This window comes from Macaca mulatta, chromosome 6 (genome assembly GCF_049350105.2).
Source record: "Macaca mulatta isolate MMU2019108-1 chromosome 6, T2T-MMU8v2.0, whole genome shotgun sequence".
NCBI lineage: Eukaryota > Metazoa > Chordata > Mammalia > Primates > Cercopithecidae > Macaca > Macaca mulatta.
Genome location: NC_133411.1, coordinates 137,887,861 through 138,032,039, shown reverse-complemented (window position 1 = coordinate 138,032,039; position 144,179 = coordinate 137,887,861). Strand labels below are relative to the sequence as shown.

At 36.3% G+C, this 144,179-nt stretch overlaps 1 protein-coding gene across 2 annotated transcripts; it reads right to left on the bottom strand.

The window, feature by feature from the left end:
* Nucleotides 1–38,426: 38,426 nt before the first annotated feature.
* On the bottom strand, nt 38,427–100,683 carry SLC27A6 (solute carrier family 27 member 6). Of its 2 annotated transcripts, XM_015140690.3 has the most exons (10): nt 99,168–100,683; nt 86,632–86,835; nt 83,218–83,376; nt 81,807–81,931; nt 56,554–56,748; nt 48,968–49,058; nt 44,993–45,191; nt 43,927–44,024; nt 42,360–42,490; nt 38,427–38,957 (listed from the first exon to the last, which is right to left on the bottom strand). In XM_015140690.3, the coding sequence occupies exons 1-10, from the start codon at nt 99,646–99,648 to the stop codon at nt 38,781–38,783; spliced, it is 1,860 nt and encodes a 619-aa protein (XP_014996176.3). In that variant the 5' UTR covers nt 99,649–100,683; the 3' UTR covers nt 38,427–38,780. The 2 variants fall into 2 exon arrangements, with proteins under 2 accessions (XP_014996176.3, XP_028705537.2); XM_028849704.2 differs by lacking the exon at nt 56,554–56,748.
* Between the last annotated feature and the right edge of the window lie 43,496 nt (nt 100,684–144,179).

Here is a 144,179-nt window from a genome sequence, read left to right as displayed (position 1 = left end):
AGGAAAAGTGCTTTCTAATAATATGCTGTGGCATGAATTTTCTTCTTAATGATAACTTTAAAGAAATATAAGATCTTAATTTTAACCGAATTAGAGATATTAATCTTTTCCTTCATATTAATAGCCAGTGTTTGGGTTCTGTTTAAAATTTTTCAAATCTTTAGTTCATAAAGATTTTATATCATTTAAGAACCTTATTGACCTTTACATTTAGATTTGCAATCAATTTGTAACTTTTGATTACGGCTTATGGTATTAAAACATATTTTTATTATTTTTCCGTATGAATATTCAATTTTCCCAGCATAACATTTTGCAATCAATATCATTTCCTCACCATTCTCCAGTGCTTCTTTTCTCACAAATCAAATGTCCATATGTGCCCAGGTATATTTCTGCGTTTCCAAGCCTCATCATTGTTCTATTTTGCTGTCTTTACATTATTGTGACAATATCCTAATTATTTTAGCCGTATATTGTCTTTAATTATAGATTGAATTTACTCAATAGACGAATATTTATGTTTACAATTTCTTTATCCATTTCTGTAAGTGGTATTTTTCTAGAAATTCTAACATACATTTAACTGAACTCCCAGAAGGAAAAAAAGAAAATGAGACAGAAAAATATTTGAAAAGATAACAGCAAAAACTTTACCAAAACTAATGAAAGACTTCTTCATTCAGTCCATAGATTTAAGCAACTGAAACTTATTTCAAGGTAAAATTCATGTTAGAGGAAGATAAATGGGTAGAAGGTAAAAGAAGTCACAAACTTAAGAAAAAGAACAACAAAGAGGCAGGATATATAGAAAGCGAATACCAAGATTCTAGGCTTTAACACAAACACTATTGATTTAGTTATAAACTCAAATACTAGTTACATTAAATGTAAATGTACTAAGTGCTAGAATTGGGATTTCTTTTAGAAGTTCTCAGCTGACTTAAAGCTATTGTATTGTCTCTGCAAGAGCTGATTTCATTTCCAGTTTACCCCTTTTCCTAGAATGTAATCTTTTGAACCCTAATCTAAAGCATTGTGGATTTAAAAGGGTCCCCACCATTGATGGGCTATGGAGTCCAACTTTTGTCTCATATGTCAAAAATTATTTCAGCAGTGCTGCTGAGCTTCCCTGGCACCACTTCTGGGGTGATCAAAGGGGCCTGGGCCAAAGCAGCCCCAGATGCCACTCCTGAATTTCTGCTTTCTCGTTAGGTAATTCATTACTACCTTGTTAAGATGTTGATCTGTCGAGTAAATTTTTTAGAACATTTTATGCAGGTTTTCTAGGTTTTCTTTCAGTGGGAAGACTGTCCTAATTATCTAGTTTGCTGCTATCAGTTAAGGGAATTCCTCTCTCTCTCTCTTTTTAACCTGGTATAAAGGCTATCATTTCACCTCTTTCAAACCACATTAAAATGGTTTCTTCAATTCTTAAACTTCTTAAAAATAATAGTATAAAAATCTCATTAAAGTCAGAGAATCTCTTAATTCAATCATCAGTATTATATTTAGTATTTGCAGACTTTGACATTCTTGAGCACTTATTTTATTGACATATTTTGAGCACTTATTTTTAACATTTACAAGTCAAGAGTTTAGTGGATTTATTCTGTACATTCTCCAGGACCCAATTTCATCAATATTAAAATGGGCACACGTCTTATACAAGGATGTTTAATATCAGCTTCCTTTAACTTAGCTAACCCTAAGCAGAAATATAATAATAATAGATAAAATATTAGCAATTTGCAGCAAGTGGACTCCAACTACTTATAATCTGAAAGGACCACCAAGAAGCTGAAAGGAAGTGCGGAAATGAAGGTGAATATGTACAGAAGACAAATTCCACTTTTTCTCAGTTTTCCTAAGATCTATTGTTGCTCTTTGGATCTGCTCTCAAATAGTTGGCAGTTTAGCTAGTATGCAAATAATGTTGAATTGTAGGCTCATTTGACATTTCCTTCCCATCTAAATTTCATAAGTTGTTATGCTTGGTTATTCTTGATAATGAAAACAGAGCCAGATGGTAACAGGCTCTGTGAGACATATACCATAACTTAAATGTTCTTAAGGGAGTTAGTTTTACATAATTCAAAGGATTTTGGTTGCTTTTCTTAGTGTGAATAAAAAATGTGCAGTCAGAGACGAGAGGGACTCAGTTACTTTAATACCACAAACTTTGCGTAATGCAATTCTGTTTGGAAACTATGGAATAGGAAAGATTTTCGGGTAAAAATCAAAGTCCCTGATGACTACTGAATAAAGACTGTGATTAGCAAGGTAGTGAATGATGTTGAGAAACAATAACTAATGAAGGAAGATAATTAAGAGATATATTTTAAGGTCTTATGTGAAAAGCAAAGAACAGTTTCTGACTTGAATGATTAGGTGGATAGATAATGAAGACATTTGCTATTATCAGAAATACAGTAGGCTGAAATCCTGAGATCTTTCAATCTTTAAGAAATGAATTAAAAAAGAGGGGTAAAGGCCTTTGAGATAAAACAGAGTAGAACTGGAAGAAAGTTATTACCGAGAAGTCAAGACATTAGAGTTTCAAGAAAATTAAGTGCTCAAAATGTCAAATAAAGTCTGTAAATATAAACAGAAAATACTGAAAACCGTTGGATTTAACAATATGTTTATCATTAAGAACTTCTAGACAGCAATTTTAACATCACTATGGCATCAAAATATAAGATTTCAGTGAGTTAAGATGCAAAGGAAGTAAGGAAATGGAAGTAACAAGGGCATAGAAGACTTTGGTAGCTATAAAAGGATGCAAAGTCAAGGGAGGGCTATTTTTTTCCCTAGAAGGAGCTAAATTTGGAGATGAAGGTAGACCTAGGGGACTTGGAGGATAAATATAATGGAAAAAGTTTATAATTGATAGAAAAAATACCAAGTGAGAAAGAGGACTCTTGATAGAAAGCAATGAGAGTGGTTGGCCATGAAACTGTAGTACATTTTAACAACAGAAGGTAGGCAAAAGTCATTTAATACAGGTACACATAAATATGTATAGAAGGTTAGCTGTGTACATGAGGCACTATCATACCCTAAACTATGCAAGATACATTGATTAAGCAACACTTGGAAATATCAGTTGAGGTTGATTTATAATATAAATGTTATAAACAAGAGAAATAAAGTAATTTTAATAGTCATCCACATAATGAATACTCAAAATAAATTAATTTGTGAACAAATTTAACAAGATTTTAAGGAAAGAATCTACGCATGATTGAACTTGAATTATGTTATGAGATGAAAGGGAGTTCTGAAGTTCCAGAAAGGCTATATTCTCACCAGTAAGACTGTCCCTAGACTTCAAGGACATCCAGTCTATCAACCAAAGCAAATGTTAGTGGTAATTATAGGGTGAATATGTGAGATGGCAAAAGTAATAAGGAGGGCATTCCCAAAAGTGTGATACAAAATAACAGCTGAGAAAAGGGGTTTTGAGGTACTAACTATAATTCATGGCATCTAGTAATCTCTAGTATTTACACTGGGTCTTTGGAATTTAGATTAAAATCACACATCATTGTTTGCTTGGTTTACACATTATCACAGCACCCTGTCCCATTTAGCACTTGTCATATGGTGATCCTAGATTTTGGCATACCTGGATGAGCCTTAAAACTAAGAAAGACAGTGCTAGAGTTGAGTAAATATGTTGAGTTAGAATAGCTAAGAAATTTTTGAATTAAAGTAACTATGTCCTTTGGTGTTTGCCTTAAATCAGCCCCAGCCAATGTATTTTGCCTTAATCTAATTTGACTTTGATGAACATACTTGGTATTATAAACTTAGCTGTTAAGACTATAGTAAATTAGCTAAGGCTGAACTATTGACCCATGATGAAAATGCAGTCACAGGGAAGAGGCCTAGGAGGCTCATAAACCCCTAGAAGCTTTCTCACAGCCTCCTGATAGTCTCCAGGTTAGAAGCCTATGCCCTAGAAAGAAATACATTTTCTTCAGCCACAAATGATCAGGAAAGGATTGCACTTATAGTTTTTAAAGGAGAAAAAAGAAGACAAAGAAAAATCAGGTTAATTTCTCCTTTTCCTGTTAACTTGCTTTGCCTTCATTCTTTCCCCTTTCCATCTCCCTCCCACTTTGGGAAAATTAACTGCTAATTTAACTATTGTTTTCTGAACACAGAAATCAATGCAATATGCTCTATTGGCAGATAGAGAGGTCAGTGGTTCTCATACTTTGGAATTAGAAACACCAGAAGGGCTTATTAAAACACAGATTACTGAGTTCTGTCCCTAGAGTTTCCAGTTCTGTAGGTAGGTCTGGAGTGGAGCCTGAGAACTGCATTTTTAATAAGTTCCCAGGGGATGCTGATGCTGCTGGTGCTGAATCACCACTGAGAAGTGCTTTATAGCTCTAGGTAGCTGCTCAAAATACTCTTTCCCTTGCATGTTACTTAAGAAATTGATTCCTTCCCCCCACCATCTCACTGCTTCCTAGATTCAATGAAAATTCAGGCCTGTATTAAAATCCCAGAGCCCTCCCAAATAGTTATGTGCCTCAGGAAATTCTCTGACCTTCAGGGAATCTTGTGGAAATTAAATAAGAACCTGTTAAATTAAATGGCTACCAAGGTGATCGCTGCAAATCCAGAAGTCTACTGGTTACTAACACAGTGCCAATAGGAGTCAGAAAAATAGCCTAAACCAGAGCATCTTCCGTTGCTATAGGAGTTAAGTGTGTATCACCTGGACACCTGAGCAAGCCCTAAAAAACCTCATCTGTAGTCTGGAATTTGAGAGTCTTCAGTTTTTTACCTCTGGATGTGTTATCTCCCCTCTATTTACTTATATTTGTCATTGAAATATCATTTCCCCATGTGGTTGCAATTTTCCTGATAATCTGCAATTTTACAGATTACTTATATTTACATGTATTATTTATTTTGTTGTTGAAATATTTCCTTCTATCATTGCAATTTTAACAATAAACTTCAATTTTACAAATTACTTAATAAAATTAAATAAACCTGAATCAGAAATTAAATAAACCAGAATTAGAATCATTGTTCTAATTGTGTAGTTCTTAACCTTTTTTTAAGCCCTCCCTGGACTTATTTTGGGAAACTGTGGAAAGCTACAGATACTTTCCCCAGGTAAACGCACACAATTTGTTGGGGAAGCAGAGATCTCCTGAGGGATCTATTTTCCAAATTAAGAACTCCATGCTGTAGGTTCTTCATGTTGCTTGCTTCCTAGTGAGTGAGCCGTCTCACAATCCTATGATATGAAGCACCAGTTCCAAGAAGATTTAAGAAACATGGGGTAGGCCCCTACTGACCGGACATAGACCTTGGCATCTATATTAGTTTTAACTATTGTGGTGAATTCCCACAAACTAAATGGCTTAAAAGCAACACAAACTTATTATCTTACAGCTCTGAATGTCAGAAGTCCTAAGATCAGGATGTCTGTGGAACTGCATTCCTTCTGCAGGCTCTAGTGGGAGAAGCTGTTCCTTGCCTTTCCAGCTTCTAGGGGCCACTTGCATTGTTTGACACAGGGCACCTGCCTCCATCTTCATGGCCAACAGCCTAGCATCTTCTAATCTCTCTGCTTTTATCTTCATATCTCTAACCACCCTGCCTCCTTCTTTCCCTTACTAGATCCCCGATGATTACACTGGGCCCACCTGCATAATCCAGGCTAATCTTCCCATCTCGATATATTTAATTTAATCATACCTGCAAAATTCCTTTTGCATTTAAGGTAACATATTCACAAGTTCTGGGAATTAAGATGTAGACATCTTAATTTGGATGCTATGGGGACACATTGTTCTATCTACCACATTATCTATATTATAATCTCTCTCACACATATTGGTTTTTGGTTAATTATCATTACTTTGTACGTTAGTCAAATAAAATTAATAGTAACTGTAAACGTCAGTTAAGCATTTTTAACTTACCTCTAATGCTTGGTAGGACATAGTGGTTTCAATAGCCACTCCATGGAATATGAAAAGCTTTTTAAATTAGATACTTATACCCATAGGATATTAATGTTCTTTATTGTCTCTTTTAATCCTGTAATGTAAAATCTGTACACTATGACAACCTGGTCAAATTATCTTATATTTTGAGACTAATTGACAAAATATTTTTTTAAAAAAGAAAAATTAGTAGGCATCTTGATTTAAAAGTACATGAAGGCAGGCATGATGATGCTACCTGTAGTCTCATCTAGTTGGGAGACTGAGGCTAGAGGATGATGTGAGCCCAGGCACTTGAGTCCAACCTGGGCAACACAGGGAGCCTCTTTCATTAAAAAAGAAGAAGAAGAAGAAGAAGAAGAAGAAGAAGAAGAAGAAGAAGAAGAAGAAGAAGAAGAAGAAGAAGAAGAAGAAGAAGAAGAAGAAGAAGGAGGAGAAGAAGAAGAAGAAGAAGAAGAAGAGGAGGAAGAGGAAGAGGAAGAGGAAGAAGAAGAAGAGGAGGAGGAGGAGGAGGAGGAGGAAGAAGAAGAAGGAAGAAGGAAGAAAGAAGAAAGAAGAAGAAGAAGAAGAAGAAGAAGAAGAAGGAGAAAGTACATGATATAAATAATCAAAGGGTTTTGTACTTAAGTGTAAAAAAATTATGAAAATGCAGTGAGAAAAACATTATTTCACAGAAATATTGTCAAGATAAAGTGTTGTGGTTTTTTTGTTGACCCCATTCTCTCTATGAGTTTTTAAGATAAGGCAATTTTAAATTGCATTAACATTAGTAACATAATATTTAGAAAAGGAAATCACATTGATTATTTCAAAAACCATTGTTTTTAAAATACCTATGTACCAGGCACCATGCTAGACAATAGAAATACACTCCATTTTGCACTGTTGCTATGTCATTTTAAAAAGAATTTTAGGTTTATATAACCTGGAGGGATTAATCACATTGCAATTATAGGAAAAGAACTAACTTTTAAAGTCAACAAAATCAGTGTACAATAATTTCTCTGAATTATTAAATCTGCTTATACAGATGTATTAGCAAAAAATGCATTACAGTAATTTGTTTATTATCATCTAGGTCATACATGTTAAGGCTGTGACCCATCTGCTTTTCAAATATTCAAACATCGCCATCAGCACATTTGAAAAGAGTTTATTTTTTCCTTCAATTTTTTATGTTCTTCCCAAACATCTCTCACTCTGAACTATAATCACTTACAGAATTTATATTCTGTTATTTTTAAACAAACTTTTAGTATACTGCAATTTTAAACTGTAATAAGAGTGTTCTATTATTAAGTGAGGTGTTTTAAAAATTAATTTTTAAGCCAATCCACGTGCACATGATACTCCAAATTGACTCAATATTTTCCACAAATCAGGTTCAAATCCCTTTTTCATTATTATACTTCAGATATACACATATTCTTAAAATTCTGAATTTGATAAATAAGTAGGCAGACACTATTTGAGTTAAAAGTTTTACAACAAGGAAGTAATTAATTCCTATCCTGCAGCAAAGTAAACATGGGAGAAGATGAGAAAACCTAAGTAGTGACTAGTGAGTGTATCAGGTCACAAAGGTGCACAGGAGATGAAATTAGTCCTTATTTACTATGATAACTTCATGCTGGCATCTGCTGAAATCTACCTCATCATATTATCCCATCTAGCCTACATCACTTGCAGCTGAGTCTTCTCCCCAACCTTAGAGCTTTTTGTTCCAATTGTTTCATTACAGCAATGCCTCTCTAGAGAGCCTGGAAAAATACTCCAAGGCTGTACTCCCAAGCCATACTGGCAAAAAAATAAGTCTCCCAGGCTTTCGCAGACCCTTTTTGCTCAGACCTGCCACAGGCAACTCCTGCCCACACTGTATATACCATGTTGGATGCAGGAACCCTTGGGATCTTGCTATTGCCCAAGGATTTACTTGAACTTCTGTTCAAAACTTCCATCCTCTAATTAGGGTTTCTATTCTTCTTTTCCCTGGCATTTGGCCTGAGATTTCAGCCAGGGCACAGAACCTTGTCTCTGGGAATCACGCCAACATCTAACCCTATTGTATCCACCCACTTACAGTCTGGCAAACTTGAATATTATCTGCTGAGACAGAAAACACTGGCTGTGACTGACTTTGCGGCTTAAGCTTCTGAAGCTCATAAACTAAGTACCGACTTTTTTCTGTGTTCTGCCATAATTAATAAGCCTACCTGGAGGTAATGGATACTTCTTGCCCTAGCTGGTTAAGGGGTGTTGAGGACAGAAGAGAAAGGGGTCATTCCTGGGATAACTGGGTAAGAAATACAAGTGTGAAGTCTTATTTTCAAATTCATATAGACAAGGAAAGGGCAAGTATGAGAGTGAATATATATAGGGGAAGATCTTTAAATGATGTGAAATTCTTGAAATTAGGTGACTTGTGAAGCGAAAATGTCTCTACTTAAGAAAGCAATGAAATCAACAATTCACAAGTTTTAATTTGTGAGTGATTCTAAGTAGCGTGGTGAAATCTCATACCGTCCCACTCTGTCCTACTCTGGAAGTGAATCCTCCCGTTGTTCAGCATCTCCACGCTGTAGAGACCACTCACCTGTTAGTCACGTAGGAGCCTTGTGGATTATCAGATCAACTGTGGTGGTAGCTCAGTGGTTGGCTTCAGGTATTAGAGAGCAAAAATATTCAGGTTAGAATAAAAACTTATCTGCACAGGTGAGAGACAGAAATGTGAAAATTAACCAGTTATTTTGTGCATGTGTAATTTTATTGAATTTTTTCTTGATGTAAGTTAAATTTTAGATTTTTAAAATATTATGAGGAATGAAATGTGCTGAGGCAGAAAATAATTCACACCTTTACAGCTTGCTCTTTTCTAGTCACAGTGGTTGAAAGTTTATACCGCAGGAAAAATCGCACAAAAATAATTAAAAATGGATAACTCATCCTCATCACCCTCTCCTTATTGAAGGCCTTCAATCCTAAACCTCAGATGTTGCCAAATAATATGAGTGGAACTTCTCATTCTCTCTTTCATTAAATTTATATTTTTGAAATTTTGTTGAAGTAATAATATTGCTTTTGCTAGACAACTGTATTTTTCAAAGCACAATGTAAATATTATTCTATATGGTAACAGGAAAAGAATTCAGGCACCCACCCATGAAGGTGGTGTGTTCTCCTGGTGTAAGTAATTAATAATGCAGAGAATTAAACTCTATGAGGGGAGCTGTATATTAACAAGGCAGGAGGCATACAGGAGTCCCCCTTGAGCCCCAGTTTTGCTTTCTGAGATTTCAGTAACCTGCGGTCAACCATAGTCTGAAAATCTTAAATGAAAAATTCCAGAAACAAGCAATTCACAAGTTTTAACTTGTGCGTGATTCTTAGTAGCATGATGAAATCTCATGCTATCCCACTCTGTCCTGCTCTGGGTGTCAATCCCCCCTCTGTTCAGCCTCTCCACGCTGTAGAAAACACCCACCTGTTAATCACTTCTCAGTCCTGTGGGTTATCAGATCAATTGTGGTGGTATCTCAGTGGTTGGCTTTAGGTGATCCTTAATTTACTTAAAAAGGCTCAAAACCCAAGAGTAGTGATACTGGCAATTCAGATATGTCAAAGAGAAGTGATAAAATATCTTTTAAAAGCTTAAAATTCTCAACTTAATAAGGAAAGAAAAATATATGCTGAAGTTGCTAAAATCTATGGTAAGAGGGAGTCTTTCATTCATAACATTGTAAAGAAAGGAAAAAAAAATTCATGCTAGGTTTGCTGTCACACCTCAAGCTCCAAATGTTATGGCCACAGTGCATGATAAGTGTTTAGATAAGATGAAAAAGGCATTAAATTTGTAGGTGTAAGACATGAACAGAAACATGTTTGACTACATGTGCTGCACTAGAAAGCCTAGAAAGCATTGAGCCTGTAAGACTTAAGCAACAGATTCCCTTGAAATGAGGGAAGCAAGGCATTTACTGCAAGTAAAGGATACTTGGATTTAAGCATGGGTTTGGACTGAAAAATATAAAATTGACTGGAAAGGTGATATCTGCCAATGAAGAAACTGGTACTACATTTCCAGCAGAGTTGAAGAAGCTGTGTAAGGGGAAAGGAAGCCATCCAAAGCAAGTCTCCAACTGCAGTGAAACCACACTGTTCTGGAAGAAGATGCTCAACAGAACCTAAATACATAAAAGTGCAAAGGAGGCTCCAGGGAATCACATGAAAGGACAGATCAACTCTGGTACTAAGTGGAAATGTAGGACATATGATAAAGTCATGCACAGTGTAGAAAGTGTTCTCAAAAACAAAAACAAAAATTAATGGCCCCCGTTATGGCTACACAATAAGAAGACGTAGGTGACAGCCATCTAGTTTATGAGATGGTTCTACCACTGTTTCATCCCAGGAGTGAACAAATACTTGGAAGAGGAAAGGTTGGCATTTAAAATCTTATTAATAATAGACAATTCACCTGGCCATCCTGAATCTCTCTGCCTTGAAAATGAAAATGTTGAGATTGCCCTTATATCTCTAAATAACAACCTAACTGCTTCAGCCCCTTAACCAAGGCATCACTTGGTTTGTCAAGGTCACATTCATTCACCTGGTACTTGATTTTTAATAGATCAGCAATTGATGCAGACTATAATCTGGACATAATTTAAGGCTGGATATCATTCACTATTTCTGGTGAAAAAACATTCATCAAAGTTGCAATGGATGAATTAAAACCAGAAGCTGTAAATGCCTGCTGGAAGAACTTATGGAATAACATCATAGTCATGAATGATTTCAAAGGTTTTCTGGGAATTTATAGAGAAATTAAGAAAATCATTCATGTAGCAGTTGTTTGAGCTTTATGTATATTCTGATTATTAATTCCTTGTCAGGTGGATAGTTTTCAAATATTTTTTCCCATTCTGTGGGTCGTCTCTTCACTTTTTCTTTTCCTTTGCTGTTCAGAAGCTTTTTAAGTTGATGTGATGCTATTTGTTCATTTTTGCTTCAGCAGCCTGTGTTTATAAGGTATTACTCAAGAAATATTTGGCCCATTGAATATCCTGGAGAATTTCCCCAAAGTCTTCTTCTAGTAGTTTCATGTGTTACATTTAAATCTTTAATCCACTTTGATTTAATTTTTGTATATGGTGAGAGAGACAGAAGTCTAGTTCCATTTTCCTACGTATGTATATCCAGTTTTCCCAGCACCCTTTACTGAAGAGACCATCCTTTCCCAAATGAATGTTCTTGGCACCTTTGTTGAAAATGAGTTCAGTGTCAGTATATAGATTTGTTTCTTGGTTCTCTATTTTGTTCCATTGGTCTGTTTTATGCCAGTACCATGCTGTTCTGGTTACTATGGCTCTGTAGTACAATTTGAAGTCAGGTAATGTGATTCCCGTAGTTTCATTCTTTTTGCTAAGGACGGCTTTGTCTATTCTGAATCTTTTATGGTTCCACATAAGTTTTAGGATTTTTTTTCTATTTCTGTGAAACATGTTATTCATATTTTGTTGGGGATTGCACTGAGTCTGTAGATTGCTTTGGGTGATATGGACATCATAACAACATTAATTCTTCCTGTATAAGAACTGGGAATGTTGTTATATTATTGTGTGTGTCCCCTTCAGTTTCTTGCATCAACATTTTATTGTTTTCATTGTAGAGATCTTTCACTTCTTTGTTAAGCTTATTCCTTGGTATTTTATTTTAGTTTTAGCTATCATAAATGGGTTACTTTCTTGATTTCTTTTTCAGATAGTTCATTGCTGAAATAAAAATGCTGCTTATTTTTGTATATTGATTTTGTATCCTGCAACTTTACTTAATTTGTTTATCAGTTATAATAGTTTTTGATGGAGTATTTAGGTTTTTCCAATAAGATTACATAATCTGTAAAAAATGATAATTTAACTTCTTCCTTTCCAATTCAGATGCCCTTTATTTCCTTTTTTTTTTTTTTTTTTTTTTTTGTGGTCTGATTGTTGTAGCTAAGATGTCCAGTAATACGTTGAATAATAGTGATGAAAGTGAGTATCCTTGTCATGTTCCAGATCTAAGAGGAAAGGCTTTCAGTTTTGCCATATCCAGTATGACACCAGATATGGGTCTGCATATATAGTTTTTATTGTGTTGAAGTCTGTTCCTTCTATATCCATTTTTTGAGGGTTTTTTGTCATGAAGGGATGTTGAATTTTATGAAATGCTTTTCAGCATCCATTGAAATGATCATATGGTTTCTGTCCTTCATTCTGTCAATATGACATGTCAAAATGATTGATTTGTGTATCTTGAACCATTCTTGCATCCCTGGGATAAAACTGACTTTGTCCTGATGAATGATCTTTTTAATGTAATGTTGAATTTGGTGTGCTAATGTTTTGTTGATAATTTTTACATCAATATTCATCAGGGATATTGGCCTGTAGTTTTCTTGTTTTGATGTGTCTTTGCCTGATTTTGGTATCAGGGTAATATTGATCTTGTAGAATGAGTTTGGAAGTATTCCCCGCTCCTTTATTTTTTAGAATAGTTTTGAGTATACTTGGTATTAGTTCTTAAGTCTTTGGTAAAATTCTGCAGTGAAGCCATCAGTTCCCAGAACTTTCTTTGCTGAGAGACATTTTATTAGGGCTTCAATCTTATTACTTGTTATTGATCTGTGCAGGTTTTGGATTTCTTCATGGTTCAATCCTGGTAGGTTATGTGTGCCTAGGAATTTGTCCATTTCTTCTAAGTTTTCCAATCTATTGAGACATAGTTGTTCACAGTATCCTCTAATGATCTTTCAAATTTCTGTGGTCTGAGTTGTAATGTCTCCTTTTTCTTCTCTGATTTTATTTATTTCAGTCTTCTCTCTTTTTTACTTAGTCTGGCTACTAGCTTGTCAATTTGGTTTATCATTTTTAAAAAACAACTTTTTATTTTGTTGATTTTTTGTCTTGTTTTCTTCATTTCAATTTTAATTCTGCTCTGATCTTTGTGATTTCTTTTCTTCTATTAATTTCAGATTTGGTTTTCTCTTGCTTTTCCTTTTCTTTAAGATGTACTTTTAGGTTATTCATTTAAAATTGTTTAGCTTTTTTATATAGATGCTTATAGCTGTAAACTTTCCTTTTAATAGTGCTTTCACTATTTTCCAAAGGTTTTGATATGTTATGTTTCCATTATCATTTGTTTCAAGAAAATGTTTAATTTTCTTCTTAACTTTTTCATTGACCCACTGGGCATTCAGGAGCATATTGCTTAATTTCCATGTGCTTGTACAGTCTCCAAAATTCCTCTTATTATTGATTCTAGTTTTATTCCATTGTGGTGAGAGAAGATATTTCATATATTCTCAATTTTTTTGAATTTCTTAAGACTTGTTTTGTGTGCTACCATATGATCAACCCTTGAGAATGATCCATGTGCTGAGGGAAAGAATGTATATTCTGCAGCTCTTGGATGAAATGTTCTGTAAATATCTATTAGGTCCATTTGATCTACAGTGCATATTAAGTCCAGTGTTTGTTGCTTTTGTGTCTGTAAGATCTACCAGATACTGAAAGTAGGGTGTTGAAGTCTCCAGCTATTATCTTATTCTGATCCATATATCTCTTTAGCTGTAATAATATTTGCTTTATATACATGGGTTCTTCAGTGTTGGGTGAAGATATATTTATAATTGTTATATCCTTTTGCTGAATGATGGCATTCTTTGTCTTTTTATACAGTTTTTATCTTGAAATCTCTTTTGTCTTATGTAAGTATAGCTACTTTTTCTCTTTTTTAATTTCCATTTTCATGAAATATCTTTCCATCTCTTCATTTTCAGTCTGTGGGTGAAATATGTTTCTTGTAGGCAACAGATCATTGGGTTTTCTTTTTAATCCATTCAGCCATTTTGTGTCTTTTGATTGGAGAGTTTAGTCCGTTTACATTCAATGTTATTATTGATGAATAAGAACTTATTCCTGGCCGGGTGCAGTGATTCAATGTTATTATTGATGAAAAAGAACTTATTCCTGGCCGGGTGCAGTGGCTCACGCCTGTAATCCCAGCACTTTGGGAGGCTGAAGCAGGTGGATCATGAGGTCAGGAGATTGAGACCATCCTGGCTAGCATGGTGAAACCCCATCTCTATTAAAAATACAAAAAATTAGCTGGGCGTGGTGGCACACACCTGTAGTCCCAGCTACTTGGGAAGCTGAGGCAGGAGAATTGTTTGAACCTGGGAGGTGGAGGTTGCAGTGAGCCAATATTGTACCACTGCACTCCAGCCTGGGTGACAGAGCAAGACTCCATCTCAAAAAAAAAAAAAAAAAGAAAAGAAAAAAAGAAAAGAAAAAAAAAAAGGAACCTACACCTGCCATTTTGTTATTTGTTTTCTGCTTGTTTTATGGTCGTCTCTTCATTCTTTTTTTACTTCCTTTTTTTTTAGTAAAGGTGATTTTCTTGTGTTTTAATTTCTTGCTTTTTATTTTTTGTGTATCTGTTGTATGTTTTTTTATTTAAGGTTACCATGAGGCTTGCAAATAATATCTTATAACCCATTATATTAAACTAATGACAACACTGATTTCATAAGCAGAAAAACACAAAAATAAAACTAATAAAAAATCTACACTTCAACTTTGTCTCCCCACTTTTAATGTTTTATTCTTTTAGTTTATATCTTATTTTAATGTCTATGGCTTGAAATTTGTAGCTGTTATTTTTGATTGGTTCATTGTTTATCCTTCCTACTCAAGGAATGAGTAGTTCATACACCATAACTATCAAGCTATAATATTGAATGTTTTTCATGTACTTACTATTACTGGTGAGTTTTGCACCTTCAGATGATTTCTTACTGTTCATTATTGTATTTTTCTTTCATATTGAAGAACTTCCTTTAGCATTTCCAGTAGTACAGGTCTGGCGTTAATGGATTCCCTCAGTTTTTGTTTGTCTAGAAAATCTTCATTTCTCCTTCATGTTTGACATGAAAGCTACAAGACAAAATCTTTCCCACTCTTCCTTCCCCTTTCTGCAAGCAAGGAAGTCTCTCCCCATGGCCACCACAACCTCAGGCCCACAATTAGTACTGCCTGGCTACTGATGATGTTCACTCAAGGCCCAAGGGCTCTTTAGTCAGCTTGCAGTGTATGCTTCCAGGCTTGGGACTCTCTACTCAGGGCAGTGGGCTCCCCTCTGGGCCAGGACATGTCCAGAAATGTCATCCAAGAGCCAACGCCTAGAATTGGAGACCCCAAGAGTCTACTTTGTGCTCTTCCCCACTGTGGTCAAGCTGGTACCTAAGCTACAAGACAAAGTAGCCTTTACTTTTTCCTCTCCTTTTCTCAAGCAGGAGTTTCTCACAGCCACCACAGTTGGGAATTTTCTGGGTCACACCTGAAACCAGCCCACCTCTGAGTCTCACCAAGGCCCAGAGCAAGTACTGCCTGGCTACCACTGCTCACTATTCAGGGTCCAAGGGCTCTTTACTCAGCAGGTGATGAATCCTGCCAGGATTAGGCCCTTCCCTTCAAGGCAGCAGGTTCCCTTCTGGCCCAAGGTATGTCTAGAAATGTTTTCTGAGAGGTAGGGCTTCGAATGGGAGTCTCAGGACTCTGCCCATTGCCCTATCCTACTGTGGCTGAGTTGGTATCCACGTTACAAGACAAAGTCCTCTTTACTCTTCCCTCTCTTCTCCTCAAGCAGAGGGAAGGAGTCTTTCCTGGAGTTGCAAACTGTGCTGCCTGGGGTTGAGGGAAGGGTAGTGCAAGCACTGCCTCGACTGCCCAGCTGATATCTCATTAGGTCACATGCCCCCCATGTTCACTGGCTCCAACCCCAACACCCCACCTGGACCTGGCCAGGAATTGCAGTCCTTGTGGCCTAGGTTGCCTTTCAAGTTTATTCAGGGTCCCAGAGCACTTTAGCCCATGGTAGTGAGGCTTGCCGGAACTCAGGTTTTAACTGCTGGGATGGGTGATTCTACTCTGCCTAGGGCTAGTATAAATATTCCCTCCACGAGTGCTGGCTGAATTCTGCCTGGTGTCACTTTCTGCTATTATGTCAGAACTGAGTTCTAATGCAAAGTCTCATAGTCACTGTGCTCTCCCTTCCCCAAATGCACAGGTTCTCTCTCTGCCCCATGTGGCCACTGCCACATGGAGGAGTGGTGGCATCAACAATTCAAGACTGTCTTCCCTACCCCTTTCAGTGCCTCCTTCAGTGATATAAATTAAAATCAGGTACTGTGACCACTCACCTGATTTTTGCTTCTTATGAAGGTGCTTTATTATGTAGATAGTTGTTCAATTTGGTGTTCCTGCGGGGAGGATGATCAGTGAATGGTTCTATTTGACCATCTTGCTCCACCTCCTCTTCTCATTTTCATTCTTAATAAGTCACTAGTGAAGAGAATACCAAGACCAACAAGTTTTACCCTTCAAGTGAAGGTCAATTACACAAACTTTATTGTTCCTTATTAATGGAAGAGGGTAAAATCATCATTATCATTATCACTGCCACCACTTAAGATAGGCTTAGGAAATTAAACAAATTGGGTCTTCATTACATTTTTGTTTTGTTTTGTTTTGTTTTGTTTTTTGGAGTTAGAGACTCTTACCCCTGTATCTTGCCACTTATACTCCAGTGAACTATTCCATCAGCAAGGAGCTTCAAGGAGTATCTTTCTAAATTTTCTTCTTTTTTTTTTTTTTGAGACAGAACTTTGCCTTGTTGCCCAGGCTGGAGTGCAATGGCATGATCTTGGCTCACCACGACCTCCATCTCCCCGGGTTCAAGCAATTCTCCTACTTCAGCCTCCCAAATAGCTGGAATTCAGGCATGCATCACTACACCTGGTTAATTTTGTATTTTTAATAGAGACAGGATTTCTCCACGTTGGTCAGGCTCATCTTGAACTCCTGACCTCAGGTGATCTGCCCGTCTCAGCCTCGCAAAATGCTGGGATTACAGGCATGAGCCACTGCGCCCAGCCTCTAAATTTCTTATGTCCAACTCATTTCTTCTCTTCTCATGTTCCTCCTTCAACCCTTTCCCAACCAAGCACATTCCCTCTTCCTGGAGTCTGCTAAGTAAAAGTAAATAAATGTTATATATGCTATTTATTCCTGTATTAACTTGCTGATTGTTGGATATGGAATTTAGATAGGTTTGTAATGAATAGTACTGAGGAATATAATTTGTTTTGTTAATTATGATAATTGCCATAATATATTGATTAATAAAATTTGGGAACTCATCCCTTCAGGAATGTTACTCTCCACTATAATTACATTTTTATGGGAAAGTAAAGGTATCTTTCATCATTTCTGCTGCTATAAATTCAATTATTGTCCAAATAAGTCAATGGCTATAAATTTAAGTATTATTTTTCTAAATTAATGTGTCCATTGATCCTTTCAATTGAAATAACATTGTACAATGTAACCCTGAAATTAGAGAAATGGGCATCTCTATTTTTGCAAAATGAAGGCTAAAAACAATTTTTATGTTCTGTAGATAAATGCAACAAACTTTTCTTTTGAGCATATTCAGGGCCTTTATATCTTTTGTTAATTTCATCTTTACAATATTTTTAAAGGTAGACTTATAATCTGTATTTTACAGATGAAGAAAACAAGGCTCAGAGAGGTAACTTGTTAAGGTCACCCAGCTGGTAAAAAGGCAAAGCTGTGATGACAGAGAACAGAGAAATCTTGACTCCAGTTTCACTTTATTTATGAAGTTTATGACTTGAAACAACTTATGAGTTTAAATAGGAACTCATAATTGCTAGACATCAGATAAAGTCAAGGTGCCAGTGAATCTAATTTTCAGAAATTATTAATTAAAAGAAAATATTTGCTACAGTGTTAAACTTATACATCTGCAATGTGGGCCAGTAGACAGATGGCACTGTTTGACCAGAAAAATCTTTAAAAAAGTAAAAAAAAAAAAAAATCACTATCAGTAATAATCAAGAACAATTTCTATTGTTTATTTTTAGTTTATAGAATATGTTCAAATGATATCTCTCCTATGTGAAGACAGTATATTTTCCCAAAGTGCCCAATATATAAGTAGATAAAATTAAAATTCCAATTATACAAATAAGCTTACTCAGTAACATATACTTTTTAAAAAAGGTATCTCTAACTTTAGCCAATTTAATTTCTGTTTAATTTAGCCTCCTAGCCTTCATTTGGTGCTGATAACTTTAAATCAAAATCATACACATTGAACAAATACTTGAATATTGATATGCAGAACATTTATGCAGAATCACTAAATGCTTACTATACCCTTGAACCATGGGGGAAGGATGGCCAAGTAAAAGAACATCCATGGATTGAGAGGCCACAGATACACAAAGACAGAAGACTGGAATGATCCACACGGGTAATGATTTAGAGTTGGAGTCCTAAATATGAACTAATGTTTAGCTTAATATAATTATATATGATTACACTCAAAAAAAATTCACAGATATATATAGGTTAATATACCAGGTATATTTCCTTGATCTGTCAGCCAGCTGGCAGGGCCTAGAAGCAACAAAACACCAGTAACATCCCAGTCCTTAGATTCTTCTATTCTCCAATAAAAGGAAACAGGAATGGCTGATGGCCGGACTGGGGCAAGTAGTAAGCAAGTTGAGCCTAGAGTATCTCTTGTAGTGCCAGAAAGTAAACCTGAAAACCTTAGAGAAGGGGATGGATTTATTGAGCTGTCATAAAAACATTTATTAACTGTTCACCCTCTGAAATCATGTTCATACTGCAGTACATTAAACAGATTCACAGGATTTTTTTGGAGGGGGGGATTTTTTTTAAAATAAACATTTTATTTTAGGATACTTTTATATTTACAGGAAAATTGGGTCATATAGAGGGCACCCATATATATGTCCAACACCCAGTTTCTCCTATTATTATATCTTAAATTAGGGTGATATATTTGTGAAAATTAATGAGCAATATTACTACATTATTATTTATTCAATTTTCCTTAGTTTTTACCTAATGTCCTTTCCTGATCCAGAACCCTATTCACGACATCACATTACATTTAGTTACCATTTTTTGTTTTTCCTGACCTTGGTGGTTTTCAGGAGTGCTGGTCAGGTATTTTGTAGAATGTTCTCAATTAGGATTTGTCTGATGTTTTCTCTCAGTAAGACTTGGGTTATCTATGGGTTGTGCACACAGTCTTTTTTTAGTCCAGTGTCGATAAGTAACATTTTCTATAAAGCATGTGAGAAACCTGATTTATTATTTTGTTCTTTTATATAATATATATAGAACTTCCCCCTATTTTCTGAAAAACAGTTGATTTCTTTTAATGCACACTCCATTTGATCCAAATGTCTTTTCATGCTTTCATATAGCATACAATCAGATCATAATAGCTTCAAATAATGTTCTCATTTTTTATTTCAATAGGCTACGAAGTTAAGGAAATAGAAAAATCAGATATTTTGATGTTGATAAAAAGCATTTGATTATTTATAGACTTCCTTTGTAGGTATAATAGTTAGGCTTGCTTTTTAATCATCAAAATATTTGACTAATGCATATTTATGAAAATAGGTTTCATCATTATCTTTTATTTAAGCCAGTTAGATCACATTTCTCTCTTATTGGGTTTCTGTGGTAACATCAAAAAAGAAGTGCCTTTTTGTTTATTAAACTCAGTCTAACAGGAATTTGTTCATTACACTTTTGCATTTTTGGCATAAGCTTTCATGTATCATCTTCAATATTTTTAGCTTGTTTGAACAAGAATATAATATATGGTCTGAATATTGTTACTCTTAATACATTAATATTTTAATTTTCCCCAATTTTTAAAACCTATGTCTGTAGAAAATGACATATTTTTGGCTCAGACATCCACTTATAAGTAATAGTACATTCAATAAATAGCACAAAGTAGAGTCACAGTGAGAAAGATAGCACATGAGCTCCCTGATTATTTGCATTTCCAATCTGTTAGCATAACGTTATTATACGACCTGCCCTTCGCTGGTATGTGTCCTGTGTTCTCATCCATCATGCACACTGTGGCTTATAAAATCTCTTGGCTGCTCCTCCCATCCCAGTCCTAATTTACAAACAGAGAGAAAGAGGCAAAATGTCTGTCAATTCTAAGAGATCCACCTTGTGCATCATACCAGAAGTTCCAAGAAGTACAAGTGATTGATAGATGATCCTCTGAGTATCTATCTGTAAAGATTCATTCAGGCAATTTTTCCTGTGTGTTAAGAATTAAGTTACCCTCTGGGGAATTTAAATTTTATTTCTAACCTCAATTAATCTAATTTCCATTTTGAAAAGCAAGAGAACAACACTAATTTTGACCTTTCTCCTACCATTTTCACAGACATTAGGTCTAAGTTCTTGAGAGTGTGCGAAAGACATTTGAGGAAAGATAGCCTTGAGTTACCAGCCACGCAACAGTCTCTGAAACAGTCATTGTTTTAGTTGGTTCCCAAATATCCACACAGTTAGCCACTGAAATGCTCCTCATTCCCTCCAGGCCTCTTGAAGTCCAATGTCTTTCTCACTAATTTCCTGCCAACATTGGAGTCGTAGTATTCATTTTGTTTCTTAAAGATTTTTTATCACTTCTCACGTGTCTCTCCATTGCTAAGACTGGAAAAATTCTTCTCTAGATGAAAGTCCCATTCTTCTTGAACTCCTCTTTTCTACATTCTCCTAAGGACATTACTTATATTAAAAATTAAAATTGGAAAGTCACCTTTCTCCCCTGTTTTTTTGTCCTGGCAACTTGGATTTTGGCAGGAATTCCATTTTTCATATTCTTCTCCTCTCCCTCATCTTCACACTGCTTAAAGGAGCATTTGGGGAAGCCAATCAGTATTTCTTATTCTTGCTGCCCCTCCCCTGAAGAACTGCGCAATAACCCCTTTTTGACTGAAGAGCCTGGGTCCCCATGAAGAAGGATCCTGTAATACTTGGGCAATTATATAGAGTAGTAAATTCCTATTCTCCTCAGAGACCCATGGCCATTACTTATGGGGAAAGAATACCCAAAGTTTTTTTTAGGACTGTTGAATCAAGGACTGATTTCAATGTACTGAGAACTGCAGTAAATCATGGCCAATGTGTTGGAATAGGAGTAAGTAAGAATCAGCAGTTAAAGTGATTATTGGCTTCCTCGTGGCTCAGATGGGTTCACAGACATACCCTGTGGTCATTTCCCCAGTTCTGAAACATACAATAGAAATGAATACATCAAGCAAGTGGCACAAACCATATAGTGCTTTCTTCACCTAAAGAGTGAGATCAATAGTAGTAGGAAAATACAAGTAGAAGCCCTTAAATTCTGTGTCCTCAGCCTAAGATATACATCAAAATTAAAAATGATTTTTACATCCCCCGAGGAATGACAGAGATTTGTACCACCCTCAGAGACTTAAAGGGTAATAGTCTCCATCACACCCCCAAACAATTTATCAGTTTGGTGCCTGCATAAAGTAGAGCGATCATAGTGGATGACAGTAGCTTACTTGTTGTTTTGATGCATGTATCATCCTACAGAATGATCAAAAAAATGCCAACTATGTTGGGAGCCTTGCTTCCATTTGTTACATTAACTTTAGAAGGTAGACGTTTCAATCTTTGTAGAAATTCTACAAAGATCCAAGGGCTTCACATATCAGTGAAGTTTTTAGAGGCACAGAAGCCCAGTTGTAAGGAATGTCCTATTGAGATATTCTCTTCAAAGTAAAGGACAAGTTACTGTTTTTTGTAACTCTCAAATAGTAAAACATGTGGGAAGTCTCCTAGGGTTTTGGGAGCAATTGCACAATTTCGCACTGGTGAATATTGCTTTGACCCATTTATCAGGTAGTACAAAAGGCTTTTGAGTTTTTTATGGGTCTTAGAGAAAAAAAGGGATTTGCAGCAGATGTAGGCCAAAGTCTGAGCAGCCGTGAAGCTGGCATCATATCTGCAATATTTTATGATTCAAGATATATCTTTAATGCCTGAAGTTTTCCATTTAACAATATATTTGGGAGATCTTTCCAAATTAATATACAGAGTTGCTTAATTTTTATTGTAGTTTTGATGCATGTATCATAATTTATTTAAGCAGCCACTATTAATGCACTCTTGGATTATTTCCAAGATTGTTCTATTACACATCATGGTTGAATTAATGACCTTGTAAATATTTCTTTTATAAATCCAGATGCATCTGTTGAATACATTCCCAGAAATGAGAATGCTGGGTCAAAGACACATGGTATTATAGTGTTGATATATATTGCTGAACTGACTTCCATACAGTTAGATAATTCTATGTTCCCACGAGCAATATATGAGAACATCTGATTCCCCATTTCCTTGATACGTGTAATTTCAATAAGTATTTCTCTTACAATAAATAAAGTTGGACTTTTTTACACCCCTAGGGATTATTTTGTCTATGTTCATGCCTTTTCCCCATTTTTCTACGGTGTTACTTATCTTTTACTAAACAAGACCAAAGAGATTTCCATTTAAGAAATTACGCCTTATCTGTGATGTTAATTCCAGATATTTCCCCCAGTTTTTCATTTGTCATTTGACTGTATTTCTGTCATAGTTACCATTTGGTTGTGTTGCTCTAGCGAGATTAATGAGTGATCCAAAAAGCTGCTTGTCTTAAGTGGGTCCCAGAGCAAGAGAAGGCTCTGCAACAAGTCTAGGCTTCTGTGCAAGCTGCTCTGCCAGCAGATCATTGTGCCTTATGATCCAGTATGTCCAGTGGTACTTGAAACATCAGGGGCACGTAGGAATGCTATTTGGAGCCTTTGGCAGGTCCCTATGGTTGAATTACAGGCCTGCTGCTAAGTGTTAGTAGAAAATGCACACTTGATCATTGGCCACCAAGTTACCATGTGACCTGAGCTTCCTATCATGAACAAGGTGTTATCTGACCCATCAAGCCATATGGGCAACCACAGCAGCACTCCATCATTAAATAGAAGTGATATATAGGTTATCAGGCCCTGAAAAAAACTCTGAAAACACAAGTAATTTGTATGAAGAAAGAGCCTGAATGTACATGGTCCCGACTCCTGCTACACTGCCTTCTCTCTCCCACTCTGCACTCTCAGCTTCATGGATAGTTACCTATTAGTTGACAGAGAAAGAGAAAACGTCAGCCTGGCTTACAGATGTTTCTGCAAGTACCATCCAAAAGTGGATATCTGCAATTTAGGGGCTGTACTCAATGGTTTTGCTTGATGGTCAAGGACTAAGGAACATTATTAGAAAATTGATGACAAAGAAATTTAAAAAGAGGTATACAGATGGATCATTCTGAATGGTCATGAAGCCACTCTGAATGGTCAATAAACATTCTGAATGGTCAAGATGTTTGTGTTCTACATAAATGCTTATCAGGGGTAAATTCAGCAGAGGAGTATTTTAATAATCAAGTGGATATAGTGACCTGATCTCTGGCTACCAGTCATCCTCTTTCCCAGCCACTCATTCTCATAAACAAAGTGGCCGTGGTGGCAGAAATAAAAATTATGTATGAGATAAGCAATATAAACTTCTATTTACCGAGGCCAACCTGTCTACAGCCATCACTGAGTGCCCAATCTGCCAGAAGCAGAGACCAACACATGGCACTATTCCCCAGGCTGATTAGCCAGCTACCTGGTCACAAGTTGATTACATTAGTTCACTTCTTTCAAGGAAGGGGTAGCATTTTGTCCTTACTGGAATAGATACTCTCAATACAGATTTGTCTTCCCTACATGCAATGCTTCTGTCAAAATTACCATCTGTTTATTTATAGAATGCCTTATCTATCATCATGGTATTCCACAATGTATTGCTTTGACCAAGAAACTCACTTCACAGACAGAGGCAAGGCAAAAGGCCTAGATTCATAGAATTCACTGTTCTTATCATGTTCCTCACTATCCTGAAGCAGCTGGATTGATAGGACAGTGGAATATCCATTTGAAGAAATAGTGATACTGCCAGCTAGGTGACAATACTTTGCAGGACTGGGGCAGAGTTCTCCAGAAGGGTGTATATTATCTAAGTCAGTGTACAATATCTTTCTCTCATAGCTAGGATTTATGAATCAGGAACCAACGAATGGAAATGAGAGTGGCACCACTCATCATTACCACAGTGACCTACTAGCAAAGATTTTTCTTCTTGTTCCCACAATTTTATGTTCTGCTGGCCAAGAGGTCTTAGCTCCAGAAGAAGGAGTGCTTCCATCAGGTGATATCACAATAATCGTTGTGATAATCATTATCACAATATCACATTAAACTGGAAGTTAAGACTGCTACCTGGCCACTTGGCCTCCTCATGCCTTTGAGTCAAGAGACCAAGAAGGGAGTTATGGTGTTGGCTGAATACATTCTTTTTTTGTTTGTTTATTGTGTGTGTGTGTGTATGTGTGTGTATAATATCTTTTGTTTTCTTTCTTCTCTTGTTCTCTATATAATGTATAAGATGTATTGACCTTATATCAGTATTTAAGCATTGCTAATTATATAGTATTTACGTTATGGGATATAATAAAAAGAGTAAATATCACTCAAATACTTTATCTTTTCTTCTGGGAAAGGGGTCTGTGCTTTTTCTGTTGTATGCAGGATAACTGTATCATGTCAGGTGGTATTATGACCTTGTTTTTGTATTTATTTGAAAATTAGGTGTGGGTTAAGGAGTGGATTTAGGTGCCAAGTTAATAAAAGGTAAACTTGTGTTGGTTAATTGTACGTGTCAACTTGACTGGGCTAAGGAATATCTAGACAACTGGTAAAACATTATAAGTGGGTGTGCTATGATAATGTTTCTAGAAGAAATTAGCATTTGAATTAGTAGACAGAGTAAAGAGTATTGGCCCTCACAAATGAAGGTGGGCATCCATCAATCCATTGCGAGTCCAAGTAGAATAAAAAGATGAAGGAAGGGCAAATTTCTCTCTTTCTTCTTGAGGCAGGACATCTATTTTCTCCTTTTGTATATTATAGCTTCTGGTTCTCAGACCTTAGGATTCCTGGACTTAGAATAGCACCCCCAAACTCCCACTCGTGGAGTACTTAGGCTTTCAGTCTTGGACTGGGATTTACAACATTGGCTCCTCTGGGTCTCAAGCTTTCGGAGTCAGGCTGAATTGCATCATTGGCTTTCCTTGTTCTGCACCTGGCAGATGGCATACTGTGGTACTTTTCAGCCTTCATAATCACATGACCCCATTTCCATAAGTTTCCTATTTATCTGTTTCTCTCTCTCTCTCTCCCCCTCCTATTGGTTCCATTCCTCTCTCTCCCTCACTCCCTCCCTCCTATTGGTTCCATTTATGTGGAGAACCCTGATCAATATAATGTGATTTCAATCTTCTTAAATTGGGTAACACTTGTTTTGTGACATAACATGTGATCTATCCTGAAGAATGTTTTATATACACTTGAGAAGAATGTATATTTTCCTGTTGAGTGAAAGATCTATGTATGTCTGTCAGGCCCATTTGGTTTGTAGTGTCATTCTGCTGCTTCTTTGTTAATTGTTTTTCCTGGATATTCTGTCCTTTGTTGAAAACGGGGTAATTGAAATATTCTATCATTGTATTGCTATCACTTTCTCCTTTTAGATCTATTAGTATTTCTTTTTATAGTTGGGTGTTCTGATTTTGGGTGCATAGATATTTACAATTGCTATATTTTCCTGTTGAATTTACCCTTTTATCATTATATAATGATGCTGTTTGTCTCTAGGGACAGTTTCAACTTTAAATCTAATTGTCTGATAAACATATAGCCACTCCTGCATTATTTTGATTATCATTTGCATGGAATATCTTTTATTTCGCTACTTTCATTTTGTTTTTTAATTTAAAGTGAATTTCTTGTAGAGAACATATAATTTGAACTTGCTTTTCATCCATTCAGTCACTCTACATCTTTTGATTGGGAAGTTTAATCCAATTACATTTAAAGTAATAACTGATAGGGAAGGATTTACTATTGCCATTTTGTGAACTCTTTTGGTTTGTCTTGTAATTATTTGATTTGTTTTTTCTCCTATTGTCTTTGTGTTTTATTGCTTTTTTGTATTTATAAGTTTTAATTCTTCCTTTTCCTTTGTGTAATGTCTATAGTTTTTTATGGTTAACATGGAGGTTACATGTGATATCTTTTAGTTATAACAGCCTAAGCAGATAACAGCTTCGCCTGCATGCACGAAGTGTACACTTTTACCTCTTCTGACTCCCCAAAATGCTACTGATATCACAATTTACATTCATTTATCTTGTGCACCCATTAACATAATTTAGTTATAGTTATTTTTAATACTTGTTTTTCAACTTTTATACTAGAATTAAAAGCAATTTACCCACCATCATTATAGTAATATTATCTATATATTTATCTTTGCCAATGAGTTTCACACTTTGCTATGCTCTTCTTTTGCTGTTTAGGGTCCTTTCATTTCAACTTGAAGAACTTTATTTAGTATTTCTTATAAGGTAAGTCTAGTGGTGGTAAACTTCCTCAGCTTTTGTTTGTCTGCAAAAGTCTTTATCTCCTCATTTTTGAAGGACACGTTTTCCACATACAGTATTCTTGGTTCGCAGTTTTCTTCCTTTAGTACTTTGAATATATTCTTCCACTTTCTTTTGGTCTGCAAAGTTTCTACTGGGAATAAAAAAACACTCATTGTCTTATTGGGGTTTCCTTGTACATGATAAGTCAGTTTTCTTCTTGCTGCTTTCAGAATTCTTTGTTTTTAACTTTTGAAAATTTGATTATAATGTGTCTTGGTGTGGGGCTCTTTGGTGTCATCTTATTTGGTGTTTTGTCTGGGTCCTTCCTGGATATGGATGTTTATTTCTGTACCCCATTTTTGGAGGTTTTCAGCCACCATTCATTTGAATAAACTTTTTCTCCTTTTCTTCATTTTCTTCTAACAGTCTCATAATAAATATATTGTTTGGCTTGATCGTGTCCCATAAATTCCTGAAGTTATCCTCATTTTTTATTCTTTTTCTTTTTGCGCCTGTAACAGGATGATTTCAACGACCTGTATGTATTTGAGTTCACTGATCCTTTCTTGTGCTTGATACAGTATGCTATTGAACCCTTCTACTAAAATTTTCAGTGCAGTTAATTGTATTTTTTAGTTCTATGATTTCTGTTTGGTATTTCTAAATATTTCCTATTTCTTTGTATCACCTGGAAAAGTTGTGGTGCTAGATGTGTGGCCCAGTTTTTTTCTCTCCTGAGGGAGAAGCTGAAAGTGGGAGTTTATTGCTGGCTGGCTCTGCACTGAGCTGAGAAAGGGAGCTGTGACAAATGCCTGCATGCTCATTTAGATTGCATGTACTTGCAAAACATTGCTTTGTTCTCTGTCTCCCCACCAGCATAGCAAATGCTGGGCCTATCAGCTTACAAAGACAGGCAGATTAGAGGCCAGTCCCTCAGATAGCAGCCAGAAAAGTTGAGTGGGTGGTATAGATGTATGGTCCAACTATTTCCAGGCAGAAGCTGGAGGCTTGTTTTTATTGCTGAAGGAAGCTGGAAAAGAGAATCCAAGGAAGTGAGCACATGCCCATTCAAGTGCCCAGAGGACTAGTGATTGCCTGCCCTCTCAGCTCCCAGATGAAAGGTAGTTAGAAGCCAGATGCTCAAACAGCATCTGGAAAAGTTGTAAGTTTAGAGGTACAGTCTACCTTTTCAGAGAGGAGCTGAAAGTTGGGCTTTACTGCCTGCTAAGTCTGCACTGAGCTGGAGAAAGAGGTGTGGGAAGTGCTTGCACACTTGTTTGAAACTGCCATTTTGTTCTCTGTGGTCCTGGGGAGGTAGTGAATACTTGAGTTTTATTCGTTCATTCCCCATCAGCTTCCTGGGTTAGTCAAGTCAGGGGCTAGTACCTCAGGACCCTTCACTCCTTGGGGCAAAGCTGGGAAATGGGGGTTCCTTCCACATTGTATGGTACTGTGTTAGGGGTAGGGTTAATGATGAGACTATCTCAGTTTTTCTTGCCCGTTTTGATGTATTTTCTAAGTTGTCTAGTGTGCAGGAGTCCCTCAAGTAGTTGCTGGATCTTTCTTGGAGGGTATTGATCCAAGTGTAACTGTTTATTTGGTATGTCTGTGGGTAGAGAGAGTCCTGAGCCTTGTATTCTGCCATCCTGCTGACATTTAGAAATGATTCTTGAGAGGGGGAGAGAAGATGATTTCTGAAACATAAATTATGAGCATGCCTTTTTTGTTTTTTTGTTTTTTTGAGATGGAGTCTTGCTGTGTCGCCCAGGCTGAAGTGCAGTGGTGCAATCTCAGCTCACTGCAAGCTCTGCCTCCCGGGTTCACGCCATTCTCCTGCCTCAACCTCCCAAGTAGCTGGGACTACAGGACTCCTGCCACCACACCCTGCTAATTTTTTTGTATTTTTAGTAGAGACGGGGTTTCACCGTGTTAGCCAGGATGGTCTCGATCTCCTGACCTCGTGATCTGCCCACCTCGGCCTCTCAAAGTGCTGAGACTACAGGCGTGAGCCACCGTGCCTGGCCGAGCATGCCTTTTGATAACAAAAAGACATTCATTTCATGGCAAAAAGAATAAAGGTAACTGGCCTATAAATGTAAGTTGTTTAGGATATTATGAAAATGATGGTGTCCCCATCTGATGACTTGTATATTCTCAATTAAGAACAAGGAGAGCCATCAGCTGAACATAGTGGGGTAGGTGGAAAATGAAAGATTGGAAAAGCATGGGAAAGTATGTTGTAGTCAAAGTGGAAAAAACCTGAGATGATTAGATGGAGATTGGTATTGGCTGATCATATGAATTAGGGTGAGAAGAAAACTGTGGACCCTTTGATGAGCTTGTCAGAAAATGAGGTGTAAGGACCAAGAGGCGAGTACATTGCAGCAAAATGGCAGGGCACTCATAGGTGCAGAAAGCATAATAGTCTAGAAGGGACCATGAGGTACAAGGAACACACCACCTCTTGACAGCGATATATGGTGTACAAGAGTTAGAGCCTCCACTTTAGTGGAGTTAAATTGTATCCTCCAGGGAAAGCAAGGCTTCTTTTTTATTCTTTTCTTTCTTTTTTTTTTTTTATTTTGAGATGGAGCTTCACTTTTGTTGCCCAGGCTGCATTGCAATGGCATGATCTTGACTCATGCAACCTCCTCCTCCTGGGTTCGAGCGATTCTCCTACCTTAGGCTCCCAAGTAGCTGGGATTACAGGTGTCTGCTATCATGCCCGGCTAATTTTTTTTTTTTTTGTAGTTTTAGTAGAGACGGGGTTACACCATGTTGGCCAGGCTGATCTCGAACTCCTGTCCTCAAGTGATCTGCCTGCCTCGGCCTCCCAAAGTGCTGGGATTGCAAGCATGAGCCACCGTGCCCAGCCAGAAAGGTTTCTAATAAGGTAAATAGTTGGAAGGATGGTTTTGGGAATACACTGAATATTTATAAGGAATTTGATGTACTTAGTCAGGTTTGGGGTTGCAAGAGGGCCCAGAGGAAAATCTGGGAGGCAGAGACAGAGAATGAGAATAAAGAAGTAGAATATTACACATGACAAGAATTCAAAATCCTTGTTAAAAATATAAGTTCCCAAGGCTTACACTCAAGTGTTTCTGATTTAGTACATCTAGGTGACAACCATGAGTGTGCATTTTAAAAAATATCACAAAAGTTTGGTTTTGCACTCTAGCCTTGAGAAACATTTATGTTTTGTTGGATGCTGGGGAGGAAGGTAATAAAGACTTCATGTAGTGATTTTATGGGGAAGGAAGAGCTATCACTGTTTACAAGGTTAGGTGTGTTGAACTGAGAAACAGGTATTCATTCACATTTTCAAGTCTTTTACCTCATTGTTGAAATGTGACATAGTACACAGATAGTAATCATGAAGATATGATTCTATCTCTAAAAGGATTACAGTCAAATAGTTTACATAGATTAAATGTCAGGCTACATTAAATCAAGAAACCAATATTCTGAATAAGGAAAAGCACTGCAAGAAGTTCATAAAATAAACTCCACTGACATTTTTAGTGCCGCATTTTAACTTTGATTTTAATTTACTGAAGACATTGCTCCAAGTTTCTTTGTATAAAAGCCACAGTTCCAGTAATAAATCCCTTCACTAGTAAAACAGCAACAGATATAACATGACTTCAAAGAAAGATCATCTCAAATGTGGTTCAAACTTGGCTTTTGTTATACATGTTAAAATTTACACACAAATTTATGGCAATTTGGGGAGAATCAATAGCTAGAGTATTTTTCCTCATAAATTAACTCTCATGTATAAGATTTGTTAAAAATATCAGATGTTTTGTAGTCTCCTTTTTAATGGTCTTAAAATAATTCATCTAAGTATGTCAAAAAGTGGTGAAATCTGTAGTAAAATGAAATATAGCAACAGAGATAATATCAGCTTAATATTTATTTCTACTGAGAAATGGCTGAGTATCTTAAATTCCCTCCTATTAATATAATACTACTTAATCAATTTCTTGCTTTCTGCCTTATATTTTTCTTAAAGAAAGCAATTTATTTGACTTTTCTAATTGTCTTAAAAGAACACATAAGCAGAATACAGCAATTTTTAAATTCAAATAATACAGAGTATAAAGTAAAAAGTAACAAGTCACCTACACTCCATCCAACTCCACACTTCTTAATTAATTAAAATTGTTTAAATTGTCTTTACAAATACTTCTAATTCTCAATGTATTTTTAACAAATAAATAATAAGTACTCTGTACTCTTTTTTTTTCCTCCCCTTTGGGATACAGCATGGGTATTATTCCACATCAGTATATGCTGAGATGTCAGTCACTGTTTGTAATAATTGCAGAGCATAACAAAGTATTGATTTTATCGATTTTTATTTAACTTTTTTAAGGTTGTCTCCAAATACTATTATTAATAAATGCTATCCTTAATTGAACATATTTTGACATAAATCCTGGCTCACTATCGAAAGTGATTTTTTTTTCTTTACTCCTACAAATAGAATTGTTGGCTGGGTGCAGTGGCTCATGCCTGTAGCCCCAGCACTTTGAGAGTTCAAGGCAGGCAGGTTGCTTAAGGGCAGGAGTTTGAGACCAGTCTGGCCAACATGGCAAAACTTCATCTCTACTAAAAATACAAACATTAGCTGGTGTGATGGTGCATTCCTGTAATCCCAGCTACTAGGGTGGCTGAGGCACAAGTATCACCTGAATCCGGGAGGTAGAGGTTGCAGTGAGCTGAGATGGGCCACTGCAATGCAGCACTTCTGTCTCAAATAAAACACACACAAAAATCAAACAAACAAAAACCCTTTCAATTAGAATTGATGAGTCAAAGTTATCTGTGTTTTGTGTTCTCGTAGATACTGTTTCCAGAGCACTTACACTCATTTATACTGCACCCATTTACATTCCATCAACAATGCCTATAAAAGTCCTAGTTTTTATATATTGCCAGATCTAGATAGATATATCATCTTTATTTCAAATTGGAGTTTCCTAATTAGTCATGAGTTTTAAGATTTGTTTCCTGTTGCTGAATAAGTATCTGTTATTTTCCATTGGATTTACCATTCTTTATGCTTATGGTTGCCATTTGTATTTCATCTATGGTAAGTTTAAACCAAGAAGACAATGTTATAAATTTTGCTTTAAATAGTTATATACTTTTGTTAAATTGAGAGAAATAAAATAATATTTTATATTTACCCACATATTTACTATTTCTAATAACTATTTATTTCTTCCTGAAGAGATAGGTTTCCATCTGTTTTTTTTTTTTTTTAGTTTAAACAGCCTCCTTTAGCATTTCTTTAGACAGGACTCCTAGCTATGAATTCTTGTAGATATCTTTTATCTGAAGCCGCCTTTATTTTACCTTTATTGTTGAAGGATATTTTCACTGCCGGTAGGATTCTGCTTTGACAGTTTTTTGTTTATGTAGGATCTTAAAGATATTGTTCCGTTTTCTTCTGTCCATCCTACCTTTGATGAAAAGTCAGACATATTTCAAACTGTTATTCCATTATGTAATTTTTTTTTCTGACTCCTTTCAAGAATTTGTTTTAAATTTGATTTGCCAGCAGTTTGATTTTAATGCCCTTGGCATGGTTTTCTTTGCACTTTTTCAATTTTAGGTCTGCTGAGTATCTTCGTAAGTTTGGGCTTCTGTAACAAAATACCATAGACTGGGTGGCTTAAACAACATATATTCCTTTTTCACAATTTTGTACGCCGGGATGTCCAAGATTAAGGTGCTGACCTATCTGTGTCTCTAGAGGGTTCTCTAGAGGGACAGAACTAATAGAATAGATGTGTCCTATTTGTTAGGATAGGACCTTTTTTCTGGTTTACAAATGGTCACTTTCTTACTGTATCCTCACATGCTTGAAATTACTTTAAATATTGTATCTATTACTTGTTTTTTTAATATTTCCCATTTGAATTCTACTTTGTAAGAAGTAAATGCCATGACTCCTGCTTTTTGTCATTGTGGTTATCACTAGTTGATATATATTTATAATTTAGCTCTTTTCTATTTATTAGGTTTATTGTAATGGTAATGCAGCTGTATTTATAGAGCAAATCTTGCTCTCTTTTTTTACCCACGTTCTAATTATTTTTTAATTCAAGAAATTTTTCCACTATAAATGTAGATTTGTGATGGGAAAACCTTTATATAATAATGAAGGTCATTAAATAAATGTTTCCTCTCATACATTTCTTAAATTGTTCAGGTGATATATTTTATCATAAAAATACTTCTAAAGTATATGATGTAAAAGTGTAAATGAAAGGGAATTTAAACTTTTACATCATATACTTTAGAAGTATTTTTATAATAAAAGTATTTATATCACCTGAATAATTCAAAATTTACTTCCTTCATCTTCTTTCCATTTCTTTACAATTCTCCACATTTCTCAATGCCTAAATACAACTTTCTTCACTAGAGATAAACACTGTTATTAGTATAATATTTTTCAGATACTTTTCTATGTATTTATACATGCATATATAAAATAGTTTTATAGAATGTTTACATAACTTTATCTTATTGTATGAATTGTTCAGCAATATGAATTTTTTAATGTATAGTATGGCTTTACGAATCAGTATATGTTAGCCTACCTTATTATTTTATGATCACATAATATTCTACCATATGACTGTATTCACATTTATTTTTCTTTCTTCTGATGTAAAATTATTTTTATTAAAAGGGATAAAGATTAAGACTCTTTGTGCACATGTGTATAATGTATTAAAGGTATTACATGTTCTCTAGAAGTAGAATGCCATGTTGAATGGTATATACGTTTAGCATTTTAATAAGTACTGCCATATTGCTTTCCAGAATGGCTGTACGTATTTATACCCTCAACTGAAGTACTAGTAAGCTAAAATTTCCCCACATTGCCTGTTCTCACATTTTTCTCATTAAAATTATTTTGCCTTTATATTTGTAAGTATTTTTTATATACTATAAATGTGACAACTATTCTCCCTAGTTTCTAGCTCTTTAAAAACTTTAATCTTTATTGTCTTGTCTTAAAGAAGTTTTTAAATTAATGACATATTATTTTTATGTCATGTATTATTTTATCTGATGCTAGAAGTTTTCTGTAAGTAAGAAAAAGGCAAGAAAATTCATGGCCTCAATTTTCTAGAATTAAGTATCGTGATAATTAATAATCAGGATACTCTGTAATTACACAGAGGCCCCATCTTTGTTTTTATGTGTGTTTACTGTGTGGTTGGAGTTCTTTTTCCTTTGAAGTAGTTTTTCACTGCACATAGTTTGATGTTTTGTTTCCCCACTCTTCTCTCATGGTTTCTTTGCTAATCTAAACTCACCTGTTTTATATTTTTTAGTAATATTTTTAAGAGAGTCTCGTTCTGTCACCCAGGCTGGGGTTCAGTGGTACAAACATAGATCATCGCAGCCTTGACCTCCTGGGGCCAGCCTCCTGAGTAGCTGGTGCTACAGGCACTTGCCACCATGCCCAGCCTTATTTATTTATTTATTTATTTATTTATTTATTTATTTAGTAAAAACAGGGGTCTCACTATGTTACCCAAGCTGGTCTTAAGCTCCTGGGCTCATGCGATTCCATTTAACCTCCCTAAGGCCTGAATTTACAGATGAGCCACTGTATCTAGTCCCAACCCTCCATTTTCAAATGCGTTGTTCTCGCTATAACATTTTGTCTTTCATTGCAACAGATTTGGCAGGAGGAGGAGTTTACCCATATATCCAGTGGGGTGATATATGTATGCCTACTTCACAATCATGATTAAATCTCGAAAGTTTCTAAAGAGTAAGAAATAAGAAACATGTTCACTCAGATTCATGGTACTTAAAGAACACTTACAAATTAAAACTATGTAAATAAAGGCAAAATCATTTTTAGTGGGAAAGGCAAAAAACCAGGCTAATTACAGATATAAAAATAAATGTCTATTTATTCATTTATTAATATGTTTTAATAAAGGAAATTAGTCCATTCTAATTTATATATTGGTATATGAGTATGCTTACATGTATTTTTTCTATTTACTATTTTTTGTTGTTTCTCTTTCAAAATTCCTACTTTTTACAAAATTATATGTCTCATAAAATTTGACATTTTATTTCTACGCTATTTGTGGTTAACTTTTACATTTTAAAAAATGTTTTAACTTTATGACATGATTTCTCAGCATTTACAAAATTAAACTCTCTACAACTTCTGTTCCAATCAAAGCAATCTTTTTAGCATATGAGAGACTGCCTGAAGCAAGGAAAACTTTCCTTTTGGTTGTACATGGAACTGGGTTTATGGGCACAGGGGGTTCTTCCTATGGAAGATACCTCACCATATTAAGAGTCATTTCTGCGGTTCTAGCTTGAAGGGAATACTGGAGCCTGGTGCTTCCAGCTTGAGATAAGCACAATTGTGCTCATTAGATTATCCTTATAATAAATTTCCCCATTAACTACTCACAAAATTGTCCAAACTTGTAGCCCTTTTTGTTTTTGATCTTGATGATAATTCCATGGTTCTATTCTAGTCTACCCTTTTCCAGTATGATGAGTGGTTTAGACAGATCTGTTGGATTTTATCAAGTTATCCCTTTTATATATCTTCCAAAAATTCCTAAGTGCTCTGAGCTTACCAGTTTTCCTGATCTGCTGTTTCATATATTTATATTTCTTCAATCATCTTAATGTGGGTTTAACACAAAGGAGATATCAGTGCTTGCATTTAGTCAGTCAGCTTTCTTTGATTGGAAGTAAACAATTAAGTACACCAGAACAAAAACTGAAAACACTTATTATTATTATACTTTAAGTTATGGGGTACGTGTGCACAGCGTGCAGTTTTGTTACATAGGTATACATGTGCCATGGTGGTTTGCAACACTCATTAACCCGTCACCTACATTAGGTATTTCTCCTAATGCTATTCCTTCCCTAGGCCCCCACCACCTAACAGGCCCTGGTGTATGATGTTCCCCTCCCTGCGTCCACGTATTCTCATTGTTCACCTCCCGCTTATGAGTGAGAATTTGAGGTGTTTGGTTTTCTGTTCTTGTGTTAGTTTGCAGAGAATGATGGTTTCCAGCTTCATCCATGTCCCTGCAAAGGACATGAACTCATCCTTTTTTATGACTGCATAGTATTCCATGGTGTATATGTGCCACATTTTCTTTATCCAGTCGGTCTACCACTGATGGACATTTGGGTTGGTTCCAAGTCTTGCTATTGTGAATAGTGCCACAATAAACAAACATGTGCATGTGTCTTCATAGCAGAATGATTTATAATCCTTTGGGTATATACCCAGTAATGGGATTGCTGGGTCAAATGGTATTTCTAGTTCTAGATCCTTGAGGAATCACCACACTGTCTTCCACAATGGTTTAACTAATTTGCACTCCCACCTACAGTGTAAAAGCATTCCTGTTTCTCCACATCCTCTCCAGCATCTGTTGTTTCCTCACTTTTTAATGATCACCATTCTAACTGGCATGAGATGGTATCTCATTGTGGTTTTGATATGCATTTCTCTAATGAACAGTGATGATTAGTTTTTCATACGTTTGTTGGTTGCATAAATCTCTTCTTTTCAGAAGTGTCCCTTCATATCCTTCACCCGCTTTTTGATGGGGTTGTTTTTTTCTTGTAAGTTTGCTTAAGTTCTTTGTAGATTATTATTATTTATTAGCCCTTTGTCAGATGGATAGACTGCAAAACTTTTCTCCCATTCTAGGTTGCCTGTTCACTCTGATGGTAGTTTCTTTTGCTGTGCAGAAACTATTTAGTTTAATTAGATCCCATGTGTCAATTTTGGCTTTTGTTGCCATTTCTTTTGGTGTTTTAGACATGAAGTCTTTGCCCATGCCTATGTCCTGAATGGTATTGCCTAGGTTTTCTTCTAGGATTTTTATTGTTTTAGGTCTTACGTTGCAGTCTTTAATCCATCTTGACTTAATTTTTGTATAAGGTGTAAGGAAGGGGTCCAGTTTCAGTTTTATGCATATAGCTAGCCAGTTTTCCTAATACCATTTATTAAATAGGGAATCTTTTCCCCATTGCTTGTTTGTGTCAGGTTTGTCAAAGGTCAGATGGTTGTATATGTGTGGTGTTAGTTCTGAGGCCTCTGCTCTGTTCCATTGGTCTATATATCTGTTTTGGTACCAGTACCATGCTGTTTTGGTTACTGTAGTCTTGTAGTATAGTTTGAAGAGCAAATAAATTCAAAAGTTAGCAGAAGCAAGAAATAACTGAGATCAGAGCAGAAGTGAAAGGGATAGAGACACAAAAAACCCTTCAAAAAAGCCAATGAATAGAGGAGCTGGTTTTTTGAAAAGATCAACAAAATAGACTGCAACCCAGACTAATGAAGAATTAAAGAGAGAAGAATCAAATAGATGCAATAACAAAATAATAAAGGGAATATCACCACTGATCCCACAGAAATACAAACTACCAACAGAAAATACTATAAACACCTCTATGCAAATAAACTAGAAAATCTAGAAGAAATGGATAAATTCCTGAACACGCACACACCCTCCCAAGCCTAAACCAGGAAGAAGTCGAATCTCTGAATAGACCAATATCAGGCTCTAAAATTGAGGCAGTAATTAATAGCCTACCTACCAAAAAATGTCCAGGACCAGACGGATTCACAGCTGAATTTTACCAGAGGTACAGACAGGAGCTGGTATCAATCCTTCTGAAACTACTCCAAACAATAGAAAAAGAGGTAGTCCTCTCTAACTCATTTCATAAGGCCAGCATCATCCTGATACCAAAACCTGGCAGAGACACAACAACAAAAAAGAAAATCTCAGGCCAATATCCCTGATGAGCATCGATGTAAAAATCCTCAATGAAATACTGACGAACTGAATCCAGCAACATATCAAAAAACTTACTCACCAGAATCAAGTCGGCTTCATCCCTGGGATGCAAGGCTGGTTCAACATACACAAATCAATAAACATAATCCATCACATAAAGAGAACCAATGACAAAAACCACATGATTATCTCAATAGATGCAGAAAAGGCCTTTGACAAAATTCAACAGCATTTCATGCTAAAAACTCTCAATAAACTAGGTATTGAGGGACTATATCTCAAAATAATAAGAGCTATTTATGACAAACCCACAGCCAATATCATACTGAATGGGCAAAAACTGGAAGCATTCCCTTTGAAAACCGGCACAAGGCAAGGATACCCTCTCTCACCACTCCTATTCAACATAGTGTTGGAAGTTCTGGCCAGGGCAATCAGGCAAGAGAAAGGAGTAAAGGTATTCAAATAGAAAAAAGGAAGTCAAATTGTCTCTGTTTGCAGATGACATTATTGTATATTTAGAAAACCCCACCATCTAGCTCAAAATCTCCTTAAGCTGATAAGTAACTTCAGCAGTCTCAGGACAAAAAATCAATGTGCAGAAATCACAAGCATTCCTATACACCAATAACAGACAAACCGCCAAATCATGAGTGAACTCCATTCACAATTGCTACAAATAGAATAAAATACCTAGGAACACAACTTACAAGGGATGTGAAGGACCTCTTCAAGGAGAACTACAAACCACTGCTCAAGGAAATAAGAGAGGACACCAAATAAATAGAAAGACATGACATGCTCATGGATAGGAAGACTCAATATCGTGAAAATGGCCATAATGCCCAAAGTAATTTATAGATTCAATGCCATCCCCATCAAGCTACCATTGACTTTCTTCACAGAATTGGAAAAATCTACTTTAAGTTTCATATGGAACCAAAAAAGAACCCACATAGCCAAGACAATCCTAAGCACAAAGAACAAAGCTGGAGGTATCATGCTACCTGACTTCAAACTATACTGAAAACACATTTTTAATCTAAATTATGTTATTGGATTATAGGACGGGACACATAAAATTAAAATATTTCAGAAAAATTTAGTCTTTTATTCAAAATTAGTAACTTTACATATTAGAAAGTACATTTTTAGTGATTGTCCAAACCGCTAGCCACCATTTATTATTTAAACCCTTTAATATTACAGCAAATATTTAGTTATGCACTGAATCTCCAAACAGGCAAAAAGAATAATCAACTAAAGTTTATATCAATTAAAAGAAAAAATCATTATGCAACTAAAAAAATTCTCTCTCATATTAAGGAAACATAGCACATGCCTAAATAATGTTAGCTCCTTTTCCCCATTTCATAGTAAAGAATCATACAGTCTCCTCTCACTCTTCCTAAGAAAGCATATGAAAGTTCTAGATATAAAAATCTTAAAGTTTTATCTCCCCTAACATTATTTGATCATAAAGTTCCCTGGTCAGTGGAACATAAGACTTTTTCAAGTTATCCATGAAGTAAAGTGGTTCAGAAATTTTCAGTGGATTAAATCCTTCTTCCACCAACCGATACTTCAATAGTTTGAATGTTCCTGTTGCTTCCATTTTTTCCTGTAAAGCAATTACCAGGATGAGTAGAATCATTTAATAACTATAATATATTAATATAGAGTTAATACTATAGACCGTAATATTAAATTATAACATTTTATATCTAGTGATCTCTGTATTTTCTAATAATTTAACACTAGAAATAAAAAAATGTGTTCTAGAATATTAAAATATTTGATTTACCTGTAAACTTTACTCAAATATAAACTCATTCAGCATATAAGAATTATGAACATAATCATTAAACTGATTATAATTATGTCTAAAACACATAGGTTATCTCTTCAATTCAATGCCAATATAATATTATGTATAGAGAATGCTGTAAGATGCTGAAGAGATAAAAGCCACAAAAGACAGCGATTTCTACTACAAGTACACACAAATCTATTATAAAAAGCAGAATACTGTAAGAGCTAGATGGGGTACAGAATGTTCTAAAACATGGCTTAAATTTACCCAGAGGGGTTACTTCAATGCTGTAAAACTTGAGGTATCTCAGTGAATTTCCAAGGTCCTCACAGGATATCTTGTTTTCAAGAGAAACTCAGTGCCATCTGTTAGTCACCACTCACAAACTACTAGCTCAAGGTTCACAGTTTCAGTAGTAATTTGTAATACATTCAATGATGTCATTATCTTTGCAAATTTGGGTTTTTGGTAGCTGCTGGGATAAAAAGCAAGTACAGCCAAAAATCATCGTGAAACATGAAATCAGACTGTCCCTGTCCAATCCAATCTAATTCCAAGGTCTGAAGAACTGTGCAGTGCCCAACTTACATCTCCTTAATAAGTGACTGCAGTTATTTGAAAATGAAATGAAAGCATTTATTTATTTATATGGATTATTTTTTCAGGTGGCTACTCATTTGTTAGACCTAAATACTTATTGTTTTTCCTTAACTAGTGAATAAACACATGTTTAGGTATTTGCTTTGACCCAAGAGTGCTATGAGACATTAAAGATGCCATGAGTCTAGAAAGTTTAAGAATCTCTGTTTCAAGGTGTTTAAAGGAGATAAGAGTGTATCTCTTTGTGGGAATCTCAGGTATGGATAAACGGTCTGTTTAAGTGAGATGACATGTAGAGACCCATACAACATTCTATGAGTAGCTTGGCCATTTTTATTTATCCTTTTGGACTATTTGAGTCAACTTCACTTTGAACCCCCTTCCCTGATCTCCCTTCCCTCCTGCATCTCCCCTGATCCAACAGTATAGATATGGCTATACAAGCACATATATCCTTTTACTCTTCTCTTAAAAATCAGCAGCTCACAGTATTTATACAATTTAGTTTTCTGCCATTTTTAAGCTTAATACTATACAAAGTATATTTTCCTGGGTCCTGTAATTTTCTTCAAAATAGAACTTAGAAAATTGTTTTATAAGGTCTCATTTAATTGTCATATTTTAATTAACTTTGCCCTTATTCATGAACTTTTAGAGAGTATCAAAATTTTTACTACTATAGTCTTTTGAGAAATGTATGCATATATAACATTTATACATCTTTGATTACTTCCTAAGATGTATTTTGACTAAGTCAAAATATATGCAAACTGTTAAGAGTGTGATCATATATTACCAAATTGTTTTCTAGAGAGGTTATAACAATTTGTGTTTCCATGAGTAGAAATAAAAGGACCAAGTTCATTTTATCCCAGCCACACTGAATATTATAACATTTCACTTTTTTTGTGACTTACTGGCAAAAAGAGTTCTATTTTTTAATTTGTGCTAAATAGATTTGTAATACAATACTTGTTTGACTCATTTTATCAGAAGTAACTTTTACTTTTGCATTCCTTTTATGAGATCATTTATTACTAACACTCATTTATTAAACAAATATTTGACTGCTGTCAGGCTTTATTTCTAACTATAGCAAATACTTGAATAAACATAACAGTCATAGTCCATGTTCTTTTTAGGTGTTTAAAGATCCTAAAATGCTTTCTAAATTTGTGCAAGGCTGATCTAATCTTCTAAAGTAGTCTTGTGCTAAAATATTTTTTCCACTTAATTAAAGTGAATTTTATGTTGCCCTGGAAAAAAATTCTTAAAATATTATTTATCCTATCAACTTTCTACTCCATCAAAATATATTACTTATGGGGTGGGCTTAGGATGAGGAGGGACAAGAGGGAGATTGGTATGGTTGTAAAAGGACAACATGAGGGAAACTTGTGATTTTGAAATTGTTCATATCTTTACTGTGGTCATGAATGCATGAAGTTGCATGGGTGATAAAACTGTATAGAAAATATACACCCACAAATGAGTGTAAGTAAAGCAGGAGAATTTTTAATAAGATGGGTGGATTATGTTGACATCCTGGTTGTAACAGATCTGCAAAATGTTATCCTTGGGGGAAACCAGGTGAAGGATATACAAGTTCTCTCTTATTTCTTACAACTGCATGTGAATCTACAACTATCTCAAAAAATTTCATTGAAAATATATTACTTCTGCTTCATAGTTACTCACCTTTAGTGTTTCAGAGGGTTGTTGTTAAAATAATCTGAGACAATGTAAAAACTCAAAACAAAAAAGGCAAACGAAATATGTATTATGATAGTTCAGAGGATGTGTCCCATGGAATAAGCAGTGACTTGGCTGCAGTGATTGCTTGGCAAATACTATAAACCTGACTATGATACAGGCTACTGCTCCACTAGGGGTCTAATAGTGAAATAACAAATGTATTCAGAAAAAAAAAATATCTGTGTGGTTGGATGTTAAGAGATGATGAGTACTAATTTGGGGAAATTATATTTGATGCAAAATATTAAATAAACGAATGGTTGAATAAATAAGTAAAGTTACCCAGTAGTTAAGGATATTTGTTTTCTTTTTACTGTACTTCTACCAGTAACCTAACAAGAGATTAAGTCCTCATCCCAGAATAAATAAGCTCAGAATTTCTCACATGGGGAAGGTCCAGGTGACGGGGAATTTGGACAGAACAGCAATAAAAATTAAAAGCAGGATTGCCTAAAGCCAAATGCCTTTATGTTCTGCACACATCTTGCCATCTCTTTGATGTCTCCTTAATGGAACCTAATTCTAGGCACATAGCACCAAATGTTTTCACAAGACGTAAGTAAGATGTGGTTTTGGATTGCCACTGTCACTGGGACCATCATTTTGCTCTGAGGTCCTGACTGAAGAGGAAGAGAGCAATTCTATAATTAGGACAAAGACAGGTATGCCCTAGCATTTCACCATGCCCCCTTTATAATTAGGCTTCAAATATGGCGTCGATCTGCATCAACTCCACATGCCACGCCTCTCACATAACTCACATGTTATCTAAAAGATACGATATTATTTTGCAATTAAACTACCTCCTTGTTTCCTGGTTTTATATTTAATAGTAAACTGCGCCGCTAAAATTACCTGAATTCTTAAAAATCGTGGACACGCATAAGCTGGTAAAGATGTTACAACTTGTTCATAAACTTTTTCCAAATCTAAAGATTTATTTGGTTTTAAAATAATAGAAGCCATTCCTGCTCTTCCTTCATAACCTGAAAAAAAAAAGTTTCAAATAGAGCCATTTGTAAGTACCAAATAAGCTTTAAAAGATAATTCTGTACATGCTAATTGGCACACATGGAGACATTAAATCTATTTCAGTAATAATAAGACAACAGTAGCATAAAAAAGTCTGTATCCTTCCCCGAACATATGATTTACCCCCTAGAAACATCTAAGGACAGGGAAGACCAGAGTCTATCTCTAATTGCCTATACTACAGAAATGAAATACATGGAATGGGCAACACTATAAATTACAATGAATTTGCATCCTACCACCACTAAAACAAATATTAAGAAAGAAAACATTTATCAAAAGGCAACTATATTCCAGCAGAAATATATATCCTAAGCTTTAATGTAAAATATGAAGGGCATATTTTATTTATTTATTTATTTATTTATTTATTGAGACGAAGTTTCGCTCTGTCCCCCAGGCTGGAGTGCAGTGGTGCGATCTTGGCTCACTGCAAGCTCTGCGTTCCGGGTTCATGCCATTCTCCTGCCTCAGCCTCCTGAGTATCTGGGACTACAGGCGCCTGCGACCATGCCCGGCTAATTTTTTGCATTTTTCGTAGAGACAGGGTTTCACCGTGTTAGCCAGGATGGTCTCAATCACCTGACCTCATGATCCGCCTGCCTCGGCCTCCCAAAGTGCTGGGATTACAGGCGTGAGCCCCCACCCCAGCTGAAGGGCATATTTTTAAGAAACTAGAAACTCGTATTTCCATAATTAATTCCACAAATCATTTAATGATTATCATGCCACCTGTGGATCTTTACAGGGGTCAGAATGTCCTGGAATCTTTCTCCAACACTCGGTGGCTATTTATTAAGTAGTCATTCCCTTCTTCTGCTCTCCCACCCAAACACTCACATCACTGATCTCCCCTGCACCTAAAAGCATTTGCTGAAAAATGGAGAATGGCTGTCTTATGACTTCAAATTGGTCACTTTTCTGTGACATTTTCAACATCATGAGACAATCCTCATATGCATAATTATAAGGATAATGAGTCCAAATTTAAAAGTAATTTTTATAAAGAGCCATCTTAACTAAAAGTGTTTTTAAACATTTAAAGTAGAACATGTTCTTGTTTAGTGGTATGTACAAACACTAGTCATAAAAAGAAAAATAATAGACTAATAAAAAGCTGTAACTGATTCCTAGTAGTGAGTCATTGATCAGAGTTTTCAAGCTTTGCTTAAAAATACACACAGGCATTAAAATTCAGTTGGTACCTTCCCCGTGAAGTAACCATGAACTTTGTTAGCTTGGTCAAGGGCATTACTTGCCAAGGCAGTAATAAAATATTTATCTTAATACACAAAAATTAAAATGTTGAATTAGCAAGACTATTGCAAAACTACAGAATAGTGGAAATTCTATTCTAAGAATCTTTCCCAAATCTGAAATATATTTATACCTGATATAGCCACACCATAGACGTTTGTTTCCTGTATGAAATCCAACATTCCAATAACATCAACAACCTCAGTGGTTGAGACATTTTCTCCTTTCCATCTAAATAAAAAAAATCAAATTCCAGTTAGTGCACCTATATTGGAAAAACTAGGTACCCAGTTTTAGTTTTAGTGTCTTGTATTTGGCTCTGTGCAAGCACCTACTGACCAACATAAGCTGAAAGGCATTTCTAAGAAAGCACTTTGTTGGTAATTCAACAAAATCAGCATTGGTCTTTTATTTAAAATTACTTTATATCTCATTGTATAAATTACTTTCTATGTTCTATAATATACATAAAAATAAAATAATTATAAGGATTATCATTACAAAAATATTATTTTGTAAAATAACAATGAAGTACAAAACATTCCTTTTCTCTGGTGATAAGAATTGAAAGTAAAGCTCTAGTTGCCTTTTAATCCACTGACCCATTTCAGTTTCTAGGTGTTAACCCCTTTGGCTCCTTTAATGCTTTTGAATGAATATTTTGTTTTAATTGAAATAACTTTATATAAAGTGAGCTTATAACACGGTACAAGAAGGCAAGGATGTAGAAAGTTACTTATTCAAGCATTCATTCAAGTCATTGGACTAGTAAAGCAAAATAATTTCATAGACCTAAACTAATCTTAGGGAATTAAAAAAGGAAAAGTATGAAAGGGGATTTTTGCTGTTTCAAAATTTTTATCATTAGGCCAAGAATTAGACTACAGTTGACCAAACTGGCTTTTTGTTTTAACCCTACCATTTATATTTTACCTCTGTCTGCCAGCTTTATTTCCTTAAAAAGAAGCTCACTGATTTGTTCTAAACTGATTCAACAAAATAATTATAAAATTTCACAACAAAATTTAACTTGTGGTTCAGTCTAGAAACAGATGGCCAATAAATTTTTTAATGAGAAGACATGGAGATAAAAGGGCTCTGTCTGCCTTGAAAGCTAAAGCATATGTGGTCTCTGATGTTTCTATAGAAGCATGGTTCACAATTACAGAACAAGCTGTGCATCCCATGATATTTCATACCTGAAAGTGTCTCCGGTACGGTCCCAAAAATAAAGGAAATTGTCCTGATCCTGGACTATCAAGTCTCCAGTGTTAAGGTAAACATCTCCCTTCTTAAAAACATCACAAAGCAATTTGTCTTTTGTGTGCTTGTAAGGCCCAGCATAGCCAAAGAAGGGATTTTTTGCATGCACTCGAGAAATGAGAAGTCCAGGTTCTCCTGCAAGAAAGAACGACATTTTTGCAGCCATTCGATTAAAACTATTGTTACACACATCATGCATGTATCTATATTATATCTGGCCAGCACAACCAATGCTGCTTATCTCAGCTTCCTCTGAACCTATTTCTGTATTTGACGCCATTTACCCTTGGTGCCTATATCTAGCACATCCTTTCATAGATTACCACAAATACAAATTACTTTGGAGAAACTAATAAAAAGGAATTGAATGGAAAGAAAAGGCTCATTAGATTTCTTATACTTCCCAGGTGGATAGACCAATGGCTACTTTTGTTTTGGATTATGTAGATGTTACCACAGATAATATTGACATTTGTTATATAAATAACAACAGTAGTAATAGTGTTAATAACATAACGATAGCATTTTCTTTATTGGGCATTTACCATGAGCCCTTTGCAAATGTCACCTTGCTTATTCTGCATGGAAATCCTTTGATATAATCCCTATTTTACCAGCAAGGAACTAGGACCCAAAGAGGTACAACAGCTGCTATGCTCAGAGAGATAAATGGAACTAGAACTCAAATTTAACTTTTTATGACTTTGTGTGGCAAGGTTTCTGTATAATACTATCTCTCATCCAATACACAAATACATTTTATTTATTATAACAAAATGGTTTATTCCTCTGGTATGCTATTCTGGAAATCTTTGATGGGAAAGAGATGAGCCATTGAAAAGATTTCCTATTCCATGATACTTACTAGTTTCAGTTACGTTTAGACACATTATCTGAAATAATTTTCCAACCAAACTTATTCAAATCAATTAAGATTTTTCTCAGCAATCTGTAAGGTAAAAGCTACTTTGAAGAGAAGGCAAAAGAAAAAAGGACAGCAGCAATCACTGCTCTGGAAGTCTTCAAGGCTATTGTCCACTTGCTATGCCTGCTATAAAGAAATGCAGTGTTCATGTGACTAGATGAAGTTGGAGTCCAGCAAACTATAATACAGAGTGATTTCTGTCTTTTAAGGCTCTTAAAAAAGTAAGTCTCACTCTGTGACCCAAGCTGGAGTGCAGTGGCATGATCATGGCCCACCACAGCCTTGTCTTACCAGACTCAGCCGATCCTCCCACCTCAACTTCCCAAGTAGAGGGGGTTCCGGGTGCATGCCACCAGGCCCAACTAATTTTGAAATTTTTTTGGAAACACAAGGTCTCACCAGGTTGCCCAGCTGATCTAGAACTCTTGGGCTTAAGCAATTCTCCCACCTCAGGCTCCAAAAGTATTGGGATTACTGGCATGAGCCACCACACCCAGTCAATAGTCTTTACTCGACTCCCATTTCTCCCACTCCTGGTCATTCTGGCTTTCAAGGGCACATAGGTCACTAGCCAAAGCAAATCTTCGCTGCTCCAGCAGCGTCTGATAGCATCATCATTATCGTCATCATCATCATTCCCAACACCATCATATCATCATCATCACCATCATTATCATCACCACTATTATACCTATTGAGCACTTTTTGGGTAACAGTCACTATTCTGAGTGTTTTACATATGTAATCCATTTAATTCTCATCACAAACCTACAAGAAAGGCCCTGATAATATCTTCTTCTTCTTCTTTTTTTTTTTTTTTGAGACAAGAGTCTCGCTCTGTCGCCCAGGCTGGAGTGCAGTGGCATGATCTGGGCTCACTGCAAGCTCTACCTCCCTGGTTCACGCCATTCTCCTGCCTCAGCCTCCCGAGTAGCTGGGACTACAGGTGCCCACCACCACGCCCGGCTAATTTTTTGTATTTTTTTAGTAGAGACGGGGTTTCACCATGTTAGTCAGGATGGTCTCGATCTCCTGACCTAGTGATCCACCCACCTCGGCCTCCCAAAGTGCTGGGATTACAGGCGTGAGCCACCGCACCCGGCCAATATCTTCATTTTAAGGTGAAAAAACTGAGGCATAAAAAAAGGAATTTGCCCAAAGTCATACAGCTGTCAAATGCAGGAATCGGAGTGTGTGTGTGTGTGTGTATATATATATATGTGTGTATGTGTGTGCGCACGTGTGTGTGTGTGTGTGTGTGTGTGTGTGTGTATATATCCATCCAGGAACATCTGACTCCAAAGCCTCACCTCTGTGATATATTCTGTCAGTCTACATTCCCTATATTTCAGAATTTTTCAAGACTCTTACATCTCCCTTAAAATGTATGTTCTTTGGTTTCTTTTATTCGTTTTCAGGATACAGGTGACAGTTTCTTTTCTGACAAACTAATTGTTGCAAATGTTTAAATAGGTCACAGTGTATTTACATCTTTCTTGTTGGGCATAATTTACATTGTGAAGACAAAATGCCTTAATGGAAAAAATACTGAGTAGCTCATAATGAGAATCCAAAATAGAAAAACAGATATTTGGGGTCAACCAGCTTTTTAAGAAAACCTGAGGGTGCATAAGCACAGTTCTGGGATTCAAGTTTTAATATCAGATATTATTGTAATTGTAAGAAATAGACCAGTAGAAAAGAGTGCTTAAGTTCTTTGCACTTTCCTCAGAAATTCCATGGCCAGTGTCTATAGAATAGAATTGGAGAAACATTTGATAAAAGCCAGTAGGCTTGAAATTCAGAGATTCGGGAGATTTGTTTTTTAATAGACAAAGTTTGCATTTTTTTTTTTCATCTTTCAGCTACCAGAAAATAAAAACAGGTTTGCCACCTTATCTTCACATTTGAAGTAAAGATTTAGGAAGTCACTTCTGAAATGTAGTTTCAACATATTTTAAGGCAATAAAAATTAATTTTGGCCTGATTTATTCATACTGGATCTCTAAACAATTCTAAGTGCACATCTCTACATTTTATTTTCTAATGTGATTATATGCAGCAGCAAGTTAATTGAGGTACTTGCTTTCATGAAAATTTCTAACCTAAAATTGTAAGAAAGTCTACCTCGGTAGAGAATGGAGGGGAGTGAGAGGGAGAAGCTGAGGAGAGGAAAGTAACAAGCCACATACCAGGTCCCCCAGGAATATACATACATCCCATTTAATTGTCCTCACTGAATAAATATTGTCACTTCTACTTTACATATGAAGAAAATAAGACTTAGACGGGTTAAGTAATCTGTCCAAAGTTGCACCATTTCTAAGTGTCAGAGACCATGTTTAAATCCAAGTTGGCCTGACTTTACACTATATCTAGAATGATGAAATAATTCACTAATTTAGATATTGGACATTTGCCACTGTTCATACTACAAGTTGTAGATTAAGAATAGCATGAGCCAAATAGTTACCACTTTTTTATTTTAATAATTTACTATCTGAATGATCCCTCTGGGGCTCTTAACATCTAAGTAAAATTGTTCCACCTGCATTAAAATTCCAAAGTTAAATTACACAGTGGACCTCGTCATCCTCTCCTTTTGAAATTCACTAATAATCACAGAGGGCCCTCCATATCTGTGATTCCACATCTGTGAATTCAACCAACCTTGGATAGAAAATATTTGGGGAAAAAAGGTAAAATAATACAACAATAAAAATAATACAAATAAAAAATACCATATGACCCTGTTTATGTAGCGTTTACATTGTATTGGGTATTATAAGCAACCTGTTTAAAGTATACAGGAGGATGTGCATACCTCATAGGCAAATACTGTATCATTTTATATAAGGACAAGCATCCATGAATTTTGGTGTCTACCCAGGGTCCTAGAACCAATCCCCCGCGGATACCAAGGGATATCTGTATATGGTAGATCAGAAACTTTGCTTGAGAAGATGTCTTCAAATAGAAGTCTTACCTTTTTTCACATGAATACACCAACCCTGTTCATTTCTCATGGGTTCATCTTTCTGAAAGTCATACTTTATTAAGTCAAAAGTGGAAAGAAGCTGCAAAACAAAAAAAAATCAAATAGAAACAAGCATTTAGTTACTTGTGCAATGACATCTACTATAGTAGACTATGCTAATTGAAATAAATGTTGGAATATGGATTTATTAAAACAAGTTCTACTGAAGGCAAATTAAATATTTAAAACTCAAAACTAAAGGTATTAGTAAACAGCAGTCATTTACTGGCGTTTACTTTCATTTCTTTTGTGGTACACTTTACTTAGCAAAACAATACTAATTTTAATCAAGATACTGAAACAATCCAGGCATTCAATGAATAGTCTGTTAACTGCCCGTAAAAGGACCATTTTCCGCAGCCATTTATTTAAAGTAGCCCTGGAAGTGAAAAGTTTTCATAGAACTAAAATGTAAGCTACATTAATGTAAGAATGGTATTGTTTATTTTTTCCTCACAGTATCTAAAAAAACAAACAAACAAAAAAGCCAAAACATATCAAATGCCTAAAAAGTATGTTTACTTGACAGCCACTTTGTCCTTTTCCTGTAAACCTTTCCCCTGAGCCTTTCACTTTAATGCTCCTAAACTAACATTTAGTGCTTCTCCACACTCTTTGGTATGAGATGATTAATTGATTAGAAAACACCCATCACATCAGGAAGCAAAAATTGGATGTCTCCTCTCATCCCCAAATGTTTTCAGTTACTCTGCTCCTATCATGTCCATATTATCATGTCATGCAGGCTCATTTGTCCACTAAATTCCCACCCTGGGAGAGAACTGCAGACTGGTTTAGTCCAATCTCCTCCTCTCTATATATATATATATTTTGAGACAGTGTCTCACTCTTGTCACCCAGGCTGCAGTGCAGTGAGGAGATCTCGTCTCACTGCAACCTCTGCCTCCCAGGCTCAAGCAATCCTACCAACTTAGCCCCCCATGCAGCTGGGCTTACAGGCATGAGCCACTTCACCCAGCCCTCTCATTTTTATTCTATAAGAAAACTGAGGTTCTACTCAGCAATTAAGCAAGCTCAGTTAGAAAATGGTAAACTAACATGAATGTAATAAAATGAAGTGAAATAAAATAATAATAAAGAAAGATGAATGGGGGGAAAGCAGGAGAAGAGAAATGAACAAATATAGAACAAATATAGAACAAAGATGAATGGGGGAAAAGCAGGAGAAAATGAACAAATATAGAACAAATAAGTGGGAAAAGATAAGATGATTGAGATAGATGCAATAGTATTATTTATCATCAAAGATTAAATGCAAATACCTCTGGTTCTTAGCATTAGTAAAATAAGCATGTAACTTGAATCACAACGCATTATTTGAATTAAAATATAAATGAGAGCAATGAACATTCATTGGGCACTAACTATATGCGGGGCACTGTTTAATGTAATCATCAAAACATCCTCTAAGGTAGAAATTAATATTATCCTATTTTAGGATTAGAGCCAATGACCAATGAAAGAGGCAACAAGGCAAATATATTGTTATTCTAGATATAAAGACTGTTTATTAAAATATGAACTTGCATCTTGTTGGTCTTTGTCTATAATTGGGATAACAGGATATTGGCCACTTGCCTAATGGCTAGTAGAAAGAAAGAGTCCAGAAATTCCGGAACTGCCTTTATCATCTTGGCCAAACAAGAACAGACCCCTGTCCATTACTTATTCTTTTTTCTCCTATTTTAACATGTTTTGCTTTTTGGAAAATTTGCCCAGTGACTTGTGATGTCAGCTTCAGTGTTATTTCTTTTAGATTAATTGGGCAACCATGTATGTGGGTGAGATTCATTCCACAGCAAATTACAGTGTGTCTGTTATCAGAAAAAGGGGACTTGATGGTCAGAAATTGAATAATTTTATAATTCAAATAAAATTAAATATATCACAGCATTTTCTAGCAGTACCCTGGAGCAGAGGATTAATGCTCAGCTAGAAATATTTCTATTCTCCTTCCTGCCTTCAGGAGGTCCTCATGATATTACAAAAATCATGTATAATGGCTGCATTATACTACAAATTCAAAAAATAGATGCCACACCTTAAAATCCCCCAAATGTACATGTTTATGTATGTGTGTATGTGTACATGTCTGGAGCACAGCTGCAGGGGGTCCCATTCATAGCAGAACTGTGCAATGAACACACACCTATGTAGCTGTACGCATTGGCCCTGGGAGGTTTTATCCATACCTACCTATCTTTGCAGATTCAGATTTGTAAATTTATGAGTTGGAAAAGGAACACAAAGTTAATTTCCTTCGTTAATACACGAGGAAACTCTGAACCGAGAGAAAAGTAACTTGTTAAAGTCACAAAGTGAAATAACGGTAGAGTCGGGAATAGAGTTATCAGTGCCTGTGTAGTAAAGAATTTAACCTTGTCCCCAAAAAAGATCCCAGCTTCTGGGAGGTGACCTCTAAGTCCTTGGAATATCATTCTTAATAGGAGTGCATTTTTTTGTCTAAGACCTCTGGGCAACTAGATGGCAACAGTATGATTTAGAATGGGGTCTCTGAGGCACATGAACAATGTGAGGTAGGCTGGGGGCTTTGCATCACCCAGCTTGACCTCCTAAGGGGCAGAGATGGAGGTAAGCCATGTGAGCAGTCAACCTGAATTACACAACCAAGCCCCCAGAAAGACTGGACATCAAGGCTCCCATGAGCTTTCCCAGTTGGCACTAGTTTGTGCATATTTTTACACAATTCCAGGAAAGTAATGCTGTTCTGACTCCACAACACAGCATATCTGGAAGCTTCACCCTTGGTACCCTCCTGGATTCTGCCTTACATATGACATCCCTAGGATGATTATAATCTAGATCCTTTAGATGTGATAAGCTGAGTTTTGTGAGTCCTTTTAGCAAATTATCAAACCTGAGAGTGGTCTTCAGGGACTCCTGAAATTATAACTGATGTCAGAAATGAGTGGTCTTGTGGGGACTGTTCTCTTATTTTGAAGTTGTCTAACTTTTCTTATCCCTAAAAGATGCCTACTTTTAAGGCAATAAAACAGCTTATGAAAATGGTTAAAGAAATGAGCCATTTTATTAATCTCATATATTATTTTTAAATTTAGGTTTAGATGGTATTTAAATTTTAAATCCCATTGTATCTATGGATTTGCCAATATGACAGGAGAATTACCATTTCTTCCTTTCCTCCCTCCCAACTCCCATTTTTGTTAGTGTTATAATTATTTTTACATTGTCAAGTTTTATTCCATGTAAAAACAATTCAGAGTGGTTCAATCTTCTATATGAGAATTGACTCAATGTTCACCATCAGGCATTTTAACTGAAGGTCATTCTTTCATTTCTAAGTTACGGTTTATCTTCAAGTTGGTCATTATTTTTCATTCAGTGAATTTTACAAAGAAATATTGCATTCCTATAAATATGAGGGTATTATAGATTCTGATTTCTTAAAACTTTGAGAAAACATCCTAGAAAAATTCTTAGGTGAAGTCAACTCTTTCCTTGTTTCCTAACCTTGAGTGTTTTATTTTGAGAATGCCTGAGATATTTCCCACCCTCACCTGTGCTACACTTTGCTCATCCTTTGCTTTTCCTACCTCAAAATCTCCTTAAGGTTCTTTTTGTTTCATAATTTCACCAGGATATATTTTTATTATAAGTATTCTGCCCCATATAGTGTACTCTTTTGCTAAAGATTCAAGTTTGTACCTTAAGGAAATGTTCTTCTACTACGGTAGAAATAATTATTTTTTTCTTTGATCTGTTCTTTTCTGCAGGAACACCAATTAAGGATGTATCAGATCATTGTCTATGTTTTCAAAATCCTTTTTCTTCATTTTTAAATTATCATTTGCTTGCTCTTTTTACTGTGTTTGTGGGACTCCTTAATTCCGCTCATCTTTCTCCCTAACAACATGTACATTCCTTTTGATTTTAAGTTCTTTTATGTGATGCTCATTTGTGTAATATTTACATTTTTTCCTCTATTTTTTTCTTTGAGCTGAGCATGCTTACTTTTTAGTTCATTTTGTTGATTTATGTTTGTCCTTGATCCTTTTTCTTTTCTGCGCTCTTATTTTTAAAGAGAATATTATTGCAATTTTTCAAGCCTGTGAGAAATTGTTTCTCTAAACATTTCCTGGTCGTTTTGGGAAACTTACTATTTTGATGTGCATTCATTTTTTTTCCAGCTGCCTTTTATTTTTGATTCATTTTCTGTTTTTTTTTTCTGAGCTTTATTTCATGTATGTATAAAATGTGCATTCATTTTTTTCATCTGCCTTTTATTTAGATTCATTTTCTCCCTTTTTTCAAGCTTTATCTTTGTATTTTATGTTTGACTCTTCCTATTTTCCCCAGGTGAAAATACTACAGAAAAAGAGTAGTTCATAATTCTACTTGAGTTTGTCTCTCAAATAAGGTGTCACTAAATTTTTTATATTGTTTGCCTTGGGAGAATATGTGGGACAGTATTTCTTCAGTTTTATGCATTAAAATAGTAAGTGTAGCACATAAAGACAATGGGTTATAGGAACTCTGTTGCTGCCTTATAATTATACTTCACTTGTAACATTTTATCTCTGGAGACTGCTTCCCTCCCAGATAATAAGCATGAGCCTCCATTAGGCTAGCATTTTTGAGAGACACTTATCAAATCTCCTCACTTAATTATGAGAAAATCATTGAACCAAATTTTTCTAGTTACCCACTATCTAAGAAAACAACATGTGAATAAAATGATAAAAGGCAGACTAGAAGACATGTAGTATTAGGCACAACTTTGTTTTTTCATTTCCAAACTGAAAAAGAAAACTAAAATGAGTTGAAAAACAGAGGTTTTCCAAATAAATTGAAGACAACCATGACTTTTTACATGATTGACATTATTACAGTTGACAGAAAATTTAAAGAATTAGAAAATTATAATAAAGTCAGTAATATAAAATACAAATCATCATACCCTTGTTGGTTGCTTTAGAATGACTCAGCTTCACAAAGCGGCTCAATATCAATACCAAATTTGTAAAGGAACCAGTGCAATGAATTGAGAAAATTAACCGCAAGGAATGTAAAACTCAGTAAAATCAGCACTTACTTTCCCCAAAATGCTTTTGTTCAGAATAAAGTGCATTTCTGAGATGTCAACTATACCCTCAAAATCCCAAAAGAATGCATTATAAAAATAGTTTGCATTTTCTTTAGGTTTAGAGCATTACCGTTATTTACACTAGCTTTGAATGGGCAACTAGACTGAAAAAGTGAGCTGCTACGGCATGAAAAACACATGTCTGCCAATTCCTTCCAGACACTGAAAAAATCACCACGGATTAGAAAAGCAAATACTTTGTTGCTTCCAGGTGTTCTTTGAGGTATGGCAGTTTATTATACAGAAAACTTTACCTATAAAGCTAAAGCAGTTAGGGATGAAAGTGATAAAAATGCACCAAAGTTCGCATTATGGGATTCTTAAAGATCTCTTTAAAAGCAGCTCTAAATATGGCTTGAGTAGGGAGCTCTGGAAATCTCAAAAGCAATAATATAGGATAGTGCTACTTTCAGAGAACAGGTGAGGCCACTAAGGAAACACACCTGAGGGGAGAGATTATCAAACAAAGACTTTCCTCATACATGTGTGCCTGTAGGAAGTACTTTTGTTCCTGCACTGTTATGTCAGGGTTAGGAGTCAGAAAGTGAGTTGGGAAGTTTTTTCTCCTTCTGCATTATCTGGAAGAGTTTGTAGGAGAGGAATCATTTGCTCTTGAATATTCACTATCCTGAGTGGGAAAGCTATCTGAAACTAAGGGAAGATGTTGTAGTATGAATTTATTTCATTTAGTGTGATAAAATAATTCGAGTCAACTCTAGTAAGTTGTACATTTCTAGAAATTTTTCCAATTCATCTAATAATTTCAAGTTTATTGATATGAACTTATTCAACATATCCTCTTTTACTGTCTTAATGTCTAAAGTATCAGCAGCAATGTTCCCTTTTCCATTCCTGATATTATTTCTGCCTTCTATCAATCAGATTCGATTTCTTTACTTTTTAAAAATTATATTTCTATCTATTTTTATATTCCTCACCAAATATTTTTTCTATGTCATTAATTTCTGCTCTTTATTACGTCCTTCCTTTTATTTCTTTTGAGTTTATTTTAGATGTCCTTTTAAAAGTTAACTTACAGAGATGGTTACTGAGCTCCATCCAATTTTCAGGTATTCTTGGCTAAGTGCACAAGTTTTTCCATGTAATATTTTCATTAGGAGGTAGCTCACAGTATCTTCTAATTTCTATTATGATTTTTTCTTTGATGAATGGAAATTTAGAAATGTTTTATTTCCAAATATATAGGAGGTTATCTAGTTGTCTTTTACAAAAATTATTTCTACCAACAATTAAACTGTTTTCAGAGAACATAATTTAAATATATTCAATCCTTTGAAATTTGTTGGAATTACCCAACTGGACCAGGAACTTCTGTAAATGTTTCAAAAGTGTTTGAATACAATAGACACACTGCAGTTGTTAGATGCAGGGTTTTCATATGTCAATTAGCAGTTTATTATTATAGATTATTGAAGATTTATTTTCTCTTGCAGCTATATCAGTTTTGCTTTATAAAGGTTGAGACTGCTATGTTTATTTTTGCCTTTGTTCTTAAAAAATTATTGTTGAATATAAGTTCCAGTTTGACAGTTATTTTTTCCAAGCCAGTGGAAGGTAAATGTCCACTGTCTTTTGTGTTTTGTGGTTGCTATTGAGAAATCAGCTGTCAATCTTCTCCTCCTAAAAAGTTGATTTATTTGGCTACTTTTAAGATTTTAGTGGTATCTTAATATAGTTTTAAAATTATTAAAAGCCGGTATAGAATTGAGTGGTATAAACATTGAAAGATAAGTAGAAATAGTGGAATAAAAACACTTAAGGAAAACGGAAAGAGTCAAATTAACATATATCAGGGCCTATGCTTGCTATTTATAAATTACATCATTAAATTTGGAAACTGAACAAGAAAAGGCATCATTATGGTGACATGAGAGAGAAAACACGGAAGATAACTGAGGTTCACAAAACCTGTACCCTCGTCTCTCACACTGAGGCCACTACTCTATTTCTAGAAATTCTCAAAAAAAAAAAAAAAAAAAAAAAAAAGGTGATAATATTTACCACAATTTACAAGCACAATATCCAAGAGAGCTGGCAGACCTCAATGTGCTTTTTTTTGGGGGGGGGTGGTGGTGGGGGAGGCTGGAGTGCAGTCGCGTGATCTCCGCTCACTGCAAGCTCTGCCTCCCGGGTTCACGCCATTCTTCCGCCTCAGCCTCCCGAGTAGCTGGCACTACAGGTGCCCGCCACCATGCCCGGCTAATTTTGTTTTTGTATTTTTAGTAGAGTCGGGGTTTCACCGTGTTAGCCAGGATGGTCTTTATCTCCTGACCTCATGATCTGCCCACCTCGGCCTCCCAAAGTGCTGGAATTAGGCGTGAGCCACCGCGCCAATGTATTTCTTTAATAAGGAAAATGCTGTACTTACTTTGTGAAAGAAATTTGCTCTCCCAATTGCTCCAATTTTCCCAGTGTAGTTCATGAAAGATATGTTTGATTCAGTAGCTGCATAAAGTTCACACACCTTTATATTTCCAAATCTGTCTAAAAATTCTCTCCATACATCACTCCGCATACCGTTTCCAATTGCCAAACGCACCTTATGATCCCTTTCTCCTTCTCTCTGTTAGAGGAAAATGTTTTACTTGTAATTAATTCCAGTTTCCAGTTGTTTCTTTCATTATTATTATTTAAATGAAAAATGTCACAGAAGTAAACTGCATTGTGCAATAATAGAAGGGAAGCTAAAATATGTGTATAAGTCTATTGCAGAACTGTGTCCAAATTCTAATGAAAGTAACACTGGCCAAGAATAATACAGTTTGTGTTTTTCCATATCTGGGAACAGCTCATTCTAAATTGCAGATCACTAAAGGCTTTTTTGAGTAAATGTCAGGTAAAGAAGAAAGCATTTTTCAGGAAGAAAAAAAGCATTACTTTGATAATATTATGAAACATACTTAAGTCTGGATGTCCAGGCTTAGCAGTAATTAGCTATATAATTCTGAACAAGATATTAACTCCTAACTCTGATTCTCAGTTTATTCATCTATTTTAAGAAAGGTAATAATAACTGTCTTCCTTATATACTGTAGTGTATAGTTAATACACAGTGAATAACATAGAGTAAACAATAATTTGAGGCCATAGAATCAAAGTAATATTTGACTTGTAAATATTATGGCAACTGTATGTGACTATTATTTTAGAATATTCTCACATTTTTACTTTTTGTTCATATTTTAGAATTAAAGGAAGATATAGGATTCTATTTTGTTCTATATTCAATAAGTAATGTTTTAACTAACATGAACTTTTACACTCACCTAAAATTAGAGTAAGAATATATTATCAGTGTAGTCACAATAAATCCATTATTTGCTCTGATTACCTCCATCATCACCAAAAAATGCAAAATAACAAGATGTAATAATAAATCAGCAACAACAATAAAATAGAGAAATTGGCTTCTTTGCTACCTATAATTTAAAATGATCAATGGATCACATTATTCATTTCAGTTTCTTCTCTAAACACCATTTAAATGGTTTTAAAGGGAATATTTTAATCTATGAATTTTCAAGAATAAACAGAAGTGAGTTGAGAGGTAATTTTGGAAACTGAAAAGTGAAGAGACAAAAGGACATGTGTTTGAGCAGAATGGATAAGGCTGAAATCTAAGCCTGCAGCTTAGCACCCAACAAAGGCTCCTGAAAGTGTCAAGCAAGCATCAAAAAGAATGAGGAAAGCAGAAAGCCTAGTAGGAAATTTGTTTAAGAAGCAGTTGTATAACTAAATATCTAAATACAGACAAAGTGTCTGGGAGTCTGCCCTTGCTACACATTGGCCAAAGACTGGAAATTTGTCTCTGGAGATGTCTAACCAGACACCAGTTTGGGCTGAGGAACTTACTGTGAAAATTAATTTTATAAAATAGAGTCCTTCACATCATGCCCAACTAAAATGGATTCGGAGGCCATGGAGAAAGGCACCGAGGTCATGCATGCCTGTTCCAGAAACTGTTTTTGTAATTGAAAAGCAAAAGCACAAAGACCTACTGTAACTCTAAGTCTTACCTGGTAATTGTTGACACTCATCAATCAGAACTCACCAGCTCCAGTAAGACACTGCCAGTACCAGTGAAACTTCCTTCAAAACAGCTTATATAACTTTGCTTGTTTTCCCAATTAAACCCCAGCCGTTCCTTTTGTTCCTCAGACACACCTAGAGGCTACACTGTTCTATGTGTTCCAAATTGCAATCTTTCGTTTCCAGATAATCTCTTTGCTTAGAGATGCATCTCTATGAAATTTTTATTTCAAGTTAACATTATAGAAAACAGAAGGGTTAAATGAAAGTCTACATACTAAAAGATGAGATCACTAAACTCTTCTCCTGCTCTGGTATCAGAATTCCGACACCCCAAATCATATACCAGAGCAGGAAGCTATTCAGTTACTATCAAGGAAACTGGTCAGTCCAAGAGAAAAGATACTGACTTCTGGAAGTATCTCAATAAAATGGCTGGATCCTCACTTAATCACCCTAGAACCTGAGCCTTTTGTTGACAAATCCCAGCTATGTGCCATCAGGTATTTAGTGCCTCACACAAAGTACATGTCAAAAATACCTACAAGTGGAGCCCTATAGAATAATAAAATGAATGGAGAAGAGGTAATTCTGAAGAGATTTTAACTGAGAATTTTCCAAAAGTGATAGAAAGACGTGAAGCCATGAAAAAAAAAAAAAAAAAAAAAAAAAACACACACACACACACACACAACTAAAACCTCAGACAGATTAAATACCAGGGAAATACAGTTAGACATTTTTTGGCAAAATTGCTAAGAAGAAAAAGTATATAAAAATTAGAGAAACAAAGAGGGAGAATTTTAAAAGCAGGCAGAAAGAAATAGAAACATCGTTTCCAAAGGGGCAACATGAATATTTAAGGCTGACATTTCAACAATGACCATAAGCCTGGAAGACAATATGATAATATTTTAAAGCTAGTACAAGAAAATAATTGTCAACCTAGGATTCTATATTCAGCTAAAGAATTATTCAAAACTAAAGGAAAAACATGTTTTCAGACAAATAAAAATGGAATATTTTGTTTTTAGTACAATGGTACAGATGGAACACTAAAGGCAGTTCTTAGCACCAAAGAAAACAATATTATATAGGAGCAAAGAAACAAAAACCAGGAAGGAATGAAGAGGACCAGAAAAGAGAAGTGTTACAAAGTTCTTGCATTGTAAAGAAGTGGAAAATATGCTATTTGAAGATAGAATGTAGTAAGTTAAAAATTAATCTTGTATCCTTCTAGGTAATTACTCAAAGACAAATACTTCAATAAATAAAACAAATATAAAAGGATGTATAATTAAAGAGATAATCAATGAAAACTAATAATAAAAATATTATTTCACAAGAAGATTAAGGGGGAAAGGGAACAAATAACAGATGAGACAACAAGAAAAAATAGGAAGATAGAAGCTATAAAAGCAAATATATCATAAATACATCAAATGTAAATGGACTAAATATGCAATCATGGAAAAAACTTTTAGAATGCATAAAAATATAAAATTCAACTATATACTGATTATGAAAACTACATCTTAAATCTTACATGAGCCCAAAATTGAAGGTAGTTGGATGGAAAAACGTAAGCCATACAAGAGGAAGTTAGTATGACTATACTAATATCTGACAAAGTAGACCTTAAGTAAAGAAACACTCCTGGAGATAAAGAGGGATAATTAATAATAATAAAAGGGTCAATTCACTGTATGGATAGCAACCTTAAATTTCTATTTACCTAAGAATGTAGTCAACTATATAAAGCAAAAATTGACAGAGCTAAAATAGACTGAGATATTTTTAACTTATCTCTCTACTGATAGAATAAGCAGGAAAAAAACCATAAGAATATGGAAGTTTAAAGAAAACTAACCAACTTGACCTAATGTATGTATAAAGAACAGTATAACAAGTCACTGAAGAATGCACATTTTTTTCAAGTACCCATGAAACATTTATCAAAAATAGATCAATCATTTGTTGAGTTTTACAGCAAGTGTCAGCCAAATTCAAAGCATTAGGCTTCATTCAAACTATGTTCTCTGACCACAATAAAATTAAACCATAGATCAATTACAAAAAGAAAACTAGAAAATCTCCAAATGTTTGCATAATAATAATACAAGTTTAAACAACCCATGGGTAAAAGAAAAAAATTACAATGGAAATTAAAAAAATATTCTGAACTGTATAAGAAAAATAAGACAGAATAAAAATTATGCTATGCAGCAAAAGCAATACATTAAAAATACATATTTTTATATTTTAAAAAGTATATATGTATAAATAATAGTTTGATATATATCTTATATAATATACTTATATATACTTATATATAAGTATATATACTTATATAATGTATGTGCATATATTTGTATCGAACTATAATATATGTATGTATATGTATATTTATGTAACTGTATATAGCTATATCTATATACATATCTTTTCAAGGGTATTTGTGTGGCAAACAGGCTTGGAAGCTAGAGATGGTTTTTGGGTCACAGAGAAAATTTATTTACTTTCCATGATAGTAAAGTCTCCCTCCTCTTCTGGTAGAAAATTTGTTTACATACAAGAAGATTTACTTGCATATCTTTATTAACTCTTTCTCAGATATAAAGAAAGGACAGGTTTATCAGCAGCCCCTTAAATGACTGGGAAGCTCCTAAGGGCAGTGTTCTCAGCTGAGGCACAGACCTATGCCACAGATGTAGCATCCACCTAGGCCCACCTCTGCATTCCCCATAGGATGTGTGGGGAGAGGGAACTGTTGTGAACTTGAGATGTGAACAGAAGGTTATCATGCTTTCTGTGCTGTATAAATCCATCTGAGTTCATTCTTTCCTTACTAACCAGTTTTATGGAAATATGGTGAGCCAATCAAGAAGCTATGGTGTTGTTTATGGACTGCTTGAATGATTGACAGTGTTGAGCAGGTACTTCTCAAAGAATATCTCCAAGCATCCAGTAAGTATATGAGAATATGCTTAACATCATTCATCATCAGAGGCTACAAATCAAAACACCATGAAGTAGCAACAAACATTTACAAACATTGTGATTTCTTCTTTAGCACTATAAATTTTCCAACAGGTGTTGGCAAGGGCATGGAACAACTGGCACTCTCATAGACCATGGGCAGGAGTGCCTATTACTGCTGCCACTTTGATTAGCAATATCTTCTAATGCTGAAATATGCATATAATACAACCTATCCATTCCACTCCTAATTACCAATAGAAATATGTACATACATCTGCCAAAAGACACATATAAGAATGTTCCTAGCATCATTAATCATATTAAGTCTCAATTGAAAGCAATCCAAATCCATCAATAGTAAAATAGATATTTTTTAAATGTTGTGTTATAGTAACATAATGGAATAGTCTTCTATTAGTTTTCTATTGCTGCCCTACAAATTTTCACAAACTTGGACCCTTCAAACAATGCCAAGTTACTATCTCACAATGTCTGTAGGTCAGAAGTCCACATCAACTTCACTGGATTGTGTGATTCAGGACTCACAAAACTGAAATGAAAGTGTTGACTGGCTAGGGTCTTATTAGGAGACTCTCGGAAGTATCTGCTTCCAAGCTCAGGTAGGTTCTTGACAGAATCAAGTTCCTGGAGGGTGTAGGACTAAGACTCTCTTTTCTTTGCTGGCTATCAGCTGGGGGCTGCCCTTAGATCATAGAGGCCTCTCTCCAGTTCTTCCACATAGGCTTCTACATATAAGAACAACAAATGACACATTGAGTACCCGTCATCTTCCAAATCTCCAGCTTCCCCTATGCTGAGTCTCCCTTGCTTGCAGCCAGAGAAAATCATCTGCTTTCAATTAGTCTCATATGATTATATTGTATCCACCCGGATAATCTTCCTGTTTTAAGTTCTGTAACTGTAATCACATCTGCAAAATCCCTTTTGCCAATGTTTCTACTGCACACATATTCACACATTCCAGGAATTAGGGTATGAACATATTTGAAGGGGCCATTTTTTTTTTTTTTTTGCCTGCCATAACTAAAGCGACGAGAAAAAATGAACTACTGCTATACCTTAAAACAAAGATTAATCTCATTGACATAGTGCTGAATCAAAGAAGCAAGGTCAAAAGGACACATATATATAATTTCATTTAGATTCTGTTTTTGAGGAACAAGCAAAACTAATTTATACTGGGAGAAATCAGAATGTTGTTCACATTTGGGAGGACAGTGACTCACTGATTCAGCACATCAGGAGGGACGCCTTTAAAAAATGCGATTTATTAAAAACACACAATATGTTATTAAATCTTACTAAGAAATGTTAGCTCCAGGCACAGTGGCTCATGTCCGTAATCCCAGTATATTGGGAGGCTGAGGCAGGTGGATTGCCTGAGCTCAGGAGTTAAGAGACCAGCCTGGGCAACAAGGTGAAACCCCATTTCTACTAAAAAATACAAAAAATTAGCCTGGCATGGTGGCGTGCACCTGTAGTCCCAGCTACTCAGGAGGCTGGGGCAGGAGAATGCTTGAACCCAGGAGACAGAGGTTGCAGTGAGCCGAGATCGTGCCACTGCGCTCCAGGCTGGGCGACAGAGTGACACACATACACACAAAGAAATGTTAGCTATGATGGGGAGTTTGAGATGGATTTGTGATAGACATTAGAAAGCTAAATTTAAAATATAAAAATGAGACAACTATTATTTATAAGGAATAAAAGGAAAAAAGTTGTAATGAAATAAATACAGTATGTCTCACCTATGAATAAAATTTATATATTGTCGCTTCTTTACAATAATTTAAAAACTGGTCATAAAAATATTTTTAAACTATCATAATTTTATTGGTGTCACAGACAAAGAACAAATATATGTGTGTGGATAGTGAGTATGTGAGGAGGAAGCCAGGTAGGTGACAGTTAAAATGGAAAAATCAAAAAATAGTAGAATACATACTTTACTGAGAAATATGGAGATAAATAATAACTAAAAATGTCCTAGAAGAATTAAAGATGCTTACTTCTAGAGAGCAAGTACTGATAATGCAGAGATATTTCTTACTCTAAGAGTACTATTTCATTTTTATAACTGTGTAAAAGCACTGTTTTGATTTTTAAAAATTCAATTGAGGCTGGGCACGGTGGCTCATGCCTCAGCACTTTGGCAGGCTGAGGTGGGTGGATCACCTGAGGTCAGGAGTTCGAGACCAGCTTGGCCAATATGGAGAAATCCTGCCTCCACCAAGAATACAAAAATTAGTTGGGCATGGCGGTGGGTACCCGTAGTCCCAGCTACTCAGGAGGCTGAGTCAGGAGAATTGCTTGAACCCGGGAGGAGGAGGTTGCAGTGACCCAAGATTGCACCACTGCACTCCAACCTGGGTGACAGAGTGACTCCATCTCAAAAAAAAAAAAAAAAAAAAAAGAAAAAAGAAAATAATAAGATAGCCAAAACTGTGGAATTATGTGAAACAACACCCTCACCTGTTGATTTCCTTGGACCTACACAAATGAGGTTTAAGGTAATTATTCTGCAAATGGAGAAAAGACTCCATCTGTAGTTCCTTTCGAGACAGAGGGTTCTTTTCTCCCAGTAAATACAACCCACAGCAGTTCTGTTCTGGTTCCTGCCTCCTATGGGCATGGCAGATTTTGCCTGCCTGGCATGGAACTGGCTCTTGGATTTTCCACTGCCATTTTCCCACATCAAACAGCAGCATTGCAAATCTGAGGATTTATTTTGCTTGAACAGAGAACAATCTTTTATATAGTATAAAAGCTTGGAAGCTTTTCAGGTATGAAATGAGTTTTAGCAAGTATCATTATTGATAAAATGCGTTGGCATTCTCTGAAATCCAATATGAAGGTGGTTTATAAACAAAATTCCACAGGCTTTAACTTGTGTGGGCTATAGCCATTAAGCTTGCTAAATAAAAACAATCATCCTAAGAAATTTAGTTGATACAGAGAATCAAATTTTCAAAACTAGGATCAAGACTTTTGTCCCAAAATATCAAATTCATTTCTCTAATATCCAAGATCTCTTTTAAAAATTTTGTCTTTCCTTTAAAGAAAACCCAGAAGATCATGCTTTGAAAGGTATGAGGAAAGATCAATTGATCTATTGTTTAGTGTTATGTGGGAAAAGAAAATGTGTATTTCTTTTGATGTTGAAATATACATACATCAGAGAACATTTAGAGAATACAGAAAAATAAAAAATGAAATAATATGTAATCTCACTATATGAATATTATGTTACATATCTATATATACATTAAAAGTTATAATCACCATAATATGGCCATATATTATAATTTATTAATAAATTCTGGACATTATTCTAAATTATTATCATTCAAATATATGATGTTCCACGCTCATGATTATCATATAATTGTATCACAATTTACCTCTTCATCATCTGTTTCTGAATTGCTACATTGTTCTTAAATGTTCATCATTATAGACAGTAGAGTGAATATTTTATATTTTATCTATAAATTTTTGCATCTCATAAGGACAGATCCCTGGAAGAAGCCAATAGTTGTAAATATTTTTATGGCTTTGTTACCAAATTGTTGGCTAACAAGGACATTCCTATTTATATCTTATTGAGGAGAGGGAGATGGATACCTCTTCAATGAAGAATTCTTAAAAATATGACATTTCATTTAATTTAAAATTACAATTTGATAAGAAAATATTTTGTATTTAATTTCTTTTTCTTTGTTTTTAACCAAGTTGAATGCTTGTCTTTTAATAGTATATTAAGAAGATTGACACTTTTTAAAATAATTACAAGCATTTATTTCTTTTAATTTGATTTTTATTTTTAACATTATATTCTTTTTTTGTTTTGTTTTGTTTCCATTTTTAAGACTGAGTCTCGCTCTGCCGCATAGGCTGGAGTGCAGTGGCATGATCTCGGCTCACTGCAACCTCCGCCTCCTGGGTTTAAGCAATTCTCTGCTCCAGCCTCCCAACTAGCTGGGATTACAGGCACATGCCACCACGCCTGGCTAATTTTTGTACTTTTGTATTTTTAGTAGAGACGGGGTTTTACCATCTTGGCCAGGCTGGTCCTGAACTCCTGACCTTGTGATCCACCCGCCTCAGTCTCCCAAAGTGCTGGGATTATAGGCGGACTGTGCCCAGCTATATTCAATGTTTTTAATAATTAAATGGATCATTCTCTGTTCTTATTAATATTGCTACTAAATATGTGATTTAAATTTTTCTTTCCCATTATATAAGCAAAAAATTCTATATATTATTTTCTTCTTATCTTCTTTACATTTACCTATTACATTCATCTAGAATTAACTTTATGACAAGGATGTAACATTACTCTATATAATGATGGTCAATTCAGATTTCATGAAAGTTTAATTTTAAATCTATTCAACTGCACTTTAAATAAGATTTACAAATAAAAGGTCTTCAATTAATAAAAGTCTAAAATTTTACAAACATCTTTACGCTGACTCAGTAAGCACACATACACAAAATACTTTAAAACAATTCTCTAAAATCTTGTTTTAAATGGTAGTTAAGAATCTAAACATAACACTTACAAAATAGTAAAACATAAATGACATAATTTACATAAAATATGTGATACAATTAGTGTTGCTATTATCGAGATATTTCTTGAAAGTTACTAGTAACATGTTTTAGGTTTTTGTTTTCTTGATTCAAATTATGAGTATGGAATTATATGTAAATGAAAATAATATGATTCCTTTATTTATAATAATAATGAAAATTATATGAAACCCTGTAGAAAGCCCAAAAGTTATCTATATTTTTGGCACACACACACACACACACACACACATACACTCATGCACATATACATAAATGAAAGGTGGGAGAGAAAAAAAGCTTTAAAAAACGAGTGTGCACAGGAATGAAAATTTTACCTATATGGAATACATAATAAGATATTATCATAAAGTCTAAATTGGGTCTTGGCAAACTACAGCCTGCAGGGGCCAAATCTGAGCCACATCCTGTTTTTGCAAATAATATTTTATTAAAACACAACCAGACATATTTATGGTTCATCTATGGCTGCTTTTGAGATACATAGGTGGAATTAAATAGTTGTGAGAAAGACAGTATAACCCATGAAGTCTAAAATATTTACTCACTTGGTTGGTGCTTTACAGAAAAAGCTTGCTGAACCTTTTCCTAAATGATAAAAAGTCCAAATAGCAAAAACTTCTTAGTATTAAAACAAGTTAAGCACCATCTGGTTAATTGGCCAATACATTGGTGCTACAAATATTGGTTCATAAAGTTTCCTTGTCCAGATTCCCATGTGTTTTCCATTTATGTTTCCTTCTCAGGAAAGGGCTTTATCCCATTAGAAATAACTGGGAGTTAATATATGTAGTGGGGAAAATAGCCTAGTCAAAGCATTCAAAAGCATGACTTCCTATACACATTGGGCATATTGGTAGGTGGACAAAATATTGGTCAGGTGAGCCTTTTAAAAAAAACCAACTGTTTATGTTGTGAAACTCTACTGGTGAACCCTGGAAGAAGACTGGAAGCCAGGGGAGGGCATCAAGGAGAGACTGATGATGGAACAATAACCTGCCCCCACCTGGCATGATGGATGGAAAGTTAGTGGGGTCAGGGATAGCACCTGAAGTAGTTCAGGCAAAAGACGATGAGGGTGATGATGATGAGAACCTAGGTTGTAGTCAAGGAAATAGAACAGCAGGCTCAGCAGAATGACAACCATTGGAGAAGAAAAATCATCAAGATCAGCAAAGAGAGTCTTAAAAAGTGACCTCGGACTATCTAAACATAGAGATGAGGGCCTGATGGTTGTTAATTATATCTGGTTTTATATTGATCAGTTTTGAGATACTGTGAAATCAGTGGTACATCACCTAAAATACAACCAAATCTTGATAATATCCATCTGTAATTTTTCAAACTCCTCTTCTCAGTCCATAAATCCCCTTACGGCTTCTTTAGAATAAATCTCTATTCCTTTTTATTCTTCTTGAGATATGAGATTGCTACCTAAATATCACTGAATATCTAAGCTATATTGGGATAGGAATGAGAGGGCATGTATAAATATAATGAGTACAATTAAATAAATGAATACACAAACACACACACACACACACACAAGTGAAAGATGTGAAGTGACAGAGAGAGAGCGTGAAAGACTGATGAAAAGCAGGAAAGAGAGTGAAAGTGAAGGAGAGAGAGACTTAGAGAGAAAGAAAGCAAGAGAGACTCACAGAGCAAGAGAAAAAGATGAGAGGCAGAGCCAGACAGAGTCAGAGCTAGGGAGCAAGGGGAGAAAGGGCAGACGAGAGCGAGAATATAAATGAACAAAACAGAAAAAAAGACAGAGTCAAATCGACATTATAGAAACCTAAACACAGTATGACACACACAAAGACAGAGGGACTCACACTGTGAGAGGAACACAGAGAGATACTCACACACATTCATGTAGCGATCCAAATATGAACCTGAATGAGACAATCCCTCAAGATAAGTCCTGAGTGGCTAACTGGGCCTAAACATAAAATAGAACCAATGAGCTGTTTTTTGACTAGAGGTCACACACGTTCTCTGAGTTCTCAGAAAGCTCACATACATCTGCTTAACTTTGAGTCTGAGGTGTTTTGTTTTGTTTTGTTTTGTTTTGTTTTGAGACAGGATCTCACTGTGTCACCCAGGCTGGAGTACAGTGGGGCAATCTCAGCTCACTGCAAGCCTCAACGTCTCATGCTCAAGCAATCCTCCCACCTCACCTTCCCAAGTAACTAAGACTACAGGCATGCACCACCACACCTAGGTAATTTTTTACTTTTGTAGAGATGAGGTCCCACTATGTTGCATAGGCTGGTCTTGAACCCCTGGGCTCAAGCAATCCTCCTGCCTCAGCCTCCCAAGTAACTGGGACTACAGGCATGTGCCACCATACCTACCTAATTTTTTAACTTTGTAGAGACAGGGTCTCACTATATGGCCCAGGCTGGTCTTGAACTCCTGGGCTCAAGTGATCCTCCCACCTTAAACTCCCAAAGTGCTGGGATTATAGGCATGAGCTACTGCACTGGCCTACTGTTAAGGCTTTCATAGCTAACTCTTATTGCTCATTTTTCCTGAACCAACCAATAAGCTGTGGCTTGAATTGATCAGTCAGAACTCAGCTACATCAACCAATCAAAACTCAGCAAGTTTGAGTATTTCATTTGCATAAATGAACATGATTGGAAACCTGAGCAGAACTGTTGCTATAAAAACTCAACCTTCCCTTTGTTCTCTGGAATGTACCTAAGTTTCATAACAAAGGCTGTATCTTCCAGTCTGCAAACTGTTCACTGGAATAAAGTCACTTTCTTTCAAATTCCTTTTCACATAACTTTTATTTTAAAACTTAGACAAATTCACAGAGACAGAGAGAAACTCACATTCTAAGAGAGAAAAATGCAGAGACAGAGATGTATGCACACAGATTCTCTCTTGCTCTCTCTCTCTCTCGTACACACACACACACACAGATCAAAAAAGAAAGACACAAACTAGACATACAGAGGCAAATACAAAGAAAGACATAGTGAGAGGCAAACACGCCAAAGCACACAAATAAGACTTGCGTACACATAGAAATAAAGGCACTGAGACCCACGGGTACTCAAAAACCAAAGTAGAGAAAGAGCAAGAAAGAGGACAAATTCAGAGAATGCAGGACAGGAGCAAAACCCATGTGGGCTGCTAGGTCAGGGGAAACAAAGAGAAAACATGCTTGAGTCCCCATATCAAAGTATTGTATTGTCTCATGTTAATCATCACAATAACCCTATAAAATAAGAAGCATTTTTCTCATTTTGCATAGGGAGAAATGAAGTTCAGATCCAAGGTCACATAAGATACAGACATAATTTGAACTCATTAAAATGTAAGCTCTATAAAGGCAGGGATTGTTGTCTGCTCTGTCCTCTGCTGTACCCCATGACTTACAGCGTGGCCTGCAATAGGACCTGCTACATAAGAAGTGTTCACAACATATTTATGGAAGGAAGGAAGGAAGGAAGGAAGGAAGGAAGGAAGGAAGGAAGGAAGGAAAGGAGGAACGAAGGAACGAGGGAACGAAGGTACGAGGGAAGGAACAAGAGAGGGAAGGAACAAGATGGGGAAGGATGGAGGGAGTGGTGAGGAAATCAGCTTTAAAAAGCCTCAAAAGCCCATTCTCTATTTACCCATCCTGTTCCCATGGCTTCAGTAATAGGAAGTCATCAAAACATGAGTTTCTAATTCAGTGGTTTTGTTCTTTACTCAATGAAGCTGAAAAAGTATTGGAATATTTCAATTTTATTTGTCAGATGCTTATATGTTTGCATACACACATTGAGTAAGCCACATTCAAACATGTAGAAAATGCTCATTTCATCTTCAACTACTTGAAATTCCTTTTAAAATTTAAAAGAGAACTTGCTTAGTGGCCCAGAGCTTTTAATACAGACATCCCAAGGTCTTGGATTTCAATAGATATATCCCTCTAGCGTTCAGGACCATTCATCAAATTGATGTGATGATACCAATAAAGGAGTCATATCGACTTGAACCAAAACTCTGGTTTCTTCAAAAGGTTCTTTGAGAGATGTTTTCCCAGCAGTGTCTGCTGAGCTGCTGCACAGTGAGTTGAACTGTAGGTACCTCCTACAAGGTCAAGAATTTATTTATTCATTTCCCGAAATACTCAGGCCTCTAACAATGCCCTCCTAAAAACAAAGCCCCTTTCTTCTAAAACATGTGGTTATTCCTACTCAGAGAATCTCTAACATACTCAGGCTGAATAACCTCTTTATATGCCTAAGAAAAGTGAACCTCTCAAGCTCTGTTTAAATACAGGTAATTTTATATCAACTTTAATTTTTTCATGAAACAAAAGAATGTTTGTTGATAGGTGAAGAGACAGGAAGGAAACAAATTCATAGTGAAAATGAAGAAGCAAATCATTTCTGCCTTCAGCCTTAAATAACTAACCATTTAATGCATAAAAGCATGGTCTAACTCCTAAAAGATCATCTAAAATATAAACATATGTTAGGGATTATAAGACTTATTTTTCCTAAAACCTACTCACAATTATACATATACATGTGTCACACCAACACACCTTATGTAATAATAAGAAAGACAATACATTCCAACAGTTTGCTTTCTTCACAGACACTCCAATATTATACACTGAAACAATATGGACACCAAGTCAAATGGCTATTGCAGAGTCAATAAGAAGTAACACTAAATGTGAACAGGATGTCAGAGAACTGGGGCAGAAAACAGACTTAAAAGAGATCAGACTCTCTTTTACTGAAGCAGGAAAGGAGTGGTGAGGGGAAAGAGTATGGACTTCTTTTAAGAAAGGATTTGGTATCATTTAAAATGAGTGGCCTACAAGGTCAAGACAGCACAGGTTCCAGCTGCCCCTGAAACTCTTTTCAATGTTGCCTTTAACTCAAGCCTGAGTTTGGGTAGACCATGGTTTCAGAGATGACAGCCATCAGTTTAACAAAGATTTTAAGTCACAAAAGATAGTTTGAAAAGACTTCTGTGATTTCAAGTCTTACAGCACAAAGTGGGCTTATTTCAAACTCCTCATTTTCCAGACATAATAGTACAGGGATAGGAACTGCCACTTACAGACTACTTTGAATAGCTGCTTTCTATCCTGCAGCACATGGGAGAACAGTGGAGGGAAAGCAAATGCCCCAGACCCAGAACATTCAAAGGCACCTTGTAGAGAAAGACCAGCTCCAAGAGTCTGCACGACTTGGCTCTAACTTGAATAACTGTGTTAACTCACCTAAGAAAAGGATTTGTAGATGTGAAGGGAGGCTGATTTTTCCTAGAAACTCAGAAAAACTGTCACCTGAGCTACAAATACCAGTGCTCATTAATGAAAAGTTCTGAAAAGTGCAGGGGCCCATTAGCAAGGTAATTTCCGCAGTGACCTGAATGCATCAGAGTCCCAACTCCCTGCCTGCAATGATGGAAACTTTGATTTATCCAAATTCCCTTGTTGGACTTTGTCTCCTCCAGAAACACCAACATTCTGTAGAATTTAGCTTTCCTTGCAGGTCTGAGACTAGGGAAAGATTATGTTGGTCATGAGCACACAAGTATCCCAGCAACTGGAGTTGTTCTATTTGCTACTCTCTTTTGTTTAAATATTAACAAATGTTGAGGATCTACTATGTGTCAGGCACCATTCTAGGCACTAAGGATATAATAATATATAATAGAACTTATGTAATAGTGGAGGGAAGAAGATTAAGAGAGAATAAAGAGATTATATATAAAATATGTAATGGAATTATAAGCTCTAGGAAGAAAAATAAAGCAGTGAAAGAAGCCACTTTCAAGAATAAGACAGACCTCATAATCCAGTGTCCATCTGCATTCTTCAGGCATGACTGCTCACAGCTTTCACACCACATCACTATCCTTTCATCTTCAGCAAGATGATAAGAATGCCCAGTGCTCCTTCTTTGGGCACCAGCGGTATGTGCAGATCAACATATGCAGGCCTGAAGTCCAGGAACTTTCACCCTAGTGATGTTCCTTTATCACATAGAAGTTGAGCCAGTCTTTTCCCCTGCTCTCCAGCCATTTCTGGACATGCCTGGAACTCTTCGCTTCTCTCCTCAGAAGGGTCTGTCAGTAATTAACCTTTTTGTATTCTCTTGATGCATGTATAACATCAGTCTACCCAAACTTTGGGTAGGGAGCCCATCAAGTTGGTAGGGTGACCACAACAGACATTTGTGGAGCTTGAGGTCAGAGAAGCCCACTCTAGGAGGTATTTGATGGGTTAGGGAGTGACCTATACAATATCTAGGGGAGGAACAGTCCAAGGGAGGAGAGTCCCGGTGTAGTGAAGGAAAGGCAAGGAGGCAGATAGGCTGGAGTAAACAAGGAATAAACTATGTGGGGAGCTGGGGGGTCAGGGAGATCATGGCAGAAGGAAACAGATCCCATAGAGCCATGCAGGCGATGCTGAAGAGATCTGGGTTTTCTTCCAAGTAAAACCATCAGAGGGATTTGAGTAGTAATTTCACATTTACCAATTTATATTTTAAGAGAATCATTCCAACTGCTATGGCAAGAATAGAATTTAGGGGTCAAGAGCGGAGTTAAGAAGAGGCTATTGCAAAAGTTTCTAGAGGAAGGAAGCACTTACATCTAAATAACAGTGTAATTTGTAAGGTGAGGTTTGATTATGGATATAGCTAAAGGTAGAATCTGAAAGATTTGCTCATGGATTGGATAGGACGTATGAGAGAAAGAGAAAGCTTCAAGGAAGATTCCTAATTTTTTTGTTTTGTTGTGTTTTGTTTTTTGGTTTTTGTTTAGGTTTGGTTTGGTTTTTGATTGATCACCTGGAAGAATGGAGTTGCCATTAACTAAGACAGTCAAGATGGAGACAAAGATTACATTTTGATGGAGCGGGGGTGTAAAAAGTTGGACTTTGGCTATTTTTGAGGTAAGATGTCAGATTTCTCAGTGGACACGTCAGGTAGGAATCTAGAAATCAAGGGAGAAGACAGGATTGGAGATACCAATTTGAGAGTTAAGTTGTAGATGGTATTTGCAACCAGGAGTCTATCCATGGAGTGACAATAGAGTGAAAAAAGTAAAGGTTTGAGAGTGAGTCTGGGGCATGCAAACATTTAGTCAAGAAGATCAAGGAAGGTCCAGCAATGAGGAGACTTTGAAGTCATAAACTGGCATTCTTGAGCCTGGTTTACATGAGTCCAACCTAAAGACATGTACTGATAAATTGAGTCCTGGTCCTGGAAGGCTGAAGACTACATCTTTAGTTTTGGCATATTCACTATGATAATTAAAAAATCTTGTGAGGCTTCTTCCAGAGAGCACCCCCTATTGTAGTCAACCTGTTTCTATTGGAGTTAAATCATTAATCATCCTATCACTTCTGGATGTAATTGTTATTACATTCCTTATATAGATGAAAGAACAAGAACTAGCCCAAGATCACAAAGCTCATAAGACATGGTTGTTGGTTAGGCTTAAATTTCAGGCTCCCCAACTCCAAGGGGCAAACAAATTAATTCAATGAATCCCCTTATGTCACATGGCAAATTAATAGAAAAGTTGTAATCAAATCCTTGATCTTCTCAATTCATTGTGTTTTCCCCCCACTGGGAAAAATGATGTGATCATGGAGAATTCTAGTAGGCTATCATTTGCTGAATATTCTTGTATTTCCTGACAAGCCCTCACTGCAGAGCAAAGATTAACCATTCCTGACCTTCACTTTATGTGTCCATAGCAAGAGAGTTCAGGAATAGACAATTTAAGGAATAGGCAATGTAGAAAATAGCAAATGAATACTCAAAGAAATAATCCTGGACATAAGTTTTTAAATGTTAAATTAATATCAAATGTGGGAAAATCCTACTAACATACCACATCTACAATAAGAATACAGAATCTAAGAGGAGACATGCATAATATTTTTAGGGTTTCTGGTTTTTTTAGTCTTTTTGTGACAAGTCACCATAAAATTGTTAATATTTTATTATTAAAGTTTTATTTTAAAATAATCATGATCTATTTATATGGAATTTAAAAATCAGTATTACATAATTTTTATTAGTCAAAGACCAATTAGTTTTCAATACCTACAAAATTACTCTAATTTCATAAATACATTCTACAAAATTACTCTAATTTTGTTAATACATTCATGTAAAACATTACTAATTTTTTTTTTTGAGACAAGGTCTTGCTCTGTCACCCAAGCTGCTGGAGGGCAGTGATGAAATCACAGCTCACTGCAGCTTCAAACTTCTGGGCGCAAATAATCCTGCCACCTCAGCCTCCCCCCTAGCATGGACTGCTACTGGCATACATCCCCACCCCTGGCTTTTTTTTTTTTTTTTTTTGTAGAGATGGGACTCTCACTGTGTTGTCTAAATTGATCTCAAACTTCTGGCCTCAAGCAATCCTCCTGCCTTGGTTTCCCAAAGTGCTGGGATTACAGGCATGAGCCACTGCACTCAACCTACCTTTTGTTTAAAAACCTTCCATTTGTATTTGGCTTCCTCATTTACAGTTTTTCACATATATCTCATAACTGGATTATGAGAATCAAGGGTCAATTAGAAGAAGTAGGTATTGTTACTTATTTTATATAAAGAGAAGAATTATGGCTTAAAGAAGAGGAGTGAGCAACTGAAAGTCAAACAACAGGAGGTTGAAATTGAGCCTATGTCACTAGATTCCATAGCCAATGCACTATCAGACGGATTCCTACATAAAGCTAAATTTCTTGGGAAATTTTACAAAGAAGGGATATATGTATCCTCAATGGAATTAGCATAAATAGCATAAAGGACAGATAGAAAAAGACGTGTATATTTTACATGCACTGCTACCTATGAAATGTGAATCATTAGCTATTAAAATTAGCACTTATAAAAAGCCTTTAATATATACACATGGTTCTAAAACACCCAAAAATATTCACAAATTCCTGTGCAATTCCACTAGCATTTAGGCTGCTAGCAGCTATTTATGTTATCCCCTTGTATTTCTACATTTACAGTTTCTAAGCAGAAAAGAGTTTCTGGCACCTTACCAACTTTTCTAAATGCTTTTGTATCTATTATGAAAACGTAAATATATCTTTGACTTATTTAAGGAAAACCGGGTTTTAAAAGAGAGATTACTTTCTCAACCATATAATAATATGCTTCAAATACTTAGGGAATGAAATAATAAAAAATACATAAATATCTTTAAGTAACTAGATCTTACAGGCAAAATCAATTGTTTTGAAAGCTACAGAGAATTGTAATGAAACTATGTCAGAATATCTTGATAACAATTATAGTTTACATTAATTTTAAAATACTAGTTTTAAAAAGTTACTAAGATATGGTGGGAAAAGTTTTCCAAAAGTTAATACTTTAATAGATTACATCTTTTACAGGACACGAAAAGGAGGAAACATGATAAGACACTCATAGGAACTAAGAAAATGAAAATATGATGAAAGAGCAAATGTTTTTAATACTCCCATTTTCAATAGAGAAAAAAGAATAAATAGAATGCACTTAACCAGGCACAAGGTAAAGCCAAGATTTTAGCCTATGACTGTCTTTGGTCCCACTCAAAAAGTAACTGGCAAAACAAATGAACAAACAAGCAAGTTCAAGATACCAAGATCAAGTTAGCATCATTCGATCTCTCCTATTGGAATCTTATTCTCTGGCACTACTGAATCTTCTTCATTCCCAAATCATATCTAGATACGACAAAGAAAACTCTTGAAGGAACGATAGATTCTTTTGGAGAAAAGAAAGCAGGTTTCCTTTCAAACTGAAACACTCTCACACTGCCATAAATTGCTTCTTGTGTTACAAAATTTTCATCTTGTCAGCCTCAGAAAAACAAAACAAAATAATAATTTAAAAATAACCTGTAAACTCTTAGGGGCTCACTGCAGGATTGTCTAAGCATTACTCATGAAAAATTTAACACAATTTGTATAGTTTAAAAATGAATAAAAAATATTTATTGAATACACTGGTACTTTAAAAGAGCTCCCGTTTTATAATGGGAGACAAGTGTAAGACATTTTGTCAAATTTCAATATTCTTTACCAAAAGTATTCAGAATCATAAAGATGTTTTCTGGCTCCCAGGGAATTTCTTAGCTTTTAAGAAAACAAAACAAGGGAGAGGGATATAATTTTTAGAAAATACATTACTAATAAGTATAGACTATGCCTTGAGAATGTCAAAATGTGGGTGTTCTACAATGACATATATAGACAAATTACATAGCCTAAATGTCAAACTACAAATAGTAGCTTGAAAAATAAGCATCATACATGAATCACACTGTAGGTCCTTGTTTTGCTAATTAGGTCCCGTTTTTTGTACTATTTGAGCTTCAGCTTCCTACATCCAATTGCCTATTTAACTTCTTCATCTGGATGTCCAATATATCAAACTTAACAGATCTAAAAAATTAATTTTAATTCCTTGAATCTCAGTTTTCTTTATCTCAGAAAATAGTTCATAATTTCCCTAGATGTTTGAGCCAAAACCTGGGACTTATCCTCGATTCTACCCATTCCTTCACTTCCTATCCTTGATCTAACAAGTCTTGTTAGCTTTCCTTCAAAATAGATCCCAAACTGGTATACTTTTTTCCCCAGTTTTTCCTTCATCTTTTTTCAACTACCCTGATAGGAATAAAATCCAAGTTTCTCCTTCAAGATTACAAAGATTCAAGCCCTACAAGATCTTGTCAATGGATTTACCGGCACACCCTCCTTCTCTTCAAACATTCAGGTGGTGTTTTCTGTGGGCCTCTTCCTTTTCAGTTTCTTCTGTCATGACTGCCACCTCCCAGCTTTTCTGTTCCTGGATCCCACTTGTCATATCAGGTCCTCAGCTCATAGATTACTATTTTTGTGAAGTCTTTTCTGACCACCCAGTCTAATTGGCAATGTCCTACTCCCACAGCCCATTATTCTCCATCACTGCATCCTGTTTTGTTTCTTCATAACACTTGCCATTGTCTGTAATTACTTTTCCTCTGTGTTTGCTGGGTTTATTTTCTCTCCCCCTCATCAAAGAGAGTATAAATTCCATGAGAGAAGCAGTTTGATTTGTCCTGCGTGTCCCTGTATATCTAATCCTATAATATTACTTGAATGAATGAATGAATGAATGAATGAGTAAATGAATATGTTACATATAAGGTGCTATCCCTAGATATATCCCTAGATATGGCTAACTGTTGACTGTGTTAGGAAGAATTATTTATATAAGACAAACTCTGCAGCAAGACTCCCCAGGAAGATTACTGATGTCTACAGTTCCAACACATTCCTCACCAATCAATGTTAAAGACAACATTAATATTAATACAGAACTAGACCCAATCAGATTGTACGATGGTGCTTTAGTAACCTAGAAAACTTGGTAGATTAAAAGTGAGGGAGAGCTGCTTTCCTAGTCTCAGGGGAAGAGAAGAACAACTTCATCTCACCATGACTAACAGGAGTCAGTCTCTTTTTCTGGATAACGCTGCTGCCAGCAGTTTTAAAGAAGTACATCTAATATTTATGCCAAAATAACTTTTGTAACTGGAGTTGCGAAAAAGAAAAGCAGTGAGGGATGGGGTGCATGTTTGAGAGACGGGAATGGATAAATGCTTCTGGCCAGAGAAAACCAACCCTAGGGAGTCTTTGTGCAGCTACACATAAACATTCAACTCACACTGTGACTTCTGCCTGCAGGTAAATTTCCTTTGGAATATGCTACTTACCCTGAGATTGTCAACAAATCTGAATCTGTTTTAAAAACACATGGTTTTGCTTTCTTTTAAATAACTGTCTGTGGGGCTTCAAACCATGGCTTATGAGACATTCCATTTTAATTCTTTGAAGGTGAGGACCAGGACCATGTCATGTGTTCATTCTCTGGCTCTACCTGAATCCACTGATGTGCTGGCTGTGCAGCAGAAACTGTGCCTTCCTTTCAAGGGAATGTCATTGAAAGGAATATTGGACAGCAAAAATGTAAGATCTCCTTGAAGGGAAAAGATGTCATAACAGAATGACTTTCTCCTTTTCCTAATTTTTAATGCCAAGAACAGCTTGTACTCATTTTGTGTGAGGTCAACAAAGGGGATTAGCTAGTACAATGCTTCTCTGCTTAAAAAAAAATGTTAAGTTTTCCTTTGGGTAAAGATATATATATTTCCTTCTTTCTTCCTCAGTTTGCATTCAGGTAAGCATTTGCAGATTATTTCATAAACATCATTTTTTCTTCAAAGAGATTTAGTCAAAAATTAAAATTAAAAATTAAATTATTATTATTTTTTGAGTCAGAGTCTTGCTCTGTCACCCAGGCTGGAGTACAGTGGCACAATCTCGGCTCACACAACCTCCATCTCATGGGTTTAAGCAATTCTCCTGCCTCAGCCTCCTGGGTAGCTGGGATTACAGGTGGTTGCCACCATGCCCGGCTAATTTTTGTATTTTTAGTAGAGATAATTTCCCCATATTGTATTTTTGTATTTAAATAATATTAATTTTGTATTTTTAGTAGAGATGGTTTCCCCATATTGACCAGGCTGACCTCAAACTCCTGACCTCAAGTGATCTGCCCACCTTGGCCTCCCAAAGTGCTGGGATTACAGGCATGAATCACCATGCCCACCCCTAAAAATTAAATTAATTAAAAAGCAATCAGGTATTCTGTTTTCAATGCTCAGTTCTAATTCTCTGAAGCTATAATCTTTTCTCCAAATCAGTGCAATACAGATTCAGAGAGTTAAAAAGAATATTTCATTTCATTAAAAAATTTAAAGGAAAACACTGAGAAAAGATTTGTAACCAATATGAAAAACTATTAATATCTTTATTATATGAAGTGGAAGTTCAAATGGATAAGGTAAAACATTATGTACCAAAGAAATAAATGAGTACAAGACACAAAAGAGATATTTTTAAAAGGGAAATACAGCTGGAAAACTCTCCCGCCTTGCCAGCAATCTTAACAGAGCACATTAATATATGTTTGTGTCTAGTCTATACAATTATAAACAAAAGTAAATACTCAAATTTACTGCTCTAATTAAAAACCACTGAGGCATCCTTTGTTCAAACAAAGTATTATTGAGGTGCTCAGGAAATTGGGTTTAATTCATGATATTTGAAAGGGTGGGCCTTGGAAATTGGCCTGCTTTTACTCTGACTCACCATGTTTCAGGAACTTTTGAGGGAGCTTAAAAGAGCTTCTAATTTTCCAAGAAGCACAACTGGAAAACCACTATTTTTAATAACACCCAGTACTGACAGACACTGTGCAACAGGCATACTCCTACAATGTGCATGAGATTCTAAATCACTTCAACCACTGTGAAGAGCAATTTAGAAATATTTTCTAAAAATCGCAGAAGCATCCATATACTTTGGCTATTTACATTCACTTCTGAAAACCTAAATTAGCTCAATTGCATGAAGACACTAAATGCAGCATTATTTAAGTTGGTAAATTTTAGAAATAAGTAAATCCATGTATTCAACCATTCGATAAATATTTACTGATCAATGACATTACACAAACTAATGTCACCATTAATGGCTGACAGGAAACAGGAATGGTGGAGCATGTGGTTTAGAAAACAGATGAGCTTCACTAGGTAGCACCTACTGTATTCTGTACTAAAGTCATGAAATCTCATCTGAAGGTGACCTTAATCTTACTGGAGGGCATTAATTCCCTAAATTAACCTACTCCAGATATCACATTACCAAAAAGTACAACGAAAACTAGAAGAGAAAATATGTGAGGTTATGGCATTCTAAGTGTATTACTGGGGTTCTTTAGGTTAAGACTACATCCCTTATCTGAAGTAAGGTCTCCTTGAAGAGAAAAAATTCAAAAAATGTAAAACAATTATCTGAAACTCTTTGTCTTGGCTATGAATCTATGGAATCTATAGTTATTTGAAGCACTCCAGACAAAAAATGAGTAAGAATGGCTTCTGCCACACGGAGGTGGGTCAGAAGCTCGACTGGAGGTTTCTCCTTGGTAAACTCCAAGCTCAAAATAAATCAAAGCAATTTGTACATCAGATTATCCAATTTCACATTTTTTTGTGTGTCCATCTTCCCTATGTAATCTCGTATCTTTAAAAAGTCTTATTTAAATGCCTCCAACCTAGTGTCAGCTGTGCTCTGGGTAACTGAAAAATTACATGTCCAGATTTTAGCCAAAGAGAAGAAGAGAAGATATCCCAGCACACCATTCATGCCTTAAGTAGGTGTGATGATGGCAGAGGTGATAAGTGAGAGATCCTCTAGTCTAGGAAAGGTGGGTCTCAAAGACCAAGGTTCTGTTGCCCCACCCCACGCAGGGCAATATCCTACTCTACTGTCATTCTTGAAGGGGCCGATGCGGATTTTATTTGTAAAATAATCAGATAACTAAAGATGAATTATTTATAATAATAAATAATAAAATAATATAATTAAAGAATTAAATAAATTTGATTAAAGAAAGTCACTTCTTTATAGTCTCAAGAATGTTTAGAAAATCATAAAGTTAAAGAAGAAGCATTTAGAGATATAAATGAAACCAGGAAACAGAAAATAACTTCTGAGGGCAAAAAAAAAATGAACCGATAAAGATAAACTTCAGGCTATTGCAACTGTCTCTGCTTCTCTATTTTTCAGATGGTGGCAGTTGATCAAAAGAATGTGGAAATGACTTCTTCAGGTAAGGAGACAAGTGCAAATCAAAGCAATATGAGGTGTTTTTTTTTTTAATTTAAAGTAAAACAAAAAAAAAAGTCCTAATATAATCACTTACTCAAAAGAAAAAATAGAAAATAAATTATAATCAGTGTCAGTGGTCAGTAGTTATTTTTTTAAAGAACAGCATTTTAAAAGATTATTTTAACCTTAGAATAATTGCTTTCTGTAAACATAGCATGAATCTAATTTCATAATCTGCTGCATGTTATGTTTATAGAAATTTTAATTAGTCTAAACACAAAGTCTTTGGGTCTGTCCTATCTTGCTACAGTAAAAAGCACATTAGTACATTCTTGGATAGCTGTCTGTTTATTTTCTTTCACTTGTCTTATTTTATCTTGGGGTATTGCATGCATCTTTGTAAGTCAGCTAAACTATGTTCTGAAAGAAGGTGAGAGACAGGACTAGCTGTATTTCCTAGGCTAACTAAGAATTCCTAAGCCTAGCTGGGGAAGGTGACTGCACCCACCTTTAAACACCGGGCTTGTCACTCAGCTCACACCTGAACAAGCAAGTAGTAAAGAGAGCTCACTAAAATACCAATTAGGCTAAAAGCAGGTGGTAAAGAAATAGTCAATCATCTATTGCCTGAGAGCACAGAGGGAGGGACAAAGATCTGGATAAAATCCCAGGCATTCGAGCTGGCAGTGGCAACCTGCTTTGGGTCCCCTCTTGTATGGGAGCTCTGTTTCACTCTATTAAATCTTGCAACTGCACACTCTTCTGGTCCGCGTTTATTCCGACTCAAACTGAGTTTTCGCTCACCATCCACCACTGGTGGTTGCCGCAGTGGCAGACCCGCTGCTGACTTCTACCCCTCTGGATCCCGCAGGGTGTCTGCTGTGCTTCTAATCTAGCAAGGTGCCCACTGCTGCTCCCCATGGGGCTAGAGGCTCACCATTGTTTCTGCGCTGCTAAGTGCCGGGGTTCGTCCTAATTGAGCTGAACACTAGTCGCTGGGTTCCAGGGTTCTCTTCCATGACCCATGGCTTCTAATAGAGCTATGACACCCACTGCATGGCCCAGAGTTCCATTCCTTGGAATCTGTGAAGCCAAGAACCCCAGGTGAGAGAACACAAGGCTTGCCACCATCTTGGGAGCAGCCTGCCACCGTCTTGGGAGCTCTAAGAACAAAGACCCACCAGTAACAAAGGTAGAGTATAAACAAAGAAATAAAAATAACTTTTTCTATCTTAATACTTATTCTTTCTGACATATTTTTTTCTGATAATGATTACACCTACCGTAGATTGTTTGCAAAGGTAGCGACAAAGTTCTCCAATATACTGAAACACAGTCACATCATACTTCTTGCAGTCATTCCAAAACTGGCTTGCTGAGAATTTCTTCTTTAACACACAAGTGGCACCTATAAGAAAAGACAAAAACAGGCACTAGGGAAAAAAATTCAAGGGCAGAATGAACATAAAACATAAATTATGTTTTTCTGTCTAGAATATGTTTGCTCATTTTAAAACTTTAATAACTCATCGTCAGTAATTTGTATCAAACTCATTTGGAAACACTGATTTTATTGTCCAAAAACTCTGTTAAAAATATTGTAATTCTATATTTTTTAATTCTATTTTTTATTCTATATTTTTGTAATTCTATATGCTTTTTGCAATACACAGGACAAAAGCAACAGTCAAAATAAGTAAAAGAGTTAAAGTATTAGAGCATCGCTATTGATAAGAGTCATCCTTCTTCATAGAAGCCAAGAATATTCATTTACTTTTGAATTTGAATGTATACATATTATTCATTTTTAAAACTTTAAAGCAGTCTCAACATATCTTGCAGTCAACTGTTAGTAAGGTTGAATTGGCAAGATAGTACTAACAAAACAGTTCTTAAATGACTGCAGAACCTAGTTTTCACAACAATGTATGTCCAGTGAAGATTTTAATGTCTTGACCTTCATCTTTATTTATGGTGGATATTGATAATATTCTAAATATTCTATTCTAAAAATTACAGCATTTTAGACAAATACAAGTAGCAAATGATCTCCACTGTTTGTATATTATGTGACGTCTAGAAACTGACACATAATCTTGCATGTTTATGAATGGAATCTACTGAGTCACGAGCTCTACCAACTAATTTATTGAGTGTCTATGGCAGATTGTTTGCAAAGATGGCCTCAGCAATTTCTTCAAGGCTCTTACTTTTGCAATGTATATTTGCTCCTTCTCCCTTCAAGAGGTGGCTTCTATTTCTCCTGGAATCTTGAATCTAGGCTGGCCCATGACTTGCTCTGATCGATGGAATGAAGGTGAAATAACCTATGTGACTTTCCAGAGTAGGCCTTAAGTATGCAGCTTCCATACTCACTCCCTTGGAACATTTCTACACCATTTGAGGAATCTGGGGCTAGATTGTTTGAGGGTGAGTGACCACAAGGAGGGAGAAGCCCAGCCAATAGCCAGCTCCAGCTACATGGCCAAATCCTCAGAAAACTGTTCTTTTCACCTCAGGAAAACACTGAATATGCCATAAAATTGTGTGGTTTTTTAAAATAAATATTGTTATAATAAAATAATATGCATATAATCACTCTAAATTCTACCAATAAAGCTTCAAATGTTAATAAACACTTGTTCTAATTATTAGGCATTTTGAAAACTTACCAAAAAGAAAATAAAGCCTTACCCAACTCAACACATCCAGAAATTCCCAGGATAGCTGCTGAACTATGATACAGAGGAAGGGTTATATAAACAATGTCATCAGCAGTACAACCAAAAGCCCACAGGACAGCAGAACCCCTCAAAGCCTGCAGCTGACTAATCACAGCTGCTTTTGGTAGACCTGGAAGAAAAGAAAAGAACGGGAAACATATATACACACATACACACATATACATATGCATACATATTCATATAACTAGAAAGGAAGTAATAGAAAGGAAGATGATGCTGATAACAACTACACTAGCAATTGACACAAAATATATCATAGTCTATCTGCTTTGTAAAAGAGGCCATTCTGACTTTAGCAACGCTCCTTTGACAGGTTGCTAAGTAGGACTGTATCTCAAACACTATGTAATTTTATAGTTGGCCTTTCTGTATAGATCTAAGATTCTAGAAATTAATTACAGTGGTAGCACACATTTGGTTTCAGTAGCTATCTGATAAAGAGTATTTGGGAGGTAAGTTTTTGTGAGTCCTCATGTGTCTGAATATGTCTTTTTTTTCCACCCATACACTTGAATGGCTGCTTGTAAAGAATTCTAGGTAAGAAATTATTTTTATGCAGGACTTTGAAGGCATTGCTCTATAATCTTCTGACTTCCATTATATATGTTGAGCAATTATCAGTCTTTCTGATTTCTTATGCTTTGGATGCAACATGGTATTTCTATTATTTCATTTTTGGAATCTTCTATTAGTTTTCAGTAGTCTATAATATCATGATGACTTGTACTGGGACCAGTCTCATCTATCCATTTCGCTGGGAAATTTGTAGACCTTTTCAGTCTGACAACTCAGGTCTTACAGTTCTAGATATTTTTGAATTTGAAAAAAAAAAAAAATTCACATCCCCTTCTTCTTGTTCCTTCATTATTTCTGGTTTTTTTTTTCCCCCATTGCTTTTTTTGGTTACATTTATTTGTGTGTTCATCCTTTCATCTTTAGAACTCTTGATTTTTTTAAAAATAGCCCGCCTGGACAGAATCACTAATTTCCTAATCTTGTCTATCCTATTTTTCTACTCTTACCTTTTGCTTCACTTTTTGAGAGATTTATTTTCCAACACTTGTGTTCCCTGAATATTCCTCTTTTTGTAGTATGTTATTTTTATATTATTGACCCTTTTTGTCCCCATCTTTCAGAATATTAGCAATAACAATTTTTTGAAAATTTCTCCTCTCTATCTTGTCAGTTTTCTCCAACATCCTTTTTATCTTTGGTTTGTATTGGTCTCAATCTAATCTAGAATATATTCAGGAGGATTTTTTCAAATATCTGGAGACTATTGACTATCAGTTTATGTTTAAAAGTGCAGACACAAAAACACAAAATAAACAAGCAAAACATTAACTAGAATCTCTGTGCCTGAAGAACACGTATTTACTAGTTGGTTTCACTGTCCAGAACATTCTGTTGGGGGAATCCATCATGATCAGTGTCTTTCAATTTTTACACATGGGCTATTCAGATTCCTCAGACAAGAATCTTAATGATTAAAACAGTCAAGTGTTAAAAGAAGTTACATATATTAAAGAGAACTTATATATATATGTATACACATATACATATACACATATTTACAGAGAGGGAGATGTTCTCTTATATCCCCTACTTTTTAAACCCCTGTTCTTCCTGGTATTTTCAGAAGTTCATCTTTTCCAGAGAATACACCTCAGGACTTCTATCAGGGTGGAAGAAGCAATCCAGGACTACAGTTCCTTCTTAAACAAACTTCCCATAAAATTTCCACATTTATTTTCTGCTCTTTGAGGTACCTGGTACCCAACTTCTGAGCCTTTCTGGGGTTTGGTGGGGGCAAATGAGTTTTCTTCAAGGCTTTACCATAAGCTTCAGCTTCTTGGGTCTGCAGTATCTGCCACCACACTCAGTCATCATCTCCTTTTCTAAAATTTTGTAGCTGTCATCTCTAGTTCCATTCTTTTTGTCCTAAGGGACTGTGTATCTGCTCAATCTGCGAACTTCTAGACCTGTAATTATTCAGTAGATCTGTTTAGGTAGCCTGAAGAATCTCAGAAAGAAGCTCCCTGAGTCTGGACAGAGTAGCCACACACATATTAGCAGTTTTCAGTTCATTTATCAAAGCTGTTCTAATCATAGTAAAAAAAATAAAAAAAAAATACATCCTATTCTCCAGTCTAAAAGGGATTACAATTAGGAACTGAATAGATTTTTAAAATGTAAGAAAAATTTTACTATGCAATAGTTGCTTACAACCTATGCATAAGAAATAAGTAACAGAATACTCTTAATATGTCTAAGTCAAATCACCAATCATCTTCAAACTAATAATGAAAGCCTATTTAGGCTACCATTAATACCACTCAGTTTTTCCTAGAAATCAATTAAGTTTAACATATCTTTTGAATTCTCTTTCTCTTCTTTCTTAAGACTGAGTCTCACTCTGTTGCCCAGGCTGGAGTGCAGTGGTGCAATCGGCTCACTATAATCCCGAACTTCTGGGATAGAATGATTATCCTGCCTTAGCCTCCTGAGTAGCTGGTATTACAGGTGCATGCCACCACACCTGGCTTTTTTTTTTTTTTTTAGATATGGGGTCTCACTATGTTGCCCAGGCTGGCCTCAAACACTTGGTCTCAAGTAATCCTCCTGCCTTGGCCCCCAAAATATGTGATTATAGGTGTGAGTCACTGTGCCAGGCCCTTCTTTTGAATTCTCAGGCAGTTTTATTATTCTTTGTTATTGCTGCTGTTTACATAAAATAAAGTTTATTTACTTGATTTTATGCTGTATCTTTGTCCAAACTTGCAATGCCTTCAAGATTTCTTGTTTGTCATATAATTCAATTACCCTAACCAAAATCAGGAGAGTCAGCGACAGGTGCCTAAATTGCAGCTATACCTGGATTATGCTTAGGATTTAATAATTTACACAGGAATATAGAGAACTGTTTTCAAGTACATTAAAACACTTTTTAAATCCAAAAGAATCAGTAGAAACTATTTAAACTAATTTCTTCATTTTAGATATCACAAATTTAAGGATCAGAGAAGCTAACAAAGATCTTGCCTGAAAAGTCAAGTATCATACACTGAGCAATGAGACTGGATCAGGGTGTTTGGACACTCCCGTGCCCTTTGTACTACCAAACTTTAAGAAAATATTGTCAAATGGGACAAACGCCAAACGAACAAGATGACTTTTCAAGTATAAGTTAAAATAATTAACTTTCCATTCAAGTTGAAAAGTTCTAGCATCTGAGATCCTTACATCTTCTTGCAAGCATGCGTTCTCAGATGGTTGGTCACTACCTATGGTAGAAATTTGCCCAACACCATTGCTTTGCAAATTTGTCGCATTCATTTTAGCCTTCAGAATAATTGGATCATACCTGTTGTTCCAGAGGTAAAAATGTAAAGACAAGTAGACTTGAGGAGTGAGACAACATGGCGGCTGCGTGGCACGGGCTCATCAGATGAGGTGCTCAGTTTTTCTTTGAGTGAAATTATGCCTTGTGGAACTGAATCTTTCATCCCCCAAACGCTGATATTTTCTGAGAGGCTTGGAAGGATTTCTTCTACAGTTCCAAGCAAATCTAAAAGCCAAAGGGTTGGGAAGAGGTAAGCAAACCTTAAATCTCAAACCATTCACTTTGGAGTTGCTTTTGTGTATTGAAACAGGGATCAAATGTAAATAAAACGCTGATTTCTTTCTCATGTTGGACAAGTAATATCACAGCCATTTTATGGTTCTGTTTCAACAGGACCACCTGAAAGGGAAATTTAGTTATCGCCTGACAGACCAATGCAAGCAGTCCAATTCAGACTGAATTTAAGATACTCTATTATTCAAATTATGGGTTTTCCCCTGCCAATTTTTAAATAAAACTATTTAAAACTCTGTCTGAATCTAAATTCAGGATACTGCACTGAACATTTTCCTTGAAGTACAACTCGGTAGCTAGTTATTCCAAAAAGCTGTCTGTAGGTTACTCTTCAGTTTCACTGTAATGCAAAACATTTGGGAGAATCTCCTGACTGCTCTGAAACAAGATCATTGTGGTTTAGAAATCATTCCAAAGCCAAAAGTTAAGTGAGTGGGTACTCCAAAATGGGGGAGGGTGGGAGAGAGAGGCGAAGATTGAGAAATCACCTACTGGGTACAATGTTTACAATTCAGACTTTGGATCTGAATTGTGCCTGCCACCACACCTGGCTAATTTTTGTATTTTTAGTAGAGATGGGGTTTTCACCATGTTGGCCAGGCTGGTCTCGAGCTCCTGACCTCAGGTGATCCATCCACCTTGGCCTCCCAAAGTGCTGGGATTATAGACATGAGCCACTGCGCCCAGCCCGACAGCTGGATTTTCTATGACCTTTAACAAAGTCTACATTGTAGGCTTAAGTTCTGTTTTCAAAGAAGCATGTTCATTCAGAACTTACATATTTTTTTCCTCCCACATGCAGTGTACTTTATTACGTGGGGTTGCAAGTACAAAAATGTTAATTATAATCCCTGCGTAAAATCCTTTAGCATTTATTTTACAAATTGATTTCTTGTTTCTTCATCAACATTAGATCTTATTCACATTTTTGAGACTGCAAAATATATGGGTAAAAATTTTATATATCCCTCTAATATGCCATTAGTATGAATTATATTATTTATGCTGCACTAAAAACTATATTATTCTACATAAAACAAGCTAATACTTTCAAAGATATGGGATGGGAATTGATTGATTATAGCTGTTAATGCATTGGTAAGCATTTCAACTTTAAACTTTTAGGCACTAATAAACCTAATATGAAATTGAGCTACAAATGGTTAACTTTAGCTTTCCATACTGCAAAGCAACATTAGAATTCAAAGTGAAATTACAGATCTTGCCACATGCTTATAGTTACCACCCTATTGTGTAGAGCAGTTCAACAGGCTTGTCACATAATGCATGGGTAGCTATGGTTTCTAAGAAAATTGATGCTTAAATAAACAATGTCTTCAAGCAATTCATATTGAGCTATAGATATTAATACTTCATATAAGGTCCAAAAATTCAGTTTATCATGACTAATATGCCAGCTATTTATACAAATATTAGTTTATTAATAATCATACTAACTCTAGGAAGTATGTTTTATCTTCATTTTAAGGAGACTGAACATAAGGAATTTGAAGGCAATTGAACATTAGAAAAAACTGACTGACCTGCATAAGTTAATACATGATAGAGTTTGTGTTTTCATTCAAATATACTAGACTTCGAAATCTATCCTGTTAACTTTAAGACCTATACTACTACACTGCCATTCATTACATGTATTTTTAAAATCAGTTATCTAAACATGATTTATTAAATAATTCTTCTCTTTTCCATTGGTAACTCAGGCTGTTCCACTCAATTCTCTGTCTAGTTTGGTGATATTATACTTTTTAGTAAGTATAGCTTTAAAATATCTTTATAGAGCTGGTAGTATTAGTAATTTCTCCTTAAACATTATTTCAAAAAATTATTTCCCTATTTCACCCATTTTTTAACACAAAGCTTGCAATTAGGTTGTCAAAAACCCATTGTTCTGATACAGTTTAGAAGTTAAGCTATTTGACTTGTTTTTCCTGTTAGTGGATATTATATGTGCTTTAACAACAATACTCAAAGAACGCTGGAGAAAATGGCTTATTTGACTTAGTTTTCAAACTGTATCATTTGTGAAGTTAAAAATAATTTTAGATTGCTTTTGCTATATCATATCTTTCCTCGATATAAAATAAAAACTAATAATAGTGTTAGAAAAATATATCAAAATACATATTTGGACAGCTTGCAATACACTGCTGTTGAAATCATCATCTGAAAGTCATGTTAACCTGATTAAATAATTTTATTCGAACACAAGCTGATTAAACTTCTATTTCCTCTTGGATTTTTCATATGTTGCTTGCCAAGACAATTTAAAGATTTGTGAATCAAATTGCTTATGCATCAATCATGTTATATTCAGTTCTGACAAATATAAATTATTTTTCCTTAAAAATATAAGGATTCAACATGAAGTGTTGGCTATATTATTTGTTTATGGGAGCAGGAATTGGAACCTGTGAGAAGGGAGTGAAGAATAAGAAAAGTTAACACCTGGAATACAGGAAAACTGCACAAGAATGGGTTCCAACTTACACTGTGGATCCCACCAGCTTAAAAACAAAAACATATAGTTTCAGGAAAACACTGGAATTCTGGATTGATTCCCTAGAGTATAGGATTTTCAGCCAGAGAAACTGGATTCAAATGCCACTTCTGATACTTGCTAGTTGTGTGACCTTGGACAAGTCACTTCATTTATCTGAGTCTCCCTCTCCTCTTTTGAAAAGTGACTCCATACAACTTATACAGTTGCTGAGATAACTAAATGGACTATATAAACCATTCATTATGGTGCCTGACCCAGAATCAGTCCTCCTTAAATGGTGTCTGCAGAGGTTGTTGTTATTACTACTACTGTTGGTTGTGATGATGATGACATACAATGAGCTCAAGCTCATTAAATAGAAAGTTGAAGGCTGAAAAGAGGAGATCACAGACCCTGGAAGGGAGAGAAACAGATTGGGAATCCAGGTCCTTACATGGGAGAAGTGCTTCTAGTGATTCTGGCGTGTTTTGTTTCCAAGTCAGACCATACCCTTCCTCTTCCTACCCAAATGGGTATAACCAGGCAGGGTGAGTTGGGGCTCACTTAACATAGCAAAGTTCTCAAGGAATGAGATATAAAATTGATGAATAACAGAAGCACAAATCTTTCTATTGCAATCACATATTTTTCCCTGGCATGATTTAACTGGCCTGAATATATGCACACAAGTTTCTAAGTGGGTTTATGTGTTTTCAGTCTCAGTTGTTCCCACATTTTTGAGGGGAGCAGATGGAATATTATTATAACATAATTTATACATATTATTATAACCAAAATTACACAAAAAAAGAAAAAGTCAAACACTTCATTTGATGTTATTTTGAACACATCACCTGTTGCCAATGAATAATTATTACTGAAATGGCACAAGAAGGCATGTTGCATCTGGCTTGCTATTTTTCAGTAAGAAAGTGGTGAAATTAGAAGAGCAAATGCAGATGAAAGCAATCTACAGACAGAATCATTAGTAAGTAAATGATATATATATATATTTAATATATATTATATATAATATATAAAAATACATATATATATATTTAAAAGGCAGTGAATACTAAGGTAGTATTTCTGCAAGACTCGGACCCCATCAGGGCTATTTCCCTCATGACCTCTTAGTTATTAACAGTAGAAGAACCCTCTTCTTTTTGGCCAGAGAAGAGCTAGTGACCTCACTCCAAACTTGTATCTGAGTGCATTCCAACCTTGGCCACTGAGGGTTGGGAAGTAGTTATGGATGTACTGCTACTGGAGAGGACAAGAAAGATGTTTAAAGTCAACTCAATAGGGTTGTGTAACACACTACGTGGGTTTCCCTCCATACAACAAATCTCAAATGAAGAGACCTGGGCAAAAGTGACTCCTTACTATGGGTGGCTGTCTCTGCCATTACGTAGTTAAAAATGATGATTGCATCCATTTGTTGAATATACTTTATGATTCTGGTATTCTGTTGGGTTCTTTACATTTAATTCACACAAGACCCAATGATAATCATTGATCAAACCTATGTGATATAGCCTACTACACACCTAGGCTGTACGATATAGCCTACTGCTATAGGGGTCTGTCTGGCTTACCTCTGTCTGAACCACATGATTCATCTTTCTACCTCAATATACTCTCTGTGGGGATATAATGATTTAATAGTACACCATCAGAAACGTCCAATGACAATCCAAGAAATCTGAAATTTAATGTGCTAAAAACAATATGTTTATATTGTTTACCAATGAGATTCCAGATGCCAACAATACAGTATTTTAAGTATAAAAGTGACTATGATATAAGCTACATCTTATTACAAAATCTGTTAATTAATCAAAATAGAATTTTTCCATCTTTGGAAAACATATATCTCATTTATGTTTGAAGGTATGCTAGAAAGAATGGTTGACTTCTCCAGCAACCTACTTACTGAGCCAATCAACTAAATAGTCTTGGCTTAAAACTTCAGTATCCCAAAGTGGCTTTTTAAAATACAAAAACTGATTGTTGGTATTAAAAACAAAAATAAGGAAACAATGCGATTAGTTATTGGCAAGCAAAGTAAAAGCTGGCACAAGTAAAATTTCAAAATTAATTGGTTCTACTTAAACAACAATTCAGTCAACAGAAAAGTCTGAATGTTTTATTTTGAGAAATAACCAGTCCTATGTACTTTAAGATGAATCTTTCAGGAAACCAGCTTTGGAATGTTTCCATCTTTTCAGGGACACTGTGGCCCTCTTGGTTGGCCCTTGCAAACAGAACTTATGGCTTTATCAATTATTAGCACAACTTACATTTGCCCCCAGACCCTTTCCTCCTGTAGTGAATTATTAGCACAGTTTACATTTGCCCCCAGACCCTTTCCTCCTGTAGTGAAAACAAGATTAAAATCAGTGCTCAACAGTAAGCATTTGTGTTTTTATCGTTCCAAGATAGCTGAATAGGAACAGGACCAGTCTATAGCTCCCAGCATGAGCAATGCAAAAGACAGTTGATTTCTGCATTTCCAGCTGAGGTACTGGGTTCATGTCACTGGGACTTGTTGGACAGTGGGTGTGGCCCACAGAGTGTGAGCCAAAGCAGGGTGGGGCATCGCCTCACCTGGGAAGCACAAGGGGTCAGAGAATTCCCTTTCCCAGCCAAGGGGAGCTGTGACAGATGGTACCTGGAAACTCAGGACACTCCCACCCTAATACTGCGCTTTTCCAACTATCTTAGAAAATGGCACACCAGGAAATTATATCCCGTGCCTGGCTCGGTGGGTCCCACGCCCATGGAGCCTTGCTCACTGCTAGCACAGCAGTCTGAGATTGAACTGCGAGGTGGCAGCAAGGCTGGAGGAGGGGTGTCCGCAACTGCTGAGGCTTCACTAAATAAACAAAGGGGCCGGGAAGCTCGAACTGGGTGGAGACCACCTCAGCACAACCAGGCCTGCCTGCCTCTGCAGTCTCCACCTCTGGGGGCAGGGCATAGCTGAATAAAAGGCAGCAGACACTTCTGCAGACTTAAACATCCCTGTCTGACAGCTCTGAAGAGAGCAGTGGTTCTCCCAGCCGGGAGTTTAAGATCTGAGAACGGACAGACTGCCTCCTCAAGTATGTCCCTGACCCCCGAGTAGCCTAACTGGAAGACACCTCCCAGTAGGGGCTGACTGACATCTCATACAGCTGTGTGCCCCTCTGAGATGAAGCTTCCAGAGGAAGGATCAGGCAGCAACATTTGCTGTTCTGCAGCCTCTGCTGGTGATACCCAGGCAAACAGGGTCTGGAGTGGACCTCCAGTAAACTCCAACAGACCTGCAGCTAAGGGTCTTGACTGTTAGAAGGAAAACTAACAAACAGAAAGGAATAGCATCAACACTAACAAAAAGGATATCCACACAAAAAATGCCATTTGTAGGTCACCATCATCAAAGAACAAAGGTAGATAAAACCACAAAGATGGGGAGAAACCAAAGAAGAAAAGCTGAAAATTCTAAAAATCAGAGCACCTCTTCTCTTTCAAAGGATCATAGCTCCTTGCCAGCAATGGAACAAAACTAGATGGAAAATGAATTTGATGAGTTGACAGAAGCAGGCTTCAGAAGACAGGTAATAACAAACTTCTCTGAGCTAAAGCAGGATGTTCAAACCCATCACAAAGAAGCCAAAAACCATGAAAAAATATTAAACAAATGGCTAACTAGAATGAACAGCGTAGATATGACCTTAAATGACCTGATGGAGCTGAAAACCATGGCACAAGAACTACATGACACATGCATAAGCTTCAGTAGCCGATTCAATCAAGGATTGAAACGATATCAGAAAGGATATCAGTGATTGAAGATCAAATGAATGAAATTAAGCAATAAGAGAAGCTTAGAGAAAAAAAGAGCAAAAAGAAACAAAGTCTCCAAGAAATATGGGACTATGTGAAAACACCAAATCTATGTTTGATTGTTGTATCTGAAAGTGATGGGGAGAATGGAACCAAGTTGGAAAACACTCTTCAGGATATTATCCAGGAGAACTTCCCAACCTAGCAAGGCAGGCCAACATTCAAATTCAGCAAATACAGAGAACTCCACAAAGATACTCCTCGAGAAGAGCAACCCCAAGACACATAATTGTCAGAATCACCAAAGTTGAAATGAAGGAAAAAAAGTTAAGGGCAGCCAGATAGAAAGGTCAAGTTACCCACAAAGGGAAGTCCATCAGACTAACAGCAGATCTTTCAGCACAAACTCTACAAGCCAGAAGAGAGTGGCAGCCAATATTCAACATTCTTAAAGAAAAAGAATTTTCAACCCAGAATTTCATTTCCAGCCAAACTAAGCTTCATAAGTGAAAGAGAAATAAAATCTTTTACAGACAAGCAAATGCTCAGGGATTTTGTCACCACAGGCCTACCTTACAAGAGCTCCTGAAGGAAGACTAAACATGGAAAGGAACAACTGGTACCAGCCACTGCAAAAACACACCAAATTGTAAAGACTATTGATGCTAGGAGGAAACTGCATCAACTAATGAGCAAAATAACCAGCTAAAATCATAATGACAGGATCAAACTCACACATAACAATATTAGTCTTAAATGTAAATGGGCTAAATTCCCCAAGTAAAAGACACAGACTGGCAAATTGGGTAAAGAGTCAAGACCCATCAGTGTGCTGTATTCAGGAGACCCATCTCACCTGCAGAGACACACATAGGCTCAAAATGAAGGGATGGAGGGAGATCTACCAAGCAAATGGAAAACAAAACAAAACAAAAAGCAGGGGATGCAATCCTAGTCTCTGATAAAACAGACTTTAAAAAAACAAATATCAAAAGAGACAAAGAAGACCCTTACAAAATGGTAAAGGGATCAATTCAACAAGAAGAGGTAACTATCCTAAATATATATGCACCCAATACAGGAGCACCCAGATTCATAAAGCAAGTCCTTAGAGACCTACAAAGAGACTTAGACTACCACACAATAATAATGGGAGACTTTAACACCCCACTGTCAATATTAGGCAGATCAACGAGACAGAAAGTTAACAAGGATATCCAGGACTTAAACTCAGCTCTGCACCAAGCAGACCTAATAGACAGCTACAAAACTCTCCACCCCAAATCAACAGAATATACATTCTTCTCAGCACCACATCACACTTATTCCAAAATTGACCACATAGTTGGAAGTAAAGCACTCCTCAGGAAATGTAAAAGAAAAAAAATTATAACAAACTGTCTCTCAGACCACAGTGTAATCAAATTAGAACTCAGGATTAAGAAACTCACTCAAAACCACACAACTACATGGAAACTGATCAACCTGCATCTGAATGACTACTGGGTAAATAATGAAATGAAGGCAGAAATAAAGATGTTCTTTGAAACCAATGAGAACAAAGACACAACATACCAGAATCTCTGGGATACATTTAAAGCAGTGTGTGGAGGGAAATTTTTAGCACTAAATGCCCACAGGAGAAAGCAGGAAAGATCTAAAGTCACTACCCTAAGATCACAATTAAAAGAACTAGAGAAGCAAGAGCAAACACATTCAAAAGCTAACAGAAGGCAAGAAATAACTAAGATCAGAGCAGAACAGAAGGAGATAGAGACACAAAAAAAACGCTTCAAAAAATCAGTGAATCCAGGAGACGGTTTTTTGAAAAGATCAAAAAAAAAAAAAAAAAAAAAAAAAAAACCTGATAGACCACTAGCAAGACTAATAAAGAAGAAAACAAAGAAGAATCAAAGAGACGCAATAAAAAAATTATACAGTGGATATCACCACCGATCCCACGGAAATACAAACTACCATCAGAGAATACTATAAACACCTCTATGCAAATAAACTAGAAAATCTAGACAAAATGGATAAATTGCTGGAAACATACATCCTTCCAAGACTAAACCAGGAAGAAGTTGAATCTCTGAATAGAGCTACAACACCCTCTGAAATTGATGCAATAATTAATAGCCTACCAACCAAAAAAAAAAAAAATGCAGGACAAGATGGGTTCACAACCAAATTCTACCAGAGGTACAAAAAGGAGTTGGTACCGTTCCTTCTGAAACTATTCCAATCCATAGAAAAAGATGAAATCATCCCTAACTCATGAGGTCAGCATCATCCTCATACCAAAGCATGGCAGAGACAAAACAGAAAAAGAGAATTTTAGATCAATATCCCTGATGAACACCGATGCAAAAATCCTCAATAAAATACTGGCAAACCTTATCCAGCAGCACATCAAAAAGCTTATCCAACACGATCAAGTTGGCTTCATCCCTTGGATGTAAGGCTGGTTCAACACATGCAAAACAATAAACTTAATCCATCATATAAACAGAATCAAAGACAAAAAACACATGATTATCTCAATAGATGCAGAAAAGCCTTCAAAAAAATTAAACAGCCCTTCATGCTAAAAACTCTCAATAAATTAGGTATTGCTGGGATGTATCTCAAAATAATAAGAACTATTTATGACAAACCCACATCCAATATCATAGTGAATGGGCAAAAACTAGAAGCATTCCCTTTGAAAACTGGCACAAGACAGGGATGCCCTCTCTCACCACTCCTATTCAACGTAGTGTTGGAAATCCTGGCCAGGGCAATCAGGCAGGAGAAAGAAATAAAGGGTATTCAACTGGAAAAGAGGAAGTCAAATTGTCCCTGTTTGAAGATGACATGATTATATATTTAGAAAACCCCATCATCTCAGCCCAAAATCTCCTTAATCTGATAAGCAACCTAAGCAAAGTCTCAGGATACAAAATCAATGTGCAAAAATCACAAGCATTTCAATACACCAATAACAGACAGAGAGTCAAATCATGAGTGAACTCTCATTCACAATTGTTTCAAAGAGAATAAAACACCTAGGAATCCAACTAACAAGGGATGTGAAGGACCCCTTCAAGGAGAACCACAAACCACTGCTCAAGAAAAATAAAATAGGACTCAAACAAATGGAAGAACATTCCATGCTCATGGGTAGGAAGAATCAGTATCATGAAAAGAATCATTATTGTGAAAGGTAATTTATAGATTCAATGCCATCCCATCAAGCTACCAATGACTTTCTTCACAAAATTGGAAAAAACTACTTTAAAGTTCACATGGAACCAAAAAAAAGCCCACATTGCCAAGACAATCCTAAGCAAAAAGAACAAAGCTGGAGGCATCACACTACCTGACTTCAAACTATACTACAGGGCTATAGCAACCAAAACAGCAAGATATTGGTACCAAAACAGAGAGATAGACCAATGGAACAAAACAGAGACCTCATACCACACATCTACAACCATCTGATCTTTGAAAAACCTGAAAAAAACAAGAAATGGGGAAAGGATTCCCTATTTAATTAATAGTGCTGGGAAAACTGGCTAGCCATATGTAGAAAGCTGAAACTGGATCTCTTCCTTACACCTTATACAAAAATTAACTCAAGATGGATTAAAGACTTAAACATTAGATCTAAAACCATAAAAACCCTAGAAGAAGACCTAGGCAATACCATTCAGGACATAGGCATGGGCAAGGACTTCAGGACTAAAACACCAAAAGCAATGGCAACAAAAGTCAAAATTGGCAAATGGGATCTAATTAAACTAGAGAGCTTCTGCACAGCAAAAGAAACTACCACTAGAGTGAACAGGCAACCTACAGAATGGGGGAAAATTTTTACAATCTACCCATCTGACAAACGGCTAATACCCAGAATCTACAAAGAACTTAAACAACTTTACAAGAAAAAATTCAAACAACCCCATCAAAAAGTGGGCAAAGGATATGATCAGACACTTCTCAAATAAAGACATGTATGCAACCAACAGGCACAAGAAAAATGCTCATCATCACTGGCCATCAGAGAAATGCAAATCAAAACCATAATGAGACAACCATCTCACACCAGTTAGAATGGCTGAAATGTCAGGAAACAGGTGCTGGAGAGGATGTGGAGAAATAGGAACGCTTTTACACTGTTGGTGGGACTGTAAACTAGTTCAGCCATTGTGGAAGATGGTGTGGTGATTCCTCAAGGATCTAGAACTAGAAATACCATTTGACCCAGCCATCCCATTACTGGGTATATACCCAAAGGATTCTAAATCGTGCTGCTATAAAGACACATGCACACGTATGTTTATTGTGGCACTGTTCACAATAGCAAAGACTTGGAACCAACCCAAATGTCCATCAATGATAGACTGCATTAAAAAAATGTGGCACATGTACATCACGGAATACTATGTAGCCATAAAAAAGGATGAGTTCATGTCCTTTGTAGGGACATGGATGAAGCTGGAAACCATGATTCGAAGCAAACTATCACAAGGACAGAAAACCAAACACCGCATGTTCTCACTCATAGGTGGGAACTGAACAATGAGAACACTTGAACACAGGGTGGGGAGCATCACACACTGGGGCCTGTCATTGGGTTGGGGGCAGGGGGAGGGATAGCATTAGGAGGAATACCTAATGTAAATGACGAGTTAATGGGTGCAGCACACCAACATGGCACATGTATACATATGTAATAAACCTGCATGTTGTGCACATGTACCCTAGAACTTAAAGTGTAATAATTAATAAATAAATACATAAATAAATATATAAATAAGAAAAAGTAAACATTTTTTACTTTATCAGACCACAAGTTGAACTGAAAAGAACTAGGAAGAGTGATAGCCTTGAAGGACTAACCCATTTTCCGTATACTGCCTAACTCATTTTTGTTTGATATATAAATATTATATGATAAAGGTTATTTGAAAAATTCTATACCTTAGAGATCACCAGTGTGTAAATATATTTTTCCATATTCTGTGAGTTTAAAAACTTTATACAAGATATTGGTATGTATCTATTAATCTAAAATACTTAAATATTTTCATTATGGTCCTTGCAATTGATCTTCCTCTTTCTGCACCTTCCTTCCCCATTGAAGAAGAATCTGCATCAACCATTCAGATTACACCAAATAAGTATCATTTTTCATATTTCAATTCTATTTCATTAAGCAACCCATCTTCCTAGGTTCTTTACTAATTAGCCACTAAACCCCAGGCTTTTCTTTACAGTTCAGGGTAAATATGTGTAGCCTAAGATGTCCTAACTCCAAGGAAGGGGGAGGAGGAAGGGTAGAACTTCGTGAAAAAAAGAAAAAGATGCACGCATGGATCAGAAGAAGAAATAGAAAGGGTCCTAGAGTCTGCCAAGAGCCCACTTTCTGGCTCACAGGTGGGAGCACAGCCTTGCTAGGCAAGTCCTAGCTTGCAGACAGTATAAAATAGGAGCAGACATGAAGAAAGGAATTAATGTACTTTCCATTAAACATATCTCTTCTGCAAATGTAGTCATCGCTGATAATGTACAATTAGAGGTAGGTGGGTGTGTCACAATGAAGTCAGATAACTTTCCTATTCATCATTTTGTCAGAGCTGATAAAATTTAGAACTGACCAAGTTCTCTGTGTGTTCGTGCACTCACTGAAGGTACCAATAGCAGTGAAACTGTCCCTGTCTCAAAATGGTTGAAAGCAGAGATTTCATAAAAGTTTTCTGAAACTGCATGCCTGAAAGGAGGAGATAGGTGTTAAATCAGCATAGAATTGTAAAACTATTTTGTACTCTTAACATGCACACTTCATTCACCCAAAATATTAGTTATGAATTATCCTAAAGAAAAAAAAAAAAAAGGTAGGAAAGCAGGTGGGTTGCCATTCTGTATAAGCAGACCACACCCCATACTCTACCTGCGCCCACCACTAGGGCTGTGGGCCCACAGGCGCGGATGCAATTCAGGAGGGAGTTGGAGCGAATGTTGGAGTTGAGAAAGGCCACCACGCAGCCCAGCTTGGCGAGGCCGAACCACACGTGAACGAAGTCCGGCTCATTGCTCATCAGTAGAGCCACGGTGTCCCCCTTTTTCAGAGAGGAATGGTTCAGGAAAACATGGGCCACTCTGCTACTCCTTTTGTCTACATCCTGATAGGTGTAGATGTCTCCCTCATAGATGATGAAAGGTTTCCGAGGTTGTCTTTTGGCATGACTCAAGAATTTATCCAGTACAGTCACCAGCTCCCCTCTCTTTTCGTACTGCTTCAGCCGAATTATAACGAGCACCACCTTCACCAGGAATAAGAAGTCATCCCAAAAGTAAGGGAACAGGAGTTTCTGCACGAAGTGCAGGACGACCATTCCAGCCCCTAGAACTGTTAGCCATGACAGAAGCATGGGGGCCACGGGACCAGAAGGCAGCTCTGATCTCAGCCCCACCAGCGTCCTTCTCTTCCAGGCACAGCTCTCCGCGGGGACCGCTGGTCCTCACTACTCAGGGCTTACACCTGAAGTTCTTGTCAGCTTTTCCGGGGCGGAATGGGGTGGGGAGGAATCCTGAGAAACAGAATCAGAGCTTTGCACTGAAAAGGTCGCCCCAAGTGGTGCTGAAGATTAATCTTGGGTCACTGGGCGGCTGGAGAGCAGGGAGCCTCCGACTCCTGTGAGAAACCAACACAGCCACCCTCAGGGGTCTCGGAATCTACGACCCCAGCGCTGCGCCCTCGCCTCCCAACCGCGACAGCGGCCCGTGCTCTGCGGGTTCTCCAGGACTTTCCAGCCCTCTTCTCTGTGAGGGCTGGGTCAGTCCTCCCTGATTCTGCGACCCTAAACAAACCTCACCACCCTCAGAAGAAGGTACAGGGACAGAAGCTTTTCTCCTCTCAGGTAGTCTTTCCCGTGATCTTGAGTTGGAGGCTGAATTTCAGCAGAGAAAAGCTGGGGTGATAATGACTGCGAAGCGCAGTGATTTAAAGTCTCTACGCACCAGAAACCGCGCAGGGGCTCAGGACCACGCCTCTACCCGTGGCCGCAGGGCCAGCGAGTTCCAGGACTCCTGAGCGCTGCCCGCGTCCAGCCCCGCCCAACCCCGCCCAGTCCCTCGGATGCAACGGGTCCCCGAGAACTGCTCCTAGGTGACCCACACGCCCACTGGAAGGGGCTGCCCCTACCCCAGCAGCAGCTCGCACTCCGAGTGTCGTTAGGCTGGCCTAGTGTAGCTCTCCTCCGAATCGCGGCAGGAGTGTTGCCCCCCTCCTTCGGCCTCCAGGCTCAGTGCCAACCACTTCCACTGGAGTGCCGCAGCTGGAACTGCCTGGGCCCCTCCGTCAGCTCGTCCCTGGGCGCGCGTCTGGAGAAGTGTGTCGTGCCGACCTGCTCACACCCCAGGGAGGAGGCCCGCAACTGGCGTCTCTGGCGGGGAAGAATGTGACAGTCCCGTGGGGGGAAACCTAGGGATCTGGAAGGCTTGGGGTCACAGGAGAACCAGGGTTGCTAGAATTGGGCGGCGCGGGGGCCCTGGCGAGGCTGGTAAGGTAGAACAGTGTCGCACAAAAGGTCACCCATTGAACCAGTTAATAACTAGAGAATGGAAAGAAAAGAACAAACACCAAAAAACTGCAGAGAGAGAGAGAGAGAGAGCGGCAGGGAGGGAGGGAGGGAAGGAATATTTATGAACTGGACAGATCCAACAATTTTTGTAAGAAAGGCATATTTGGACACATCACAAAACTGTACTGTTCTTTACAAAAAGTATTTTTGGAAAACATATTGATAGATTGGTTTTTACATTTATATTAGAACTCTGTCGTTAGAGGGCCAAGACAGTGCATTTTACAAAATCTGGCAACAATATTGATTGACAGCTTCAGTCGATATTCATATTTAAAAATAAAACGAAGTTTATAATGCTATTTTCAGTCCTTAAAAATAACAGGATTCCCCCCTCCCCGAGACAGATCATTTAAAGAATTATGTCTTCAAACTAAGGATTCTAAAGGGAGTGGGGAGAAGTAACAAGTTAGTGGAATGGATAACAAAATTTTATACGAAGATGAAATTGTACTAAAGATAAAAAAACTAAAGAACATTTCATTACACGTATTTTTTCTAGCATACACCATCATCCTAGCTGTCTGCTTTTAAGTGAATATAAATGGTTAATTGCATGTGTTAAAATAATTAAGGATGGCCTCAGCTTGTCAGGTGTTTCTCTCTTCTGCCTTATGTTCTGCAGATGGATTCTGGCTAACCTCAGATTCTGTAATAAAAGAAAAACTGATAATTCCAAAGACGAGCTCCAGTTTATTCATCTGAAAATGATTACTTTGAAGTCACAGTGAAGAGCTCTCTGAAAGCCAAAGGAACATAGGCTCTTAAAGCCCTTTTCTGTAAATGACAAAAAAAATGCTTTCTAAATTTACTCAGAAGCTCTGATCTTTTCGATTCAGAAATATCTTTTTAATTAAAAAATAGTATCAAGTAGCTTATAACTTGCAATGTTAGTTTACAACTTGAAAAACGTCTTTGACATTCTATTGTTTTCTCTTCTAGCTTTAGTCTATTTAAGTCACCTCCAAATAACATTTAAAGAACACAAAAGAATATGAAGCAGTTGGTCTTAGACTTTTGTAGTTTTAATGAGTCAAATCTGTCCTTCTACAGAGGAGATACAGAAAGATAGGCGTGGCATTTCTTTTATCTTGCTACATTTAAAACATTAAGCACACATTACAACACTGACCATCTACTGTTACCATTGTTTCATAAAGAGAGGATTTATTTCAACATTTTAAAGAAGGAAGGGAATGCCATTTATAATAGAGGACCACATTTTAAAATGAATAAAATTAAATTCACAAAAAAACTCATTTTGCTACACTTATTTTTCTTATCATGGACATTCTAATACCATCCTAAGGCATGAAACTAAATTTTTAGCAATTACAGATACAATGAATCTAGAATATATTCAGCACCATAAATGTGAGCTTGTTTGATTTATTAGGAAGAACTACAAGTAAGTATATGTTGGGCCAGAATTTGTACTAACCCAAACCAATTTTATGCCTGAAATCTCACCATGGAAGAGGTAATCAATGAAAAATCTTGGGACAGTTAACAGTATTGTGTATATACCTATATTAGCCCATGTATCTGTTTCTATTTTGTCCAGAAATTTTGCATTCACTTTCAAATGCTACCAAAGGCAGCTAAGTAAAATAAATACAATTTTTAGCTAGAATAATTAGTATTTTGAAATGGGAGAAATACAGCGACAGTTAGTTGCAAGTGAGTAAATCTATTATTTCACTAAAATAAAGAGAAATAAACACATAGAAATAGTCTAGACATTCCTGCTAACATTACTTTTGAATAGGAATAGTGTGATATTTCTCTGGTTCTCCTTTAGAAAATATAAAGACTGTATGTTTTTCTTTAATGTAACTTGAAAATAAAAATATTGTGACTAAATGAAAATCAATGCCAAAAAAAGTTTATTTTTAATCTACATATGGTCTCCTCAACCCCTTCTTCATTTCTGATTTGACTTTCCTCTTTAACCCACTACCGACCACCGTTGCACCCTCAGCTCTGTAGAAGACAAATTGTTTAGTGAGTAGACCAAAGTAAGACTGAACAAATAGCAACATATGACAGACATGGAGCCCACAGGATTTTGCCACTCTAGCCTAAGCATTCTGACTCTGTGCTGTCAAATCACTTGTCTTCATGTCTTCTGATGCAATTCTATAGCAGTCATCATTTGGATTATGGGAGGTTTCAGTAAAAACCAAGAAATTTAGAAAGATGCCAAACAATGCTGGGTTGGTGGCTAAACATCATGATGAGTGCTTGAAATGGGCCAAGAAACTCTGACTATCTAGACTGCAGCTGGGTCTTGGGAAAGGGGATGGCAGTGAAGTGAGTGAGGGAGTTGGATGGCTCTGAAAATGAATGGGAGAATGCTGGATGTAGGAGTCATCCACTTTACAATTCTACCTGGGAATGGGGTCCTGCTCAGTTTTTAATTACTACTTTTAGGATCTGATGATAACTTTGGTTTTCATGGGAAGTTTACTCTTCCTATAATCTAATGTTTATTTGTATTAATGAATAATCATTGTCCAGATTATTACTTAACACAAGGACTCATGAAGCAAACTGAACATTAAAAATAAGAGGCGTGCACGGAGCGTTGCTCACTGCTAGCACAGCAGTCTGAGATCTAACTGCAAGGCAGTAGCAAGGCTAGGGGAGGGGGGTCTGCCATTGCAGAGGCTTGAGTAGGTAAAAAAGTGGCAATGAAGCTCGAACTGGGTGGAGCCCACCACAGCTCAAGGAAGCCTGCCTACCTCTGTAGACTCCACCTCTGGGGGCAGGGTATAGCTGAACAAAAGACAGCAGACACTTCTGCAGACTTAAACATCCCTGTCTGACAGCTTTGAAGACAGCAGTGGTTCTCCCAGCATGCAGTTTGAGATATGATAACAGACAGACTACCTCCTCAAGTGGGTCCCTGACCCCTGAGTAGCCTAACTGGGAGTCACCTCCCAGTAGGGGCTGACTGACACCTCATATGCTGGGTGCCCCTCTGAGATGAAGCTTCCAGAGGAAGGATCAGGCAGCAACATTTGCTGTTCTGCAGCCTCTGCTGGTGATACCCAGGCAAACAGGGTCTGGAGTGGACCTCCAGTAAACTCCAACAGACCTGCAGCTAAGGGTCTTGACTGTTAGAAGGAAAACTAACAAACAGAAAGGAATAGCATCAACACTAACAAAAAGGATATCCACACAAAAAATGCCATTTGTAGGTCACCATCATCAAAGAACAAAGGTAGATAAAACCACAAAGATGGGGAGAAACCAAAGAAGAAAAGCTGAAAATTCTAAAAATCAGAGCACCTCTTCTCTTTCAAAGGATCATAGCTCCTTGCCAGCAATGGAACAAAACTAGATGGAAAATGAATTTGATGAGTTGACAGAAGCAGGCTTCAGAAGACAGGTAATAACAAACTTCTCTGAGCTAAAGCAGGATGTTCAAACCCATCACAAAGAAGCCAAAAACCATGAAAAAATATTAAACAAATGGCTAACTAGAATGAACAGCGTAGATATGACCTTAAATGACCTGATGGAGCTGAAAACCATGGCACAAGAACTACATGACACATGCATAAGCTTCAGTAGCCGATTCAATCAAGGATTGAAACGATATCAGAAAGGATATCAGTGATTGAAGATCAAATGAATGAAATTAAGCAATAAGAGAAGCTTAGAGAAAAAAAGAGCAAAAAGAAACAAAGTCTCCAAGAAATATGGGACTATGTGAAAACACCAAATCTATGTTTGATTGATAAAATCACAAAGATGGGGAGAAACCAGAGCAGAAAAGCTGAAAATTCTAAAAATCTAAAATCTAAAAAGAAGCACCTCTTCTCCTCCAAAGGAATGCAGCTCCTCACCAGCAACAGAACAAAGCTGGGTGGAGAATAACGTTAACAAGTTGAGAGAAGAAGGCTTCAGATGATTGGTAATAACAAACTTCTCTGAATTAAAGGAGGATGATTGAACCCATCACAAAGAAGCTAAAAACCTTGAAAAAAGATTAGACAAATGGCTAAGTAGAATAAATTGTAGAGAAGACCTTAAATGACCTGATGGAGCTGAAAACCATGGCATGAGAACTACATGACCCATGCACAAGCTTCAGTAGCCGATACGATCAAGTGGAAGAAAGGGTATCAGTGATTGAAGATCAAATGAATGAAATGAAGCCAGAAGAGAAGCTTAGAGGAAAAAAAGTAAAAAGAAATGAACAAAGCCTCCAAGAAATATGGGACTATGTGAAAACACCAAATCTACATCTGATAGGTGTACCTGAAAGTGACGGGGAGAATGGAACCAAGTTGGAAAACAGTCTTCAGGATATTATCCAGAACTTCCCAACCTAGCAAGGCAGGCCAACATTCAAATTCAGCAAATACAGTGAACACCACAAAGATACTCCTTGAGAAGAGCAACCCCAAGACACATAATTGTCAGATTCACCAAAGTTGAAATGAAGGAAAAAATGTTAAAGAGAGAAAAATGTTAAAGAGAGAAAGGTCAGGTTTCCCACAAAGGGAAGCCCATGAGACTAACAGCAGATCTCTCAGCAGAAACTCTACAAGCCAGAAGAGAGTGGGGGCCAATACTCAACATTCTTAAAGGAAAGAATTTTCAACCCAGAATTTCATATCCAGCCAAACTAAGCTTCATAAGTGAAGGAGAAATAAAATCCTTTACAGACAAGCAAATGCTGAGAGCTTTTGTAACCACAGGCCTGCCTTACAAGAGCTCCTGAAGGAAGCACTAAACATGGAGAGGATCAACTGGTACCAGCCACTGCAAAAACATGCCAAATTGTAAAGATTATCAGTGCTAGGAAGAACCTGCATCAAGTAACAAGCAAAATAACCAGCTAATATTGTAATGACAGGATCAAATTCACACATAACAAAATTAACATTAAATGTAAATGGGCTAAATGCTCCAATTAAAAGATTGGCAAATTGGATACAGTCAAGACCCATCAGTGTGCTGTATTCAGGAGACCCATCTCACTTGCACAGACACACATAAGGCTCAAAATAAAGGGATGGAGAAAGACCTACCAAGTGGAAAACAAACAAACAAAAAAAAGCAGGGGTTGCATTCCTAAGTCTCTGATAAAACAAACTTTAAACCAACAAGGGTCAAGAGACAAGGCCATTACATAATGGTAAAGAGATCAATTCAACAAGAAGAGCTAACTATCCTAAATGTATATGCACCCAATACAGGAGCACCCAGATTAATAAAGGAAGTCCTTAGAGACCTACAAAGAGACTTAGACTCCCACACAATAATAATGGGAGACTTTAACACCCCACTGTCAATATTAGACAGATCAATGAGACAGAAAGTTAGCAAGGATATCCAGGACTTGAACTCTGCTCTGCACCAACTGGACCTAATAAACATCTACAGAACTTTCCACTCCAAATCAACAGAATATACATTCTCCTCAGCACCACATCACACTTATTCCAAAATTGACCACATAGTTGGAAGTAAAGCACTCCTCAGCAAATGTACAAGAACAGAAATTATAACAAACTGTCTCCCAGACTACAATGCAATCAAACTAGAACTCAGGACTAAGAAACTCGATCAAACCGCTCAACTACATGGAAACTGAACAACCTGCTCCTGAATGACTACTGGGTACATAACAAAATGAAGGCAGAAATAAAGATGTTCTTTGAAACCAATGAGAACAAAGACACAACATACCAGAATCTCTGGGATACATTTAAAGCAGTGTATAGAGGGAAATTTTTAGCACTAAATGCCCACAAGAGAAAGCAGCAAAGATCTAAAAATGACACCCTAACATCACAATTAAAAGAACTAGAGAAGCAAGAGCAAACACATTCAAAAGCTAGCAGAAGGCAAGAAATAACTAAGATCAGAGCAGAACAGAATGAGATAGAGACACAAAAACCCTTCAAAAAATCAATGAATCCAGGAGCTGGTTTTTTGAAAAGATCAACAAAATTGATAGACAACTAGCAAGACTAATAAAGAAGAAAAGAAACAAGATTCAAATAGATGCAATAAAAAAGGATAAAGTGGATATAACCACCAATCCCGCAGAAACATAAACTGCCATCAGAGAATACTATAAACACCTCTATGCAAATAAACTGGAAAATCTAGAAGAAATGGATAAATTCCTGGACACATATACCCTTCCAAGAGTGAACCAAGAAGAAGTTGAATCCCTGATTAGACCAATAACAGGCTCTGCAATTGAGGCAATAATTAATAGCCTACAAACCAAAAAGTGCAGGACAAGATGAATTCACAGCCGAATTCTACCAGAGATAGAAAGAGGAGCTGGTACCATTCCTTCTGAAACTATTCCAATCAATAGAAAAAGAAAGAATCCTCCCCAACTCATTTTATGAGGCCAACATCATCCTGATACCAAAGCCTGACAGAGACACAGCAAAATAGGGAATTTTAGACCAATATCCCTGATGATCATCGATGCAAAACTCCTCATTAAAATACTGGGAAACCGACTCCAGCAGCACATCAAAAAGCTTATCCACTACAATCAAGTTGCCTTCATCCCTGGGATGGAACGCTGGTTCAACATATGCAAATCAATAAATGTAATCAATCATATAAACAAAACCAATGAAAAATACCACATGATTATCTCAATAGATGCAGAAAAGGCCTTTGACAAAATTCAACAGCCCTTCATGCTAAAATCTCTCAATAAACTAGGTATTGATGGGACGTATCTCAAAATAAGAAGAGCTATTTATGACAAACCTCACAGCCAATATCATACTGAATGGGCAAAAACTGGAAGCATTCCCTTTGAAAACTGGCACAAGACAGGCATGCCCTCTCTCACCATTCCTATTCAATATAGTGTTGGAAATCCTGGTCAGGGCAATCAGGCACGAGAAAGAAATAAAGGGTATTCAATTAAGAAAAGAGGAAGTCAAATTGTCCCTGTTTGAAGATGACATGATAGTATATTTAGAAAACTCTCTCATCTCAGCCCAAAATCTCCTTAAGATGATAAGCAACTTCAGCAAAGTCTCAGGATACAAAATCAATGTTGAAAAATCACAAGCATTCCTATACACCAAGAACAGACAGAGAGCCAAGTCATGAGTGAACTCCCATTCACAATTGTTTCAAAGAGAATAAAATACCTAGGAATCCAACTTACAAAGGATGTGAAGGACCTCTTCAAGGAGAACTACAAACCACTGCTAAATGAAATAAAAGAAGACACAAACAAATGGAACAACATTCCATGCTCATGGATAGGAAGAATCAACATCATGAAAATGGCCATATTGCCCAAGGTAATTTATAGATTCAATGCCGTCCCATCAAGCTACCAATGACTTTCTTCACAAAATTGGAAAAAACTACTTTAAAGTTCATATGGAACCAAAAAAGAGCCCGAATTGCCAAGACAATCCTAAGCAAAAAGAACAAAGCTGGAGGCATCATGCTACCTGACTTCAAACTATACTACAAGGCTATTGTAACCGAAACAGCATGGTACTAGTACCAAAACAGAGACATAGACAAATCGAATGGAACCCAGACCTCAGAAATAATACCAGACATCTACAACCATCTGATCTTTGAAAAACCTGACAAAAACAAGAAATGGGGAAAGGATTCCCTATTTAATAAATGGTGTTGGGAAAACTGGCTAGCCATATGTAGAAAGCTGAAACTGGATCTCTTCCTTACACCTTATACAAAACTTAACTCAAGATGGATTAAAGACTTAAATGTTAGACCTAAAACCATAAAAACCCTAGAAGAAGACCTAGGCAATACCATTCAGGACATAGGCATGGGCAAGGACTTCAGGACTAAAACACCAAAAGCAATGGCAACAAAAGCCAAAATTGACAAATGGGATCTAATTAAACTAAAGAGCTTCTGCACAACAAAAGAAACTACCATCAGAGTGAACAGGCAACCTACAGAATGGGAGAAAATTTTTACAATCTACCCATCTGACAAACAGCTAATATCCAGAATCCACAAAGAACTTAACTTTACAAGAAAAAATCAAACGACCCCATCAAAAAGTGGGCAAAGGATATGATCAGACACTTCTCAAAAGAAGACATTTATGCAGCCAACAGACACCTGAAAAATGCTCATCATCACTGGCCATCAGAGAAATGCAAATCAAAACCACAATGAGATACCATCTCATACCAGTTAGAATGGCAATCATTAAAAAGTCATGAGTCAACAGATGCTGGAGAGGATGTAGAGAAATAGAAACACTTTTACACTGTTGGTGGGACTGTGAACTAGTTCAGCCATTGTGGAAGACAGTGTGGTGATTCCTCAAGGATCTAGAACTAGAAATACCATTTGACCCAGCCATCCCATTACTGGGTATATACCCAAAGGATTCTAAATCATGCTGCTATAAAGACACATGCACACATATGTTTATTGTGGCACTATTCACAATAGCAAAGACTTGGAACCAACCCAAATGTCCATCAATGATAGACTGGATTAAGAAAATGTGGCACATATACACCATGGAATTCTATGCAGCCATAAAAAAAGATGAGTTCATGTCCTTTTTGGAGACATGGATGAAGCTGGAAACCATGATTCGAAGCAAACTATCACAAGGACAGAAAACCAAACACTGCATGTTCTCAATCATAGGTGGGAATTGAACACAGGGTGGGGAACATTACATACTGGGGCCTGTCGTGGGGTTGGGGGACGGCGAAGGGATAGCATTAGGAGATATACCTAATGTAAATGTCGAGTTAAGGGGTGCAGCACACCAACATGGCACATGTATACGTATGTAACAAACCTGCACATTGTGCACATGTACCGTAGAACTTAAAGTACAATAAATAAATAAAAAAATAAGAGGTGTGCTGTTTGAGAATTGGGGGCTGTTAACATTACTACATGTCTGACACCTCAAACACTTCTTAAAATATAAAAATTTTATAGCACCAAATAAGTGGTCCTATAATGATAGACTTAAGAACAATTTCCAAACAAATGAAATATTTAACCATCACTTCTACCACGCATTACAAACTATGCCTAGAAATTTATGGCAGTCAGGACCCTGCCAAGAAGATATTTTACTTATGTATTTTATTCATTTTTTTAAACAGCTGTCTTATGTCCAGATACTTCCAGTTATGACAATTCCCCTTTCTCGATGTTGACAAAATTTACTGTTTGGAAAAGATATTTATGTAAATAAATAAATGAGGACACTGAGTCCTCAAGCCAGCTTCCTTTCTATTTTATAAGCCACCTACATGGAGGAAGCTCATTTGATCATTAGTGAAGTAAATCAAAGAAACTCTCTGGCAACTGTTGTTAGGAATTAACAATGCTCCAGTGTTGCAGTGAGTCGTTCCATGTGCTCCCACTCTTGGATTTCTCAAAAGGTCTAAGATTTAGTCTCGAGGGTGTACGAGGGGAGAGTGGGAATTCTGAGATGTACAGTGGAAATCCCACCTGAATATATTCTGAAATTTTACAGCACTGAATTTTTTAAAAATGTTTTTTCAATGACTTGATTATAATAATTATCTTTCCCTGGGTAGGCAGTTGGTTTAGCACTGGTGGCCCAGGGCTGGCACCACTCTGCCAACTGGAGGTTTCCGCTTATGAATTCAAGGCAGCTGCTTCAGCTCTCGCTCTCTCCCGGCCATCAGGAAGGGAAAATGGGCCCAGGAAAGTCATAGCCAGTTGCTGTTTCTTTGTTTCAATTTTAATTTTTAACTTTTCATTAAATAAAAAATGTGAAATATACATAATGGTAGAAACAATAAAATATTGACCCACCCCCTCAACATGCTCATCACACAAGTTTAATGATTGTTAGTATTATATTCAAATTGTCGTATCCATTTATCTTTAGATATTTTAAATAAATTGCAGACGACATGGCATTTCTCCCCCAAAATATCTCAGGGTGCATCTCTGACAAAAAGACATTTTCCTACCTAATCACAATACCATGATCAATCCTGATAAAATTAATAATTCTTTAATACCTTCTAATATTTAGTTCACATTTAATTTTTTTCATAATGTATTATAGAGTTTGTTTGCCTAAACTAGAATCAATTTCCTATCACAACCTCTTTATATTTGCCAGAGGTTTACTTGTTAGAACAGGTCACAGATCTTGTAGAGTGTCCCACCTTCTGCATTGGTCTGACTGCTTCTCCCTGCTCTTGTTTAATGTGTTACTCTGTCCCCTAATTACCCCTGAAATATGCTAAGTCTAATTACCATGTTTAATTTCATGTAAACTGATAATTATACTTACAGTCTTCATGAAACTCACGTTAAACGTTTTGGCAAGAATACTTCATAGGTGATGCTATGTACTTTATGTCATATTACATCAGGATAAACCTAATATCTGCTTGTTGTGAATTGGACAACACATTGCTATTGATGATGATACCTGACTACAGGTTTCAGGTGGTCACGTTTGATTACGTTTTTCCTCTTTCAGTGTGCTGCTGCACAAGTACCAGGAAGGGGTACTTGGACCTTCTGTGAATGTTCAGTTTTCTATCAATCTTTCACTCAATTATTTTAGTATCCTTTAGTGATTGCCCATTGATTGCCTGAATCAATTATTTCATAGAGTTGAAAAATGATCCTACTAGCTGACATTTATCTCCAAAAACAGCTTTATTTTATTAACAAGAATCATATGATTATTCTGAAATACAGTTCTTATAATAAAATGAGTGGAAGAGTTAATTCTTTCCTCAACAATCAACTTGCAAAGTGAAGACTTCCTGCAATACTTGTCTCTGTAATTGACAAGTGCTTTTTAATGTTGTTTTTACTATCATATTCTAAATATGTAAAACATTAAGTTTAAAAGATATATATCTTTTACACATACATATACACTCAGAAAATTTGGCTTTCATCTTAACCCTTTCACCCTTATTGCCAGTGCATTTATAGTAGTAATTTTTGCTTTCAGTTCATTCTTCCAATATTTCTTTCTGCAAATACAAGAAATACATACATATTTATATTTTTCCCTTTTTTATTTTACAAAACATAGCTTGCCGTATACAGTGATCTGCCGCTTGCCTTTTTCACTTAAAGGATCCTGGTGATCACAACCTATCATTATGCAGGCAGCCTCTTCATTTTAGATATGGTTGCATATACTTCACTGTGGGATAATATAATAACTTATTCAACTCCCTCCCTACTGACAGACATTTAGGCTTGCTTCCATTTTTTTGCCATTACAAATAGTGTTACAATTAATGAGTCTGTACATGTTACACACTTTTCTAGCTGTAACTTTAGGATAGCTTCTTAGAAATGGGATTGCTGAGTCAAAGGGTAAACATCTGTGAATTTTCTGGATCTTGACAATTTCCCCTTTGTATTGGTTGTACCATTGGCATGCACTGCATCGGTGTATGAGAATACTGGGCAAGTGAAAAAGAAGTCTCTAATAAGACTACATTTCAATAACGAAAAGTAGGAAATACTAGGAAATACATAAGATGTTCTCACAAATATGTACAAGTTAACTAAAGTTATCTATTGTAAAGGTTTTTATTCTATATCCTAAGGCCATTGTTTAAGTATTTCATGCCTATAGAATGTAAATTTTGTTTTATTTGACATGAAATTATATAATTCAAAATCCATATCAGTTTTATGCTCCTTGCAGTACTAAATTTCCTGTTTATATTATATAGCGAATTAGGAAAACACATTTAAAGCAAAAGCTAAACTAAACAAATAGACCTTCTCAGAGATGAGAGATATGGTGAGCAATGTGGCCTCAAAATTCAGGCCACACACTTCAAAGAAAGTTGTTCTCCAAACTATTATAATAATGTATGTCCTGACTTGCTTTAGGAGGCACACACATTTTGGCTCCTTAAATCAATAAAGTTCATGAGCTGCCTTATATAATATCAAATGAAAACCTAATGGTTACACACAAGTAATGTCTGATGTTTTCAACAAGAAAAACTTGTCAACTCTTTACAATTAACTTCTGAACTCACAGAAAGATTCCAAAAGGCCTAATCTGGACTATTTTCAATCTGAAAATGTCATGAATAGAACTACAAATTTGACTTTTGTTGTTGTTGTTGTTGTTTTTGGTTTTTGGTTTTTTTGGCTAATGAAAGACAGAAAAAGATGGAGAAAGCCTGCTACTCCATCACAGCTATAGGTCTCCAAGAAACAGTCAGTGACAGATCTTGTGGCCCTGTTCGAATAACCTGAAAACTGAAATAGACTTGTGATTTGCACCTATCTCTAAAAATTAGAGTATAAGGGACACATCTTCTATCAATAACATTTCAGAAGAAACTCAGGCTAGAGGACTTAATGGGAAGAGTAGAAGCACAGTTAGAACTGGCTGCTGTCATCTGGGCACATCATTGGTCAAAGGTGAGGTATCTGAGTGCCTCTTGAAACTCAGGACTATTTTTGAAAAGGTTCTAGAGAAATCCTAATTAATTCAGTCACATTTTACCAGAAAAGCTTATTTCTGGCATTCTACCTGTGCCTTGGCATGATACTGGTGAACTACTGGTGATATTAAGCATACAAAATCTGAGCTTCAGGGTCACCTGATGATGTCCACCTGACATAATGACTCATACTTACAGAACATACCTATCTGACCAGGTGGACCAAATAATTTTCTGTGTCTGTTCTTGGCATCCAAGCATTCTAAGATCTGATCTCAGTGTACCTGCATATTGATCTTCCCACTCAGATTAAACAAGATTGCCCAATTCAACCTCCTGCTATGAATCATCACCAGCAATGTACACTCACATCTTCCCATCCTCTGTCTTCCAAGATTACACAAAACTAAGAATCCTAGTTTATATTCTTCTCTTAGCGAACCTCTTTCAAAAATTCCACATACTTATTTAGATCTATGCAGTACCCACTTCCAAGCCAACAGTAAATGCAAAGAACACTGCAAGCCGAGGGGTACCTCTGGTGCTGTATTACCTAGCCTATCATTCACTTCTTTGGAACACATTTGCCACATTGTAATTCTCTCCAGGCATTTAGTTGGTAGGCTTTCTTCATTACAACAGCTTTTATTCCTCCCGTTATCATTGTGGCTATTTCAATAGCAGGCTAGGATTTTCAGAAGGTGCATGACAAATAAAAAGATACAAAACTAGGGCCATAGGCACAGCTTCTTCAGGTCCCACCATATCAGAAAGCCTAGGCAGTCATAAGCTACAGCTCTCATTTCTCCAATATTATTCTACTTGGACATTCCACTAAAGCAAAAAGAAGTTCTGTGGCTGATGCTCAGGGTCCAAGCTAATACAGCTAGGAAACAGTCACCTAAAACTTATTTCCCCTTCTTCCCAAATTTGAACCCTGGCATTATCATCCCCTCCTATTTCTGGCCCACAGAATCTCCCCTACTTGCACCTCCCTCTTCATCAGCCTCAATATGAAGAGTAAAGAACTAGGAGATATGGCATGATAACCCTGTTCTAACATAACCACAATGGCCAGTTACATTATCATGGGGGGAATCGAAGGAATGTGGGTCTGTCTTTGGCATATTATAGTTCCTTGACTTCACTGAGCCAACCATCTTTCTTTAGCATAAAAGGACCTATTGGAAGATAAATGGAGCAATTTTACCTGGTATTTTAATTACTCTTAGTCCTCCTGGGAGAGAAATATCACTGCTGGGACCCATTTTTGGGATTTTCTACTAGACGTGCTGCAGGTGTCAACATCTGTAAATTGGAATATCCCAATCTTTCAACTTTTGCAGCTGGTCATCCCCCACTGACTTTCAGGCTTGATTGATGTTTAAATTACCACGGTGCCAAAGATCTATTTGAGGAATGACAAATGCGTCAGAATTTAATTCATGAAAAGATAATTTGCTGAACTATTGAGCACATTGTTAATGCTTTAGTTTTACTTTAGCATCTCTCTGTATTGCTACTCATAACTCAGGGCTGCCCTTGTATCTTTCAGAGGTAGTCAAACACTAAAATGGGTGTAAGACAATTAACTGGGCAGTGCTGCTACCAGAGGCAGGGAAGGGGTAGACTCAAATGCAGGACAGAAAGTTTAAGGGGCAGTCTACCCTTTGAATATAAAGCAGGAAGGAGAGCACAGAGACAAGGGTAGATGGTGGAGCAGAAGATGTAGGAGGTAGGGAACCCATTTAGCAAAATGGAAACTTTCCAAATATCCCATTTTTCATCACATATTTTCTCATGTTGGAATAAGAGAAGGGTGAGATAAGTTTACAGATTATGTAGACTCATTGTGGAGGTAGGATAAGAAAGGGATTGACAAGTCTTCGCAAGGATTTTTTTTCATCAAAACTTCTTAATTATTTAATAATGCATTTGAGGATTATTAGATGAGCTCAATAGGTTTTAGAAGATAGAATAAAGGGGTTGAAATAGACAAATTACTTCTTTACTATGATTTCTGATTTATTTAAAGCAACAGGTTTGAGGGTAATCTACCCACTTACTATTTCACTTGTTTCAGTAGTTTATTTTCTGCTTTTAGCAAAGCTGGAAGATTGTTTTCTGATGTGCTCCCATCATTCTGTCACCCAGGCTGGAGTGCAGTGCCAAGATCTCAGCTCACTACCGCCTCTACTTCCCCGGGCTCAGGTGATCCTCCTACCTCAGCCTCCTGAATAGCTGGGACTACAGGCATGGACCACCATACCTGGCTAGTTTTTGTATTTTTTGTATTTTTGTAGAGATAGGGTTTTACCATGTTTCCCAGGCTGGTCTAAAACTCCCAGATTCAAGAGACGCACCCACCTCGGCCTCCCAAAGTGCTAGGATTACAAGCATGAGTCACTGCACCCAGCCCTGTTTGGCTTCTTTGCAGACCTGGATTGCAGAAGATTTTGCAGAAAAATTTACACTTTTTTACTAGATCGAAAATAGAGATTCATCAACATACACATACAGGAGTATCTACCACAGAGGCATTCACAGTAGTATATAGATTACTTTTGTTTGTCTGTTTGTTTTAAACTTATGACAAGGTAAATAAATCAGAATTAGCACATATAGGCATGTATGTATATTTTAATAGTTAATATCTAATAAGAAAGATTACTAACAAAATTTAAGTGTTCTTTACTAAATTTCGTATAAATGTTCTGTTTTTTAAATAACTTCATTGAGATGTTTTATATATACATTATAATAATATAAAAACTACACATATTGTAAGTGTATAGTTTTGATATATGTATATGCATATGAACCAATCACCACAATCAAGATAATGGATGTATCCATCACCTCCTGAAGTTTCCTCACTTTATAATCCCTCTCTGCCACATCTGTTCCACCCTGTTCCTAAGCAAATCCTGACAGTGCTTTCTGTCACTATAGATCAGTTTGCTTGTTCTAGATTTCCAGTTGAAGGAATCATATAACATGCATTCCTCTTTTTTATTTGGTCTGGCTTCTTTGGCTCAGCACATTTATTTTTAGATTCATCTATGTTGTAACTGTAGAAAGAGTTTATTTCTTTATGTTGATAAGTCATATTCCATTGAACGGATACACCATAATTTGTCTGTCTATTCACCTTTCAATGGGCATTTGAATCATTTCCCAGTTTGTCTATTACACATAAAGTTGCTATGGACAGACGCGGTGCCTCATGCCTGTAATTGCAGCACTTTGGGAGGCCAAGGCAGGCAGATCACTTGAGGTCAGGAGTTCGAGACCAGCCTGACCAACACGGTGAAACCCTGTCTCAACTAAAAATACAAAAATTAGTAGGACATGGTGGTGGGCACCTGTAATCCCAGCAACTTGGGAGACTGAGGCACGAGGATCCCTTGAACCCAGGAGGCGGAAGTTGTAGTGAGCCAAGATTGAGCCACTGCACTCCAGCCTGGGTGACAGAGTGAGACTCCATCTCAAAAATCAACAACAACCACACACTAAAAAATAAAGTTGCTATGAATATTACAGTACATATCTTTGCCTAGGCATGTGCCTTTGATTCACTTGGATAAATACCTGAGGGTAGAATGGCTGGGTTATAGGGTAAGGTTATATTTAACTTTTGAAGAAACTTCCAAAATGTTTTCCAAAGTGTTCAGTTTTTCAGTCCCACCATCAGTTCTAGGTGTTCCACTTCACCAACACTTGGAATGTTAATTCTTTTTCACTTGAGACATTCTAATATCTGTGTTGTAATATCTAGTTGAGCTATCAATTTTTGTTTTCCTAATGAGTAATAATCTTGAGCGACTTTTCAAGTGCATATTTACTATCATATATCCTCCTTGGTGAATGCTTGCTTAAATCATTGATCTATTTTTGTATTGGGTTTTTATGGTTTTCTTATTGAGTTTTGAGAGTCTTTGAAAATATATTGGATAATAGTGATTGGGGCTCAGAAAACCATACCCCAAAATGAAGCCCTCAAAACAGCCTCAGAAGCAAAAGTTTTTCTTCGACCTTTCCCTTCCCTCCTGTCTCTTGCCTCCATTTTCCCCCAAGGCTAGCCATCGAAACTAGAATCTCTCTCTTCACGAAGGCAGTTTATAGGAACCAGAACTCCTTCACCTTACAGCCAGTCATAAAATCTAAAATTATTACTCTAATGTTCCCTTCATATTTCTGTGTAAGAACTGGCCATAAAGAAATTATCTGGCCTAACTTGTTTGACTGTAGAGCCTAAACCCCATTCCAGAGAAGGTCCTGTCCCATACCCTGAAGGAAGGAATGCTGCATAGAAAGGCCAAGAAAAATCTAGACAGACAGGATTGACTGGGTTTCCCCACTCAGTCCGTTAGCATTTCATCATACCTGTTTTGTCTAATCATATTTCCACATGGTTGTTCATACTTTGTTCAACCTAACTATAAAAATGAATAATTCCCCTGTATCTTTGGGCCTTCATTCTGAAGGCTCCTGTATATACACAGTAACTAGATTTGTATGCCTTTTGTTTTTTTCCTTAAGAGATGGAGTCTCGCTCTGCTGCCCAGGTTGAAGTAGAGTGGCACTAGTATAACTCACGGCAGCCCCAATTTCCTGAGCTCAAGCCATCCTCTCACCTCACCCTCCCCAGTAGCTGAGATTGCTGATGCAAATGACCACACCTGGCTAATATGCACCTTTTCTCCAGTTAATCTGCCTTTGCAAGTAGATTTTTCAGTGAATCTTCAGAGGGCCCTCCTTGGCCCCTAGAAAGTCCTTTATCAACATGTAATTTGCAAATATTTTCTCCAAGTCTGTGGCTTTTAAAAAAAATTCTCTTATGATTGCCTTTCAAAGGACAGAAGTTCTTCATTTTAATTTTTATTTATTAAGTATTTTTTCTTTTATGGCTCATGCTTTTTATATCCTGTTTAAGAGGACTTTGTCTACAAAAATGTCACAGGTTTTCTCTTATGCTTTTTTCTAGAAGACTAATAGTTTTAGGTCTTACATTTTTATCTAGTATCCATTTTGAGTTAATTTTTATATGGCACAAGGTATGGATGTAACTTTTTTTGCATATGGATATCTAATTTGTTCAGCACCATTTGTTGCAAAGTCCTACATTCTACAAAGAATTTCTTTTGCAATTTTGTAAAAACTCAGTTGTTCATACATTTTTGGTTCTATCTTTGTGCCATTTTGTTCCATTGATCTGTCTGCCTGTACATCATTTTTTCAGTGTCCTCATTTCTCAAGCTTTCTAATAAGTCTTGAAATTAGGTATCATTAGTCATTCAATGTTAATTTTATTTTTTAAAGGTCTTTATGTGTGTGTGTGTCCTTTGCATTTGCATTTTCATTTTAGAATCATTTTGTCAATTTCTACCAAAAAAAAACCTAGAAAAATTTTTATTCAGAATGCATTTGATCTGTAAATCAATTATGGAAGAATTTACATCTTGCCAATGTTAATCTTCCAATCCAGGAACACAATATATCTCTCATTTATTCAGTTATCTTTAATTTCTATCAATAATTTTTGTAGTTTTTAGTGTATTTGTATTTGGTCCAGGTTTTGTCAAAGTGATAATAAGTATTTCATATTCTTGATACTAATATAAGCAATGTTTTAAAAAATTCAATATTTGATTTTTCTTTGCTAGTAAAAAAAAAATTGATTTCTCTAAGTTATTCTTGTATCCTAGAACTGTTGCTAACCTTACTTATTAACTATATTAACTTTTTTGCACACTCCACAGGACTTTTTATGTACATGATCATGCCACTAATGAATAAGATTTACTCCTTCATTTCAAATTTGAATGCCTTTATTATTTCTGGTTTTCTTCTTAATGTGTTAGCAAAAGCTTCCAGTACAATGTTGAATAGAACTGATGAGAGTGGACACCCATGCCTTATTCCTGATATTAGGGAGATAGCATTCAATCTGTCACCATTAAGTGTAATGTTAAATGTAGATTTTTTAATAGGTACTTTGAATCATGTTGAGAAAGTTCTCATTAATATCTAGTTTGATGAGAGTTTTTATTTGGAACAGATGTTGGGTTTTATCAAGAGATTTTTTTTTCTGCATCTGTTAAGATGATCATATGACATTTCTTTTTCAGTCTAAAAATACTATGGATCGACTGTGGTGGATCACACCTATAATGCCAACACTTTGGGAGGCTGAGGCAGGCAAATTGCTTGAGCCCAGAAGTTCAAGACCAGTCCTTGCAACATAATGAGAACCTCATCTCTACAAAAAAATACAAAAAAAAAAAAAAAAAAAAAGTTGGGTGGTGGGAAAAAAAGGTTGGGTGGTGGTGCACCTATAATTGCAGTAGAGGCTGAGATGGGAAGATCACTTGAGCTAGAGAGGCGGAGGTTGCAGTGAGCTGAGACTGTACCACTGCACTCCAGCCTGGGTGACACAGTGAGATCCTGTCTCAAAAAAAAAAAAAAAAAGTGAATTATATTCATTAATTTTCAAGGATAAAAACCAACCTTGCACTCATAAGATAAACATCACTTTGTCTGGATATATTACTCTTTTTATATATTATTCGATTTTATTTGGTAACGTTCTGTTAGGCCTTTTTTTTTTTTTAACCTTTGTCAATGAACAATATTGGTCTCTTCCTTCTTTCCTTGAAGTGTTTTCATCTGGTTTTGGTATTAGGGTAATACTTTCCTCATAGAAAGAGTTAGAAAGAATGATGTCCTCTACAATTTTCTGGAGGAATTTTTGTAGACTAGGTATTATTTTCTTCCTTAAATGGTAAAATTAATCAGCGAAATGATGTTGGCCTGGAGTTTTATTTGTCAGAAGTTCTATAAGTACATGTCCAATGTCTTTAATATATATAAGGTTATTTACATGATCTATTTCTTCTTCAGTGTGCTTTAGTAGTTTTTTAAATGAATTTATCCATTTTATTTAAATTGTCTAAATTTTTGGCATAAAGTTGTTGATAGTATTATCTGCTATCACAGGCAGAATAATGGCCCAACAATTTGCCCACTTTTGGGCATTCAGAAACTCAGAACCTATGAATATGTTGCTTTAAATGGAAAAAAAAGCACTTGTGGATACGGTTAAGGATCTGGGGATAGGGAGATTATTCTGGATTATCCAGGTGGAACCAATGTAATCTATCTCACTGTTTCTTTTACATGAAAGAGGGATACAAGAAAGCCAGAGTCATCAAGAGATTTAAAGACGCCACACTGTTTGTGACCAGCCTGACCAACATGGAGAAACCCGTCTCTACTAAAAATACAAAAAATTAGCCAGGTTTGGTGGCACATGCCTGTAATTTATTTTGCTTGTTAGTTGAAGCAGTTTCTTCCTAGCATTGATGGTCTTTACAATTTGGCATGTTTTTGCAGTGGCTGGTACCAGTTGTTTCTTTCCATGTTTAGTGCTTCCTTCATCTTGTAAGGCAGGCCTGGTGGTGACAAAATCTCTCAGCATTTGCTTGTCTGTAAAGGATTTTATTTCTCCTTCACTTGTGAAGCTTAGTTTGGCTGGATATGAAATTCTGGGTTGAAAATTCTTTTCTTTAAGAATGTCGAATATTGGTCCCCCTCTCCACTGGCTTGTAGAGTTGCTGCCAAGAGATCTGCTATTAGACTGATGGGCTTCCCTTTGTGGGGTCACTCACTTTGTGGGTAACTTGACCTTTCCCTCTGGCTGCCCTTAACATTTTTTCCTTAATTTCAACCTTGGTGAATCTGACAATTATGTGTCTTGGCGGTGCTCTTCTTGAGGAGTATCTTTGTGTCATTCTCTGTATTTCCTGAATTTGAATGTTGGTCTGCCTTGCTAGGTAGGGAAAGTTCTCCTGGATAATATCCTGAAGAGTGTTTTCCAACTTGATTCCATTCTCCCCGTCACTTTCAGGTACACTAATCAAACGAAGATTTGGTCTTTTCACATAGTCCCATATTTCTTGGAGGCTTTGTTTGTTTTTTACTCTTTTTTCTCTAAACTTCTCCTCTCACTTCATTTTATTAATTTGATCTTCAATCACTGATACCCTTTCCTCTACTTGATGGAATCAGCTATTGAATTTGTGCATGCATCATGTACTTCTCATGAAATGAACTAAATGCCCAAAAGAGAAAGCATGAAAGATCTAAAATTGCTACCTTAAGATCACAATTAAAAGAATTAGAGAAGCAAGAGCAATCACATTCAAAAGCTAGCAGAAGGCAAGAAATAACTAATATCGGAGCAGAACTGAAGGAGATGAAGACTGAAAAAACCCTTCAAAAAATCAATGAATCCAGGAATTGGTTTTTTGAAAAGATTAGCAAAATTGATAGACTACTAGCAAGACTAATAAAGAAGAAAAGAGAGAAGAATCAAATAGATGCAATAAAAAATGAAAAAGGGGATATCATCACTGATCCCACAGAAATATAAACTACCATCAGAGAATACTATAAACAATTTTATGCAAATAAACTAGAAAATCAAGAAGAAACAGAAAAATTCCTGGACAAATACACCCTCCCAAAACTAAACCAGGAAGAAGTTGAATCTCTGAATAGACCAATAACAGGCTCTGAAATTGAGGCAATAATTAATAGCCTACCAACCAAAAGGAGTGGAGGACCAGATGGGTTGACAACCAAATTCTACCAGAGGTCCAAAGAGGAGCTGGTACCATTCCTTCTGAAACTATTCCAATCAATAGAAAAAGAGGGAATCCTCTCTAACTCATTTTATGAGGCCAGCATCATCCTGATACCAAAGCCTGGCAGAGACACAACAAAAAAAGAGAATTTTAGACCAATATCCCTGATGAACATCGATGCAAAAATCCTCATTAAAATACTGGGAAACTGAATCCAGCAGCACATCAAAACACTTGTCCACCATGATCAAGTGGGCTTCATGCCTGGGATGCAAGGCTGGTTCAATATAGACAAATCAATAAACGTAATCAGTCACATAAACAGAACCAATGAAAAATACCACATGATTATCTCAATAGTTACAGAAAAGGCCTTTGATGAAATTAAACAGCCCTTCATGCTAAAAACTCTCAATAAACTAGGTATCGATAGAACATATCTCAAAATAATAAGAGCTATTTATGACAAACTCAAAGCCAATATCATACTGAATGGGCAAAAACTGGAAGCATTCCCTTTGAAAACTGGCACAAGACAGGGATGCCCTCTCTCACTACTCCTATTCAACATAGTGTTGGAAGTTCTGGCCAGGGCAATCAGGCAGGAGAAAGAAATAAAGGGTAGTCAATTTGGAAAAGAGGTAGTCAAATTGTTCCTGTTTGCAGATGACATGATTGTATATTTAGAAAACCCCATCATCTCAGCCCAAAATCTCCTTAAGAAGATAAGCAACTTCAGCGAAGTCTCAGGATACAAAATCAATGTTGAAAAATCACAAGTATTCCTATACACCAATAACAGACAAACAGAGAGCCAAATTATGAGTGAACTCGCATTCACAATTGCTTTCAAGAGAGTAAAATACCTAGGAATCCAACTTACAAGGGATGTGAAGGACCTCTTCAAGGGGTACTACAAACCACTTCTCAATGAAATAAAAGAGGACACAAACAAATGGAAGAATATTCCATGCTCATGGATAGGAAGAATCAATATCATGAAAATGGCCATACTGCCCAAGGTAATTTATAGATTCAAGGCCATCTCCATCAAGCTACCAATGACTTTCTTCACAGAATTGGAAAAAAGCTATGTTAAAGTTCATATGGAACCAAAAAACAGCCTGCATTGCCAAGACAATCCTAAGCAAAAAGAACAAAGCTGGAGGCATCATGCTAAATGAGTTCAAAGTATACTACAAGGCTACAGTAACCAAAACAACATGGTACTGGTACCAAAACAGAGACATAGACAAATGGAACAGAACAGAGTCCTCAGAAATAATACCACACATCTACACCCATCTGATCTTTGACAAACCTAACAGAAACAAGAAATGGGGAAAGGATTCCCTATTTAATAAATGGTGCTGGGAAAACTGGCTAGCCGTATGTGGAAAGCTGAAACTGGATCCTTTCCTTACACCTTATACAAAAATTAATTCGAGATGGATTAAAGACTTAAATGTTAGACCTAAAACCATAAAAACCCTAGAAGAGAACCTAGGCAATATCATTGAGGACATAGGCATGGGCAAAGACTTCAGGACAAAACATCAAAAGCAATGGCAACAAAAGCCAAAATTGACAAATGGGATCTAATTAAACTAAAGAGCTTCTGCACAACAAAAGAAACTACCATCAGAGTGAACAGGCAACCTACAGAATGGGAGAAAATTTTTACAATCTACCCATCTGACAAACGGCTAATATCCAGAATCCACAAAGAACTTAAACAAATTTACAAGAAAAAATCAAACAACCCCATCAAAAAGTGGGCAAAGGATATGATCAGACACTTCTCAAAAGAAGACATTTATGCAGCCAACAGGTACATGAAAATATGCTCATCATCACTGGTCATCAGAGAAATGCAAACCAAAACCACAATGAGATACCATCTCATGCCAGTTAGAATGGTGATCATTAAAAAGTCAGGAAACAACAGATGCTGGAGAGGATGTGCAGAAATAGGAGCACTTTTACACTGTTGGTGGGAGTGTAAACTAGTTCAACCATTGTGGAAGACAGTGTGGTGATTCCTCAAGGATCTAGAACTAGAAATACTATTTGACCCAGCCATCCCATTACTGGGTATATACCCAAAGGATTCTAAATCATGCTGCTATAAAGACACATGCACACGTATGTTTATTGTGGCACTATTCACAATAGCAAAGACTTGGAACCAACCCAAATGCCCATCAATGATGGACTTGATTAAGAAAATGTGGCATGTATATACCATGGAATTCTATGCAGCCATAAAAAGGGATGAGTTCATGTCCTTTGTAGGGATATGGATGAAGCTGGAAACCATCATTCTGAGTAAACTACCACAAGGACAGAAAACCAAAGACTGCATGTTCTCACTCATATGTGGGAATTGAACAATGAGAACACGTGGACACAGGGCAGGGAACATCACTCATGAGGGCCTGTCGTGGGGTGGGGGGCAGGGAGAAGGCTAGCACTAGGAGAAATACCTAATGTATATGACGAGTTAATGGGTGCAGCAAACTAATGTGGCACATGTACACCTATGTAACAAACCTGTATGTTGTGCACATGTGCCCTAGAACTTAAAGTATTTAAAAAAATTTAGCCAAGGGAAATGAGAATAAATTTGTGTTGTGTTCAATCACCGAGTGAGTGATAATCTATTAATTTGTTACAATGGCAGTAGGAAAATAATACACCTATTAGCCTTTTTAACATCTGCAGAATCTGTATTCATATAACTTCTCCATGATATTAGTAATTTATTTCTTCTATTTCTTTTCCCAATAAATCTGTCTACAAAATTATCCATTGCATTGATCTCATCAAAAAACAAACAAACAAACAAACAAACAAACTTTTAGGCCAGGTTAGTGGCTCACACCTATAATCCCAGCACCTTGGGAAGTCAAGGTAGGAGTATTATTTTGAGACCTGGAGCCTGGGCAACATAGCAAGACCTTGTCTCTGCAAAAAAATTTTAAAAATTAGCCAGGCATGGTGATGTGCTCCAGCTATTCAGGAGATTGGGGTAGGAAGACTGCTTGAGCCCAGGAGCTGGAAGTTACAGTGAGCCATGACAGTACCATTGCAACAGTCTGGGCAACAGAGTGAAAAAAAAATAAACACATAGTTTTAGTTTCATTGACACTGTTTTTCTGTCTTACTGAATTTCCCTCTGATGTTTATTTCCTTTATTTTGCTTATTTTGAATTTAATTTGGTCTTTTTTTCTATTTTCCCAAAGTGTAACTCCAATGCTTTGATTTTCTCTGGATACTGCTTTAGGTGCATCTCACAAATTTTGAAATGTTTTGCCTTTAATTTTATTGTGTTCAAAATACTTTATGATTTCTTTTTTGTGTCTTCTTTATGAGTATATAAATAACTCGAGATATTTATAAAGGTGTTATTTAGTTTATAAATATTTGCAGATTTCCCAGATATCTTTTGCTTATTGATTTTTAATTTAATTCTATTATAGTCAGAGAACATACCGCTTTTGATTTGAATCATTTGAAATGTGTTGAGACTTGTTTTATGACCCAGAATATGGTCTTTAAATGTTCCAAAGGTGCTTAAAAACAATGTGTTTTCTTCTCTTGGTAGGTGGAATGTTCTGTAAATGTCAATTAGGTCAATTTGGTTGATAGTGTCAAACAAATTTTCTATAGCATTACTGATTTTCTGATTAATTGCTCTATAAAATATATTAATACATGATATTGAAAGAGGGTTATTGACATTTATATTTGACTACATTTGTGTACTTATTGCTCCTAAAAATTCTATCAATTTTGCTTTGTGTATCCCAAATCTCTGTTATTAGATGCATCAACATTGAGAATTATGTTCTCTTGAATAATTAAATCACCTGGTAATATTTTTTCTTCTTAAATCCATTATGTCTGATATTAAGAGAAACATTAATAACATTCATCTTCCATGTATTTACTTAACATGCTCAATCTGTCTTATAGTTTCTTGAACCTATGGAATCAATTACATTCATTGTTTAGCCATTCTTTACTTATTCCATCACAAATATAATTTCTGTGTCAATTTATTTCTTTTTATTTTTAGGTAGAATCTCACCCTGCCACCCAGGCTGGTGGTATGATCATAGAGCAGTGCAGCCTCTATCTCCCAGGCTCAAGCAATCCTCCTGCCTCAGCTCCCAAAGTTGCTGGGACTACAGGCACACACCACCACACCACGCTATTTTTTTTAATTTTTATTTTTACTAGAGATAAGATCTCACTACATAGCCCAGGCTGGTCTTGATTTCCTTAACTCAAGCAATCCTCCCGCCTTGGTATCCCAAAATGTTGGGATTACAGGTGTTAGCACCATGCCCTGTCCCATGTCAATTTCAATGGCTTGGTTTATCTCCTCAAAATGGGTCCTATTTTCATTTTTTTTTTAACATACCTGGTAATTTTTGATTGGATGCTAGATATTGTCAATTTGTGTTAGCCATATTTGTATTCCTTTAAATAAATATTGACCCATTTTTTGTGATACAACTAAGAAGCATGGATACAGTTTGATCCCTTTGAGATCTATGTTTAAGCTTCACTGGGAAGAAAAAGAGTGATGATTGGTGTAGGACTAATTTAGCCCTAATACTGAGGTAAAATCTTTCTGACTCTTCTACCAGTGTCCTGTGAATGACAGGGTCTTCCACTCTGTATTGTTAGAATAAAAACCATTTCTCACCCTGTGTGTTCCATCTTATTGGCTCTTCCCCCACCCTTGGCTACTTACACTCACATGCATGCACTGATCTGAACTCAGCTGAAGATTCAAATAGCACTCTCTACAGATTTAGAGATTTCTCTGGGTGGCTCTCTCCTCTGATACTTCCATGCTGAAAGGCTGTCAGTTTGCCAGAATGAGGGCAAGGAACACCTGGCCCACCCAGGGGGGAAAACCACGTAAGGTGTTCTTAAACCACAAACAATACCATGAGCGATCTGTGCCTTAAGGACATGTTCATGCTGCAAATAACTAGCCAGAGCCCACCCCTTTATTTCGGCCCATCTCTTTATTTCCCGTAAGGAATACTTTTAGTAAATCTTATGACTGGCTTGCTGTCAACAAATATGTGGGTAAATCTCTGTTCGAGGCTCTCAGCTCTGAAGGCTGTCAGATCCCTGATTTTCCACTCCACAGTCAATGTTTCTGTGTGTGTGTCTTTAATTCCTCTAGTGCCGCTGGGTTAGGGTCTCCACAACAGAGCTGGTCTAGGCAGATGTGGACACAGGCACAGTCAGGTTGGCCATGTCTTGCTGTATTAGGCAACTCTTAAGGAGAGGGACACAACTTCTCTGCCACTGAGCAATATATCAGATTTCATACACGTATGGTTTGGACTGGTCAAGTTCAACCATGTGAGATTCCTCATACCAATGCTCAACCCAATTTCTGCTTACAGTGTCCTCACCAAAGCAGTGTCAATATGTTGGTGTTGGATGATGGTAAGTCTTATTTAATATATACTGATGGTATGCTTACTGGTTTTTATTTCCATAGAAATGTGTTAAATATTTCATTCATTTATTTAATGAATATATTCAGTACTATTATATACCAAATACTAACGGATTCTAGGGATACAGCATGAAATATCACAGTCCCCTTTCTCAGAAAGGGAGGTGGACATGGGACTATCAGTATGATAGTTTATATAATGAAGGAATGAACAAAATATATTGAGCAGCTAAAGAAAAGAATTCTTGAGGTTCTTGGAAAAGTCAGATAACTTTTTCTAAAGGAAGTGACATTTGAAATGAACTTTTAAAATCAAAGAATAAAACTGAGCCAGGTTTAGGAGTTTCATGTGGGTTTCACCTGGGCTTGATGTGGTACAGTAACGTAACTTGGTCTGTTTGCATTTTACTTTAACCATCTATCATCAAAGATTATGGTGGAGATTAAATGAAATAATATTGATAACGAACACTGCATGCACATCATAAGCTTCTAGTAAATATGATATATTGTTGCTTTCTGTGCTGTTTAATAAAAGATATTTACTAATTCTAGGTATTAGGGTGACATAATCTGGCTCAGGACTCATAGATGAAGAAAAGCAGAACCAGTAAGGCTGGTCAGCCACAGCCACCCAGGTAATTAATCACCTGAAATCATTCCCAAGGTTAACTTCTGGCTCTTCCAAAAATTAATTCACTTCACTTTTCATTTTTTTTACTCTAAACATGTTAATATTTCAAGGTTACCATGCCTAAATAAGGTAGCACTTAGAAATTTATAGTAAAATGAGTAACATATTAAAAATCTTCACATTGTTTTGACTATGATAACCCTTCAAATTATTATTATTATTAGAGATAGGGTATCTCTGTTACCTAGGCTGGAGTGCAGTGGTATGATCACAGCTTACTGTAATGTTGAACTCCTGGGCTCAAACGATCCTCCCACTTTAGTCTCCCGAGTAGCTAGGACTATGGCTGTGTGCCACCATGCCCAGCTAATTCAATAATCTTAAAATCAATTAGATAAAAGATTAAAACTGTGTCTTCTTACTTTAAAAATTGTAAGTATTTTCCCCTTTCTTCTTCATAATGTAAATATTTGTGAGAATAAGTTTATCTGTCCCTTCTGGAAGCTAACTTTAGTAGCCATATTCTTATGATGGTCATATAGGGATAAAATCACCCAACAATACATTTCTCAGAATGAACTCCCATTGGTAAGTGACACATGACTATGTTTGGTCCATGAACAAGAAATATTTTTTCCAACATGTTAATACTTCATTGGATAAACTAGATGATGCCCCAAAGATCCTGTTCCTTCATATCTCAGAATTCAGCAGATGTAGGCAGTGCAGCCTTAATCATGTTCAACTCTGAAATCACAGGCAATATCTGTTAATCATGTATTCATATTGTTTAAAATCTCTACTGCTCAAGAATTTATGTGAATAATATCTGGGCCTTACGTCTATTTGTCAATATCACAGTACAAGCAAAGAGAAGAAAAATTTCTAAAATTGTATTTTTAAATGAAAATTTATGAGCTTAATGCTGGCAAATATCACATTTTCAAATTTTTCTAAATATCAAAAACTGATATTTATATTCATATTATATTTTTACTAATTGTATGCACATGTTCACTGGGTGAGCTAAATTAATCAGTTTAAATGAAATTATTTAGACTGATTTTTACTAGTCAGCAGTAAAAACTTTTTTTTTTTTGCATTTTTGTTAACTGACTAATATTTCATGCTTGTTTCACTTGATATTTCATAAGTGTTTATTTGCCACAAGAACACAGTTGTGCTCACTTAACTTCAAAGCATTTATAAGGAATCATCACATTTACACGTGGGTGTTAATCCAGTGCAGATTTGGGAAACTGGTGACATTTTAAGTATGAGTTAAAGTTTTCATCATATCTTTATTGGATTCATATACAAAATATTTAGTCTGAAAACTCTTGTGCAATGAGGACAGTTGAAATGTCAAAACATAATATTCTAAAGAGGAAAACAATGGAATTTAATGAGCACTTGTCCCAACAAACCTACCTCTTTGCATTTGAAGATCGCTTGCTATGGCCTATTGATGAGAAGCTGTGCAGAAATTAAGGCACCATCTGGATGAATCAACTAGGAGAATTTACACTGGCCATCTAGCTTGTTACTGGAAAGAAACTAGATCTCACAGTCTATTAACAAATATTAAATAATATTGATAATAATAAAGACACATGTGGAAAAATACATGCTTCTTTACGCTGGTCTTTAGATGACTGCTGATGGCATTAGACACATTTTTGCTTCACACACATTTCTTTACTAATACATACCCAGGACGGGCCTCCAGCATGTGAAAGGGAGTGGCCATAAAGAATTACTTTTATTCCCCAATGATACAACTAGGGCTCCCATCTCTTTCATTGCTTATGACTGCCTTCCCTGTTCTCCCCCATTGAATCTTGGTCTTTTGTTGCCCGACCCTGACCCCAAACAGGGTTTTTGACAGTAGAAGGGATACAATGAGGATCCTGTTGAAGAAAGGAAAGTGAAAAAATCCCAAGATATTCTTTCTCTACTTACTCTCTCACCAACAAGATGAATTATCAATTCTCCTATCAAACTTTCACCTCTCAATGTTCCCATCCTTTTGTTCACAGGCCTCTAATGTAGATTTTTGCAAAGAATCTCTGAGATAGTCTTCTTTTGCATAAAGGAGAGGAAAAATCCCTAATGTTGAGTTAAACCTCAGGGAAATAGATTGCAAGTCATTGCAAACCAGAGAAACCAACTTACACAGTGGCAGATTTAAAAAGAAAGGGAACTACTAGAAAGGCTGGAGAATCAGACATGGGCAAGGTATGGATAAAAGGAGCCTGGACATAATGATTACAGCTAAAACCACACCACCAAACACCATGTGGATGCAGATACTGTTATCCTTCTTGCTGACTACTGGGTGCAACATGTGGCACCCAGGCCCATTCCACAAGGAACAGTGTACTCTGTTGTACCACTACCAATGCAGCCAATGTTAATTTATGCTGCCAGAATGAATTCTTGCTCCAAACCAAGAAACTGAAAGGCTTACATGCTCATCCCTTACTTCTAGGGGTCAGAGAAATAGTGTGTATGGACAGTGGCAATGTCATAGTAGGAAACAAGCCCCATCTCTCCAATTTTCATGAAGTAGAGAAGTTTCCATAGTGAGGAGTTTCAAAGCCCTAAACAGTCAAAATAAACTCAACGTCCAGTATAGTGGGACATTTTCAAGATGATTTGAAATTGTTTGTGTTAGTTTTTAGACTTTTTTAAAAAAAAGTATTTTTTTTAATGTTTAAAGCACAGTTCTTCAAACTGTGAGGTATAATCTATAAAACAGTTATAAAATTGACTTAGTGAGCCATGATAATAAATATTTTTTAATAGAATGGAATAGAATGTGCATATCACATAGTAGGATGAGTTTTGTCCCGTAAAACTTTTCTTTCACTTATGTCTATGTAGAGGTACACGTTTATTTAATTGTAGTGTCAAATGCTTTTATTTTACTTTTATTGCTGCAGATCATGTAAAATAAAAAAAATTTGAAAACCACTGCTCCGAAGAACTGTATACTTGATTCAGGAACTGGAGACTAGGGAAGAACTGTAGTTTCATAGGATAGTGGCCTGGGAGAGGAGACAACCCACAGCAAGAAGAGCAGGCCAGGATAGTAGAACTGGAAATATATGGACCAATCTCCCAGCCCTATAAGAAATGCAATTAGAAGCTGATGCAGAATCAAGAGCCCCTGGGGACTCCTTTTTTCTCTTCCTATTGTCCTTTACCCAGACCCCAGATGGATGGAACTCTTTGTCCATATCCCAATAATTATTCCCAGTGACTGAAGAGAGTGTGTTGGAAGAAATTACAGACATGAAATGTAAATTGTCATCTCAAGTAAGAATCTGCTGTGAATTTTCCTCTGAGAGAGCTTAGAGTACAATGTTGGAGTCAGTGTTATTATTGTTATAATTAGGCACACTGTGAATTAGGTAGGCTACCTGTAAAATCATGTTCAATTTCTAAACAACTGACTCACAATAATTTAGCAACTTCCTCTAATAGTTCTAAGTGGAAGTGGGGCTTGGTGAAAGCCATGTGGACAATAGAGGAAGTATCTTTTAGTATAAACATATAAATGGGCAGTAGAAGCCATGTGGAAATTCTTTTGTCATCTTCCTCATAGTGCAAAAATTCTTTTTAGAGAGCTTATAACATTTAATTTGGCATTTGCACAAATTATAGTAATATTATATATTTTTGATGTTGCTGTACTTTGTCGTTATTCATTTTCAGGTCTCCCTAAACTGAGTTATAATTAATTTGAAGTTTTTGAGAGGTAGTCTCTCAAATATTTTTTGTGGGGGTAGATCTCATGATATTATCATTTTGATCTTCCTGTGTGCCATGCCAGGGCATTTCTTCTCGCCAGGGGAGAGTGAATTGTATAATTTAACCAATGATTAAACATTGTTGGCCGAGTGTGGTGGCTCACGCCCATAATCTCAGCATTTTGGGAGGCCAAGGCCGGTGGATTGCTTGACCAGCCTGGGCAACATGGTAAAACCCCGTCTCTACTAAAAATGCAAAAAGTAGCTGGGTGTGAGCCTATAATCCCAGCTTCTTGGGAGACTGAGGCATGAGAATTGCTTGAACCCAGGAGGCTGAGACTGCAGTGAGCCAAGATTGCACCACTGCACTCCATGCTGGGCGACAGAGCAAAACTCTGTCTCAAAAACAAAACAAAACAAAAACATTGGTTTATAATTCATACTGGCTTGGTGTGATTAACAGGACACAGAGCTAGAAGAAAATCATCCCCCAAAATATATATATTTTTCTCACAGAGAACTATACTGTGAACTGCTTGAGAGTAAGGAATGTGATTTATTTACTCCCTTGTGCCCAAGCTGAATATAAAGCTTAACACATAACTGACATTCAACAAGCCACTCTTGAATTGATAGCCACATTTCTCTCTAACATTTACTGAGAACTTACTGTGAGCATGTTACTGTTCTATGGTCTTACTGTACATCCTTTACTAATATAATCTTCACAAAAACCCTATGAGCTGGATCTTACTGCTGTATAAATTTTGCAGTTGAGGAAATGAGAAAGGTTAAATCAATGCTCAAAGTAACACAGCTCATGAGAGGCCAAGCTGGGATCTTAATCTAAAGAGTCTTGACTCGAGAGTCCACATCTTTGATCACTGAGTGAGACTGCCTGTTGTGATGGTTAAGTGTTAGTGGAAGGAAAGAGGACCACAAGGAATATAGCCAGAGGTTTTATAGGAATGACCAAAATGAGAATAAACATAAAATTATAAAATTTCCTAACAGCGTGCCATTTACTTTGCTCCACCTGCCTTTAGTGAAAGCCTCCAGAGCTGTAGATTAGAATGTGTTTTAGTGGGATGGACCAGAATATCTCTGAATAATAGGGGCTTATATAAGTTAGAAGTTTATTTCATTATTGTGTAAAATAAGTCTGGAGGTAGAATATTCATTTCATGTTTTCATAAGAACACAATTCCTGTCTTTCTGCTCTATTAGACTAGCGCAAGGTTTCTGTCTTCAAGTTGCCTCATGACCCAGGACAGTCTGTGAAACTCCAGCCATTATATCTGAGGTTGTGGGCCAGAAGAAAGACAAAAGGCAGAATAGTGATGGAAAAAAAAAAGATTTATCTCTTTTCTCTTTGCAAGTCAGCTACTTCTACGTGACATTGACAGAAATCACACATAACACTTTGGTTGACATTTTGTTGGCCAGTGCTTAGCCACGTGATTGCACTCAGCTTTAAGGGAGGCTGTGAAATGCAGTCTTTCTATTCATGCATCAATGAGCTCAGCTAAAAATCAGAATTCTGTTCCTAAAAAGGAAAGGGTAAATGGATATTCAGGTAGGCAAATAGCAGTTTCTGCCACACTGCCTAAATGACATGTCAACTATTCCATGAAATCTTTCTTTTAACTTCTAATGTGATATGATCTCTCCTTTCTTTGAATTCTACAGAACATTTTATGTGCTTCTAATTGTAGTTTTTATTACCTACAATTACCTGTAAATACTCTTGCTTTATCCTTACAGTTGATGCTAAGATCTATGAAGCCAGTTACTATCACAGTTCTCCTTGCATTCCATGCAGTACAAAGAATAGTCTTACACTGAGTAGATGCTTAATAAAAGTGAAATGGAATCTTTTTTTAGGTACCATTTAGGGAAACAAAGGAATGATCATAAATGAAGTTCCTATGAAGACATAACATGTAGATTATTTTCAATATATCAGTTAGACTGTAGACTTTTCAGCAAATTAGAATTATGAGCTCCTACTTTGTTATAAGTACAGTGTTAACTAATAGAGATAATTTTAGTACATCATACAGGCATGTTTGAATAACACAGAAAAGGCAAATGATTAGCTATAATCATTATCATTATTCTTTCCTTCAGAAAGATTCTAAACAGAGGTTAACCAGTATATAGATACAGGTGAACTACATGAGCAAATCCCCAGTATTATCTGAAATAGGAAAACCAAAATGTAAACAAGAGGGCACACCACAAGAATAATGGAGAAGCTTTTCTTAGAAACTGATCTTAGAAAAAGCTAGAAATATTGGATTCCTTGATAATCACGAAGAAGATATCATATCTTATTTAGTAGCATATCTGATTATTGGGAGATGCATTCAGAAAGATCTTTAACCAGTGGTGTTTCAAAGGAGCCAGGAAAGACAGAATGTTGATAGAAGGCAATATGGCTGACGCTAGGAGCTCCAGGCAAAAGTGGTATCGAGAGACCTGGCACAGAAACAGGAAATTATGGGCATGGTTGGTGAATATCAGGGCTTTTTCTGTGATCTAGAATGGATTGGACAGATGGTGGGGGAGCTGGAACTGAGATAAAGGATGTGTCCCCAAATTCCTATGTTGAAGCTTAGTCTCCAGTGTGATGATATTTGGAGGTAAGGTCTTTGGCAAGTCATTAAGTAGTGGGGGTGGAGCCCTCATGAATTGGACTAGCGCCATTATAAGAAGAAACATGAGCATTGGTCCAGTCATTTCTGCAAAAAGGAGCAAATTAATCATAATATTCACCTCATTCTCAAAACCTCTTCTCAAAGTGTAGCTCATCCTAGACTCCTGCCAAATTGAACCACTCATTGCTTTCTATAAGCTCCGTGCTATCCTCCTCCCACACTTTGGGTGGTATGCCTTTTATTCAAAACCTAGTTAAAAATATCCCTCTGTCTCGAAGCATCCCTGACACTCCTAAATCCCAATAGTACTTGCTTCAGCACTGGCTATAGTACAGTGTAATCATTAAAGCATGGCACTTGCGGGAAGAAAAATGCCAACTGGAATCTTGCCCTGGTACAGACTGTGTGATCTGAAGTGAACTATTACTTTCTCTAAAAATGGAAAGAATACTACTGACCTCAGGGCTAAACACTACTTAGCTCAGGGCTGAGCTAAGGATTACACAAGATAGGGCACTCAAAGTACCAGTACCTATTATACAACACGATGACTACAGTTAATACAATGTATTGCATATTTGAAAATCACTAAGAGAACAGATTTTATGTGTTCTCATCACAAAGAAATAAGTATGTGTGGTAATGCATATGTTTGCTTGACTTAGTCACTCCACAATGTACACATATTTCAAAACATCGTCTTATATGCCATAAATAAGTTCAATTTTTACTTATCAATTTTAATAAATAAATACATTAGTAAAAAGTACCAGTACCAAGAAATGGTCACTGTTTTAAATATTTATATCTTTCAATCTCCCATAGTCTTATGATAAATATCTTATTAGTGACATTTACCTATTAGGTGGCCAACTCTATGCCTGGCATCACTCTTGGTCCTAAAGATACAGCTGTGAATAATAATGGCAACTCTTTGTATACATTACTTTTCAGTGTTAAGATAATAAAGTATATAAATACTTTTTTTAAAAATAAAATTTTGATTGGTTTTATGTAGAATATTAAAATTAAGTCATGTTCAAAGAGGGATTGGGTAGCTACTTTCTATGGGTGGTTATGGAAGTTTCTTCTAAGATGGGACATTCTAGCTCTGACCACAATCTTTTCACCACTACCAAACAAAACAGGACATAATAGTACAACTTTTCTTACAAAAGAAATAATTATAATATGTGGTTTTTTATGTCTGTTTTCTTTCACTAAGCATGTTTTCAAGGTTCATAATGCTGCAACATGTATAAGTACTTCATTTCTATTTATGTGGAGTAATATGCCATTATAACGATATGCCACATTTTATTAGTTGATGGACATTTGAGTTGTTTCCACTTTTGGATTATTATAGATGCTGCTGCTACAAACAATCATTTACAAATGTTTGTGTGGACACGTTTTTATTTTTCTTTGGTATATACCTAGGAGTAGAATTGCTAGATCATGTGGTAGTCTGTGTTTAAGATTTTGAGGAAGCTCTAGGCTTTTCCAAACTGTTTTTCAAATTTTATACTCCCACCATCAGTATATGAGGGCTCCACTTTCTCCAAATACTCACTAAAAATTTTTATTTTTGGTTTCTTTGACTATAGTCATTCTAGGAGGTGTGAAGTGGTATCTCGTGGATTTCAATTTGCATTTCTCTGATAAATACCAGCATTAAACAGAAGGAAGTTTGTATATATTCTTTGAAGAAATGTCTATTTGGACTATTTGCCCATGTTTAAATTGGATTATTTGTCTTTTTAATTATGGAGTTGTAATTGTTCTTTATATAGTCTAGATACAAGTCCCTTTTCACATACATGCTTTGAAAATTTTTTCTTTCATTCTATGGGTGTTCTTTCCACTTTCCTGATGGTGTAATTTGAGTATGAAATAGTTTCATTTTGATGATACCTATTTTTTCTTTGTTTCTTGTATGTTTGGTGTCATCTCTAAGAAACCATTCCCACATCTATAGGTATAACAAACATTTATACCTAAGTTTTTAAGAGTTTGATATACATGTTTTCTAAGAGTTTTATAGTTTAAGCTCTTACATTTAGGTCTCTGATCAATATTGAGTTAATTTTTTTGTGTGTGTGGTAAGCTAAGTATCCAACTCATTTTTTTTAATATGACTATCCAGTTGACCTAGCACCATTTGTTGAGAACACTATTCTTTACCTATTAGATGGTCATGACACCCTTTTCAAAATTAATTTATTATAAATTTGAGGGTTTATTACTGGACTCTAATTCTATTTTTAGACCAATACTATACTATTTTGATTACTATAGATTTGAAGTAAATTTTAAAATCAGGAAGTGTGAGTCTTCCAGCTCTGTTCTTTTTGAAGATTGTTTTGGCCATTCTAGATCATTTGCACTTCCAAATTAAATTTAGGATCACATTGTCAATTTTGGCAAAGAAGTCATCCAGGACATTGGTAGGAACTGAATTAAATCTGTATCTCAATGTGGAGAATATTGTCATCTTAACAATGTTATCTTCCAATCCATTAACATAAAAAGTCTTATCATTTATTTAGGTTTATTATAATTTCTTTCCACAATATTTTGTAGTTTTTAGAGTATAAAGTATATACTTCTTTTAAAAATTTAGTTGTAAGAATTTTATTCTTTTTGGTGTGATTACAAATGGAACTGTTTTCCTAATTTTATTTTTGTTCTGCTCATTTCTTGCAAAATATCTTACCCAGCTGTAGAAAACAAATAACATTTTATAAATGCATTTTCAACTAGGCTTTTACTGACTTAATTTTATGTTTCTAGGGTTGTGTTTATTTTTTCTTTCTACTTTTTCTTTGAATATTTGAATAATCTCACTACATTTTATATAGACTTATTTAAATTATTTGGAGTCAAAGCTCAGTATAAGTAATAAAATAATCCAGGTACTGTATTGAACTAGTTTACAAATATATATAGAATTGAGAATATTTTGACCTTCTTCATGATCACATCACAAATTTTCCTCCACCCCCACTTTTAAGTCATTTTTCCGTTTTTATAAAGACAAAATAATTATACATCTGACACTAAATTACTAAATAGCACATTTAAAAACTTTTTTTCATTTTATAATTTACAGAAACAGGCTTGATAGTGTTTATTCCTTAAAACTGTTAACAGTTTATTTATAGTAATTTTTAAGGTTTTTCCTCAAAAATACACATAGTAAAATAAAAATAATCATTTGTAAGTGAAAGCGAGTATATTAACAACAATTTTTTCAATCCTTCCAAACAACGTGTATTAGGATCACTTAAGAAACGGATTATTGGCCGGGCGCAGTGGCTCACGCCTGTAATCCCAGCAGTTTGGGAGGCCGAGGCGGGCGTATCACGAGGTCAGGAGATCGAGACCATCCTGGCTAACATGGTAAAACCCCGTCTCTACTAAAAAAAATACAAAAAATTAGCTGGGCGTGGTGGCGGGCGCCTGTAGTCCCAGCTACTCGGGAGGCTGAGGCAGGAGCATGGCGTGAACACAGGAGGCGGAGCTTGCAGTGAGCAGACACCGTGCGCCACTGCACTCCAGCCTGGGCAACAGAGCGAGACTCCGTCTCAAAAAAAAAAAAAAAAAAAAAAAAAGAAACGGATTATTAATGTACAAGGAAGAGTTTTGCTATCCCGAAATACACATTTTACTTTTTTTACTTTTCTTTGAATTTTAAAAATTGAATGTCTTGAGGCATTCTGAATTAAACAAGACTAATTGTTATGTATGAATTATTTGCCTAAAATGGTTACTTACTTCTTTGCAAATTCACATGGAATTTACTAAGCACAAATAAATTAAGTAATAAATCTCATTTCATGTCCAGTATTCCTGATATTGTATTCTAATTTAGGAAGAACTTAGGTGATAAAGAAATTTTCCTCTGGTAAGATCTAGAATGAGTACCCAAAATACACAATGACCATATCCCTATACATTGGGGGAGTTCTGCCATTAACTGTGTAAGTAGCCAAAGGTGAAATTGAAGGACAGAGACACAAGACTGGGTCCGGGCTACTGGACAATGGACCCCACTCTTCAGGCAGACCAGTGGTTCTCAATCAGGGAGATTTTGCCCTGATGCATATTTAGCAATCCCTGCACACAGTCTTGATTGTCATAATTAAGGCGCCAAGTGGTAGAGTGGCAGGACTTGGGAGGAGTAATTGAGAGGGAGGTGCACTACTAGCTTCTAGTGGGTAGAGACCACTAGAAGTGGATAGAGACCAGGCATGTTGCTAAGCATGCTACAACACACAGGACAGTGCCCCCACAACAAAGAATTATTCAGCCCCAAATATCAATAGTGCCCACGTTGAGATTCTGATGCAGACAGAAAATAAACTGCTCTATCCCAATTCTCTGTTTTCTGCTTCTAATGCAAATCACTATCCGTTGAATTCCAGGCAGCATGCCAGGGCTTTGACACTGCGTCATTTTCTCTTTTATCTTTATGTAATCTCAGCTCACCTTTATGTTATTTATTCTAGTTGGGTGTTTTTCAGAATAATTACAACAATTTGTCCAAGTTTATACAACTAGAAAGTTACCAAGCCTGGATATGAACCCACATCCAGACTGACCCCTAAGTCTGTGCTTGTTAAGCCTGGATATGAACCCACATCCAGACTGACCCCTAAGTCTGTGCTTGTTTTATTGTATTCCACTGTCCCTTTGCTGGTTTATGACCACATTGTATGACTAATTGATTCACATATTTATGGATAGCACAGCTAAGAACATTGGAAATAAACACGGATTTAATGGTAATTAAATTAGGCATGGGAAATGGCTGTTACTCTCAAATAACTGCCCTTGAAAGTTTGTCATTTTAAGTTAGAAATCTAAGAAAATGCATAAAAATATGAAGAATTAATACTTATTTCTTCAATTTTCTCTGCTAAATGGATTTGAATGACTCATGAATTTGTTTCTAAGAGTCATACAACTGTGCTAAATTGGCATATGCTTTTAGAACTTTTAGGCATTTAAAGAAATCATTTGTAAGACAGTTAACACTTGAACAACATGAGTTTGAACTGTGCTGGTCCACTTATACCTGGATTTTTTTCAACCATGTGCTCAGATGAAAATACATTCTTGGCAGGATGCAAAACCTGCCTTATATAGAGGGTGTGATTTTTTTTTCCATAGATGGATTTCACAGGGCTGGCTGCAGGACTTGAGTATGTGTGAATTTTGGTATGTGTGGAGGTCCTAGAACCAATCCCCTGCTTATACTGAGGGACAGCTCTATATGATGATTCCATACCTGGGATATCTTTTTATTTCATCTCTGACTACCAGATTATAGATTTAGGCAAGATGATGCTCTACACAGATTGGGCAGAACGATGCTCTACACAGAATTGATCCCCAAAATTTTTTTTCCCATGAGTCTGACTATTCCTACATATCCAAAACAATTTCTAATTATACATAATAGCACATACACAAAAATTATTTAATTTGGTGTCATCTATTGCATCATCTGCCACAATACTTCTTGTATATGAAAATATAAAAGCTGACATTTTTGTTCAGAAAAACTTACCTTTATTTATACCATGAACCCAAATCTGACTAGTTATAGGAAAATAAATACCCCTCACAAGCAGGGGAAAAGGTAAAAGCAGAAGGATGAGCCAGATATGAGAACATTTCTAGTCATTTGTTAAAAGGGAGCTCAAATTACAAAAAAACCAACCTTGAGAAGGAAATACAGGTGAAGTGGAAGTGGAATGAGAAAAGCTCTTTCCAGCTGATGCTAAGCATATTTGAAACTGAGGGATACTACAGTTCCACTGCTATGCAACTGGCATTTTGTTAAAATAGAGGGCCATAAAAATAGAATTATGCTGTATTTCCATTTTGACCAAATAGATGTTTGAGCAATTGTTCTAAGCAAAGGCTTTTTACAAAACACATGCAATAACTAACTCTATCATAACAGCTGCAAACATGCCTCCTTGCTAATTGCGAAAGAGTAGATTTTGGTCAGTTTTCCAGCATTGACTACAGAGAGAGTGTTGAAGAATGATGCATTCTGTCTTGAGGCCATTTGACCTCATCTCTAAAATCCTCGTTTCAAAGTTTAAGAGCAACTTTGAAACATACAAAAATCATGGTGTTCTGAGACAATCCTTAAATTGTCCTCCATTATCACCAAGGTACAGAATTCTCCACAGGAAAGTAAGTAATAAGAAACAAAGTATTATGTTTACCATAGCCGGCTACACATGGGCTAAGTAAAAATTCATCCTGAGAAAGATTCATATATTTTATTCAATAGAATCATTGTAAATCTAATTTAAGACCCCAAAATCATGTTTAAAAAGGCCATACAATATTTGAGACTCATTTTATAAACAATCTAATAAAGTATATTTTAAATATAAGTTGAATATACTTAAAATAAAAGTATATTTTACCGTTTTTATGAAGTCCTTAACACAAACTGAGCTTCTAGTATTTTGGACTCACTAGTGTCATGTCATATGTAGCATTTTCAGAAGGAAAGAGTGATCACCACTCAGCCTACCACTAGAAAAACTTAAGAGCTGTAAGAAATGTGTCAACTAGTTTGTTTAAATTAAATTATTTGAGGTTTATAGATCCACAGAGGGAAATGTATTTGTCTTTATCTACACAAATGCCACTGGAGCTGGGGGACATCACCGTGTCCTCTGAGGTCAGTGCTAATGTGTTTTTGTGTAGACAGGCTGCTGGAGCCCTGCCTGAGGAGATCTGTAAGTTTAAATCAGACTTCCTTCAGTGTCTTCCAAATAACCATAATTTTAACAAATCGTATTTTCTTATTCAATTAGTTGGATAGTCCATTCAACTTCTTGATATTCAATGTCAAGAAGAATGTATCATTTCTAGATGATTATGAATGGCATATCAAGGCCAAATTATGTCTAAAATGCCTTTCTTTTCAGTACACCATTGTTGTTTGTTTGGTGAAATAAACATTACTATAGTATTATTGTGGCAATCATGACATAAACACAAAGCTAAAAAATACAGTTAAAAGCCTAATAATGCCAGATAGGTGAAAACAAAGCAAAAACAAAGTGAAATATCTTCCTTTCTGTGGTAGGTGGCATGGTGACCGCCAAAACAATGTCTGTTCCCCAATCCTGTTACCATATTTGGAAAAACAAGTCTTTGCAACATAATTAAATTAAGAATTTTGAGATGAGGAAATCATCCTAGATTATCTAGGAGGAATCGAAACCCATTGACAGGTGTCTTTATTAGAGACAAAGAGAGGAGAAGACAGACGCACAGAAGAGCAAGCAAGGTGAGATGCAGTAAATCAGAGTGATGTGCCCACTAGTCAAGTCATGGAAAGGACTCTTCCCTACAGTCTCTGTGGGGAGTAAGGTCCTTCTAGCATCTTGGTTTTGGACTCTGGCCACCAGAACTGTAAGAGAATAAATTTCTATGGTTTTAAACCACCAAGTTTGTGAACATGCTGCAGTAGCCCTAATGTACTTTCCAAACCATACACACACACACACATACACACATACTTATTCATAATCAATATATTCATTTATAGCTTCAGCTAAATTAATCTTAACCCCTTGAAATGTTCTGCAATGTTTGACAAATATTCCTGAGTGCTCCAAGTTCCAGTCATCATTTTTCCCCAGAGGAGAGTCTCATGAATAAGAGAATCATAGTATAGAAGGACATTGAGAATTTCTATAATCCTTTCTTTTGTTTACAGAATGCTTTCTACCTCCAAGCCAGATGCCCTGTTAAAGCTGCATGCCTAAAGATGGCTCATTTTCTAAAGGAGATGCTTCCACTATGATAAGCCTATCCCTAATGGATTATGTGAAGTTGCATTGAAGGTTTGCAATGTGTGAACCAACTGGTTTTCTGTCTATGACTACCTTATTAAATAACCTGGGATTGATTGTAATCCTACATTTTAGCACAATTTAAATGAGGAATATTGTCTACCAGTAAACACTGATAATGATTCCTTTAAGAATAATGAAAAAAATAAATTGCCAAGTGTCAGTATGTATGTAAGTTTCTAGGTCATGGAATAAATAATAAGAGGACAATTATCATGTTTCTTCCCTTTGTATCCCTCAGGGGTAAAATTTTTTGCCTTTTTACATCCCAAGTGATTACAAGCAACCCATTCCTAGACTATGACAAGCAACCTATTCTTAGAAATGAAAAGGCTGCTAAAAGCAAACTCCTAAACAATGTTTTTGTGAAAGGAGATCAGTGTTAGAATTCTGGAGCCCTGTTCTTGATGGCCCAAGATAAGTTTCTGTACTTCCAAAACCAAGTGCGGAAATACATTCAGCTAGTGTATTTCTTGCAGAAGTACGTAGATGAGTCTCAATCACTGGAGAAATGTGCAGAAATAACTTACAGAAATAATAGTGTCATTCTGTCTTTGAAAATTTCATTAACATGTTATGCTTAAGCCTAAGATTAAACCATTATCTTTCCATATACCAGAAATCTGAGATCCCAGCCAAATGTTTGTTTTTTGATATAATCAAATTGTGTAATTAAATTCTTTTGCATTTCAGTTACCTTTCTCTTTGTGATCAGTTGCAATCAAGCATTCTTAGCATTTGTAACTGTCCCATAATAAGTATCATTCTTGTAGTGAACTGGTACAAACTCTTTCAATAGTTTGAATAAGATGTACTTAACGAAGAAGCACTGAGAATAGCCAACTTGTCTATGTGTGTATTTTTTGTTGTTGTTGTTTGTTTTGTTTTGTTTTGTTTTGTTTTTAGATATGAAGTCTCCCTCTTGTCCCCCAGGCTGGAGTGCGATGGCACAATTGGCTCACTGCAACCTCCGCCTCCCGGGTTCAAGCAATTCTCCTGCCTCAACCTCCTGAGTAGCTTGAGGGATTACAGGCACCTGCAACCATGCCCAGTTAATTTTTGTATTTTTAGTAGAGACAGGGTTCCACCATGTTGGTTAGGCTAGTCTCAAACTCCTGACCTCAGGTGATCTGCCCACCTCAGCCTCCCAAAGTGCTGCGATTACAGGCATGAGCCACCGCACCTGGCCCCATGTGTTTTAAGATGTAGTTTTCAAACTGTAATTCCGATATTTTAAGGACTCACAGGGTTCTTTTTAGTGGAATCTATCCTATATATTTTCTGCCTTTTTGTCTTTAGGCAATGTTTCTCATTACCTGTTAAGATTTATCTCTTAATCTTTGTTTTTCACTTAGAAGTCCCTGGCTCTTTTCCTGACGTTTCCTGGTATTGGTAATCTTAGATATCTGCATTACAGCTTTATTGGGATATATGTGTGTGTGTTTTTCAAAACAACTTAACTTAAAGCACTCTTATTTCACCCCATTATTTGAGTAACACTGGGCTAAAACAAAATTTGGTTGACATTATGTTTGCTTTTACTTCCTGGAAACTAATAAATTTTTACATCTTAATATGTAGCACATAAGGATATACAAACAAGATTAACTTGTTTAAAAGAAAAGCTGACAACTTTTAGACAAAAAGAAACTTACTTTCTGTGCACTACACATTTAATTAGATGAAAAGGAGAATATGTTTCAATCATGGAAGTTTCTAAGGCCTTTGGCACACTAGATTTTTCATAGAGGTCAATGTATATGAAGTGAGTCTTAAAGAGAGGATG

Bases quoted from the DNA above. Each gene is read 5' to 3' on its own strand.
- SLC27A6 (XM_015140690.3), bottom strand. From the start codon at position 99,648: ATGCTTCTGTCATGGCTAACAGTTCTAGGGGCTGGAATGGTCGTCCTG. The intron at 56,749-81,806 runs GTAGGTGTAATC...TTCCTCTAACAG, and splicing joins ACCTTTGCAAACAATCTACG to AGAGAAGGAGAAAGGGATCA. The intron at 42,491-43,926 runs GTATAAATATAT...TTTTTTTTTCAG, and splicing joins CTATGGTGTGGCTATATCAG to GTTATGAAGGAAGAGCAGGA.